This window comes from Arctopsyche grandis, chromosome 8, assembly GCF_051622035.1.
Source record: "Arctopsyche grandis isolate Sample6627 chromosome 8, ASM5162203v2, whole genome shotgun sequence".
Taxonomy (NCBI): domain Eukaryota; kingdom Metazoa; phylum Arthropoda; class Insecta; order Trichoptera; family Hydropsychidae; genus Arctopsyche; species Arctopsyche grandis.
The window spans coordinates 32,894,587-33,001,176 of NC_135362.1; the positions used below are offsets into that span (position 1 = coordinate 32,894,587).

The 106,590-nt window shown below is 33.8% G+C and overlaps 1 protein-coding gene across 2 annotated transcripts; it reads left to right on the top strand.

Moving 5' to 3' along the window:
* The first annotated feature begins 7,779 nt into the window (after positions 1–7,779).
* DAAM (disheveled-associated activator of morphogenesis-like protein) lies at positions 7,780–105,939 on the top strand. Of its 2 annotated transcripts, XM_077436897.1 has the most exons (20): positions 7,780–7,991; positions 16,105–16,177; positions 80,150–80,290; positions 97,014–97,142; positions 99,961–100,128; positions 100,209–100,442; positions 100,515–100,655; positions 100,739–100,967; positions 101,044–101,271; positions 101,354–101,688; positions 101,767–101,922; positions 102,007–102,081; positions 102,161–102,490; positions 102,562–102,701; positions 102,782–102,943; positions 103,027–103,206; positions 103,288–103,411; positions 103,489–103,731; positions 103,828–104,013; positions 104,101–105,939. In XM_077436897.1, the coding sequence occupies exons 4-20, from the start codon at positions 97,098–97,100 to the stop codon at positions 104,440–104,442; spliced, it is 3,318 nt and encodes a 1,105-aa protein (XP_077293023.1). In that variant the 5' UTR covers positions 7,780–7,991; positions 16,105–16,177; positions 80,150–80,290; positions 97,014–97,097; the 3' UTR covers positions 104,443–105,939. The 2 variants fall into 2 exon arrangements, with proteins under 2 accessions (XP_077293023.1, XP_077293022.1); XM_077436896.1 differs by lacking the exons at positions 7,780–7,991; positions 16,105–16,177 and adding an exon at positions 71,638–72,014.
* Positions 105,940–106,590: the final 651 nt, after the last annotated feature.

Sequence of the window (106,590 nt, forward strand, 5' to 3'; positions counted from 1 at the left end):
AAACCCTACTTACGTAATTATGTATGTATATATGGAACTTGGAAGCTTTCGTTCAACAATAGTGCTTGATTGAATTGACTGCTTTATAACTGCGGAAGTGGTAGTTTCATGGGATCTAATCGTAACTCACAGTGATCTAGCACAGTGGCTCCTAACATGTTTTTACTCGCATACCCCTTGGCACCCTATTTCCATAAATTGTACCCTTCATATTAGATTTTTTGCAATCAAGTAAACCCCCAAATGCCTACTCCCCCCCTCTCCAAACTGTGTCTTTGGATCTTGTCAATGTTGAAATTGAAATCTGAGTCAATTTTTGAAAAATAGCAACGCTCATAAAGAAAAGAGAAAAATCGTCATAGAAATTTTTGAAAATGCTGTTAATTTACATTTTAAATCATTTTTAAGGGAGCATCAGGGCCGTTGTTTTAGCTTTTCCCAGGTGGGGGGGGGGGGCAAAATTTTTGACCAGTAAGGAATAACTTTCTAGGGGTGGGGGTATTATTCGCTATGCAACATTTAACATTTTTTTTCTGGGAAAAATCGACGTGTTTATACTTGATAGTGTTCTAAAGAGTTTAAATATTGTATTTTTGTTGGTTTAGTATTTTAATTCAAATTCATAACAATACATTAAACAACGTGGATAGTCCCGTTCTAATCTAGGGGAGGCGGCTACCCACCCCAGCCGCCCCCCAAATGACGCTCCTGGGTAGCATGGTACTTCATTTTTATTTATTCACTGTTTCATCTACATATTTACATTTTTTTAACACCTTTTTCTATTTACTTATTATATTGGACATCAACGAATAGATATAGAAAATAGCCCCATGCAACTTTTGGAAAAAGAGAAGAAAGTCATTAATAACACTGAGCAACAAATAAAAAACCGGAGTGGAGACATCAATCTTTACTAATTTTGACTCACTACATTCGAATATGACAATAATTTTTGTTGGCTTGCTTTCGTTTCAGCGATATGAGGGTTATAAAAAAAATTTGCTTCCTACTATAATTCTGACTTTTGGCTTAAATTTGATTAAATCTGATTTTGAATTAAATACTGTAAAAGCCAAAAATTGCAAGAAAAATTATTGTCATATTCGAATTCAGTGGGTCAAGCTTAGTAAAGAGTGATTTAGTCTCCACTGAAAAACGTGATTTTTTGTTACTCGGTGTATGTAATCGGTGAAGCATTTTTCGATCCCCGAGCTGTTGAACGACGACCCACCATGTTGGGAATCGCTGATCTAGGAGAAATCACTCGAAGTTTTCGAAGTTTTGTCTCATAGACGGAAAGGTCTCGGGTGTTATTTTTGTCGCGGTATCGTTTCGTTTCCGATCGATTGTGTCGGGATGCAGGCGATCGGAAACGGTGCAGGAAATGCACTTTGATATCGAATCATGGTCACCGTGTCGTCGTCTGTCGGCGGGGAGGGCAAAAAGAAGACCTCCTAAGTTCGAAGACCTCGGAGACTTCCATGTAGGGCGAGGTGGCGACCCTCACCGCCCACGCCCAACTCCACCTTGACTCTCGATCCCATCTCCGACACTCCTACGGCCACTAAAGAAGACACCTTCTTTCGGTGAAATGTACCGCGGAAATCAATCGAAAGGTACGCTTTTTTTTTAATTGCTCCGTCTCTATTCCCGCTACTCCCACCGCTGCCCATTTGTCAATGAGCGGTTTCGTTTTGGTGCTTTTGTTGTTGCAGCGCGCCGTACGCAATAAATCAGGCTTGAGTAAATATCGGTTGGAAGATTGCTTTCACAATAGTGGTTGAATCACTCACTGATTAAAAATAAACGGACGGTGAAAAAGCAAAAACGCCGTTTGACGGGGATATATTGCACGAAGGGCAATGCAAGGGCATTTACATATGTAGGTTTATATTAAAGGAAAGTTTTCAAGCGGAATTGGCAGTGCCGGCCTTACACCCAATGGCGCCCTGGGGCATTTTTTTCTAATCACCATTAGAAAAAAGATTCGCCTTGGTCGCTCTAATCTAAAATTTATATGCATTTTGGCGCTCTAATTTTAAATTTTAAAGCGCCTTTGACGCATTGAGCGGCGCCCTAACTTATTTGGCGCCCTCGGATGCCACCCAACCCAGCCCCACCCCCTAAAACCAGCACTGGGAATTGGGGAAAGGTCCTGATTATTTTTTTAAGTTTAATATTACATCATCATCATTTACAGCCGTTCACCATAAACTGTTGGATGAAAGCCCCTCCAACTCGCTTCCACTCGTCTCTGTTTTGCGCAACTCTCATCCATCTCACCTCACACATTTTTCTAATTACGTCTATCCATCTTCCCTGTGGTCTTCCTTTTACCCTTTTGCATTCTCTCGGGTACCATTCTAGCACTTCTTCTGTCCATTCTTCTTGCCACGTGATCCGCCCATTGTCATTTCAATCTCTTCACTCCATACTTCCATACTTCTTTGAGTACATTGGACTTTGTGCAGAAACTTTGCGTTCAATGTCCAAGTTTTACATCCACACGTCATCACCGGCAAAACCGGCAAAGTGGTATTTTTGATTTAAAAACTGCATTCATTCGTCCAAATGCACTCCATCCTAATTTCATACGTCTCTTTATTTCTTATTCTTTACTACCGGACATACCTATTATTTGAACTAAATATAAATAATTATTTACTATTTTATCACCTAATGAAATGCTATCAGGCATGCAATAACTATTGCACATTAGTTTGGTCTAATTTCCTTATAATATTGCATATTTACATATATGAAAATATTTATCTGAATTAGTATATGGTTAGGGTAGTGGTTTCTAGTGTTTTTTCACACATGTATCTCCTGTCAGCCCATTTCCGAAAATTGTACCCTTCACGTTAGACTATTTTTAATTTAATAAGCCCTACATCTTTACTATGTATGTATTAATTCTCAGTAATGATTTGCAATTGATTCAAAATGTGAATATATGACTGTGAATCCTACAGTTTTCAATGTCTGTAGGATTTGTTTTTAGACATCTAAAGACGAATCCAACCTATCCAATGCAGTTTTATCTTGTTGCTTTGTTATGAGAGAACAATAGAAGAAAGAAAATAAATAATGAATTGCATTAGACTGTCAAAATATAATAATCAATTAATGAATTGCCAAAAGCAGTGGCGTGCTGTGAAAACCTCCCTGTTTTGGTCGCACAGCCTCACTTCAGTGTGCGCTAGCAGCATACAAGGGGACTCGGTGTGACGTCACGTAGTCCCCTTGTTCTTGCTCGCGCACACGTGTGTACAAGGCTGTGCGACAAAAACAGGGACTGACCAAAAGTGTCCAGCTCTAATATGTATAATATTTTTTGTTGGGATAAATATTATCTAGATGAGGACACGTATTCACTCTGAAAGAGTCAATTTGTAGTTAAGGACTCAATATAAGTGCTATACATACATACATATACATATTTCGATTCGCGGTACAATGTATGTAAGATGTTGCGATGATGTAATAGTTTACTGTGAATTATTACTATTATACGTACAGTGCTAGGTGATTCCATCGTCGGCCACGTTTCACCGAGCAATCAGATGGAAGATTCCGTCTACGTTCGTTTTACGAGCTGCGTGATGAAGGGCAAACCTTGACATTTGACAATTTTACCCCGAAAAAACACACATTCACAACCACTCCCAATTTCGCGTTACGAGGGGGAGATATTCCGTGACGTATCTGTTCTAGGAAACCAGGGGATTACGAGCACGCTCGCACTCCCCGCTTTGGACTAATTTATTTGGTCGTTTTGGGCTATTTTATTAAACGACTCCATTTTATTAAAAGGCGATAAATCTAACCTTTCGATTTAAAGTCGGTGCAAATTTTGTTTAGATTTGGAATATGTACGTAAGTTGTGTTTCTCGACATACGAAAGTATTGCACGTTGTTTCAATATTTACGTGTCTGTTCGCGCACGTTTTGTTTGATTTGTGTTTGTAACTCGCAATGGTCGATTTGATTTTTGAACGATTTTATTTTATCTATAATATACATCAACAGATTAAGTTTTGTGATCATGAGAAAATTTTACCTAAATTTTTAAAATTTTTCGCACTCAGTATCTATGATTGAAATTTGTTGTATGAGTTCGTGTACGGAGATAATTCAAACACCGCTAATTCTATCACACTGAAAGTTTGTATTGGTTAATGAAATGTCAATTGGTAGTTTGCATTTTTTATTATTAATCGTTAGTCGTTCGGAAGTGGTACTCCCCTTCTAGGCCTACTCTTTTTTTTGGATTTGATTAGTTTTTGATTAAAATCCCCCAGCCAGTAGTAAATTTCTCTTTGGTGATTTTCATTATTTTTTGACACAAAATTTCCGTATCTTTGCGCGGTGTTTTGGAATCCTCATTCTAATAGTTATAAGTAAGTTTGGATAAAATCAGAAAACCGGAGGTAGAGTTTTTATCTTAATGAAAATCAAAATATATGGGTTACCTTACAAACAACTACTATGTGTCATTTAAGCGAATTTTGTTTTTGTTACTATTAATTTATATTTTGTTATTATTTAAGTCGTAGATTGGAAATTGTTGTAAGTTTTTTCAACATTGTTGATGTGAGGAGTTTTAACGCTAATGAGCTCAATCTGCAGAAAACGTAATGCGTTTAATGCTCTCGACTTGCATCCGTTTAGTAGGTGCATGTTTTCGTGTGACGTCAATTCGCAAAACACGTGGCTCAACTTCTCAATTTTCTCATCTCGAATTATTATAATTTAATGTACATATGTACAATAATATAAAATTGTACGTCGACGTGAACGCTACGCCAGAGAGATGTTATTTTAATTATTATTGATTAGGCAAATTTTAAATTAGAATTGCAAATGCGTGCGTATTTGAATACCTACTCACATTATGAATATTATGTTAAAACTTGATATAAAATGATTTTATGTAGAATTTTGTCGGTTGTTTCGAATCGATCGTTTTGTTTGTAATTATAATATAATGATAGGAAATGTTTTGGAAAATTACAAAAACATAAATACAGATGGAATTTTATATATATTTTTATATTCCTCCAAAAGATTAAAAAAAAAATATATGGAAATATATATAGAAAATGTAAAAATAATATTATAGAAAATGAAGACCGTTTTGTAGTAAATATGTACATAAAACTATTCACACTATTCATCTTTTGCTCGCACATGTGACAGAAAGAGTGTTGTATTCATTTCAATTACAATTTTTCAATACGTTGGAGAACCAAATACAAATTATATATTGGAAATGTCTCAAAATGGTAATGTTTTTTTTTAAGTGTAATTTGCAAAATTTTGTAGTAGTTTTCTAAATGATAGATTTTTTATTGGATTATACACTTATACAGGAAAATATAAAATGTCTTATGTATGTACATACGAGTGAAATAAATGCATTGGTTTCGATGAATTCGAAATGCTTATCGTGCGAACACGTATTTTTAGAATTCTCGATAAACGTCTAAATACGATTATGACGAGTCCAGGAAAAAATTTCGAACATTTTGTCGAACACGTAGGAATTTTAACGAAGATAGACATCTCGAAAGGAGACCTGCGCGTTTCCGGGAACATTCGATTTTATTTATTTTTTCAATTTTTATTTCAATGCTCGAAGCACTGCGACTGCATACAAACGAGTCCCGGCAAGAACACATCTTAAAAAAAAAGTAATAATAATACATAATTAATGCATCGCGCAACTGAAACTGATTTCAAACGAGTTTTTTCGCATACATTATTATTGCGTACATATTTGAATGTCATTTGAGTTGGGAAATTCGTATCTTTCGTCGGTTCGTCGGCGCAACCCTCAAATTCCGTAACTTCACTTGTAACATGCTCGCGACGATAATGCTCGCGAGCATTTCTTCGACAAATTACGGCTAACTGGGCACATATGTATATAAATATCCAAACATATGATACAGTGTATGTATACAGATTTTAATTATGAACCGCAAGTGTATGTATGCTTGCAAATATCAACAAAATTGCAAGAGAGGGAGGGGATATCGATTTTATTGAAACCGTCATAATAAATTGACAAACTCTGATAGAAGACGGTCAATTTCTATTTAATAACCATCCAGAATGGATGAAAATCGGATAAATTTTTCGATTCGGGTTCGGGATTTGAAACCACTGCCTTTCTATTGCTAAACACTTGCTTAACCAGGCCCCTAAATCTAAAAGGCTCGCATGCACCGCATGCCCGTGCGGCATAGTAGTTACGCGCCTGATTTGACGTAAACGAATGGACCATAGATATAGAATAACTATAGTTAATCTATATCTATGGAATAGATACAGGAATCTGTTCCATGCAGTGTTTGGCATAGTATGTAGACGATGGCAATGTTTTTTCCGCCATTATTAATATCTTTTCGCATTCTCCTCTTGAACACCCTAGTTGGAAATCGTTGAATTTCAACTGTGGGTAATGTGCTACATTCGAACGCTTTTTTTTAATGGATTATGTATTTTTAGACGAGAAATAAACTTATGTAGGTTCTGGTATACGGAACATGCATTATACTTGATTATACTGTATGGTTTTGCCATTTTGGTGTTGAGAAGGTATGTGCTATGGGTAATGTGTAGAGACACGTATTGTGGGCATTTTGCAATTAATTAATGCTAAAATTCGGAATAGATGCTAAATTCGTAAAATATGCGAATAGATGCTAAAATAACAAAAACAAAAGTGGAATTTGCATAAAATTTATAAAATTAATAGACAATATATAAGGGTGTTCCTATCCCTTTGCCCATTTATTATGTGAAGAAATTGAGGGGATAAAACAGAGCTTGCAGTTTACCATAGACAGTATTTTTCCTGTCAAAACCAAGCAACTGCTTTTGTCTACTATTGTAAATAGTAGAATGTATTTTAGTAAATACAATATAATTGTTACCGATCGTCGCACAAATCTCAAAAAAGAATCTGTAGAAATATGCTCCATATTGAGTTTTAATAAATTTTAATTGGTATTATATTTTTATATTCATATTTTTTGTCTTTTTTTTATGTTCATATTTTTTGTCATTGAAATTTTAATCCCAAAACATTTTTGAATTTTTCTATTATTTTTTAATTGTTGTATGTATATAAATTTTATTAAAATTCATCGAAATTTTTTATTATTTAAAATTAAAATTAAACTAAAATTGAACATTTTTAATGCCCTAAAACGCTAAAATGCAAAATGAAAATGCTAAAATAGATGCCCAAAATACGTGTCTCTAGTAATGTGCTACATTCGAACGCTTTTTTACATACCTCCTTTGCGTTTCACATGGCTTTCGTGTTAGTGGTCATTTTTATCTCTTATCCGATCGTTTTTAAATGTATTATGTAGTGGTTTAGGAGCCTATACGAAACAGACGAACACACAAACACTCAATTATATATATAGAGATGTGTGCCAATTTAAATAAAATAAAAATAAATACACATTTTTGTCACATTTTTGTTTCTTATATGTATGTTCGCGAGCATGTTAGAAGTGAATCGCCGGCCTACACACGCGCTCTCTCGTAAACACGGAAGCGAAATTGCACCGACTTATGGACCGGTCGAGGGTTGACGATTTGGAGGGTAATACGCATATGTACATTCATATATATTATACATGTATGTATATGAATACGCACGCGATCGGGGGATTCCCCTCTCGGTAGAGCAGAGGGTAAATAAACAACACAAAAAGACCTGGTCGAATCCCGAGAGCAGCAGCTGGCCGAATCAGCAGTCGCGCGCCGTCTCCTCGTACGTTCGCTCGTGCCCGACCGTTTACTTTATCCCTGTTTTATTTTAATTATATTTCTATATGCGAAAAGTGCAATCCTGGATCGTGTGTGCAATTCTTTTAATTGAGTGAAGTGTGTGTCAGTTAATTGCTGTTAACGTATCGTGTTCGCGTCTCTTGAGGATTACACACTGCAATTGCTGCATGCATGTATGTATCGCTTCGTTTTATTTACTGTTTCTTTTTTTTCGCGCATATATAAATTGTTTGTTTAAATGAAATTATTTAACAAGTGTGCGTTTTAATTCGATTAACTTGGCGATTTGACGCGCTATGTGCTAGCCAGAGGTGTTCAACTTCTTCTTGTGTTCAACCCTCTCGAGAGATGCTTTCGAGTGTGAATTTGTGATTGGAATTTTAAATGAATCGTTGTGGGTGAACGGAAACGATTTACGTATCGATTATTTCCGGCTCTCGCGTAATGACTGTGAATTTGTAATACTATTATTCTTATCGTTTGAGTCACACTTATTTATCGTATCGATTACGCAGAAAACCATTTATGTATGCGTACTTTCGTATGCTTGCTCGCAGTCGATCGTGTTTTGTCCAAACTGTTACGAACTGATAAATGTTATGATAGAACGATTATCGTTTATGTCAACGATTCCCAAATCGAAGTATGTACATACATACATGAAAAAAATATCAATGTTTGAAAAATATTGCGATTATTATTTAATGACCGTCCCTGCACACCGATCATTGATCGTTTCGGTCTCTTTTGTCAAACGATGCATGGGATGGTTTATTTTCTATATATGTATACATCATCATCATCATCATCATCTACAGCCATCCACTGCTGGATGAAGGCCTCTCCAACTCGTCTTTGTTTTGCTCGACTCTCATCCATGTCACCCCACACATTTTCCAAATATTGCCTACCATGCGGTCTTCCTCTTACCCTTTTGCATTCTCTCGGATACTATTCTAGCCCTTCTTTTGTCCACCTTTCGTCCATTCTTCTAGCCATGTGGCCCGCCATTCAATCTCTTCACTCTATCCACTATATCCACCACCCTTATTACACTTCTCTACCACACATACATATGTCGAATATACTTAATGAAAAAAAAATCAATGAAGTAGAGTGAGATGAAGCACTGGATATAATTTACAATTATTCTCCGAATAATTAAGAGAATTTTTACAAATCATTGCTTCAAATAAATTGGCGGTGTGAATATATGAGAAATTTCTAAAACGATTTTGACTCTATTTGTGTCTCGTTTTTAGTATCGATAATAATGCTAATTTACTTAGCATTTAAATATGTATAGTAAATATTTTAATATATACAAGCTCGTTAAGAGGGCTGGACAGCAGCGCCTTGTTCATACAAACGTACTATACTTCTCCCTACCTTAATTATGGCAATAGAGAAATTATTTTTTAATATGCTATAGATATCCACCATTGGGGTGCATCTATCGTTTTCTTTTTTTGATTAATTATTTTTTATATGAGCTAGGAGCCGCCAAACATCTATAAAATCGCCTCTTTTTTACACCCACGAAAAGAGTCTAGCGTGCTTATTTAACGGTCGATTTAAAAAAAAAAATACGTCGATAGATGCACAGAAAATATCTTTCTCATACCGATGATGATTTTTTTTTAAAAATTGGTCCAGTTTTGGAGGAGAAAATAGTAGAATACGAAACCTCGATTTTGTCAATTTAAAACACGTTTTATCTGGTCGAAGCGAAACTGTCGCATTCACTCAATATATATATATATTGATATATATTGTCGCATTCACTCAATATATATATACACTCAATATATATATCGAAGAAAGGAACTGTAACAAAATTAAGGTTTTGGGTGTACAGCCCTCTTAAGCATTGTTGGTGTGGGATAGGAGTTTTGGGGTTTATTAAAATAAATTTGAAAAAGGTTTACAATTTTTCGAAAATAGGCTGCCGAAGGGTACGCGAGTCAAAAATAGTTGAATTATGCTGAAATAATCATGTTTGATGACGCAAGTAGGTAATTGAGGCTTCAGAGCACGTTGACGTGATGTTTCGATTTTTAATTGGGTTAAAGACTCACTAAAGCAATTATGAGAAACATTACTTCTGTTATGGATGTGTAAGTTGCACTGTAAAAGGTACGCAATGTATATGTATGTATGTATGTATGTAAGTCAGGGTATTTTAAATTTTTTTTTTTCTGTTTTGGTTTCAGAATGCATTGTATTGCATACTTTATATTCCGATTTTTTGTGCCCACACTAAGTCGGTATAATTCATGTAATATTATTTTATATACCTACATATATTCTCGTATTACAATGGACGTGCTCACCGTCCTATCGTTACTATGATAGTGCCATATTTGGTATTGCTTCTTTGCATTCGTATTTGAGCGAGTGTTTCTCAACGTTTATCAGTTGTTGTCGGTTTGTAGAAATTTAAAGTTGCATCCAGACACGTTTCTCAATTGTAATTTTTCCGTGTTTCAAAATGTTGGTAGATCTCTCCGATTGTTGGATCTCGGCGTAATATTGTATTTGTTCGATTTTGTTGTTTTTAATGCGGTAGTTTTTTTTTGTTCCTTATCAGAATAATCGGAATTATCAGAAACTAGAACTACATGTGTACTAGAAGTAAGCTAGTCAGTGACTCAGTGTACAATTTTATCCGATTGAAGTACGTCAACAAAGCAAAGTCCGTGCGATAAACAATGGATTCGATACTTACAAAGTATCTCATTTCTGAGAAGTAAAATAGTAGTTTCAAAGGGAAAAACGTCTTAGGTTCGAGTTTTTTCGCTGAAATGTGCATACAATTACCATATATTTTCTCTTTTGAATCCTGATCGATTTGAGCAGATGTAAAAATACACTGCTTTGTTAATGCATTCGAACAGGGGTTTTTAATGAGGTTGAATGTATTGATTCATATTTTGATATTATTTTAATGTAAATTAAGTACTTCTTTTGTGTATTTTTTTTTAATTCCTTTATATGAAAGTGTTTATATTGACCTTATTAATATCCCAGTACCTTTGTGATACATACATATGTACGTATGTAGGTTCATTGGGATTTAGTTCTTTTGCTTTAATGATATTTTATTTTCACATGAAACACTCCTGAATGATTTCACATTCTACATCCCTTTTATTTTGGAAGAATATAAATTTTGGCTCCCCGATCGTAGTGGGTAGAAAACTTTTCCTGCTCGTAAGAACCAGTACCAAAATTCTCACGAACTTGCCTCTATCTAATGGTATCAATCTTCTCAACACAATTGATATCTTTACATCCAGCTATGTATATTGAGATTGAAAAAAATGTAATGTCATAATGAGTCGTAATTTTCGGTTGTTTTTTTTTCTCCTCATTGTAATGGAATAGAAAAAATATATATTTGGCACACTTTTGTAAAAAAAAATCGTATTTTTGTGCTAAGTCGGACATGCCGAACATTGACATTCGACAATGAAACGCTCTTCGCTGTTCTATTTCAGGCACCTGGAGACTTTCCTGTGTTTCCAGTTCACATTTAGCACACACGACCGTTTCCTGTATAATGAGGAAGAATTTTAGAATAATCGAGCGGAGCAGCTGCGAACCGCACAAATCATTGACTAATCGTCAACCGATGAATTCGGAAGTCCGAGACTGGAATTTCGTCCCTTGTAGACTTTTATACTCGGACACACAGTTTTAGTGTGTTGAATTCATTGTGAAAGCTTTTGTGCATAGCAAATTTGTTTCGGCTTTTCAGCGGCAAGTCACGTTTTTCCCTGGAGCTCACGCTTCATCTTCTTTTTTGCCACTGTTATACTATATATACTATTGTAGTCCGTCTATGGTGGCATCTTATGTCAAAACGTGACATATCCTCACTAATGGCGACATAAAAAATACGCTATCTCACATTCGTCCGAAGATGAATTGACAGCGACACTATTATTCCGCTCCAGGGTTATTATCTCACGTATATATCTCAAATCGCAAATCGTCTTTAATACCTATATACATACATAGTTCGATTGAAATTCTGTTCTGGTGCGGCCGAAGCGATAGAATTGTTAGTAAACAAGTTGCCCGATTGACGTTTCGGTTTGTTAACCCTGTCCCGGTATACATTTAATACTGGATAATCGTCTTGTCCTTTTACAGATTGGCACCGGCGTATTATGAAATCGTAATGGCTCATTGTCGAAGCGGAGGACTCCCGGTGTCCTGCTATACCAAATATGGCGAATCCTCGCCAGAAACCTGTCTCGACTTCGCGATAGTCCTTTTCCACGACGTGGAATTCATTTATGTATGTATTTCTCTCCTGGGAGACGGTTCGAAGACGGTCGTCTGTCTGGTCGAAAGAGTTTTGAACCACTTTTGGCGATTCGATATGATTGATTGGTGGTTTGAGAGGCGTGGGAGAATTAGCGTATGTTTTTGCACTTTATCGTGACGAGCGATGAGATATGTACGTACTACATATGTATATGTGTACCCTATTACCACGATACACATGTTTGGATATGTATTTTGCAGTATGCAGTACATATTCGCAAACTGGTAGTTTTGATCAGTCCGTTTAGCAGTGTCGCGTTGAGATTTCGTTTTTGGTCGATTCGTTTTAATTGATTGCAGAGTCTGTATCTGTCTGTCTGCCTGCAGTTTCCACGTTTAATCAGTTCAATCAATCCAATTGCACTGCACTTGATTGATGTGCTGACAACATTGACGTTCACTAGGTACTCAGTACGTTCATAGGTTCATACAAGCAATGTTAGTTCCCCATAGGTAAATACCATGGGAATTGTATACTCAGTATAATTAAGGTCTTAATTTATATATGTAAATAAATATTGATTGTTCTTGAAACGTGCATTTTTGCATTATTTTGTAAGACTTAGAATACAGTGTTTGTTTTCGTAGGGTGTAGCTTTTTCAATAAATTTCCAATTTTCAAACTACTTTTTCGATTGCATTTTATAAACGAATGCATGCGTGAAAGATAAACTTGGGGCATAAATCAGTAGCACGTGTTTAAGTCGGTTTTACTAATAGCCGATTGCTAAGCTAAATTTACTCCGTCGCAATCTCGTGAAGTTAATTAAGTTTTACGACACTCTCCATTCTAGTTTCGATGAAATGTAGATGGTGCAGATTAATTCGGAAGTTTCACTATTTACCGACGTCTCGAGAAACGCCTGCTGCCGGATAATCCCCTCGTTAGGTGGATTGTCTTTCTCATTGGTGAGATATTTTTATTTTAGTCGTACGGCTTCTTTCCTTCCAACTGCATATTGGCTTAAATCTGACACCGAAATGATCTGTGCTTATTTTGAACCGCAACTAATTATCACAATCTATCAAAGTTATGACTGAAACATGTTCCATTCCGTCCGATGCATTCTGGACTAACTAATTGGTGCGTGTAGGTAAATATTTTTTGCTTTTGTTTAATTTAATATTAGTCGGATCAGATCTGCGTTGATTTGCTTCGCTTTCGGTCGTTGGAAGTTTTGACGTTTTTTCACAGTTTCGGATCAACTTGTCAACGGTGCTATACGAGCATCATCCGTTTGAGTGAATTCTGAGAATATCTGAGCCCAATGGAAGTTAATTTTTTATAAAATAGGGTCGATGACTTTTTTCCTTATACATATTTTAATATTTCAAGTGTTTCTCCTTTACATGACGAATGTAAACAAGCTGCTCGGAATATTTTTCACACGGTATTGATTTATAATGAATTTGTTTTTCTGAGTGCTTATCTCGTCCGATAAAAGTTTGCAGACGATAATGAATGAAAGAGTTCATTATTATGCCATTTTATGCGTGCTAGGAAAAGAAAGTGTATTGATTTTTATTACTATGTATTGAGTTTGTATGTACATATGTACATAAGTCCATTATAATTTCATGCAGTGAACATAAAAGTTCGTTTTAAAAGCATGATTAAATATTTACGACTACATTAAAAAAATTCAACTAAATATATTTTTCAATATACATATGTATGTATGTATATACTCTACTGTCGAATTGGTAACGTAAGCCATTAAGGATCTTTTTTTATTTACATACGTTCATATTATTTACATAACTGTTCATTTTTAATTAGCAAATACCTATAAAGAGTAAAAATGGAAAAAAAACAATAAAAAACATTTTCTTAAGCTTATGAATAACAATATTGAAATTTTTATAGTACATATGTATCTTGAAATATTGGTCAAGTTTCACTTGAATGGTTTGGATTTAAAATTTTGACAAACAAATTAATAAAGATAAAGTAAAATTTTAGTCTGTTTATGTATTATATAAATATAAACATAAATTCAATCGATCATAATAATTAATTGAAAAATGGATTATTTGTGTAAATGATTGATATGTTTTTTTAGTAGATGATAAAAATCTGTTATATGTAGTTGTTAATTTTTGCTATATTTTCGTATGTATTTATGTAATTTTTGATATTACAACTTTTAAATAATAACATTTTACATATATTATTTGTTATGTTATTTTTATATTGCACATGTGTATTTCATTAATTGTGTTACAAAGTATTGATATTTATCTCTATTTTGAAAATTATGTATGTATGTTTAAAAGAACAAAAATACTTAACATTCTGTTTGGTAAAATGAAACCATGAAAATGCTAAAAATACAAGTACATATTACATATTATAATCTACCAGCGGATTTAATTTTTAATTCAATTTCATCTAGCAACATCACGGAGTCGCGATATGAATGTTTTATACTTCGACGAGAGATGTCCTCATCGATTCTTTTATAAATTATTTTATTTTGTTCAATTTGTTTTCGTAATTTTTCGTATGCACACATTATATTATATTTTTAGCGTGCTGAAAAAATTCCAACAAATAAACACGTAATCGCTTATAAAAAATGAAAATACCAAACATTATCATAATCGTAAATTTTGTTTCGTGACTCGGAAATGTGTCCCCACAATTTTACGAACACGTAATATTTTCGTCCTTGCATTTACATTTTTGCAACAAAATTGGGTTAACTTTTGCACCATTATTAAACTTAATATCGTAAGCTTTTGTCTGTGTATATATGTAACTATGTATGTCCAATTCATGAAATTGCATTTAGTTAAAAAAATATTACAAGAGGCGCCAATATTTGAATTGCTCAATTCGTGAACTAACCAATGACTTTTTTGATATTTTCATGAAATGAACAATTTCGCTAATCGAACATAATAACTAAATAAGACGTATCTTGTTCATTACTCATTCTTTGTATGTTCTGCAAATGTTAAGTGCCTGGAATACATATCATCATTCATGTTGATACAACATTCACGTTTATGCCTCACTATCTTCAGAAAGGGGAGGCTTTTTATCTGTAAATGCTAAGGGATGAAATGGCATTTGGCGCCAGACGTCTGTACGACATATATACATACAAGAGTTTGCATCATAACACCGGAAAATTCGACCTGGTCAAACAAAACTTGCAATTTCCAAACCAGACCGGGTCACGGTCAGTCCACCCTGCGAAAACCAGCTTGTGCCAAACCACCGCACCCTTTTAAAAGTCAATCCCTGTTTTTTTTTTGTTTCGTGACAAGCTGCTGTCGCCCGTCCGTGGCACATCACTCTCAATTAACTACTGGGTCACGCGACCCTTATCTCACCCACCTACCACCTGGTTTCGAGCCATACTGTCTCCGTTCGTCACTCCCTGACCTTTTTTATAGAAAATTCGTGTGCACATTTGCGGATCGTCTATCGTTCGACGTGTTGGCTCTGTCACCTGCGCAGTTTGCACAGCTGTCGTGTCTCAAAAGTGGCGAGAATCGTTCGCATAGTATACTTGTGTATGTAGTTATTGTACACAGTCGGTGGTGTTTCGATTGCAGTTGCGTTTGCATTTTTTTCGCAGTGATTAATGTGCCAGGTCATGTTCCACAGTGTGTGACTCGATCGGTCTTCGTTATATTATATGTATATTCTTCTATCTAAAAGTTTTTGTTTTTTATTTAGACTGTATGTATCGTTCTGCCAATATAATGATCAGTAATTTATAGTATTGTTTTTAATGATTGGTTATTATTTGTTCGATACGCAATACCGATTTCGCATGAGATGTATGTACATACATGTGTATGATTTTAATTCAGATGTCAAGCAGTTTGTTCGTGTAGATATGTTTAATATAGAATCTGGTTGTCAAAATATTATTGGTTTTAATTTGACAGTGAAATAGATCTTGTTTTTAAATGAATATATATATTTTGTTTCAGGAATAGTGAAGTTGTTCGTCAGCATTCCATCGAGGGTGAACGTTGATTTTATTTATTCGAGGCTGTTCGAGGGGTGAGTACGTTTTTTTTATTAATAAATAATGTTATTAAATTTTAACGCAATGAAAATTCGGTTGTTAATTTGAAGTATTATTGATTGGGAAAAATTTAAACGTCCATTTTATAAAATAAATGTGCATTTAAATGCACATTTATTAATGCACATTTATTTTATAAAATGGACGTACATTACAAAAAAAATGTGTGCATTTCTAAATGACAGATACAGATTACATTAGAAACTTTGCTTTACTTTAAAGCGGATGAAGTTTGTATTGAAATGATAGATGAACTGTATCGGCAACGTCGCGAATATCAAAATACGAACCAACAACGACCAACGCTTCTCTCTACTGGATTCCTTCTTTTTTACTATTTGGCTTGCGACCTTCGATACCTACGATCTTGGCTTCGACTCTACGACCTGACATCATCATTCATATTCATACGTAGTATATATGTACGTAAACAAAAGTAAACACTTTTGACAGTTGACAGTTGTCAATAGTGGAAGACTGCAACGTTATCACTTTTTGTATCTATTCTAATGCTAAAATCCATTTTTTCGAATGATCGTTTCATATTTTTTAATGGTCACTTTACAATGCCAAAATATTTTATTCGATGCACAATACGAGATTGTTTAATACACCGAAAATAATGCAAATTTTTAATGCATAAACGTTTTTTTTAAGATAAAAAGTATTTTTCTCAATGTACAGTTAAATCGCACCCCTATTGATTGAAGTTTTCAATACCTGGGTTTTAAATTTGTGCAATAATTTTATGGTTTTCTAGTATGAATGTAAACGTTGTAGCAAATGCAATATAAATGCGCATTTAATTTATATAATATAAATTCATCTGAAATTATCTATTATTTTTTATTATGCATCTACATGTGTATCTAGTGTCTGTAGTTCTAGTAGTTTTTTTGTACGTTTCAGAATTTTCAGAATTCCTGGATTAAACTCCGTGTCTCTATTCGCCTTCACGTGAAATACTTGTATTTAACACAGAATAGCAATTAAATTAAAATTTTAAAATAGGTACCGGTACGAAAGTTACGCTACATAGGGTATGCGCGTATATTTGCGTCTCATTGCCGAGCAATGAGCTCGTTCCGTGAAACATTTCCATAGTCCAATGCTAGCGCATGTGCATCGCATCGAAACCTCGAGTTTAGCCTGTTACGAAATCGGTTCCGTTTGAAAAAATATCTTAAAATCAAACTAATTAGTTGCTGTGATTTATTAGACAAATTCTGAATCAAAACAACTTTTTTCGGTTAGGTATACATATATATTTGTATCTACGGCCAAAATTAAACATACATACGTATATGCATATGAAATAACTCTCGGTGAAATCAGACCAGAGGTAACCAACGCTTATGGGAATCAGACCAGAGGTAACCAACGCTTATGGGAAATTTAATTATCTTTTGGGTTAAAGGGATAAAATTAAGACTAAACTGTTGTGGAATCAACTCGTTTTATGCCGTTACTCATCAAGCTTTGGTATTCAGTATTCCGCCAAAAAACTGGCATCATTTGTGTGAGATTGAACTTTCTTAGAAATAGACATACATATTACTGTATTATAATAAAATTTGGTAAAAACCTACCTATGAATGTGCTATCTATTCATCTACTGTACTTATGACCACTATTATTGAAATTACTTCACACACCAACATTTTGTATTTCATTCTAGTTTTATTCCCTTCTTCATTTCCAGTAGATGTGAGAAATCTACTAGTGAAGTGCCCTTTCTCATTAAGGTGACTATTCGTAATGATTTTTCCAGGACATCTGTCTTTTGGTTTCAGGTTTTTTGGGTATCTGTCCTGGTAAGTGGTGAGATAAAACCAGTACACTTTTTTTGTGATAGAATTTTTTTATCTAATAAGTGGATAAATGATGTCTCTTAAAAAAATATTGACAAATTAGTCAAATGTTGTTTCCATTTATCAGGAATAAATGCACCAGCCGAAGGATTTTTTACTTTGATGAACAATATATAGTCCAGTGATAAAACGAAATTGAATGTTGAAACCTTAAAATGTCTTGGGTAGAATATTGGGTAGAATAAGAGCATACATATATTGGGTAGAATAAGAGCATTGAAAAGAAAATAAATTCATTTTTTCATAAATGCGCGTCCATGATTTTTTAGTTTTCGTTTTAAATAATTTAAGTATTTTGAAATATATTTTTGGAAAAAAATGTCCTAGTTTTGAATTTGGAAGAAATGGTCACCTTACATTTCTGAGGCCACATGTTCTTCACGATAAAGCAGCTATAGTGTTAGTTCAAGTATATGTACACACGTTTAATAAAAATGTATATAAATACTTTGTATGGCGTTTATAAGTGGTATGAAATTACGCAATAACGATCATCAAAGGCTTCGAGGGTTAACCCCTTTTAGCACGCTCTTGACCTTTGCCGCTCCAGTGAGCATTTCGCTCTCGTTCGTACTTTTTTTTTGACATCATCGCTGATTTTCGCCGAAGATCGCTTTGTATACACACGGGGGGGCTCTAATTTCGCGTCGGATCGAATTGCAAATTCTGCATTGGCAAAATTTGAATAGTGATGGGTCGTTTGTCACTGCATTGTCCCGAACGCTATGGATGGCACGAACACATACAGTTCACGTACGAGTACATACAAGTTCGTTCCATTTAATTCAACCGGTGAACCGTTAGTCCTCTGCACCATAGTGCACATATTGATCAGTTTAACTTTATCGGTTATATTTTAAACCGCAGCCTGATTTTTGGGTCAGCCTTGAACCAGAAAATAAGTATGTGGGTGAATCGTTGCACATTTTTTTTTGTATTTTAGTATGCTAATTCTTAGTGCTAATTCGTATTTATGATTGAACGTTTTAAGATTCAGGATTATTTGTCACTATCAAAGGAATCAAAAGATTGTTTTATTAAAATTTGGATACCACTGAGTGTTGAAACAGAATTGGGTGTGAAGCAATTGTGCAACAGGTTGTTGCCTGGAGTTTTTGGGCAGAGTTGAAAGCTGATAATTAAAAATTTTCCATTGCGGTTGTTTTCTGGTTCAATTCTTTTGAGAATATGTATTAATTTGTAATCGTTTTGCAATGTGTGAATTATCATATTGTATGCAAAATACATACTTTTTCGTTCTATAAAAGCTTCTACAATTTTCTTCCATTTCTGTTTCACATATCTTCCTTATCCGATAGTCGTCCACTTGCTTTCGTTTGCAACCTTTTAGAAACCATTATATAAGAATTAATTGCATGCAGATTATAAGTATGTATGTATTCGTATTATAGTTATGCACATATATCAAATCAAATATAGTTATAAGTACATAGGTAGATATTGTATATTAATTGACTGAATTTATTTATTGTCATCTTGGATTATTTATTCATTGTGTTTGATTTTGAATGTAGATTTCTTGCGTAAAGTTGATCATAATTTGAATAATGAGACTAGAAGTGGAATCAATATTGGAACAGTATTCTTAGGAGTAACAAAGAGTTACAAAAATGATCACTTAGATTATTTATTATTATTATATATTTATATGTTATATATAATTATATTTAATCATATTATAAAAAATAAGATTAAATATAATTAGCTAATTAAGATATATCTTAAATAAATAAATAAATGCTTATAAATCACAGGTATACCTATCGACATGTTATGAAATTATATGAAATATATATAATTTTACATTATATAACTTTGTGTTTGAACTAACATAACGGTTAGTTAATTGGGTATTTCAAATGAAAGACTTAATTCTTCACGCAGTCTTCCAGAAATTTTCGTATAATTCGATTGGTCGCTCGGCTTGCTTTTTGATTCGATATCCATAAAAATCTCATTAAGTTGCGCTATATCGTGGGTAATGTATTTAACGAATTTGTGTGGAAATTCAGTTTTGCACTATTAGTTCGCATAATTGAGAGATTGTCGTATTTTCTTACGTTATATGCACCAGTATACATATGTATATTCGAATTTCTTTTCTTGATATATGTATATATGTATGTACCTACATTATGCATAGTAGCAGCACATTTTAGCAATCGATTCTATTCGAGGGATTTTCCTCGATGACTCATCTTATTTTGTGCGGACGAGAAAGTCGAATTAATGCGCCCGTTCGCAAAAAAGGAAGCGGTCGAATTGATTTCTTCTGCTCGTAAATTTTGCAACAGTTCAGCGGGTTGCATACCAATGAGCAGTCGTTTGGCACATTCGAAAACTGCCCAATCGATCGAGCGTTAGAAAATATCGATATCGATATTTTTACGTGCACGTCGTAAAGATGCAAGCATTTTTTATATTGGTCACTCACTATTGCAGTATACTCAGATTAGTATTTGCAGATTATCTGGGCTAATGTTGAAGGGTAGCACGGATAATCCGAACTATTCTATTTCGTTTTAAAATACTATAATGTATGCATGTATTTCTAATGCGTACAACGGATCCCCGAGTGAAAATCTTTAAGTTGTCTAATATCAATTCGAAGTTTCAGCTCCTTGTTATACTATTACAATTCGTATTAATATCATCAAGTAAATTAATCTGATGACAGTGGTTGAGGCAATATTTCTACTGGACTAACTTTAAGGTGTTGTATTTTCACATTGATACCAGTGAACGATGTGCAATAATAGCATCCGGGAAATGGTCAGTGGGGTAATTGTGTGGCTGATTATTCGCAGAGCGTCCTCATCGGTCGACAATTGGTAGACATTAGGGCGCTCGTCCAACTGACGCGTCTTGCATTTATGATGAGGACAGATTGTGTCGACGAAATTACACTGACTATGACCCGGAGGAAGAACTTATAAGCTGATAGGTTTTAATGAACGAGGAAAACACTCCAGATAGGACAAGCAAGGGCGTTACGGCTGTGCTTTCCCTTGAATGCTAGAATCTATTTTTAGTCGTTGACGTTGTTGAAACATTGTATCTAAAGATGCATGTATTACACATACGAAAAAAAAAATGATATGACTCGTTCAGTGGAAGTGATGGATCGTAAAAGTGGCATGATTTATTAATGGGACGTGTGGGCGAGGTGCGTTTCTGATGTTAATATCCGATTTATTGGCCTTGCATCTTATGTATGACTTTCACATTTATTGTTGTTCCCTGCTGTCCGTCTGCCCGTCTGTTTGCTCCTTTCGTGTTGTTTGTCGTTTTCTGCCTGACTCATATATGCACATATATACCAACTTATGTTTGTATTTATATTAAAAGTTTTAGCCTTCGGCTAAATTTTATCTCATCCGCGTGCGCAATCTGTTGTGCATTGAGATTACAATCAAACATACATATGTACATATTGTATCTTGATCGAATAGGGTGAGAAAATAAAATGTGATCATGCATTATATTTCAATAATGCAAACTGTTTTGTTTCTACAATAATGAATATCGGTTATTAGTACTTCAGTAGGAGATTTACTACACATGTACATATGTACGTACATATAGAATTTTCCCCATGTCCATATCTTTTTGGTCATGTCTGTGAAAATGTTTTAAAGCAGCGGCTCTCTACTATTTTTTTGATGTACGTTCCCCTTGACAGCTCATTTCCAAAATGTGTAGCCCTCAAACCCAATAAGTAGGGTCCTAAATATTCGTAAAATCAATTATTCGAATATCGCATGTGTAATTAGTAAAATATTCGAATAATCGAATATTTTACTAATTTAAAAGAATTATTCGCTGTATGCTTGGCATAACGAGGAAAGACAGGAAGCGGAACACGTGGGTGAGAAGCATGACAAGGGTAGTGGACATAGTGGATAGAGTAAAGAGATTGAAATGGCAATGGGTGGGCCACGTGGCTAGAAGAATGAACGAAAGGTGGACAAAAGAATTGCTTGAATAGTGCCTGAGAGAATGCAAAAGGGTAAAAGGAAGACCGCAGGGAAGATGGGTGGACGAAATTTGGAAAATGTGCGGGGTGAGAGTTGCGCAAAACAGAGACGAGTGGAAGCGTGTTGGAGAGGCCTTCATCCAGCAGTGGATGGTGAATGGCTGTAAATGATGATGATGATGATGACATACATACTTATACAATAAATTTTATACATCTGTTTACTATGTTCAAAGAATAAACAGGGATATTTTAGTGAAATAAAATATATATTTGTATTCATTTATTGTTTATTGTGTTATAAAAAGTGATTGCAACCCAATTTATATCCACCATAAGCATGGTTCTGTTTTTATTTTTATTTTTGTGATTAATCAAAAATTAAAAAATCAATTAATCAAAAAAATAAAAATAAAATAGAACCATCCTATGGTGGATATCCATAGCATATTAAAAATAATTTATCTAGTGCCATAATTGAGGAAAGGAGAAGTCTAATACGTTTGTATGGACAAGGCGCTGGGGTCCAGGACTCTTACGACAAAATAGCGTAAATCAAAATAAAAAACTTTCTTTCAAAGCATGTGTGTAGTATATAATATGTACGTGATGAATATTCTGTTTTATTTTCCAAATTTATGAAACATTTATGAAACTCGATGAACAAAACTATTACGGATAATTAACTAAGGATTCACTTTACAATAGGAAAATGTTGATAAATTAGTATTTACAATTAGAAAATTTGTTTAATTCGTTGTGCATTCTAAACAAAAAAAATCGAGATGATTTGACAAGAAAGACGATATTATTACCAAGGAACTTTCTAAATTATGTAATAAAAAAATCGAATAATATCCGATTAATTTTATAAATACTAGAATTTATGAATATTGAAGAAGAGGCGAATGAATATATGTGTTCGAATATCAAATATTCGATGGGACCCATAATACCCCAAACGCTCTTCCCTATAACTGTGCTCATTGAGTTCGTGCATATTTATATCTTTACTATGCAACAATGTTTTTCCGTTATAATTAATACTAATAGATGTACTTTGGGTTGCAAACAATTGATTTTTTCTAGTATGTGTATACCTCCCACATGTAAAGAATGTGATATGGAATGGATATGATTTCGTATGTACCTCGAGCTGTATTATAGTCTCGATATGTAGTTCAGTCGTGTATTTCAACATTGCCTTTGGGTTAAAATCTTCCAAAACGCACGCATCACTCTACATACGTATATACTTCTGTAACGGGCTCTCGATGTCTCGAAATACTGTTATAATTAGTCGTCTAAAAGCCGACGTTTGCAAGAGTGCGCACACGAGTATGCAAATTGCAATATGCATCGTGCGCTCGCATAATTTTGAACGAATTTAGGTCCTAGATTTGTAAATACATACATACATACATACGTAGTAGATCAAACGAACCTTTGCGACTGCATATTTCATATAAAAGTATCTGAATTTACTGTGACGGTCATTCGAGTAGCAGAAATGCGGTCGTAAAGTTTCGAGAACGGACACCTATCACAACTGGTGGTTGGTCCTCGTAAGATCTCTCTGGCGACTTGCTCGTTGCTCGGTGGCTGGTTGAGGACGAGATGAGAGGTCAGGAGGTCGTGTCACTTTCGTGCCAGTCGTGTCACTTTCGAGGACATTGTCGCTGTGGACTTATCGCTAATTATGCAGTCGCCAATCTCAAACTGTGGTGGGTCTCGAATTTCAGACGTTGGACATTGACATTCTTGCTACATTTCATCATCGGTTTATTTTGCGTTGCTTATGAAATCGAGTTTGTTAGTTATGTATATGCTATAATGTACTTATACACAAGTTTATCTTCTTGTCTTGTGTGTGCTTTTCCTGAAAGGTGTTGTTGTTATATACGAGCGTTTCGTTTCAAACTTTCTGCGTGTGTTGCTGTGTTTATTTTCTTCGTCACCTCGTATCAGTTTCCTTTCATCGACAAATTGCCAGGTTGATAAATAAGCTGCCCATTCTAGACGTTGGATTGGTGTCAATTCACCGAGTGCCTCATTAGTATTGTGAATGTAATTATTGTTGATAATATTTTGATAGACGGTGAAAGTTTTCAACTCGATCGTACGTTTACATCGGATAAATATTCAATTAAAAAATTCGTCGAAGGGGATAAATTTAACTTATTGCAAAAAAATGCATTTAAAAAATGAATAAAAATTTCAGATGTCAATTTCGTCGAAATATTTGGTACAAGGTTATCTATTCAGTATTAAAAAATAAATTAATTTATTGCCGAGTTACGTATGTATGTATGTACATACAATTTTTTTTTTATTCACTCGATAAAACAAATTATTGATCGAATTGAGCAATCTAAAACGAGTATGGAATCGACGATTGATTTATGGGATAATAAGATTTTTTTTTTACCACAAAATACCGAAATGCTGTTATTAATCTGTTTATAATTTTCGATAACGTATGTATGTATAATAAATTTAAACGTTGAAAGATTTGTCTGTTTTTTGACCGCTCGATTCAAAGCTATGTAGAAGGTTCAACGTTTGCATCTGCTCTACTAACGGCTGTAAAGAACTTTTAAATTAAACTTTAATTAATTGTTAATTTTTACGCGATTTGATCATTGCATAATATTAATTCATCAGCGCATTTGTTACGCAACGTAACGAACATCTGATTACGACGATCATCAGCAGATTATATGTAGTTACGTGTATTTGTATAAATATTTAATGAGGTGATGTGAAGGTAAATAAACATATTGCACGAAATCATGTTCGACTGCATGCGAAAAATTAATAAACGTGGAACGCAGACGAATTTTGCAAGGCGTGGGAAAACGCGGATCTCGGGTCTCGCGAAGTGCATCTTCCGCGAATTGCGACATTTCGTTGATTGCATTATGCAAGCGTGTTCCTCTCGTGCAGAGTCTGATGATGTTTTGTCGCCGTTTAGAGCCTCAGTTAAGATAATGCGAAAATAATTTGTATTTATGTTTAGACGTCGAAATTCGCATTGCGCGTGCCGCAGCAATAAATAAAATGTCCGCTCTAAAAATGTCGACGAAAGAGTTAAATACGATAAAATAAAATCTGAACAATAAAAAGGCTCGTTCGTGCTATTATAATATTTATTGTCCCATTTTGTTGGCAACAGTTTGGATAGTTTCGCGCCGAAGTGAATTTCAAAATGGTCTGTTGGCAACACTCGTCTCATTGTTGTTGTCGCCAGCGTTTTGGTGTCGATCGTTCGAAATTGCGTAAATTTAAATTTTATTCCAAATACGAATTCAGAATTGGTACAAGTATTATGTTGTATGTAGTAGGTACATATGTATGTATATACGACTTTTTAATTGTAACGGATTAGTCATATCGGCAAACGCAATATTCTTTATGTTACACATCCGTTAGAACGACATAGAAAATTAAGGACGTGTGTATCATTTTTTTTTTGATACGTGAAAATATTTTTACATACATATAATAGATATGTATGTATTATACTATAGTTGCTCGACGGAACTAAGCAATCTAAGAACTAAGAGTCTTTTTTGCACAATAATTAGTAGATAATATTAAGTATTTAGGCATTTATTTAGATTGTAAATTAAGTTTTAAGGTGCACGCAGATTATATTATTAAAAAAAAGGCAAAAAGTTGGTGTACTTTGTAGTTCAAGAAAATTAGTAACTATAAAAAGTAAAATATTAATATATAATTGTATTGTACGGCCTCATGCTGTATATTGCGCTACAGTGCTTAATCTATTTAGTGGATTGTGCATTGATAAACTGCAGAAACTCCAGGTCGATAGTTTCCTATAAGAGTTTGATAATTTATCTGATTTTCATTGAAAGGGTTCCAACAAATTGGCAACCTTACCCATTTTCTCGCAAATCTTGAGTTTTCAGCAAACTGGAATTTCGCTGAATTGTATAAAATGCTGCAAATTTACAAATTTGACCATAAATGTCTCTGTGGATGTTAATTGATATGTATATACTTTATATAATAATACTTGTATCAAATGTATAATGTTTCTGGCCAGGAAGGGGCATTGGGGTTACCTGTTTGGCCTTCCTGATATAAATAAAAAAAATAAAATTAAACTTACGTGGGTTAGACGGAATATATAATATTCCAAGTAGTCCAAATATATTACAACTGAAAATACACTTCAACTATAACCAGGTATGTCTGTAGTTGGTACTAGGTTAGATGGGCTATATTCCAACTAGTCAAAATGTATTACAACTGAAAATCCACTTCAACTATAACCAGGTATATATGTAGTTGGTACTAGGTTAGATGGACTATATTCCAACTAGTCAAAATATGTTACAACAGAAAGATACACTTCAATTGTAACATCGCCACCAAGGCAAAAACTCAATATTTATGTATGTTCGTTGAAAATTAAGTTTTCTTTTATATTTTTGCCTAATTACTATGCCTATGTCAAGATTTACACCATCGAATGTGTAAATGAGCTCGTAGTAATATATCGATACAATTGGGGCAGAGCTACATAGCTTAAATACTTGATTGCTTCCCAATACCAAATAGGAACACATTTTTAAGTTTTAACACGAAAGATTTAGTATTTAGGTGTGGACGTGGGCAGGGACCGTTACCGTACCTATGGCTCGTCGGACATGGGTACTATGATAGATGACCCGACAGTCTCGAAAAAGGTGTGCTGCTTAAAATAAGGTGGTCATGACCATGTTGATATCCACTTTTGTTACCGCAACCGAGCCATCCATCTATCCATCCAGGATAGTGAGTGCACCTTTGCGAGGCGCAATCGCGAAAGTGGACCAAACCGAAGCACACTTTCTCGAATTGAGTTAAATTAGCGGCGGCGTAACTACCTCAAAAGCTAGTTATGTATTTCGCACTCGTGGGATTCGCGAAATGAAAAAAGATGACGGTGTGTGCCGGCAAACCGGTATATATTTAGCTGGGCGTCAGTGGAGAGAGGACCCTTGCTGCAGGATAGTCTCCTTCCTGCACATGCGATGCGCTCATCACTGTTTGTCAAATTACCTTTTGAGATACTCTGTAGTTCTATCAGTGGTTCTTAGGTGAAATTCTTTGAAAGGAAATCCTTTTTTTATTTGTCCAGCCTCCTGACTTATTTAATATTGCATCCAGAAGTATAGTAAATTCTCACTTATGTATATGCTTTCCATGGTTTGATGGGTCCACTTGAGAAACACCGGTTTATGTTATTATTTTCAGATCGATATGCTGGTTCGTGATGTTTCCATTTCGCTATATATGTATGTACATATGTATTTTGTCACGTAGGCAACATACATATTAATTTTTTGCATTTGGTTTTGTAATTTTTTTTTTCACTGTTCATTATTTATTTTACACGTGTATTTTGGTGTACCATTTATCGGCCAGGCAAATAAAAAGAATGCCTCTCTCTTTCTAAAATAGCTCGCACGACACAATCGGGGCTCGCCCAGCAAATCAAACGTCAAATGGGTTGCCAGTAACAAAAATAAAATTTGACAAAAATAAATACCGATCCTAACAACCTAATCTTAAATGAATGGAGCCAACCCTAACTTAACCTAACCTAACCCTTAAATAAATAAGTTTTGGCTGTTAAGATATTTCGATTGCCCAGTGAAAATGTAACTGGTTCTGATTTCACTGAAACGTAAAATTTTATTTTTGTTACTGGCAAGCCGTTTGACGTTTGATTTGCCGGGCGAGATATTTTAGAGATGTTGATTTGGCATTTGTCGTCTTTACAGCCAAAACTATTATCCCATTTTTTTGTTGTTAATATTTACAAATTGTTTCTTATTTCAATGTTATTGATGAGAACAAGCATAGAAAATTCATTCTGTTAGTTCAGTGATATTGCTGTTTGTCAAAAATATTTGATCTGACTTTGAAACATTTCCAATCTTTAGATTGCTTTGATATTTTACCGACATAGGGAGGGTAGCAAACATTGAAGTAAGCATTAGTCTCTAATATGAGGCTAGAGTACTTCAATCATTAACGAATTAATTAAAAATCACACCGCAATCTTGTGTCGGATCGAAGCGATGACAACTAGTTATCCAAACGTGGCTTTCTACCACCTTTTTACAACTCACTTAAACAGTGGTAAAAGTTACTTTTTTCACTCTAATTTACTCTCACCTCATATAGACCTAATATTACAAGATTTTATATTTTCTCATATACATACCTACGTTTTTAGTTCACTAATAGATTACATATATTTTGAATGATATTTAGAGTTGGCGGCTTGTATATATGTACATGTGTACTATACAATATGTAAGTAGAGTTTCAACAGACATCCATACATATGTAGTTTTACTTACAATGTAATTTCGTTGAGATATTTTACTGCTGTTGTAAAATATATGGATTTATAGACATTGTTTAGACTTTTCGATCATGTTGTGGGTTTGAGTGTAATAAAGCTTGCGAACTTACTCCATACTCTTAGTAATAAAAAAAAAAGATTTTAAAGCAAACCCGCCACACCCTTTTTACTCATTCTTTTATCGCTAATGCTGGAAAGACCGCTCCTTGAATAGGGATGTACATATAAATATATACACTCCTTTTAAAATTCTGGTTCACTTCTTTATACATATGTCGAAGATATGCATATGTATATGTATCTATAAGAAAATTGAAGAATTTTCTTTTAATATTGGTATCATTTAACTTGCAAGTTTATAGGAATTGAATATGATCGAATCTGCGTGTTGTTGAAAAAATACCCCGCCCTCAAACGTTGTATTGTCTTTTTGGAACACGCGCACATTTCGATAGTGCATTGCGTGCTCTACGACCATAATTGCACCACCGCCATTTATTTTATATCGTGAGTGTCGTAACGATTACGGTTTAAGAATCGAACGAACACCATGACATTTCGTCGGCAAAGTGAACTCGATTTGGACAACGCATTCGACGATTGGATCCGACACGTGGTGTGACAGCCTCAGAAGTTGCAACGCACGCGTGCAAAGTGCATCTTCGGTTGACGTTCTGGGGTTGAGAAAGATTCGCCAAACATTAAACATGTTTGGCGAATCTTCCTTGTTTCGCCTACTCGCTCGTATTAAATTGAGACACGTCAGTTTTTTTTTTATTGTTTTAACTGCTTATAATTTTTATTAGACTGTTTTGGGCAATCGCGTTGTAGGAAGCTTCATAAATATGTACCGATTTATTTTGTCTCGCCTCTGTGTCGTGCGATTCGGTTAATTAATCTCGACAGAGTGCATGTTGTGTGCAGTATCGGTACACTTTTCCGTTTTCCAATTTGGAAAATGAAATGCAGCGCGTGGGACTGGGCGTGGTCGGCTTTCAAGTAAAATGTTGGTGTTCCCTGCAAACGCCACGCCTGTTCATAAATAATTCAAATTCATATTTTGATGCAATAAATTTGTGCACAACACTATTTCGCGGTTGCGACTTGCGCACGTTGGGAAACAATATCAGAATTTGCACTATAAATTATATAGGTATAGGTAGTTGCGACTATATGTACATATGTATGTATGTATATTCAAACGATAGAGCCTCGTTTCATTTTTGGCATTAATTTATTGTGCCTTTTGATTTTGTAGATATCCGTTTAGATTTGAAAAATAAGACAAAAATTTGATGGTACTAAACATTCGGAATCATTTTTATATTTCAATGATATTATATTTTATAATCATATTTATTTTCATTTACATACATACAAAAGTGGCTTTTTACTTGTAATTTTACTTCACGTACTTTGATTTTGAGAAATTGGACTTGCAACCCCTGCATTAAATTTCATTTGTATGTATGTATCGGCTAAGTTTGTCAGATTTTAATTATAATTGAAATTGAAGATGGCGATATTGATATTGAAGAATGGTTTTGGGGAAAATAATGCATTTATTCATTTGTATTCATTTAAATTTTCACGGGGAAGTTTGTTTTTAAACTTCGGTTGTTGTTTTTTTTTTAATAATATGTACATATTTAAGTTCGTTTGAGGTGAGGGTTAAATATGATTTGTTTCGACAGGTAACATTCTGTTCTGCAATATGAGTAATGAAATAAAAATTCTTCTCGTTCAAAATCTTGGCCGTGTTATGATCGGTTGAATGTTTGGAAATCCGGACGTGTTTTGAACGGGCTTCAGAGCAGATTGATTTAAACTGGAATCGAGAATAGCCCGAATTAGCACCGCAGATAAAAAACCGTGAATAATCTCTGTGAAAACAAACAAATTAATTAATTTGATTGCATTTCATATTGTTGGGGTTCTTCTTATGGGATGTAAAATATACGATCGTTCAAATTTGCATATTGTATATGGGTAATAAAATTAGCCAGCCAAGAGAAATATTACATAGCATCGCTTTTTGAACGAAACAATCTTTTCAATTAAACTTTTATAGATTGTATGTTGAAATTGTACCCTATCTTGCGGGCAGATCTATCTTTTATTGTTTTTAAAACATGTGCGTGTCTCTTTTTTATGTTTCGCTAATACGACAGAATTTTCACCGTTCGACTTTTTACTGTCTTTTTATTGAGTCGCTATGTAAATTCCGATCTCTAACTAATTCCGCATATTATTCGACACTGTCTATAATAGAACAAATCTTTATTGCAAACGTAAATTTTTATTTCTTTTAAATTTACACCGCATCACATACTTTGCAATTTTTTTCGAAAGATCCGCGGTTGTGTTCCATTTGTGCGGTTTTGCTTTGATGTATGAAACGTTTCTCACACATTATAATAATATTTTTATTATTTTATACTACACTTACATACATATATACATATGTACATATATGCCTAGCTATAGTAACGTCCTGGAGTATATCTGTAATGTCATTATAGCTTAACTGTAATAAATAAATATGTAGTATATATATATGTACATATGTACATATGTACATATGTAGGTCGAATGTATTGTGTTTATTATTTGGTACATATGCGCTATATAATATATGTACCATTTAATATACATATGTTTATTAAATGGTACATATATTTGGTATACGTTAAGATTTTTTTGCTCACGAAGAATGAATGGTAAAACAGATCGATTCACAAAAATTATTCAATGGCTTCGATGAGGTAATTTAAAGTTTGCGAAAAAATTCGATCAGCCGAGCGGAAAACTTAAAAAAAAACTTGTACGAAACTTTTTCAATGATACGTGCAACGGAAATACTGCGGTTTTCTCGATGTTGCATTTTTTTTTCACAACTTGGCAAAGAACTAAGGTCGATAGATTGATGATTTGCTAGATACGGATGTGCTCAGTATGTATTTAATTTTATAGTGTAAATATGCTAATAAGTTACGAAATTTTAGCATTTGGCTAAACTTTATCGACGCGTCTTTTCTTTATTTTAATAGAGTATTTCGATTTGTAATTGATGGGTTTTGGGTGAATTTTCTTTAAAATATTGTATAATGTCGCCCACTCATACATTTATATTTCGTTTTGTCTTTTTTATACGCAAAATCTTATTATAATTTTATGGTAAACATACATATCAGTTCAATGACTTGCGTTTGTTCTAAATGTGTACGCGTTTTCGTCAGTACGATCAACACTTATACAACTCATTGAAACTTTAGTTAAAATCTCTTTGCATCACTCATACGATTTCAATATTGTTTTGATACGAATTTTAAATGATTTCAGAATAAGTTAACATATTCGATAGGACCTTCAAATATCGAAGATGGATTACGTACATTATTTTTATTTTACATACTTACATTATTTTACATTATTTTTTGTACATTATTTTTATTTTTATTTTTATATATGTATACCAGGAAGACCCCCAAGGATTGTAAATAGGTTTTTGAGCTCTTTTTCCTATTATGTTGTAGATTAACATTATAATTAGAATAATATAATACTATGATTACTAACCAAATTAAATTAAATTGTAAAATAGAAAATGATCAGTAGATCAGTAGCTATTAAAATACACATAAGATGTATTGTGAACAAACGTAATAATAAAAAGCATTTAAAAATCAAAAAAAAAAAATACCAGGAAGACCCTAATACACTTTCCTAGATGAGGTAATTCAAAGTTGGTGTACTTTTGTAGTTCAAGAAATTTATTAAGTACAAAAAGTAAAATATTAATATATAATTGTATTGTACGGCCTCATGCTGTATATTGCGCTATAGTGCTCAATCTATTTAGTGGATTGTGGATTGATAAACTGCAGAAAGTGCAGAATATGGCAGTGCGTGCAATTTTGAATGTGAGGAAACATGCGAATGTTAGAAGTATGTTAGATGAATTGAAATGGTTGGATATTAGAAATAGTCTTAAATTAAGCACTTTAAAATTTGTATATAAGCCAGATTATTATCTATTACCCAAATATTTTAATAATCATATACATATGTAGTTAGGAATAGAGATATACATAATTATAAAACTAGAAATAGGAATAAATTAATTATAGGTAGAGTTAAGAAAGCAAAAACTGCAGGAGGTGTTATCCACAGAGGTGTTCAATTATACAATGCCCTTCCTGAGAGCATTAGAGGTGCTTTAGAGGTAAAATTGGTGCTTTCTTGAGGGGTGTTAATGGATACCTCTGTGGAAGATGACGTAATTATATATGTAGGTTTAATAAAATGCTATGTTTGGAATTATATTATATTATTTTAGGGTTACTAATTATAGTTTTGTTAACGTTGTTAACTATGTTATATTATAGTTGTTAGTTTTAGTTTAAAATTTGTCATTGAGAAATAATTCATTAGAAATTTGCTATTTAATAATAAATAAATAAAACAACTACTGGGCCTTACCGCTGACTATTGTAATCGTAAATGTCAATTGTAATAAAATGAATATGATACATTTAAACTGTCAGATTTTATTGGTAAATCGGGTTGCCACTAAATTAGATATATCTACGAGTATTGTTCGGAGGAGCTCTCCAATGTCATTTATATTAAAATTGATTTTTAATTTTTGCTTCTCGGTTTTTGGGTATTTTGACCCGTTGTGATTTGGATCAGTAACTAAGGACGCTTTTAGTGTTGTCAAGGGCCAATTTAACCTTTGCGCCCAATTGTCGTCAGTTCGGTCTGGAATAAGGATCGCTCATCTGGCCACTTTCGAGTGTCCACCTTCCGTTATTTCCGACGGAGTACACCTGTGCCCCTCTCTTACGACAGGTGAGATTGGTGGTAAGGTGGTGGCAGTGGTTCTGCAACTGTCGGTTTCGGCGCCCCACAGTCGAGTGGTAAAGTCGGGCGCGACCGGTCGCGCGCCGATCCGGCGAGTGCATCGTTGCATTCTCTCGTGCAGATTCGTTTTACCAGTGCATTTTTCAGACGTTGACACAAAAATATCACGGATGAGAAATTTGATGTATGTAAAATGCGCGCACGCTCTGACGTCTTGTCAGATTGTGTTTGTTTACATTTTGTTGTTATTTTGTTTGGCCCGCTGCGCGCAAAGCTCTGATTCAGCTGAAAATTTCGTGCTTTATGGACGCGTTCATATAAATTTGTATTTAAATATACAATGATTAAAGTATGATTAAAAAAAACTAATTTAAATATAATATGTATTTACATATTGATAGATTGGTTTAATTCTTTCGTTTGATTCGAACAATTTTAGTATTGATGGAAAGTAATATTTTATTTTATTTAAGGAAAACCAACAGTCTTAATTTCAAAAGAGAACAAATAATAAAATAAAATACAAAACACCAATTATAGGTTTCCGCTGGTAGTAATCAACAAAAACATACACGTAATCATACGTAAAATTTCAAATAAGCAGAGAAATTAAATATGCAAATGAATAGTATAATTTTCAGGAAACTAAAATTTAATCTCCCCATCAATGTATTTTACGTTGCAAAGCGTAATGAATATTAAAGTCAGTTAATAGTAATTTAAAGTCTTCTAGGTGTATTGTTTCGGGATAGTTCGGGACATTTACATAGTGTATTTTTGTGTAAATATTTAGTGAAATATAAATATTTAGCGTGTATGAAGATTATAATTTGGATACCATTTACAGGAATTGTTCGAGATCAATTGTTCGAAAATCAATTGACATATTTGATAGGGTAATTGGATTATTTATTGGTCACATTTCGATCGCCCAAAAGACAATTTTTGCCATGAAAATCGCGAATATGGAATATTTGGCACTCGAGTTCTCGTTAGTATGATAGTTATCGTTAGTATGATAGTTATCGTTAGTATGATGGACTCTTCGGCTGCCAGATGTTTCTTTATAGAGATTTTAGTGACTTTTGGGTGAGCGCTTTGTGACCAATACTCACCGAACCATTTGATAGTTCATATAATGTGACATTCGACCAATTGAGCTTCAGCAATTGAATTTTCCGGATATTCATTTGTAGCATTTAGTGATATTGTATAATTAAAGCACCAAGCATATGTTTGAAAATTATATTTGTTTCTCTTTATAACATTCTCATGGAAATTGGTTTATAAAAAGTGAAATTGATTTTTATTGAGGGAATCGCTTAGTTTGTCCAATATAACGTTAAATTGCTTTCGTTCACGATGAGCAAGTAATTAATCGTTGCCGGTTTTGTAATTGTTTATTTACATGTTTATATGTACGTATGGTACGGTAGTCGAAGATACGATGCACGTTAATTATCCGGAGAAAGTATTGTAACAAACGGTCGTTTATAGACAATAACAGTTAAATTTTGGATAATTGTCCAAATGACTGGCGTCAACCGAAAACGGCTTCTTTTCTGTTTATTACGCAGTTTATATATGTATAAATGTAGGTATATTTTATTGTCTCTCTTTGGCTGATCTTTTGTCTTTCTCCGTGGGAAGTTCCCAATCGTTTGTCCTTGGTTTGTCTATTGTTTCGGTGAATCTGCCTTTAAAGATCACGACGATTACACTCACAGTAAAAGAGATAAATCTCTGCGATTTTCAACTCACTTCACTTTTGATATTTTTCCTGAATTAAGATTGGTATTTGAATGCATCACACATACATATATACATAGATGATTTATGAATTTTATTTTTAAACTTTTTCTTTACAGGCACATAGGTCTGTGTAATATATGCATATCTTGTTTTATAAGTATTCAAATATTTCTGTAGTTACTTCATTCCGAGAGACAACATTGTGAACATAGTGAAGATGCAATGCTACCTATCGAGTACGCACATCAATTGGAATATTTTAAACGATCGTTCGGTTTATAAATAATATGTATTCGTGTAAAGAGGTCTATTGAGATTTTATACCATCTTTTGAAAGGTTAACAGAATAGAACTCGAAATCCAACAGACCGTGACCTAATGGTTCGAGCGAAGCCTTTGTTGCATAATTAGCTTCGACGTTCAGCACCTGCACTTCATGCACTTTCCAAAACGTTTTCGTCTCTTCGTTTCCATTGTCCCATTTATCCGATGCTACAATCAAAATTGTTGTGCGAACGCAGGTCGACTCTTCAAAACAGGAAGCAGTCGGGCCCGATTGTAGGCGTTTACGACGACAAAATATTTCAGCTAGAAAAAAATCATCTTTGATCAATCATTCAAACTGTAGATCGGTGAAGGTCGACCTGACTGCATTTCTTGCTGACGATTGTGGTACCGTGTTTGAATTAGTGAGCACAAACCATTAGCCCCGGGGCGTTCTTTTCGATTGCCGGTTTGACCTGGTGGTGTATTATTTGTACCAAATAAATCGTCCAATCAAGGCCATTCCAGTTTCGAAACAGTTCGTTGGGCAAGATACCAGGACGAAACTGTTCTGCATTGTGCGTAGGATTGTCGAGATTTTGAAACGTTTGAGCATTTTGTAAGATTTAATTGTCCAACCTGGTATAATGAAAGGCCTAGCGCGAAAAAGTGCACTTTAAAGGAAGGCCATCGTTGCCAAGTACGGACCGGACCGTTGACAAGTTTTAGCCCCGGAATGCCGTTAAAAAGTGCAACGCAATATTTTATACAGTCAATTATCCATGAATCCAGAAAGTAGTTAGATAGTGATTTAAGTAAACTGAGGCTTCGATATACATATGTACGAGTGAAGAATTTCTTTGATGATTAGCTGCTAAGGAAATTCCTATTGATATCGTCATAAAAATGATATCGCATAAAATGGAGGGTACAGTATTATATTCTGTTTGAAATTCCGATCGATCTTGAAAGAAATGCACCGTTGAATAATTGCTTTGTTACACTTTTTGTCGCCGAGTAAAATAAGACAGATAGGTCGTAAGTGAGTTTGTGGGACGAGTCTCATCTATCGGAAGAGATTTCTCGGAAAAGCCAACTGGGTAAAGTAAATATGTATTTTTGCACGTGCATATAAAGAAAACGTGTTTGCGAATGGTGTGCAAATTCACTGTAGGTTTTTACGATGTCTTCAATATTGACGGTCGGATGAAAGTGTGCTAGAATGGCGCTACGTGTATTTTATAGAAAATCAATTTTGTTTGTACATACATACATATGTACGAATAAATAAACGCTTTTTCCACTCAAGTTGATTGTGCAGTTTGTTTATGTTGTAAGGAAGTCTTAAAGTTTTGTATAGTTTAGTTGTTAACTCTTATAGATTAATTTGATATCGATACGCAACGTATAATATTACAGTTTGCGTTGTCATATCGGTTCAGTATCCCTCAAACTTTGTAATCTTATGAATTGAAACCTGTTATAATTGAAATTTCCTTATTTTGAGAAATATCTCACAAAACATTAAATAATGTTTTGCATTTAACAATATTCAAAAATATTGGTGGCCTGTAATACGTTTATTCTGCTTTTCTGAGATTCTGGACATATCAAATTAAAAGAAATGATAAATATTTGTGAATGAAATCATTTTTGGAACTAAACTTCAAATATACGCCACCACTTTCAAATATAACGCCTCATATGTACATCGGGTAGGGATTGTAGCACTATCGAAAATAATTTTGTGAAATAGTTTGGCTTTTGCAGGTATAATCCTGCTGCAATTGGAATTTTATAATATAAATTAGAAATTTGTTATACGTAGTGAAAGCATAATCGAAAAATATGACTAAATTCAATTGGTTCAATATACTTTTTACTGCAAGCAATATTGCAATTAAATTAATACAAATTTTCTTTCTTACTCACTATCGGTTTTTGTCACAATTTCACTTTATTTTTCCAATAACAATCGCATTCCAAGAGCTACCGTATCAATGATAATTGAATGTATAAAAAAAAAACGAAATAACTTACTGTCCAATGCGGATTTGAACGCAACTTTTTTCAACATCAATGACATTCGTACACCGTAAAATTGATGACGTTGCAAGCATTGATCTTTCGCATGCTAAAAAACTGACAAATTTAAATTTGTTACAGCATTGTATCAATGCCTGCATATTATCAAACAATCAATCAATCAACCAATCTATTAAAACTGATTAAAACCTGTAAGTATACACGTACATATGTTTATTTTTTCATTACGAAAAAATATCCTTAATTAAATTTCTATGGTATTTAGACAATAGCTCGTCACATTCTATATATTCGGCAGCTTCCCGTTTAGAGAGCTAATCGACCGTGGAAATATTTAGAGCTCATTGGAAGGGAAAAAAAATTAAATTTTTCGGTTGTTGATTTTCAAATTCGCGTCGTTGACATTCAAAATCGCGCGCCGTGAAATTGCATCCAATTACGACGAATCTTTCGATCAGTGTTGCCAGACGTTCTAAGTTTCTGTGTGGTGAGCGTAAAAAATCATTATTTGCACGTAACTGTTATGGAATATCATTTTTCTACGACAATGTACTTTTTTTTTATTGACGGGACGGTGAATTTCAAAATATAAACAGATGTAATTCGCGGATCGGTTACTCGCAAGGTGAATTTCACGTAAGACAACGTAATATGATATTATGCCATAAATCAGCATATGCTATACATATAATGATATGTCATACTTAGACATACAGCATATGGTGTGGACTGTATAGCCTAATAATACGGCAAATATACTCGTATATGTAAATATGTATATTTATCAAAATAATGAGTTTTTTTACCTGCATATATTTAACAATATTAATATAAAGAAACAAAAACTTTTATCGTTATATGAGAAATTATACTGTTCAAATCCTTTTTTCAATTACAAAATACGAAAATTCTTTTATACAAATGCACATACATAAATTATCTATAATACGTACTCGTATTATTAGGTTACGTACAATATGTGATAAGATTTATTGAAACTTCATGTGGGTAAAACGTTTCATGAAAGTTAATTAGATTTTGCATAATAATAACCCACATGCTCTCCATCTAATCGTTACAATATGTACGTGTCAGTTTGGAGAAATTTTACAAAAATAATTTTGGGTTGTTTGTCCCAAAATCGGTTTTAAATTGTATAAATTCGACTTTCGTTTTATTATGGTTGTTTACGATGACGCGTAGGCATTATTTTTTTTTGATTTGGAATAAAGTATGAAATTAACGGTTTGAATCAGTGTTTTGTGCAATGCATCTGTATGAAGACGATGACAACGTAACGACACATTAATTATAGGTAATGCAAAATGACAAAAAATCCAGTTTAATCGAATACGATTAAAAAAATTGAAAATTTGTGGATGATACGTGTGAGCTCGTAATCGCAATCTACAAGATGATTTGCAGCAAGGAGCAGATTACCAACCTTTTGGATAAAATAAATGTGGTGAGTCTTATTGAACATGTATATTTGTATTTTTTTTTTGCACTTTCGCTTCATGGCGAATTTGCACTGATAATAATAACAATAATGATGATGTTTGATTGGCTCTGATTGATGCTCATCTCGTGCACGACGACCGTTGCCATTTAACACTTTAATTGACGGTCGAAAATTGATAATCGTTCGAAATTATTTGATTGCACCAATTTGAATGATATATGTTGGTTTAATTCTTTGATATCTTAATAGTTTTGATTGTTTCGAAAATTTTATTTTAAAAATTAACTTGTATCAAATTTACTTGGAAATTACTCGATTATATCCGGGCTGGTTTATCTTTTGATTTTCGCATATAATATTGTGTGGTAGCTTACTGTTGCACTTTAGTAACCCATTTGTAGATCTTGATTACAATATTTTGATTTTGATTTTTAAATGCTTTTTATTATTACGAAATTATGTTCACAATACATCTTATATCTATTTTAATAGCTACTGATCTACTGATCATTTTCTATTTTACAATTTTAATTTAATTTGGTTAGTAATCACAGTATTATATTATTCTAATGTTAATCTAAAGCATAATAGGAAAAAGAGCTCAAAAACCTATTTACAATCCTTATTTACAATATAAAAGTACGTAAACGTTCTGCGAAATTGGTTCTGCAAATCTGGTGTTGGGAGATTAGACCAGGAAGGATCTTTTGTGGCATTTGTGAGTCACATTTGGCATTTGTCAGTCACGACCGACATTAGTAGTCGTAAAACAACGAATCGATTGCCACAAGTGTTTTTCATAATACGAATACATATCGTTTTATTGCACGCTACACTTCATTGTTGACTATCATCGTCGAAGGTCATTCATACACACACCTTTTGCGAATTCGACAGAACTAATTTCTTCCTCGTCATCTCAATATTTTATTGGAATCGAATGAGATATTTTTACAAGCATGACAATATTTGGCAAGAAAGCAGCAACCACACGATTGTAGTACATACACGCAGTCTCGCTACTCTCGAAATTATTAGCATTTATTTCTTCTTGTCGTATGCAAATGCTATATCTATCGTCCGATCATAATTTTGTGGAATGTCGTCGTGCAACTATATATGTATGTATGTACTATAGTAATTTCACAGTAAAAAGTCTATAATTTATTCGACGGACGTCCATCGTTGAGGAACTTCACCCGGAAGTGGATACATAAGTTCCGCAAATCTCCGCCGAAATCGGAAATCGAGCGTTTCATAACGCTATTTTCGATTTGTCGATGATGTATGTATGGAATTTTTTTTATGAAGCGCTTCGGACAAATTGCATAGTTTTGTATTCATATTTTTGTGTGTGTGTGTGTGACGTTATCGAATTTTATAAGTCATCGTGAAAGTAAAATGTTTCGCGCACACGTCCGATTATTATGCAAGATTAAAGAAAAATTTGTGAGCTGAATCGTATAATTATGACTGAATTTGAATAGTCGATGTGGGATTTTCAGACTGTGTGTGTGTTTGTGTTTTTTTTTATTCAAAACTTTAGTCGAGACGAAGCCGGTTGTAATTGCAAGACAGTTCGATGACATATTCAATTATGAATGTTTTAAAAAATATGATAATGTCAAACAGTTACTCAAAAAAGGTTTGATGTTTCCTATATAATTTAATTGAAAAATATTTTATTTGTCTCTGCATTTAAACACTGTATCTCATCAATAATATTTCTATGACTTCCGTGATATTTTTATTATACATATATGCATATGTATGTTATTTATAGGTTAATGTGATTAATCATATCGGTAAGTTAGATAAGGCTAGTAAAAGTTGGGTTAGGTTGGTTAAACATTAATTAACTGGTTATCAAAAATAGCTTATGATTTATCACGTGATTGTACTTCATATATGTATGAGCTTTATAGTCTGTGTGTTTTTCGTTAGGTTATGTTTGTTTTTTTTTTATTTATTTTATCTACATATGTATGTATGTATGTAGTAACAACGAAGTTTTAGAATGTAGATGAAATTTTGTGGTCATGCGAAAATTCGAACTTGAGATTTCGACTGATTCGAACTCGATCACTGATCACGTTTTCATGATCTAAAAAAAAATGTGTGCGTGTGTGTGTCTGTGAATTTTGGGGATTTTTTGAACACATTTGTCCTATCGAACTGAAACTTCAGTTATCTGAAACCTCGGTTTGAAAGTATCGGTTACTGAAATTCTTATCGATTGACCGGAAATAGGACATCCCCTTATAGGTGCTCTTTTTTTAAGTTTTTGAATTCTCCCTATCTATCTCCCAAACCGCTAATAAAGGTATAAAACAAAGGTAAGAATTTTATACCTTTATATTTTAAGAATATTTTTACCTCCACCGAAAGTAGTACTTTTAATCTAAAGAATTTGTTTTTATTTTTTATGTTTTTCTCATAAACCTTTTGGTTTATTGAATTGTAATTTCATATTTACATAGTTTGTAATGGGGTACCTACTGTTTATCTCAAAACCTTTATCCAAACTTACATAAAAATTGAAGAGTATTTAATGAATTTTGTCTGCTTAAATTTCAAGAATATTTAATGAATTTTATTCAGGGGGAGGAGGGTTAGAATTAAATATAATGTTTTGAAAATATATATATGTATTGGAAAAATGTCAATGGATATCAAATCCTTTATTTTTGGGTACTTTCGTTTATTTGTCGAAGTGAAAGAGGAACTATCGGCCGAAATGGCACAGGTGCAACCGGCACACGTCGAATAGAGTAATTGTCACAAGAAATTGATAGCAAGCTAATCTTAGCTGCTATGCTAAGGTAAAACTAATAGCCCTTAATTTATACATGAATAAGTTTAGGTGGGGAGTGGCCATAGATAGCACTATGAAGATTGTCCAACTATCATATTTTCCAATTCGTAATATGTACGGTGAACAAGTTGATTGACTTTTAACGTCATATTATCAGTCTAAAGATAATTTAAAAAAACTTTAACTAGATTTTTTAAGTAGCACTCGTTATCAATTATATTATATTTATTAGGTACAACGGAAGGGCCTTAAAAAGACAATGGTCGACGTAATATATTGATTTTTACTTTATTTGTAATATGCATTTGTAAATTAATAAACAACTTTTTTCGTCGTTGGACGTTGTCGACCGTCGATGGCATTCAGCTGCGTTTCTCTCTATCTTAATGTTAGATATATGAAGATGACAGCGATAGATGTACACGTACTCTCATGAGTCATGAGGATCTACCCTTTATATTCAGAGTTCTCTCACATCCAGTTTTACATACATACATATATATGTATGCTTTAAGTCGTTAGTGTAGATATTTATACAAATGGTGATATTAGATTCGTGCGGACTCAGTTAGAGGTAACCATACTAACGACCTCTGAACTATAGTCATTATCTAGACACTTCACACTTACATATGTACGTACAGACGATTATATTTCGATTTCATTTCTAACTAGATGAAATCGTGGTCTAAGCTTGCGCAATCCGTCGACCATTCTCCATCAATCAATCTTGTTGCTGTTGATGCATTTTTCACGAAAGCAACAAGTGCTATTGCCGGAAGTTTGACCGTCGTGCACCTGTCTGGGCACGCGCGGGCTTATTATATATGTATATATACATAGAATCCCCTCTCCCCCCCAATAAATGAATTACCACGATGGTAAACGATACCTTTTACCACCTTTATGTGGTAGGTGTGCGTTCCTCATCCAGGGGATTCCCCGGGGCCAGTCGAGCGATCACAATCAACGCATGACCGGTCACGAAGCCCTCGAGGATGATCACAATAGCGGCGGCTTTCAACATCCGACCAGAAAGCTCAAATGAAGATTGATGACAACGAGTGGATGATGGCGAAATCGGCCGAAACGAAAGATCGATCGTTACAATGACGCTAATATGTGAAAATACTGATTTATTATTGAATTTTTTCCAATCGGATGTGCTGGTATAATAAATTCATTTTTTTCCCGCCTCATTATGAGCGACGAAATACGATTCTTCTTATTTTTTTTTCTGGAAATTGATCTTTATTAATAAATGCCGGCATTTGAAATATTACTCGGTTTTAGTGGTTAAAAATATAGGTAAAATTAGCGGCACGTTTCCTTGTGATTGATGATCTGAACTGTTCAACAATTAACAATGCAAAACTGTAAAATATTAATTTAAATGAGATTTTTTTTCCACATTCCATAAAAATCATTATCGTTTTGTTAAGTGTGATTGGTGTTTTACTAGTGTGTAATATGTGTAACATTATGTATATTTTTTGTGTAATATAATATAATATATGAGTAGATAATTGAGAAGTTTTGTTTTATATGAATTCAAATTAATATTTGCTCAACTCTTCCGTATCGTACGTAAGAAATCTAATTGCTATGGCTTTTTTACTGCTTTTTTTCACTGTATAAATAAGTTTGTTTTTTTCCACATGTCTTCAATATGTATAATAAAAATACGATATGTAAATACAAAAATATGTCCACGTATTTTAAAAATTTTTTGCACATTGTTTGATGACGATCTTAATTGCATGTTTTTCTTCGACGCTTTTTATACGATTCAAAAGCATCTTCTCTTGTCACTGTTAAATTTTTAGAGGCATTATCGGCTACTATGTACTTATATCTTTTTCCGATTTGTATAGACGTATAAAAAATGAAAAATACATACACTCCCACTATTGACAATTACCCAAATAATGCGAGCTCGTTTCGTGCACAGTTAAATTCGTATAAACACGACTTTTTACGATCCAAACAAGTCTTTGTACAATTAAACCGCTTTATTGCAAACCTAAAGAAAGGAAATGTAATTTGGCAGTTTGATTATCGTTGAGTGTAGAAAGCAATCGGTGTCCGGTGGATTTGTTTCCTAGGAGAATTTCATTGTCTCATTTGGCCCACTTGAACAAAGTCACATACTTAAATGCCTGAATTGCAATATGGTACTCTACAGTTTGTAATGATCAGTAATTTATAGAAGCGCTGTAAAACGCGCAGACTCAACTTTGTGACGTTTTTAAATACACTTCTTCATTGCTTTGACATTTACTAGCTTGAGTTATTATTCTTAACTTCAGGACTTTCGTCTGACGCTCTAACTCTGAACAGTACTAAATTAAACCAGTAAGTACCCACTGAATTCTCTTTCGTAAACTTATATTAGAAATTCCCAAGCTTTCTGATCTTTTTAATATCCATATAATATACGTATGCATGTATTTTAAAATCCTCGCTTATTTAAAAGAATTTCCTCATCTACAAATAGTCGAATGAAACAGACTACATAAAATTAACTCTACAATCCGTCTGGCATATGAGTTTCTACGCTTCTCATCTATCTTCTAAATAATATTGATATTAGTCGGTTCTTCGCTTTGAACCTCTCATGCAAGGAACAGTGAAATGTTATTTTTTTTCAGTCAACTCTTGACATACTGACACTTTTTTGTAAGCACAAGACCAAAAAGCAAATAAAATACAAAGAATTCTCAGCCGTCGACCGAAGAAATAAAAATAAATGCACTTTGAAGTGCAGCGTTTGACTGCGCTCGAGATTTTAACTCTTTCACATTCACAACATACAAAGCAATGTGAAATATGTAATTGCAAAATAACGCTTTATCCGCATATACTTCGATGTTTATTTAGTAAATCTCAAACCAGACGTACTGACAATCACTTGTAGAAATTTAGCTTCAGGCTATTTATTATACCGATAGATGCATATCGTGATTGTATATTTCCAGTGCGCCCGTTCTAAAGTTCATTTTGTACATTTCGAAAATTGATACTTTGGCGAGGAATTCAAATTAAACAAATATAAATGCGTTCAAACTCGATAGGTATAATTTTGTAAAAATAATGAGTGCATAATATAAAACATTCTTTTCAACTGCAAACACTTGACGTGTTTGTTTAAATGGATATTTGATAATCTCTGGAATTCAATGGGAGTATCTTCCAGGCGAAAGGTCAGAACTGTTTTGACTGATTTAATCCTTAATATCTGATCAACGTTTCCATTTTTGTTATCGGATATTGTGCACGTTCCGTCGTTGCATAGGGTATGTAATTATCGCATGCTTCATAATCGAAGATTACACATTTTAAACATCAGTTTATAAATTAGTGTGTATTTCATACGTTGATATAAGAAGTAGATAGTTGGACGGGAAATGTAAGACTAGTTAAGATTTTCAGGGACGCCACTGCTTTGCATATTCGTGCGTTGATGATTTGAGGAACTTTAATAATAATGTAGAGGTCAAATTAAATATTTCACTGTCAATTTTTGTGTCATGATGGTTTTATAATTTATTCAAGTGATTCAAAATGTTATGGAAATTTTATAATCGCCCGTATATATCTTTCCATATATGCTTCACCGCGTTCCTACGTCGAGTTCAATGAATTTATGACAACTATTATATTTCGCACTTATCGAAAAATCGCATTGTTAGTAGACACTTGGAATATTTCGTATAAGTGTTCAAATACGTGAGTGAATAGTCATTTTTTTCTGATTGAAACTTCAATGCAATTGTTTTTTTTTTTTTGTACGTATTTAATTTGCACTTCACTTAGCTTGTTTGCGCAAAATACCGAAACGAGCGATAGCCGCCTTTCGAACTGAGGTTAAATGCGACTTTGTTTGCGGAAAATTTTTTGATGGCATTTTTTCTTCTATTTTTGTCAATCGCAAACAGTGTCAATGCTAATTGCCTCGAGTGAAATTAAAATGCACACTCGTCGAGAGAGTTTTTGAATATATTATTCAGATGCGACAATAAAATGTTGTTTTTTTTATGTGACTCATTACATACGTGGGTTTATTTGATTGATTTTTGATTTTGTGTTGTTAAGTTGGAATTTTACCATATTAAAAACATATGTAGGTTTCTAGTTTAGATGAAAAGAAATGATACGCACTTAATGAGACTGTACCACTCTTATAAGAAATCTTTTGAATCATATTTCGACATAACAGACATAAGACGACCCATGCAATGTTTAGCAAAAAATATGAAAATAGTCAATAAGTGTATACAATAAGAAATAGAGACATACATAGTTATTATAAACTATAAATAAATAAATAAAATTATACAAGAAATAAGAACAATTTAGTTGTAGGTAGAGTAAGAAAAAAGAAGACAGCTGGGGGTGTTTTTCACAGGGGTGTGCTCATGTACAATGCCCTCCCTGAGTGCATCAGGTCTTCTAAGACCGTGGATGCATTCTTGTGAAGGACAGTGCATATAAATTTATACGTAAAATTTTAGAGTTAATTAGTTAAGAATTTATTTTTAAATGAGCTAGATAGCTAAAATTATATAAATAAATAAATAGTAATCAGTGCCCGGGTCAGATATGGTGATGGCAATATTTTTCAGCTATTATTAATATTTTTGCGCATACCCCTTAATGACCTCTCGCGTACCCCTGGTAGGGAAACATTGCATTACCATAATTGTATTTTTTTTTATATTATTTTTAAACTCACTATCGTAATTTAAGGTTCGTGTGAATTTGTATTCTCCAGCATGTTTTTCGACTAATAGAAGATTGATGCTTTTTGGTTTAGGGTTTTTGATTACCATTGAAATACATTTGATTGTACATATATATATAATAAATACAAACATGATATGGATCCGCCTTTTAAAAATCGTTTTCATCAGAGTTCCGATGAGAAAGAAAGTGGTTTTTCCTTCCAATTCCTAATTCCCTTGACTGCTGAGGATAGCTTTTACTTTGATTTATCGTTCCACCTTCGCGCAAGACCCAAAACATTCGCGGTTTCTTTTGCCTCAAAGGTCAAGGTATGATTTATGGGTTGTCTTAGCGACACATTCCTCGCCGTCGCCTATTCAGATACTTTTCGGTCATCTATCTGCTCACCGTTTTCTTTTTTTCCGTGTCGGTCGTGATCGTGGGCAGTTTTCTCCTCTCCTAATTATGCATCGGCTGACGCTCGTAATAATTTTATGACTGTGTAATAACGTTAATAAACGCAGGGTTTGTTGTTCGCCGCGCACAAAAGCCACTGTGATGGACTTTTTACATTTTATTATTTATTTTTTACTACGTACATATGTCTACATATGTTCGTCTGACTTTCACCCGGGTTAATGACAATGGAAACTTGAGTATCGAGGGGGTGGCACCGCGTAGAGGTCACAATTTGACCATGGGTCATTAAGGCTATTCGTTACCTTGAAAGGTTTCGTCATGGAACCTTATTGTCCGCCGGAAAATTCTTGTGTAATATGCGGGGCTGATTTTAGGCGTGCTTAATTTTGAAGTTCAAGATTAATGGACTTATATCTTCATATTTTGTTACAAAATACAGACATTACGACTGAATGTCATTTCGAAACTTAACTTAATCAAAATACGTAAAATACCAATGTAATATTTTGAAACTTATATGTACGTACATATGTATATGTAGAGTTGTACCTACATACATATATTACAACATACAAACAGTGCGTCTTTTGCTTCGTTCATATAGTACATATTCTTATGAAAAAAATAATATTAAGTGTTATTTTGACATTTCAGAAAAAAAAGGATGTCCAATTATGTTTTATATTAAAAATCGTACCAATTGATTAATATGTAATTTTATTTAAATTAACATTTATGTTTTTGTTTGTAGTGTAGGTCTTCATTTTATTATTTTTGATTTTCCTTTTGAACGTAATGAACAATACTAAGGTTAATACATATACAGATTTTTTAAATAGTGAAATGTCATTCGCTGTCGTTAAAAAAATAGTAGAATGCGCCAATTCATGAATTGAGCAATCAATTTCAGAATATTGAATTTTATTTTATTTTACACATATATTTATACATATACCAGGAAGGCCTACAAGGTAAACCCAATGCGCTTTCCAGGCCAGAAACATTTGAAATTAGTTTTATACAAAGTAAATACATGTTAATTAACATCCACAGAGACATATACGGTCAAATTTGTAGATTTGCAGCATTTTAAACTATTCGGCGTAATTCAATATTACTTAAAACTCGAGATTTACGAGAAAATGGGCAATGATGCCAATTTGTTGGAACCGTTTCAATGGAAGTCAGATAAATTGGCAAACTCTGATAGGAAACGATTGACCTGGAGTCACAAATCCAAGGCCTGGCCAGCAGAAATCAGTGGAATTTTAACCCGTGACTATGCTACTGAATCGGCAAATTCTTTTGATATAAATTCATAATAAAAAGCAATAGGTTTGCATCGTTCATGAATTAAGGAAGCATCTTTAAAATTTCTCGAATTGGGTATAACATGCATACATATATGTATGTACAAATATGAAAGCTTTTTTTGATATTGAGGAATCAATTTTCAATTTTTTTTCACCTTAAAATCAGGTATAACACCTTAATCACTTTAAATCAATCGAGAGTGAGCTGCTGTAGATGAATAACATTTTTTTTTTGTTATACCGCACTTTGTACGCCCCTGTTTAGAATTATCTTGGTTCCCTTTTACTTTGAGTGTAATAAAATATAATTAATATCATAAAAAGCTCAGTAAAGATGCGTTTAAATTCCTCCAGAAGGTTAGGTCATCTTGTATGATTGATTACGCCCGCCTAGAGCGTTTCCGAATCAGAGAATTGACGGCTTAGTATAAAAAAATTTAAATTGTTTTGTGCGGAGAAAGTGTTTGATCCCAAAATCATAAAATAGAATTTAAAGTACAGATCGTAAACGCATCACAGATGACGCCGGTTACTATAACGTTATCGTCAATTATTCGAAGCATCCGGCAGACGATTTTGTTTGTTTTGTTTTATTTGTATACAAAAATCACCGGAGAGAGACGTCAAAGTATGACGTTAATTGACTTTTTAGAGACAAGGTCAATTTCACGGTTAAAATTCAACGCTCGATCGATTCGATTGACCTGATTTTCGTCGCGCGAAATTCGACGGCTCTTTTTAGGAATTCGTCTAGCTCGCCGATTTGCATAATGCGGCCTAGTTTATTATGTGTGTACATAATATATCATAATACATACCTATATATGTACGTGTTAACCTTTTGCAGGTGTCTTCGAAACTTGAGTAACGGGTCAATGGCGAATTTCGCTCTAAATTAATTAAATTCGTATTTACATACATACATACATATGTTGGCCGATTCGAAGAAAAACCATACGGTAACATGAGAGTTTCATGTCTGAAAAAAACAATTAAATTAATAGAAAATTAATTAACTTGATGATTCATTACGTTTGCCATTCCTAGGCAACGGATAAGGATTTGTAGCACTATCGAAAACGATCACAAAAAATGGTCTTTCTATTAAAGCTAAACATAAATAAATTCAAAAATTAATAAAATTATGCTATACTTTTTTGTGGTAGGTCCCCCTATCGTAACGAAAATATTTACAAACATCTTTTTTTCCAATAGTATCAATGAAAGGCGATTACAAAATAAGACTCGAACGATCGTAAAAATAGCTTACGCGTCTGGTTATTATTGAATTTTTTTGTATTTTATTTTGAAAGATCGTATATGTATAGTAGTTATACATATATAACATACAGTTATAGTAGAAATTATTGTAGACATTTAATGAAATATATTTTTGATTCGTTTTCGTCGAAGAAACATGAGAATTTGAGCTTTTTGGAGAATAAACATGAAACATGTAGATTTTACATGTACAGAATTTAATAATTGTAAATAGGTTTTTGAGCTCTTTTTCGTATTATGCTTCACATTAACATTTGAATTAATAAAAAACTATGATTACTAACAAAAATAAAACAAAACTGTAAAATAGAAAATGATCAGTAGATCAGTAGCTATTATAATAGATATACGGTGCAAATATACAGAATTTCATTATACATTTGTGAAAAATATAAAGTAATTATTCAGTTCGGCTCGTTCTACAATTACATATAATCCATTATATAATCGTAGTGTTCTGTAAAATTGTCTATTTTTGTTACCATGACACAATTTTTTTTTGCTGTCAAAAATTGAAGATGTCATTAAATAAAAAAATCATCAAATATAGAAAAAGGTGACAATGACTCAGAAATTATTAAGTCAGTTTTGATGAGGCTATTTTTATGGTCAGTATTTAAAACTTATTGTCAGTATATTTTTTTTGCCCGGTTACGATATGTGCATATGTACATATTTTGTTTTCATAGTTTTTTTTTAGTATTTGTTGATTTCTTTACTTCTCGTTTTTAACTCGATACTTGAGCGATGCTAATTGACTATGTTCTTCTGCGGTTTGTCACGTAATTAGAAGACCAATATGATGGGAGAAATTCACGTTCGTAGGACAGGTGAAATTTTTATTTTGATGGAAAGTGACGAGTTTGACAGATTTTTTCGAGATGCAAAATTTGTACGGCCACACCCGGCTACCGTATTTTATTTTCACGCTAAAAATATTATCGCCTCATTTTCTCCATAATTTATTTCAGAAATGCCAATTAATTAATAAAAAAATATTTTTTATATACACGACATTATTATTATTTACGAGCGATAATTTCTGCATATAAATCGATAGTTTTAAATCGCCCGACACAATTATTAGAAATGCATAAAAAAATTAGATATTAATGAAATATCAATAAACAAATAATACATACATATAATGCCGAATGCATATAACGTGTTTTGCATGTCGCCATAAATCTTGTACGTTTCAATTTATTTTGAATTTATTAAAATCGATTCACATTGTTCGATCGTAATGGTTTTAATTAATTTTATGAGTTTTTATTTAATTGTTAACCATCTAATGACCGATTGTTGGGCATTGAACTTAAATAAACTACGTATGGCATTAAAAATAGCATATTTTATCATTTATAATATTTAAGCGATATTATCTTTCCATTGATATCCAGAGTTTTGAAACAAAGAAAGCTATTCTATGTTTCTTGTTGAATTTTCCAAAGATTTTCCGATCGAATGTTACATTCGTGACCCAAAAGCCTAGGTGCCAGCAGCATGAGTATTCGTCAGTGCATTTTAATCGAAATGCACTTTTCCAATCGGAAAACGATTGAATTCGTTTGACACGGATCGAATCCATGTTGAATTTGTGTTTTTCGTACGACCGGTTCAGCTGGTTTTCGCTTTTCACACACAAAATAGCGGCCGGCGCGTCCCAGTTGACACTTTCGATTCGATTTTCGCCAGATTTGTTAGATTCCACGATGTCGTCTTATTCATAGGATTATCTTTGCTACATGTCTGTGATTTTTTCCGTCGATGGGTTGACACGTCGCCGTCGACCGGTTGAAGGATTGCAATCGTTTAGTTCGCATCGATGCCTAATTAACATATTGATGATATCTTACGCCTATTTTATAAACGAACGATTCGATCAAAACGGTATTAAAAGTTTCACTTATAATTAATACTCATTTTTGATTTCCTATGTGCCAAAACAGCAATAGTAATATAAACCAGTTAATTCGGAACGGATACATTACCAATCACTCTAATTCAGGGCTTCCCAAACTTTTTATGCAATTGAACACTTTACAAACCCGGAAATTTTAACGGAACACATTTGGTTTATTTTCGGGTATAAGTAAAGATAAGTCGGGTAAATATAAAATAAAATATATTATTAAAACACTTATTATCTATTTCATAAATATTTTTAAATATAGTAAATAAAGCTCATAACGACTTTGAAGATTTTAGGCCTTGAATCGCAAATCTTCTTGATATTAGGCACAATAAAGGTGACAATTCTTATTGTGGGGTAGCGTCGAGTTTGTTCCTGCACTTTGACCGTTGCAGCATTATAAGAAAATTCTGCTTCGCGTAAATTTAGAAAACGGAAGTAAGACAAAAATAACTTGTTTTGCCATATTGGGGTATTCTTCTGACAAACTAGCTCAGAAGTCATTAAATGGCTTTAAAATTCGTCTACTTTAAAACTACTGGCTTTTCATCTATGTACTTTAAATTTTAAGTCATTCTAAGACAGGAAAACAATCAAAATTATTTGATTCAACTGAGGAAATCCAAAATTGATTTTTATCTCTTTTATTAAAGATTGTTTCACCATATATGTAAGATTAATTCAAGATTACTTTCACCATATATGTACATATATTGTAATACTTTTTCCACAATTTTTATTTCCGTATCCAATTTCTATTCAAACTCTCCGCCTGTATGTGCTTAGATTCTTGACTTCATAAACATCAGTGGAGATTGACAATCACTCACCTTTCAATTTGAGGTAGAAGTTGTTTAAATGTCTTGCAGCCTATAAAACCATAGCAAATAAAAAAACACAAGTGTTCCGCGGAACATGGTTTGGGAAACCCTGCTCTAATTGAAATGTGACTTTAAGTTGACTTTTATTGAGTTGATGTTGCTCAATTTTTACTAGCCTCTTCTTACTTCACTTTTTAACGACACGCACCAAAAAGCCACGATTTCAACCCTGACTCCACAGTCCTGCTTTTGTCTATCGAAAATAAATCACTGAAAAGCCACTTAAGATATTAGTAACTGTTATTGTAAAAAAATTCGCGACGGGTGGTCTTTATTATGTCGTTACAAAGTAGCGTTTGTATTAATCCGAATTATTTTGTAGCCATTAGCTCTTGTAATGGACTACAATTTTAAGGTCGTTGTTTTCGTTTCGCTACAGGTGTTCCATTGTGATTCAACGTGTTCTATTGCGTGGCCGTCCCTATTCACAATTATTATCATTGACTTCTCATTCATATGATCATTTTTTATCTCGCTCATAATAAATGCGGTAGTTCAAATTTCTCAATTCAAATCGTATGTTATAAATAATTCTGTTTAGAATCTCTAGGGAGTTGCGGTCTACATATGTGTGGTGGCTTTTGATTTCTGATTCAGAATATTAAGTTTTGTATCGCAGAATTTATTTATGTATGTAAGCTTAGGGAATTTCAACCCTTCCAAACATATCCTTTATATTAGTGTTACATAGCTTCACCCAACCTTCAACTTTAAGACACTATTAATCACATTGAACGTATATTTAAAGTTACATATATGCTTTCATAGACCGATGGATATATACGTACATTCACCTTGGAATTTTGTTTTATAAAGCTCATTTACAACAATTCTTATTCTGTTTGAGGCAAATAACAAGATTGCTAATTGCGAAACATTATATGTATTATTCCAGGCTGAGTAAATTGGACTTATTCCATCGGGTGATTGAATATGTATGATATACCACGATATGTTGTCTACGTACATATGTACGTATAAGTTGGTGGAATCGGTCCGATTTGGCATATGATTTCCTATCTGAGAGTTCTTCGAATTAGTCTATTTAGCTACGTATCATTGAGACGACCTTGGTTTAAATTTACTATGAATAATAATATTTCAGCCAATGTAATTTATTCAAAGCATTTTTATATAATTTGTTATTTTTTTTTGTTCATTATGGAGTTTGAGATTGTACAAATTTTTGTATAATCCAAAATTGAAGGACAGTTTTTATTTGATTTTCTGACCATTTTATTGGTATGCACTTTTTCAACAATATTATTACCATAAAATTAAATTTTATAAATATCACATTTGCTTTTTTTATTGTTTTGTTTAACGTTCTATTAAATTATAGTGTCTCTTATTTATAAAAACGATTTTTGATTTTAAAAAATTAAAAAAAAACACCGCCCTGGTACTTTTTTATCTAGCACTACACCACTGCGTTATCGATCACTGTAAAGCAAGGATAAAATTTTACCGAAAATGGTCCGAAGGTTCGTTTTGATATAGATCACAAGCAAGGATAAATATGTACTACCATACAATTTCAACAACGAACGGTCGAATGTATCGTTTTCAAAGAACTATACCACGTACGCATCCCAAGAATGCGACATTTTTTCTATATGTTTAAAACTATTTAAAAAAACCCACGTCCCACATTCACCGCTGTGTGATTTCGCCCTTTGCCAGATAATCGAAAGTACCCTGTACATATGTAATGTTTTGAATTCAATGGACGCTTTAACGATTGAACCGTTGCAAAATTAAAAGTGCATTACGAGCTTTTACGTGTGTAACTTTCGAGTTATGCACAGGTAATCGGGCGAAGACACGTGGGCGAGTGCGTACGCATGCATACGGAACTATGGCATAGTGGCGCATGCGCAATCGCTCGCGACTGGTAATAAATTGCGACGACATTCCGTTCGGGACAACTTTCATCCGAGAGCTTTTTGTCATGTGATGGGGCGCCACACATTGTTTGCGACTCTGTTAAAAAGGTACCTGCATGCGAGTCGAAATGTGCAGGTGAGTGAAACAACCAAACCAGACAGGCGCCACTTTCGATCTGACCCTTTATTTCTTATTATTTTTTTCTTAGCTTGCGAGTACCGAAACAATCACTTTCGCTCGCTCGAAATCGCTCGATGTGTACATGTGGCTATTTTCAGAAGCCACATCATGATTATGATTCAACTCGCTCTCTGAAAACGCGCAGACTGGTTATAAACTTCCAATGCTTGTTATAGGTCATGCATTTGCTGTCATAGATTCTTTGTGTGCGTTTTTCTTGTATTTCTGGTTGTCTTACATGTGGTTTCAAGTCTCTTGAGTAGTCCCATGAGAGTTGTTTCCATTACTACATAAGTAATGCCCACTGTTGTTGGGCCTCTTATCTTTCACAATGTTCCAAAGAGAATTGTTTTATTGAAGTGCTTTTCAATTTAAATATGCCTTGAAGGCAAAGTCGGCAAATTTATTACAGAATAACAAAAAAAAATATATATATATATTTTTTAATTATTTTGAATTTAAATTCCAAATAATACCATTATTTCTTTTATGGAAATTTTACTTTGTTAAACAAGGGGATGTGAAACGAAACGCTTTAGCCTAATGAGTCGCAGTCGTATCTGACAGCTTCCGCTTGGTATCTGATGTTTCGATACACATTCGATAGTCATGTGTCGCTCGCTCGTGTCCCTTTCACGTATATTTATTTATGTATGCACACCCATAGACCATAGTATGTGTATATATGGTAAATGTTTGGAGTTCCGTGATCTAATGTGATGTTGTATAGTTAACTATCTCGAGTAGGTTTTTAAGTTAGTAAGCTATTAGTTAGCGTGCTATTATTTTTTTATTTTTTACATAGATATACCATATACATATACCAGAATCGCCTAACAGGTAAACCTCAATGCGCCTTCCTAGCCAATTACAAACATTGCAGCATTTTTATTATTACATAAATCGCTGAATATGGAGATGCTGAAGAACATCAAATGAACTATTAATTAATTAATAAATTAATCCATAGTGACATCTATGGATTTAGACTTGTACATAATTTAATCCGTATTGTAGATAAATTAAATTCAGATATTGGTGACATAGTGGTTATACGATGGCTTTTTCCAATTTGATGGAGGAACTGTTTCAATAATGAAATCAGATAAATTGGCAAATAAATAGGAAACGATCGACTTGGCTTACAAATATCCAAGTCTGACCAGAAGAATTAAAGATTAGCACGGTATCGTACCCAGGAACCTCTGTAATTTATGCGAATGCAAAATGAATTATCAATCAAACATTGAAATCGTTCGCTAATGTCGTATAACCACTTAATTTTTGCTACTTATAAGTTATACGCATCGGTATGCAGAAAATCAGGAAGCTCGCGACTTTTAGCAACTTTCCAAGATTGCGCAATCGCGTTCGATAATAAGTAACCACCCGAAGACGGTCATGCAACTCTCATGAAACTTGAACTGTGTGTATGTATGTGCTATTTATAAATATCCGGAGAAGAAAGTCACGTTTTGGAAGCTCGCGTGGACCATCAATCATGTGTCAAGTTTTTTGGGAATATTGATTGGCGCACTTTGCTATTGAAAAGTTCGAGAAACTTTGTCGTCGGTTAGACTGCTCGAAAGCAGATTTTATACACAATATATAATATATATAATATCACAATGTAAAATAAGGGTGTTGACCCAGTTGCCTTATCGCCATTTTGTATCGATGATTCATTTTATAACCCTTATTCCATTCGATCATGCGATTTACGTAATATCAACTTCCTATATATAGGTTTTTGTTTAGAATTAAATTTGATAGTATGTAATGTGTAATTATAGTAATTAGGCTATAAATTATGTTCTCGGTCATTATGTATGGAGGTATGTATGGCTTACTTTTAATCGTTGGGTGTAATTTGGACAATGTTTATGTTCGCATACTTTTATATAATAATAACACTAGGCTAATCGCAAATTCAAGGTGATTTAGTTGGACTTATGTACGTGTGTTAGCATTATCTTTAATTATTGACATAATTTCGAAAAAATATAAACGGAATCGATTTTATAATTGGTTTCGCTACCGTATCAACACCTGCACTATTTATGAACTTTCTTAAAGGTCGGAAAATGCATTGTAATTTTTTAATGTAATAGGTATCTATATATGTAAGTTAAACGTTTTGTTTTACTATAGTGAGGACAGCATTAATACCATGTTCTCGATGTGATTTGAATAATGCATGAGTGTGTTTTATTATGCAATTTTTTTGTTTGCTTGTAACCTTTACTATTCTCGTTCGAATTGTTAATTTCGCTCCCATTTATAATATATTTAATTATGCTGTTCCGTCTTCGCCGAATGCAAATGGCCAAGGATACGAGTCAATCTATCTATGTGGTTAGAATGCAATTGTATAAAGTGCATTCGGACAGGTTGCAGGTCACACTGGTAGACGACGAGACACGGTCGTAATTTTCAACTTGACATGGATCAATTAAGACGAGCGAACGGTCGAATGATTTATGCTCGAGGATAATTTCTCGGAATTGTATTTTCGTATCGGAACGTTTTATAAAATCGTAAATTGGGTTGTTAGAATGCACATTTTTATTGCGCTTATGATTCGCGCTTCAATAATTGTGAATGATGACGATGAATGTCGTTTTTCGCAATAAATACAAATTAGTGTAATTGACCTTTTCGTCGCCGGTTTGTGCTGTTGCATTTTTTATTTCGTATGTGTTTGAATTTAAATTTGTTTTTTTAGTCGTTCTATTTATTGATGTTTTGTGTTTTTCTTTTCAGGTAAGTCTGCTTTGGCAAATTGGTCATACTCCACTTCATGCAATTTTAAAGGCATCTGGTATGTGTTTATAACATTAATATGTAACGGCGATCTAGTTATTTTATGTTTTGAATTTTTGCCCTAGTAATCGCTGATCGTTTATGGCTTTCATTTTGCAGTTCAATTCTGTTGTAAAATTAGAGAAATTAACTCAATTAATTTTATGTCTTAAATGTAAGCCATTTAGATTAGATTGTATATATATATTCGTTGCAAATTTGTACATTTTATAAGAATAATTCAAAGCTTGATTGAACTTACATATGTGCATATATCTGAACTGTATAGGCAATGTATTACTAAATCCAATTCATTGTTCAATATTATTTTATATCATAAAGAGACAATAATTTTTCATTTGTATTTGATTACAAATTTTTAATAATATTGAAAATCATTGTTTGTTATGTAATGATTTTTATCTGAATACTGTAAGTAATATTTCATAAAATTGCTCAATTTTACTATAACGAATTTATATTGGTCAATTAATATTACACATATTGCAATACGTCAACTATATACTGTTGGTCAATGATCTATTGATTTGAAATGTTTGCTATGTCACTGATGCTAATTGATCGGTAAGATAAAAAAGATTTCAGTCTAATTTTAATTAGTTTATTTATATATTTTTTAATGTTAAATGTATTCTTATCAACGACATCGATGAAAAAATCATTTTCTTTGAGCAATTACAATTTTGAAATGGGTTGGCATTTTTATGTCAATTTTTTAATGCAAAATTATATATGGTTGCGGCGAGTTCGCCGCACAAAAAATTAATATCAAATTCAGAAATGCCAATATCATTTTTTTGTCTAGTTTACAGTTATAACGGATTGTATAATATTATACAATATATTTTTACACTTTATATTTAGAAAATTTTATTTTTGGAAAATAAAATTCCGAGCGTTCTTTTTTATTCGACTTCACTTTCATGTCAAATGTATGTAATGCAATTTCGAGAGACATTTCAAAGAAGGCGAAATTCTATTAAAACAATGTTTGAAGTTGTTAAATTAAAAAAAAAATCATTAGAAAGTGTGTGAAATTTCTTATTGCAGTTAGTGATGTACTTAGCGGGGTTTTTTTTTCGATGGTCATTGCCATCATTTGCGACTTTTGGAACGTTGAGAACATATTTAAAGATTTTCATTAGTCATCAAAAGTCTATTAGTATGAATGAGTAGTAGAATAATTTTCCATTTTCAGGCCTAGATGTCTCCTATTCATATCCTGCTTATATACATACGTATAAATAATAAGTAGTTAGAGTGGTACGCATTTTGCTTTAAATTCTGTATCGTGCTCGCATTCTAAAACCACGTCTGGTATTCGTGATTTTTTATTTTATTTAACGTACACGTACGCGTATACATTTTAGAACTGAATTAGTTGGCACTTTGCTAAGAATGCGGTAGTCACAGTTGCGGAATCGTATTGTATGTGTACTCGAACGGTTTGCTTTTATCATAAATTAGAACCAGCAGGGATTGAGGTTCCATGTGTCGTAAAAGTTTCACAACACCGTGAAACCTTTCAGCGCGTGAAAGAGCGATTTTCCGCATTTCTGTCGGGAAATGATACCACAAAAGAAAACATATCTAGTATTGTACTACGCAACGCTGCGTTTATTAACCTTTAATCTGCGATCTTAATTGACTTCCTATTTATCGATAATCTACCAGACTCTGCTAGACAATCGATGAAAATGTTGCTCGGACAAGTTACATACATATAATACACAGTATGGCATTGCGTTTTCCAATGATTCACTTCCTATACCAGCTTCGACTTTAGATTAGATTCTCTAGGACCGGTTTCGTGTCATTGTGGAATGCCAAATTGTATTGTGTAGCACAGATTAGATTTTTAAGAACAATCGAAAGTGGATTTCGAAGCAAAATTACATTAGATATATTTATCGATTTTCGAAATACATTTCGATTGTTCGATATAATATACATATAATGCGGTTTTCAAATGTCACACGTATGCATGTGTACACATTCTTGTACGTGCATCAATTTGTCTTTGTACACGTGTGTCATCATTCATCTCCCATTGTCGTCATATTTTGTCATAGGATGTTTCGTCTATTTGATGTTTGCACCGCTGTGTAATTTTACGCCATTTCGCACGAAGTCGTATGCAATTTTAGTATTATTGCACGAAAACGATCATGCGCTCTTGTAGAGGTGGTGAAATACATCATATAAAATTTCAAATCAAATATTTTATAGTTATTAATAGTTAATGCGTGAAATAAACATTCTAGTTCAACGTCGTCGTAAAATATATATTATATATTTTCATTGTTTGTTTTTAAATGTGTATTTTTTTTGTTTTAAAATGCATTTTTGTTTCGATTCGGTTCTTTTGTCTTTCAATCGGTGCTCCATATTCGTGAATCGGGTCGTGACTCGACCTATCTCACCAAAGGTATTGTTAAAGGGCCAAAATCAGAGATAATGTCAGTGGGTAAATGGGTCAGTGCACTTGACTACGGTTGCATCGTTCTAAAGTTCAAATCCCTGTTCTTGCGAAACGAGAAGACACGAAGCCGAGAACTCGTGCAGAGACGCGCCATATATATGTGTAGGTACATATTTCTGTAATTTGAACGATGTTAAATGGCTGAAGTGACCCTTAATGTCTTCTAGAAAAATGTTATAAAAATCGCATACTTTCAAAAGTAGTGCAATGCGACATCTGAAAGGTCTCCTCTGCAGTGTGACGGTTTGGAGCACATTTTTTTAATAGTTTAACCCAGTTGAAAATATCATTCGAATGTCATTGTAAACATGACATTTTGTCCGTATTATATTGTCGTATGTTTTCAATATGGTACATACCTGCAGCGAATGTAATTGCATGCATGCAAAATGTGCAGTGGGTGTCTTTGATCTGCGTGGGAAAATAACAGTTTATTTTATGCAGCATGTATTAAACGTGATGATCCCAGGTATCGAATGCAATCGCTCTAAATATATGTAAACTTTATTGTTGATTTCTGGACATATTCTCGTGGGTGTTATTACGATGTGAAATTCACAAAGGACACTGTTTAAATAAAGTAATAAAATCTGCATGGACGTGAAATATCGCTTATTGATTATTATCAAGTCGGTATCTGGTTTCAAATTGAATGCAAAGTTTATGCACAAAGGAAAGCTTAATTAATAATTAATGAACGGCTAATCAAATACTACATTCAATACATTAATTACTGCAACAAAGCGATTTATTAATCAAATAGCACAATCAAAAATGTTGATTTAACACGTTGCGATTGAAACAATAGCACTGATATTTTATTTAATCGTATTTTTTGTTACTACATACATTCGATCGCATAAAAATGTATGTTTATACTGTGTTAACGAATCACGATTTTTTACGCATGCGAGTATTAAAAATATGCGAATATATTTATATAAGCGTGATTTGATTGCAGCGCGAATTAAATCATCGAAACATAAATGCCAAAGTCTGCGCAAAATCGTATATTTTTATTTCTGGCATTCGTCGTTTACGATAATAATTAATTATATTTTTTCTTACGTATTATTTCGATGACCTAACGCGTCTAGAATTTAATTTCCTATAAAATCTCGTAAAGCTCGTTTACACATGCTTTATTATCGTTTGTGACTCGGTTCAAAATTAAATCGTCAAAATTTTGACAAGGCCGGCCATATACGGTATAATTATTCTATTCTCTCTGAAAAGATCTCCAATTATGTTTTAACACTTTTCAATGATTTTTCAAAGCTATGATATTGAGCAACATCTATCTAGTTAGCCTCTATCTATAAGGTGTGTTTATATTATATTACTTTTTGAATTTGGCGTCATTGACCATTACGAGGTTAACTCGAATATTCGAAATGTTATAGCATTCTTTGAGCTGCTGTTTATAATCATAAATAAATTACTATGTTGTACTTTTAGCGTGTTTAATGGAAACAATGTGGCAATGCGTTTCGTGCATCCGCCATTATAGATCGATATCTTTATTTTACCAGATGTGTCGGTCATGATGATGCAAAAGTTGTGTTTATTCGTTCATTGTTAACGCAATTCGTCGCTGAAAAATCAGGACCAAGGCCGCTAAAAAAGACTATTCCCACATACTTATTTCAATTAAATTAATTAATTCCGACTGATGTAATCGTTTAGAAAATGGCGCTAAAAGAATTTCGCTGCATTGCCTAAAATACGGGCTGCGTGACCTCTGAAATGGAAAATGCCTACATTTCCATATATGGGGGTGATTGATTTAGAGTTCTCAAAGTAAAAGCTTTAATCTATGTATGATTGAGCGGTTCATAAACTGTGTTACAGCTTTTATTTTATTTAAATTTATCATGTATTTCAACTCTTGTGATTATTATTAATAAAAAGGATAATATTTTTGGCACGGCTGTAAAATAAATTACACGACATATGTACATATGTCAAAACGACTTTAATTTCAAATTAACAACTCTAAAATAGCTCGCATGACCCAATTGGGGTTCGCCCGACAAATCAAACGTAAAATGGGTTGCCAGTAACAAAAATAAAATTTGACGTTTCAGTGAAATCATAACCAGTTACATTTTCAGTGGGTATAGTTCAGTGAAATCATATCCAATTACATTTTCACTGGCCCCTATCATTGAAATTATAATTTTTGACAGTTGGATGATAGCGCGTCCCCCGCTCCTGTCCATTCCCACTCTCCTCATTGTCCTCACATCGTACATAATATCCATCCAAACACATTATAATATCTTAGCAGCCAACACTTATTTATTTAAGGTTAGGTTAATTTAGGGTTGGTTTTATTCATTTAAGATTGGGTCGTTAGGGTCGGTATTTATTTTTTTCAAATTTTATTTTTGTTTTGAGAGGGGCAATCTTTTTATTTGCAGGGTGAAATGTTTTAGAGATGGTCAATTGCATATTATGAAGTGATAAATACCTAATGTTTCTGGAAATAGGGCTATTTTGTCGGGCCAATAAATGGCCGGGTTGAAACGATGCTAGAGCTTGAACTATATAATTAGCTTAGACATTACTCTCGGCATGGCAACTGGTGATCCAACCGTTTTTGAACGTTTTGGAGTCCAAGTCGCTCGTATAGTGTCAACCCGGTATTACCCTTCTTCATATACAAAGTAACGAGAAACGACCGGAAGCGGAATACGTGGGTGAGAAGTATTACATGAGTAGTGGACATAATAAAGAGATTGAAATGACGATGGGAGGGCCACGTGGCTAGAAGAATGGACGAAAGGTGGACAAAATAAGTGCTAGAATGGTACCTGAGAAAATGCAAAAGGGTAAAAGGAAGACCGTAGGAAAGATGGGTAGACAAAATTAAGAAAATGTGCGGGTTGAGATGGATGAGAGTTGCGCAAAACAGAGACGAGTGGAAGCGTGTTGGAGATGCCTTCTTCCAGCAGTGGCTGGTGACTGGCTGTAGATGATGATGATGATGATGATATATAAAGTACCGAAATTTCGTATCGAAACGACAGGGGCAAAGCGGAAGTCAACATTTCCGAAACAAGCGATACGACTCACTAAGCCAGCGGTTCCCATTAAGGAGTACGCGAGCCAAAAAGTTGGCAATCGTTCTACTAGACTAAGGGCGAAATCACACAGCGGTGAATGTGTGATGTGGGTTTTGTTTTTTAGATAGTTTTAAACTTATAGAAAAAAATGTCGCGTTCGTGGGATGCGTACAAGGTATAGTCCTTTCAAAACGTCCAAAAATAAGACCCCCTCAGGTAAAATTGTATCCTTGTATTTATCCTTGCTTGACAGTGATCGATAACGGTTTTAAGAAATGTAGGAGAACTTCCACATACCACATCCCGCGCTGTGTGATTTCGCCCTAGAGCGCTTCGTTTCAAATCCGGTCTAAACTTAATCCTCTCGCTGAAAATGTTAGTTATGCTGTGAGTGAATGATTAGCAAGGGTGAAGAGTCGCTGACATTGAATCGATATGAAAGTATCTTACGTACATATGTACATATGTAGGTATGTGAAGTGAGTTTAAATGGCATATCACTATTTATGTACATATAAGGTTTTTCAAGGTATTCAATTCGGATCGTTCGAGTGAAATCAAGCGTGTAAAAGCTCATTCTAATTGAATCAACCTGACGGGGGCTTTTGATTGTCGTGCTTTGAAAGGCATACATACGTACATTGTAGATTTGAACGTTCGAGGTATGGCGAAAGTTGCGAGTGTGTTACCAATTTTCTAAACTACATATTATTTGTGAGATCATTCAATCGATCACACACACATATGTACACGCTCTTTGTGGTGATTCTACGATTTCGAAGTGAAAGCTCGCAAGTTATCCTTTGTGTAACTATTTATTCAAACCACCCACATGAGAGACACTTTTAGGAATATCTCGAAAAATGCAAAACACGCTACGATACCGTAGAAAGCGAGATATTTTAATGAAACGTTACAAAACTGGTGTTCTTTTGTTGTTTGTGATTTTGCGTGCATTGTTGCAGTATTATGAATTCAATTATTCTATAGATACATGCAAGAATTTCCAATATACATGTGTTGGGTTGCATACAATGAAAAAATTTGCATTAGTGTTTGTTGCGCAAAAATTTGTTGTAAAAATACATATATATTGAATTCCGCGTATAATATGTATATTTTTTGCATATTGTCCTCGGTTTTACAATAGCCTCTTTTGAATTTATAAGGTCGTTTTGTTCCGAACGGTGAAAGGATAATTTTAAAATTAGTGCGGTCCTTAAACTATAAACGTTTTTATAAATCAATTTTTTGGGAGTGTTTGTGAATAATGTGAATAAGCAAACGTTGTGCAATAAATAGCAAAGCGTGTCGCAACGGTGAAAAGGTTAAAAACTCAAGATCACAATGCCAGGCGTGCTCTTCTATTTTATAGGCATATTTTGGTTTTGTAATTTTTATTATGGATGTGTGAAATCTAAGATAAAAAAAATCGCTGTCGGGATATCGGGAATTTAATTGAAAAGTTTTAATACAAATTAAGTTTTTAGAGTTTGGAAAAATCTATTGATGTTGTTCTCGAAAGTAATCTCACGTGTAAGACGTATTAGGAAGTGGATGGTGAATTTGTTAGCTTTGAATAAGGCTTTGCAGGAAATTTCCCGGTAGTGTGATTCGCTTTAGATAAGTCGTTAATGGGCTAGCCGTTGTCCATTGAATCGCAACGCAGAAAATTGAACACTCGTCTGACATTCTGCACTAACGCATTGTCACGTTGTTTATAATCGACTTCCTTGTAGCGGGTAATAATTTAATAGTGGCAAATTGTGCATGGGAAAATTTGCAAATAATGATCGATTGATTATTATGCTTGGGCGTTTCGCGTCGCAAATGGTTCATTAATTTTACGGTTGTTAGTTTTGGATACTTGACCGATGCGGTGTGTTTACATAATGCGAGGATCGAGTGTTTCGTTTGACGTTTTCACTTTTGCTTCCACGTGTAATCCGTGTAATAAATAAGTATATAAATATGGACAATGCCCGGTTTCATTAATATGTATGGGATTCATAATAAACACATTTCTTACGCTCGTAGATATTACCGAGATGTTGCGTAAGTGTTAATAAATAACGACGGGGTGCAATAAATCAATTAGATCTAGTTTGTAAATCAAATACGATTTAATCGTTTAACATTTACCGTACACGGTTAGTTTTGATATGTTGATTGTATTTTTAATATGAATTTGAATTCGTATGCTAATTTATTCAATCGCTTCCTGTTGTAATATTGTTCGAACTTTATGTGAGAATTTGTCACGTTGATTTAATTTCAATAGTAATTGCCAAAAAGCAATATTTCTTAACTATTTGAATGTTGATATTTCTAAAGTGCGTAGTCTTTCACATGAATTATATCATCATATATATGTATATAATATCACTATTCTGTCTGTCTGAGATAACGCTCGCCATACTATAATAATCGTTTCGATTCGACATATATATGTACGTCACAGCTAAACCACTGTCAAAACGTATGTAAGAATATAACGACAACAGAAAAAAACTTATATATATACTGATCGCTCCTAATGTTTACGCTTGGCAGAGAATTTATTCCCATCTATTGAAAATTTATTTAATTAATTAATTTTTGTATTGGTATTTTATATTGTTTACATGTACATATATAGGTAGTTAGGTAGTTTTACCTTTTTTCGCGTTAAACAATTAAATATAAATATTAAATTAAACATATTTAAAAGGTACATATTTGAAAAAAATTCGACACATTCGTGGGTATCTTTTAATTTTTTTAATATTTAATAACTTAATATGCCAACACCATGCGACTATAAGTCATCGGGTATAACACTAGTGTAAAAATAACAAGCACACATGAACATGTATGTATGTATGTATTCGCAAGTGAGCAAAATACAATGAAAACGTATCTACAAGATGAAATTGGAGCTATAAAGATATCCGTATCCGGAAAATTGGTCTGCATTACAAGAAAACATCTTCGTGAAGGCTCTTAACGGCATCTCGTAACGTTATAAAACGACGATCAAACACTTCATGTGTCGTTAAAAGACATTCATTTTTACGGTAAAGAGAAAACCACACCCAAAAAATAACCATATGTTATTTAGAATTTTTCAAGTAAAAATATAAAAAAGGCACTCACTCAGTACGTGTTTACAGTTATGTAAAATTCCCATCGTTTACGAAATCGTCACCGCAATTGCTCGTACTTACATAGTTTAAATATGTATAATGATAGAAGACGATTCATTAAACTCGTGTTTTTTTTTCGTTGTTGCGTGAAAGTAAAACCGGACGAATAACCCCTTCCACTCCGGCGACCGCCTATTACGGTAAATAATAATAAAGATTATCGTGGTTCGATTTTGACCCGCTGCTCTGCGTAATCGCACTTTCGATCGGCTTCGATTGCATCAGACGTTGTTGCACTCAAAAACGCTTCGGTAGCCGATCTCATCGAGATAAAATGAGTTCGGAAACTCTCCTGGCACTATGATTGATGATTATTTGGCGGAAAACAAAATGACAAAACGTATTTTTGATCGTGCTTCTGATACGCGGGCATCAATCATTCCGGTCTCCGTGTGCGGTAAATATTGCCAAATGTTGATTCTAATCTTGTTTTTAGAAATATTGGTTTAAAAATATCAATGGGAAACCTTTTTAAAAATAAAAAATGCGAACTATTTAAACGTCCATTTTATAAAATAAATTTACATTTAAAAAAATGTTTGTACATTAAAAAAAGTTTCTGTACTTTGCTTTGATTATTGAAAAAAATATTTGCTTCTTAAAAAGCGGATGAAATGTGTATTAAAATGACAGATGAACTGTATCGGTAACGTCGCAAATACCAAAATACGAACCGACAACGACCAATGCTTCTCTCTACTGGATTCCTTCTTTTTTACTCTTAGGCTTGCGACCTTCGACACCTACGACCTTGGCTTCGACTCTACGACCTGACATCATCATTCATATTCATACGTAATAAGTAAGCAAAATTAAACACTTTTGACAGTTGACAGTTTTCAATAGTGGAAGACTGCAACGATGCCACTTTTATTCTATATCTATTCTAATGCTAAAATCTATTTTTTCGAATGATCGTTTCATATTTTTTAATGGTCACTTTATAATGCCAAAATATTTTATTCGATGCATAATACGAAATTGTTTATTTCACCGAAAATAATGCAAATTTTTATTGTAAAAACGTTTTTTTTAAGATACAAAGTATTTTTCTCAATGTACAGTTAAATCGCACCCATAAAAAATTGATATTGTTTATAGTCTATGTAATATAAATAAGAAAGTGGTTTATTACTAGGTATTTAAATTGAAGGGAAGCTAAGCTTGCAATTTTGGCAAGATCTAGCACATTGAATCGGTATAATTTTATTGTAATCAGGAAATTGCATATTTTTTGGAACGGGATTCGACATATTAGAGAGCCGTATGCGGCTCGTGGGCCGCAGATAGGATGTGGGTTTTATATGTGTTTTACATACTTGTAATGTATTAATGTATGATACTTTACATACTCTGTTTATTTCACCTCGATTTCTATTCGAACGCTTAAAATATACAATTTCTTTCTACATACAAGCATCCTTAAGTAATGTAAAATTATTTAAATAGTTTAATTGATGTGTTTGAATACGTATTCGATGTTTACCGATCATAAATAATATACGATCTTTTTGTTTGCAAATTTTTAATCTTCGGACTCGTTTGAATAATACATACATTCAAATGCGATATGCTAATGTATTAAATTGTTATTTTTCTATATTTTTTTCTCGATGATGACTATGTATGTGTTAAATTTTTCATCGGCCGCTTTTTGATTAGAGCTTTTTTTTTCATTTGTCATTAGAAGTTTTTCACGTAATGAATGCTCACTAAGGAGGTCAAAATTGTTTTTAACGCGTAAGTATATGTAGAAAATCGAGTTCGAATCCTGTCTAATTCGCGTCACGTATCCTTCAAAAATAAAACGCGACACACCTCTACCGGAAGTAATCCACGCGCCGTTCGAGTACCGTAACCGAGAACTTGACCCACTTCCCGTTTGGTCATGTTCTAAACTGGTGACTAAAAACCTAGAAAAACGCTGTCCAAATAAAAATGCAGCTTCAATCTCGACGAGTGCAAGTTGCCGAACCAATCCGGGTTTTACCGTTCGATCGATCGAAATTAGTGAAAGTCGCGTCGTTTCCGAATTTTATTACAATAAAGACGTAAATTCGGGGCGACGTAGAAACCGCGCAAGTGCTAATGATGGTCAGTAAATTTGGCTGCGATTGTTTGTCGGCGTGATTAGGTGACATTATGCGGGAACAATGCGAGTTGACCCGTTGGCCTTAAAATACAATTCGATTTGATTCAATCCGATTGTCCACCTTTTTAATATTCTAGGTGCGACGAGCGACGTGCACAACACGATTTCAGTGTAAGCCGATTCCGGTTTATTTGTTTTTATTGTTGATTTTATATTATAAATAAATATCACGGGAGAACGACGTGCGTAAGCCTTGTAGACAGTAAGTAGGTAGTACGTTGTAGTACACAATGTAAAACGTTGCACTGCCACCACTAGGACGGAATATTAAGCAGATAATATTCCCGTAAATATATGTATATAGTTATTTATGGGTGATAGCCCTATATAACTACACATGTACATTAATAAACTTGGTGCAGGGCAGAATGAGATGGGTTTCAATAATATATCCACAGCGACTTCCGATACATTATATTCTTAATTTGGTGGCAGAACTGGGATGGTTCAACATCCCAGTTCTGCCACCTATACATTTTTAATATACACATGTAGTGCTATGACATGTCTCTAATCGAAACTATGACCAAACGTATATATATATATATATATATATATATATTTTATATAAATTGAATCATACTTATCATCATCATTATTTTCATAATTGAATGTATGAGTGGAATTTTGATCTTCTCTCTTCCATTTGGGCCTCGCAGGGATGATTTACGGCTGGATCTTATTGTCTATTGGTGCTGGCTATAGGTGCAAGATATTCCCTATTTTATTATTTGATATTTTTACTTTATCTGCTATTGTTTTTTTATGATTATGTATAAATGTATTTTATTTCTGTGTATACATTTTTATTTTTCTCATCTCTTTGTATTTTTCTACCATTGTGTCGCATTGGAACTCCTGTAATGCCACAATGGTCCAAACTTAAACTTAAAATAAAAATATTGAGTTAGTGGTTGCAATAATAATCAACAGGTAAGAGTAAATTTCTGAGGAACCGTGTTGAAAATTAAAGCAGATAAATTAGCTAACTGTGGTAGGAAAAGATTGACTTTGATGTCAAAGTTATTATCTGACTAGTAGCACTAATACACAAATTATTCAACGAATCATTGAGCCAATCTACATACATATATGAGTATTTTTTGGTAATGAAGGGTTATTCAGTTGTATGAGAACTACATACATAGAATTGTTAAAATAGGAATTTTTAACTTACTATAAATGACTGTCCGGGTTCAAAGCTTGCGATAAAACTGTGTTGAAGCTATACATATACATAACTATTGATCAATAAATCTCAGCTTTTCCGATTTACGATCGATATACGCAATGATAATAATTCAAAAGCGGTTAGACATAAAGTTCAAATTAATACCCAATAAATTTACCTATAATTTTACGTTTACGTGATATCAAAATAAACAGTTCACAGAATCCTATTCGTTCTATCGTACAAAATAATCAAACCCACACGTTCATATACATACATATAAATATTGTGTGTATACGCAAACTTTCTGAATTAAATATATTATCATATTATACAAGAAAAGGTTGTCGTTTAATAATAATGGTGATTTTTGATCACATTCTAAGCTGCTGTTTGGTTACGCGATTTATGGTAATTCCGTTTACTTTTCGATGGAATTTTTGCTGAAAGTTTAACTAGTCAATATATCAACCGGCTCGATTATGCTATTTCATTTGATTATGGCAATTAAAACCACTGGCAGTGACAAATGTTTGTTTAATTCGGGTGTAGCGTGATGTCGTTCCACATAAGTCACCGCACCGAATCGGACCAATTAATCTGGCCAGAATTTAGCGTTATGTTTGATCGTGCTAATTTCTCGAGGCATTTATCAGAACAAGTTTTAATTTAATATTATATTTTAATTACTGTAGAAAGTACATATATGTACTTGGGTTCATCGGAAAAGTTTCGAATTGTTTGATTTAAACAATGGCTACATACGATCGATATCGTCTTCGACAGCAAAATTTTCTAGTTTCTAGCGATCGCTCTAACAATAGTCGAAACGGATAAAGAGGAAGAGCTTTTGTTTCGCTTCGTCTTCGTCTTCAGCATCAAAAGAATCTGCATATCATTGTGGACGAGTGGCGTCCGTGACGAAAGCGATCTTTGTTCTCGACGATCCAACCAGAATGAAGGTACTATAAAATTACAATTGTGTTGCCCCTTTCGAAAACAAAATATGTTTCCAGTGATGCGATGAAATCGTCAGATCATCTCTGCAGGTGGTTTGTTTCTAATTAGAACATCTTAGAGCAGCGCTTGTTTACCTTTGTTGACTCCATGGTATGTAGCTCATTTCCAAAATCATACCCCACCTTTAAAAATTAGCTCGTTCATTTTGGGATCTTTGCTATGTATGAATGTATGCTCTATAGTATAATAAAATCCGTAGTATTTTATTTTAAATATTAGCAATGGTCATTGATCTGCAGGTAAATAAAAATTGTCATAGAAAATTCTTAGATATGAATTCATACCATAATGCTGTTAAACTTTTGGTATTGACGACTTTTTTGTTGAAAGCCCGCCACGATGAAAATTTCGCCAGCATTTCCAATTAGAATTATTTTGAAATCCAATAGAAAACAGGTATAAAAATTGTATCTAATCCAAACAAACCCTAGATAACTACCGCCGAGGATTTCGAGTTTTGTGAAGGTGTGTTTAGACTCTATTATATCTTGCAACAATATAAAATAAGCAAAAGAAGTCTATTAATGAATGTATTTTTCCATAACTAGTTCCATTTTCTTCATTGTTGTTAAAATATGATGCTCACAATCTAAATGTCAAGCCACAATCTAAAATATTCAGCAGTTAGCGATATCCATCGGGAAATTCTACTATGGTTATAAATTCAGAAATTAACCAGTCTTTATAAACGTTGACAAATCAATGACATGGATTGCACGACCCATGTTCAATGCATTTTTTTCAATGCTACCTGGAAAGGCTTAGCGGGTAGTATTCTTGTTTACTTTGTATATGCTCAAAAAATACAACGCCTATCGGCGTTTTTCAGACCTATGCACTTGTTGGCAAAACGCCGATTTTCGTTGATCAGAATTCAAAGGGTTAATTAGCATTTTAAATGAGTTTTCAGGTACTTAACTAATCTCTTTCCATTTTTTAATTATTTTTTGCTTTTAGTATTATACTCGATGTAAAAAATAAATAAGCTAATAAATAAAAATTAAAATAATAAAAAAGTAAGCTAATCTATAATCGTTGTGGGAGATGGTTAGAGATAATGTTTTTTGCCATTATTTAGCGTACTTTGGTTAGGAACTGCTGTCTTAGAGGTTAAGGTTGTCGCTGGATGTACATTAACCATTACATTATTTTGCACCATTGAGCAGTTTCCTTTTAATGAATAAACAATGCTCACCTCGATTTCAAATAAACACTAGCCGTTGTCCTACTTCTCGTACTCGGAAAACAGCTCCTTTGAGTAGGTACTTAGTTTGCTTTTGTACGATGTACATACTTTTTGATGGTACAAAGTACATAAAACGAAAAAAAATACCGTTTTAAAATCGCTTTTAATTTAAACAAATTATAATAAGCCGTCGTCCAAAGTGTACATATGCAGTATGATCTCTTATCAGTGCGTTTCTGTATACTTTTAGATTAGGCGATATCTTTTTGTTATATGTACGTAGAAGTTGTTACAAAGTGAGCGGTCAGTGTTGAGCCTGCTTTCGGTGGTAATTCGTTTCGAAATACACATGTGTCTCCATCATCTTCGCAATTCGTGATGACCCACGTGATCCTCGACCCCTCGGTGATTCGATAAAGCGGCGGTTGTGGCATTGAGATTGATATCCTCGGCATCAAATGGAGATTGATCGAAAGCAATAAACAGTCGACGTATCTGCGCGCAACTTACCTAACGGCTACTTTGATTTTTTTTCGTTTTGAACACATGCTCGTGATTTCATGTAAATTGGCTTGAATGTTCTGCTTGGAATGTTGCACGAAATTATCACTTGGATAACGACTGCTTGGAGGAGAACTGTATGGAGAGTACGGGATGCGTTCGAGGTTGTACAGTTTATTCTATTTCGTTATAACAGTTTCACATATGTATTCGCCAAGTAGTTTTATTTATTATTTTAAAACTACAATAGAGACCATATTTTTAGCATTTAGTTTTCAATATTTAGCGAATATAATTTTTAGTTTTATATAAAATTAAGGGTTGATATGTAATGTAAATTTGTTTCTTTCTAACAGGAGTTTCATGGAAATCTCCAAAAAAAATTATCATCAATTTGATCAACCAATCTTTTGATTTTTTTACCTATTTTGATTAATTTTTTCACCAATTTGGTCACCTATTGTTACATATATACTATATCAGGGCCGCCGAGAGGAAGAGGGGGGGGGGGAAGTTGTGGTTAAAGTTCCAGGGCCCGGACTACTTGAGGGACCCCGTGTTAGAACGTTTGACTGATCGATATTGTTATTTTATATTATTCTACATAAAAATACATATGCTAAATGCTAAATGTTTATTATTTTTCGATCCGCGCATTCTTTGTGTCTATGTGATATCATACTTTCTTATTCGATTATTTCAAAAAATAGCATTTAATATATGTACATATAGGTATTTTTCTAATAGCTCTAATAGATTTTTCGCATATTGAAAATATATCTATAAGATTTTTTTTTTGGTTTGTCATAGGGTATGGAATTATTTTTCAAGGGCCCAGGGTTCCTCTCGGCGACCCTGCATATACATAGTATACATATTGTTACCTTCACTATCATATAAATAATTCCATCAAAATCTGCAAAAATATTAATCAATCCACATACATATGTACATATATGTATATGTATGTCCTTGTCTAAAGAACAGTTTATTATTATATTATTGTTATTAGAACATTTTTATTACTGAAAAATCGCTGTTTTAACAGTCGTTCACCTTACTAACCTGCTAATTACGTTCCTAATTTGTTTCTTGTACAATCTGTATCTAAATTTTTGGAAAAATGTAGCTCTAATCTGCGTAGATCTTAATAGTCTCAATAAACCCAAATATTCACTAATTAAACCGTAGAATATGTAGGCCTTGGAGCTATCAGCTATGGAAATGTGCACGTATCATCTGTAGATTTTCACTTCGGAATTTTCGGTGGAAAAGGGCAATCGGGCAATTCAAAGCGTGGTGTAATTTACATATAAAATTCGAAACTAGTCTGATCGGTTTCAATGCATAAATGTGCCCATCGTCACGCGGTAAATATCTATGGTCGAACCGTGACGTGCAATTGCGAAAATGTGCATTGTTTCGGATGATTTTCACAGTGATTCGTGCTTGATGTGTTCCACAGGACAACCGACCGTGGCTCTGTGTCATCACAGAGCAGTCTTGATGGTCAATAACTGGAAAATTGGCGTGATGTCTCAAGTTTATGAGTCAAATTAACTTTTTTTTATATAAAATCTTATTGTTGAATGTTGCGATACACAGCAAGCAAATGCCATTCTGAAGATCTAGTACGGATTCGTGACATGAACTTGCAAAGTTATTTGTTTCATGGTCAGCATTACATTATACATTTTATATGGCATTCGAATCCCTATCTTTATCAGTATGACCATATAGGAATGCGATCGACTTTATATGCTTACCTTGGTAAAGTTCACGCCTTGCTTGAACTGTAATCGATTCACACGTTTAATTCAGTGACTTCATATAAACTTTACGTCTTTTTCAAATACCTTATGTATACATGTGTAGTAGTATCGACCTTGATTCTGCGATAAATTTACTCACCTGACATGTGAATGCTGAATGTGTGTATGTATATTCCAGTTCGTTTTCACTTCACATGTCAGGCGTTGATTTGAGTATTGTAATAAAATGTCATCAATTTGGAACACACCCATATATATATAATACTAACTTGAAAAAACTGCATGCCACATATAATATTCCGTTTGTTACAGACATTACTAACAAACTAACCAATATATTCTATGACAGAATCACTAATAACCATACTAACACACTTGTGAAGAGTCTCGGTGATTACAACAAAATGTATATACCCTTCAGGTATAAACACAGATTACTTAAACACAATCTGCTTTAGATCGTCGACTTTAGAGAGTCTTTAATTAATATTATGTATGTATTAGATGTATTATGAGCATTTATAAGAATTGCAAATAGGTTTTTGAGCTCTTTTTCCTATTATGCTGTACATTAACATTAGAATAATATAATACCATGATTACTAACAACATTAAATTAAAATTTTATAATAGAAAATGACCAGTAGATCAGTAGCTTTTAAAATAGATATAAGATGTTTTGTGAACATAATTTAGTAGTAATTATAAAGAGGATTTAAAAATCAAATCAATTTATTAACATGGACCCAGAGTAGTTAAAAATAGATTTTTGAGAATTCCATGTCAGCAACTGCTTATGAGTTTATGATATAAACAAAACGAAGTATTATACAATTAGATTAGTTGGATTATCGAAAGGGTATGTGTTTTTTTTTTGCCAAGCTATGATATTTAATGATTAGAGATAAAATCAGATCATAGTGAAGCTAGGGGGTAATCGATAATTGCACCGCTGGATCAAAGTTGGAATGCGTCAATTATATTTGTTGGGATGCTCTTTTTACAAGTTGAATTTGGTATCGGTACCCGTTTATGATATAATTTCATCGAGAAGGAAGAGCGTGTCGAATGTGAAATGATCGTGACCCACCAATGATTTCAAGAATTCTATTGATCAATGCAGCAAGCGTTTAATATATAAGAAATAAAAAGGGTTAACACTCTCGATGCAATTTTTTCAAAAGGCTCTTTCTTACTGGCGCGAGATTTCTCCGTTTTGTAACCGCGACGATATTTCATTGTCGGAATGCTTGTTCATTTTTTGTTACACCGTACTCGCATTGAACTTCTAATCAATCTCTTCTATGAAGTCATGATCGATATATTTCGACTTTTTTTTCATGCTTCTTTCACTTTCTACGACGTGTCTCGCACATTTTCGATGGATTGAAGGCCACCACCGCGACACGACTCCTCTCCCCTTGGCGAACGAGGAGTGATGATACCGCTTTCTAATCAGCGGATCATGATTTCCTTTTAATGCATCTCCCTCCCCATCCGTGTGTGTACCTACGGAACGGATGTTGTTGCGTGTGTACATTTTCCTCTTTGTGTTTTCATTTCGATTCACTCTACGCATGCATGTACGATTCCTTTTATCTCCGAACTCTTAAATCATAATACGCAGTACTTCTCTTAAGTGTATTATGTATTTAGTTTGGACAGATTTGTGAACGCTTTCAATTTGTAGCTCAATGACGGTGCGCTGCCCTACAAATTGCCGTGCATTTATTTGTGTGACCGATTGAGTAGGAGTGACGTGCACTTAACACATGCGACCGGTGACCGAAGTGGAAGTCGTTAAACAAATATTTAATCTGCCATTAGAGTTATATAACTGTAAGATAAAAATCTTCCCAAGCTGCGATTAAGTTGCGTTTCTGTGGGCCGTATAATCAGTCGTGACGTTTCCTTTGCACCAGTTGTGGGTAGCATTGTGAGTCGATACTTAGCGGTACTGTTTGTTGTTTACTTGTGCGTAAACGTATCTGTCGTAGAAGCTTGAGCTCGATTGATTGGTTGTTGTGTAGCTGACGTGGCCTTAAATGGATTCTTCGCATTTCGTATAGTCTACATAAGAAAAGCAAATAGAGATCCATACGTCTTTCTTTTGGGTTGAAGGGTTGAACTCAGTAGCGGCTCGTGAGAATTCATAGTGGGGGGGGGGCTACAGAGATTAATCAGGCTGTAGTAGCTCATTAACCAAACTGGTGATCGAATGAAAACAAAAATAGCATGCATATGTACTATACTGGGAGGTCTGCAGCCCACGTGGACGACAAAATAGCATGCGTTTGTACTGTACTGGGAGGCTGCAGCCCCGCAGCCCATATGGACGAGCCGCCACTGGTTGAATTATGTACTATGGGAATAGTCTTTTTACAAACCTCCTTTACGTTTCACTTACGATTACAATTCAGGAAAAAAATTGCCTCTTATCCGATCGTTTTCGTACTTATTGAGCCATATTGTTCATTTTGGTCATCAATATATGTATGTAAGTAAATGGATCCTCCGCCATTACGATAGGGATGAAATATCGTTTAAGACGCGTTTTAAGTTTGCAAATCTGAAATCTGTGTGACGTCTATGTAGTCTTTAGTTTTATACATAGATGGCGGTAGTGAAATAAAATAATTGGTATTTTTATTCAAAATAATAATTTATATATCTTAATATTGTTACGAATACTAAAAAGAGCCGCCGAGTAATTGCGATCGGATTAGGCCGGGTAGCGTCCTGAGAGACCGTGTGACCGGTGTAAGTGGTTTTAAGGATTAGCGACAAGCTAAGTGCATGTAGGCTAAACAATGGCGATCGAGTTGGCTGGTATTGGTCCTTTCGCAGAATTGACCTGTACCGTGGGAGCGAATGTCGGGGGAAGACATATCCGTACGTGACCATAACAATAGGTAAACAAATTAGACGTCGAAGATGTCCTGAGAGATCTATCCCTTATAAGGCGATAGTTAGGCGATATCATGTCATTCTGGACTGAGCACTGTCAGTGCGTGTATCTCCTTAATCATCAATAAATGCTGTGAAACGACTGTTGGCCTTTTACTTGGATCCTCCACCCACCCCTACGCAACAATATTATATACAAAACTAAAAAAGAGGTTTGTTTTTTAAAAAACTTTTTTTTTCATAGGAATCTAGATTTTACTAAATTTCAGCTATTTAAAAAAAAAAGAGTCCAACCCTCTTAAACTTGTTCATATAGCGAGCAGTCTGGCTCGGTGGTTGCGTTTATGTTTAGCACCGAGAGGTTACCGGGTTCAATCCTGTGCTAATCTTTAATGCTGCTGGTCAGACTTGGATATTTGTGACTCCATGTCGATCGTTTCCTATCAGAGTTTGTCAATTTATCTGATTTCATTGTTGAAACGGTTCCTCCATCAAATTGGCAAAAATCATCACAAATATCTGAATTTGATTTATTTTTTTATTTTACATAGATATACATATACCAGGAAGGCTTGACAGGAAGACCCCAATGCGTCTTCCTGGACAATTAATTACAAACAATGCAGCATTTTTTATTACATAAATCACTGTATTTCGAGAAGCTGAAGAACGCAAAATAACAATTAATTAAATAATTACTTAATTGAGAGATCTTTGGATTTTAGATTTGTACATAATTTTTACAAATTGTACATACAACAAATACTGAAGATTTGTGACAACAGGAAAGATGATTTTTTGCTATATGTAAAATTTTTTTTACAAGTCTAAATCCATAGATGTCTCAATGGATTAATTAATTAATTGCTAATTTCGTGTTCTTCAGCCAGTCGAAATACAGCGATTTATGTAATAAAAATGCTGCAATGTTTGTAATTATTTGTCTAGGAGAGGGCATTGGGGTCTACCGGTAAGGCCTTCCTGGTATATATCTATATAAAATAAAATAAAAAATAAAATATGTTAAATTAGAAATTTGTAAAATATATTAATTATTTTCCGCTAGTTTCTAGAGGCGTAAATACTGCATATGTACATATTAATGTGCATATATTTGCGAGGCCTCTAATGAAATATGTAGATTGGACTTTGTCTTTGTCTGTTCTTTATTAATCCAATTAATAAGCAATTGGGCAACAAATTGATTTGAACCTGAACGGTCAAAATATTCATTATTCGATGACCGGCGTGCCCTCTCTCAAAATGTTAAATTATACGATTTTTTTGAACTGAAATAGTTTGATATTCATTGAAATGGTCGAGTTGAGTAAGCTCTGTCACTGATTGTCCATCATTTAGAGACGTCTTCCTGTGCATCACCCCTGCACCGTTAGTCTTCCTGTGTCCTGGTTGTTGTGCGCTCATGTCATGAGACGCTCGTGATTTCTTATTCATTTCACGTTTAAATTGAGGTGAGTAACATTTTAAATAAAACTGAGTGGAAAAAAACAGTGCAACGAATGCAGATTTCGTAGCCGGTACTGCAACTTCCACGGCTAAAATCATCTTTCTATAGTTTATGTGTTTCTATTTCTGTATTATGACTTCAATTTAGAAGATGTTCACGGTGATAATATTGAGTGAAGTGCATTCGATTCGTTCAAGAAACTTACTTTTGCTTTTTATGTACTTATTCAAATTTAAATTTAATATGTACATATGTATATGAATTTTCTCGATTACAGTTTCTTAGAAGATTTTAATTTTATCATTAGAAATCGGCTTTCGCCTTTTTCATTTAAATTAATTTTGACCAAATCACTACACATTTTTTCTTTTGGGTCTTACATACATGCATATATGTATATGTATGTACATAAATATATCCGCTTACAGTAAAAGTATTCTATCGAAGAGATGTATAATCCAATGGATTAAATAAATAATCGTAAGTGAAACGTAAAGGAGGTATGTAAAAAGGATCCGATTCAATGCGACGTATAATCCTATTTTATTGTAAATCAGCCCTATTTGTTTTGTGATGTTCTTGATATATACATATATGTTCGTGTGTAGCTCTCAGATATATGTAGATATATTTGTAAAAAGTCATATGTGGAACATATTATTGTTGTAAAGCGTTTTGGAATAGGGAAAATATTTTATATCCGATATTATTATCTTAGAAATATGTTTACTAATATTCTATATAATATTTTTGCAAAGTGTAATACATATGTATGCTTATACTCTTTGTAAGTATAATATACGATTTTGTAACTTCTAAGAAAACATATTTGCGGTCCTCGAGATGCCCAAAAGTTGTTTTGCGGCCCAGTGACCCAAAAAGGTAAAACAGACCAGTTGTATGTATGTACAAATGGACTTCCTTAGTGATTCAGCTTAATTTCGTTGAAGTATTTTTTCTTTCAAATTCATTTGTACTAATGAATATGAAATTTAGCTACCGACTTTTGTCTTTTAAAAATATTTATTATTATAATTGAATTTAATTACATCATTAGAGATGTTTATCAACTGCTGCAATGAAAATTCAACACATACATAATTTAGTCTAATTTTCTTCAAACTGTAAATTGTCTCTCAAGAGCTTTTGGCCGGTCATTTGAAGTATGACGAACTTCGTGCAGCATCAGGTACAGCAGAGGTCAAATAACGTGTCAAGCCACGTCCATTATCACCGTGAAAAATGGCGTAACTGTATCGTCTTCTGGTAATGATGCGCCGAGCCCTGACAGGGTTACGGGTTCAAACCTGTAATTTACTTTTTAAATTGAATTATGAGTTTTTATTCGGTGGATACATCAATCATCATCAAATTCTCATACAGAAAAGTACACGTAACAAACGCACAATCTTAAAAATGCAAGTGACCCACATAATAAAAGCAGCAATTTTCACATAGGGCCTTACATGGAAAAAGATAGTAGTTTTTTCCAACCTAGTTCTACTCTCGTTTTCGCATTTGTTCGACTGGTTTTTAATTGAAACATGTGCGTTACTCAAATCCAGAACTATGTATGAAAAGTGGCACACATTCGAGACTACTTTCATCCCTGGCGAAACGCGTGTGAGATTTTTTAAGCTTCGAGATCAAAAGTGCAATGCCCCGCCCTGTCTAGCTGCGCAAATTGCTCTTACCTGTGTACACTCGGTTTTCTAATAAAGTGCATCAGTCCTGTCCAGTTTGAGACACTTTCGTGCACACAAACGAGTGTTGCAAGGTCTCAAACGCAAGGAAGTGAAAACGTTTATTGAATCCAATCGACATGATGCTTAAACTGGAAAGTTCTGGAGATGGCAATTAACGGCTATTTAGACCCTCGTCGACCTTCCATCACATGCCTCCTACTGAGAAACTTTCGATTTCGAACTATGGCTTGTGTGCTTTATGCATTTCGACATTGGAATTTTAAGAATGGCGTAAAAATTTTTACTATGTATTGATAAGGGACTCCCACGTGTGGTCTTTCGTGGCGTTTCGGTGCGTGTTTGCCTCGAATAACTTTGTTTGTTTGTGGATGCTCTTGGGGGCTTTTCTGTGGGATTATAATGAGTATAGTTTGTGAATATTAATTTATTTTTTGTTTTATCTACAGGGTGTCCCCTCGTGGTCCGGCGGGCTGGAGGCGGCGCGCGCGGGCCTGGCGCGGCTGCGCTGCCCAGCACTGCCGCTTGGATGTTCAAGGCCCAAACCAGGACTCAGGACTAGATCATCAGGGTTCTGTGGGTGCTTACAGGTTTGTTCATTTTATTTTCTATAAAATCAAAATGTTATTCCATTAAATAATGATTGTGTATATCAGTTTATTGAGTTCTCCAGCTTCTACGTGGTATTACTTCATGCCCGTCGTTGCTGGAATAGTTGAGACTTTATGTCCCTAATAATTATGTGCGTGGTAGGCACCATCATTTGATGATTGTATTTAGCTCCTGCTCGCACAGTTCTTTATCGAATGGCTCCTATTCCAAGAGCTATCCGACTTCTCAATGAAATGATTGCTGCTGAGCCTGAATGTGATATTTTCACCCCAGTGAGCGTAGGTTATTGGATATTATTTTAACCTATTTGTCTGGTAGCCTGCGTTCATTATTATAATTGTATGTAATGTATGAGTGGAATTTTGATCCTCGCTCTTCCATTTGGGCCTCGCAGGGATGTTTTATATACATATTGTTGCTGGCTATATGTAGATGCAAGATATTCCCTACTTTGTATTTTATTATTTGATATTTTTACTTTATCTGCTATTATTATAATGCTATGGGTTTTTTTATGATACGTATAAATGTATTTTTTATCTGTGTATACATTTTTATTTTTATCATCTCTCCGTATTTTTTCGACCATTGTGGTGCATTAGGGACTGCTGTAATGCCACAATTGTTCAAAGGTAAACTTAAATAAATAAATTAACGGTCGTGTAGGGTTCATGTTTGCTACTAGAGTGGTTTATCAATCAATACCCAATATGTAGATCTCAGATGCAGTGTTTCTATTTTTGTTTTTTCTACGTGTTTAGATCAAATTGAGGAGACGCCGATATTTGAGAAATCGGTTACCCCAAATGCGCATATCTTCGTAGTTTTATATACGTATATAGTCATAAATATATGTATATTATGTACATAGATATTCCGTAGAAATATTCGAAAATTAACCCACAAGTCGTGTTGTTCGGTGAAATTATGACTGCACTTATACCTACATATGTATACCTAGAAATGGTCCGAAATTTAATTGGACATTTTTTTTATAGTCGTCATTCGCGTATTTTTGAACGACTTCGCAGACAGTCCCACATAAAAGTGATTCAATCAATAATTGATAATATGAGTATCCAATGATTCGCATTGAAAGGGGAGAGTTCAAACAAGGACAGAATGAGCCTGTTGCAAAATGGAAGTTTCTCAATAGATCTGGGTCGTTTTCGTTGCTAAATTTTTTTTTATCTTTGAAATATATGAAACAATATATTATGATAACATTTTACCCCTTGCTCCAAGCATCCTACAGAAAATTCTTAAACATCTTTGACTACAATGAATTTTTTGTGGAAAGATACTTATACATATGTACATATCATATGTATCATGTATGCTACGTGACTTATTTTGTATGCCTTCCTAAATTTTTGAATAGTTTCCATGTTGAATTTTCGCTATGTATGTACATATGTAAGTACATGTGGGTAGTAAGTACCTTGTGTGTATACATGTGTACATATGTACATATAGCGTATATGTAGATATAGCGAAAAAGTTGACATGAAAACTATTATTCATAGTGGATAGAAATAACACTCGGTAGGTACATTGTAGGTATTTGCCGTATCATTCAAAACTGGATTTTGGTATTGAAAGTGGCGGGTTAGCCGCGATCATGATGATTGATCGCTATCTTCAGTCACGATCGTGATGATTGATTAGTTCTGCCGACGACTGGAGCTGACGTTTTGATTTCGGCATTTCATTAATTGGCGAATAACAAAGTCTCTCGTGTCAAAATATGCTACGGTTGCTAAGTACAAGCGCCACTGATATTTTTTATATATATTTATTAATGTGTTCCATTCTTGGTACTACGTATATCGTTGAACTACTGAAAACCCACTCTAATTTTTAATTCGGTTCGGCTACTGTAGTCCACTCCACAAGAAGGATATCATTTGAGAAAATTGCCGTCGTTAAACTCATTTTACGATGGCACTTGTGGTGGTAATCTAAATAAGAAAATCCTGAATGTCCTCAATTCTCATACTATTACAATGTATAAAATGCCGCAATTGTTGTGTCAGACCAATCTTGAGGTATACGTAGGTGAATAAAAATGCCACGAAGAATATTTCTTAATACTTTCAAAATAAAATGATGAAATCGATTTAATTTGACGATCTGTCGAGGAAGAGGAAACGCATGTTGTGTACAGGAAACCCCAGAAAGTAACTTGACCCATATATTTTTATATTGAGGAAACATCTGCTTAGTTTTAGAATCAACAAGTTTTTCAGAGCAATGTAGCTTTCAGCGAGTTCTTTTTCTTTCGTAACGTGTTAGCGTATAGGTAATAGGATCTGTTCCCAAATAAAAAAAAAATTACGTAATAAATACGCTGGTGAGTTCCAAGAATGTTTCAACCACTTACTTAATCGGTCAATCTGGTTTTAAATACTTTACTATGAACTAACAGTCGTGAAAAATGCGCGCGCAATAATGCAACGATTATGCATTTACATTGTCGATGCTTTTCACGGTATGCGCTTCTCTAAAATTGAAGACAATACGATTTGTAACACGAGATACAATTTCTAAACGTCTTCTATGTGTGTGAAATGAGATAAATGTACATATTACCAAGAAACTGGTTACGGTAATAGACACCATTAGCTCGAAACGGCGTGTTGTATTATTTTTATCGATTTGACTGCATTTTTTCTCACTAACAATGCATTGCATTCGAAGTGGAATCACCTGAGGACATGAATATTTTATGGGAAATACTCAGACAGTAATAAATACCTCACCTGCATTTTTTTATATCAATCTAATTTTTATAAATAATATCATAGGCAGAATAAACGCAAGTAAAATTAATTAGAAGAGTGAAATCAAACCTGGGGCCATTTAATATCAGAAGAAAATACTTTCTTTTATATGTACGCTTAGATATGTCTTTTTTATGTGGTGATTTTATTAATGATGGTCACTAATGTTTCGTAAAAGTAGGAAAAGAATATTAGTCAACTCACGCAAAAATATTAACTGTAAAATCTGGCTACGTACAATAATGTACGTCGTACATATTTAAACTTGAGGTAACGGTTAGATAAATTAGAAATATTTTTTTGTATACATATATCCGCGCCGAAAATACAGCCACTTTATTCAAATAGCGTAATTGAAATTGAAAGTTTACCAAATTAAGGCATAGCAATTACTTAACACGTCTTGTACATGTGTGTTTTTGTACAAAATTTGTTTTTGTTTTATTCGAAGAATTTAATTGGACAATTTAACACGTAGAAGGCGGTGAATGTAATAAATAACATGTAAAGTGATAACACTTTCCATTTCGATATGTACAATGTACGTAGTCGCTCGTATAAGCGAGTGATTTAATCGGTTGCAGAAATCGAATGCATATTTTGCAGTGCATGACTTAATGCAACGCGCCGACAATACTCGATGTACGATTCAATGCTACCCGTTGCACTTAATCTGAAATGAAATTTGTCGCATATGTTTAAAATCGGCATGTGAACCAATAATGAATGCGATTTGTTGAATAATTTTCAATTTATTGCACGTCGACTTACATACATGTGATAATGGATGCGGAAATCTATTTTTTTTGTCGTGCCAGAATACGCGCCATAGATTGAGAAGCATGCCTATGCGTGTCTAGCATAAAACGCATATTAAATAATTAATTATAACGACTTGTTGAACGTCGTGTACTTGACCGAGCGACTCACTTTCTATGATGTCGGATGCAAGTACATGGATAGTGCGTGTGATAAAAAGTTAAATTCAATTAGTGCAATTATTATATTTGTAGCGGTAACCGTGTATTTCGAATCATCGAGTAAAATCATCTTTTTTCATGTGATTGTAAATGCACAATCATCTTTTGGAATTGCTTCCGAAGTATACCTTCACGGTTGTTGTATGAAAGCTTGACTTATGCTTTGCGAATTTCATTTGAACGCACTACTTTATCTTCGATTTATTTCAATAAATTACTTTATGTTGTGATTTTGATCAAACGTACTTTTTGTTTTGCGGCAGAAATACTTTTCAATTTCAGTTCCTGGATCTGCTTAAGGTCACGGCCGGATCCGTCAATCTCTCTTTTGTTCAGAACAATCGTTTCATATCAATAATGTTTTATCTCGAGTGTCGATTCGATCAATCGCACCGTGATTAATGGACGCGAATGGGGAAAAGCGAGTTACGACAATTTTGAAAGATTTATATCCTTGTTACGGTTACGATTCGTGTCGAATGCATTCGTAAGTTAAACCTTGTTTCAGGCGAATACATACATCATTCCTATACGATTAATACTGAAAGCAACCAAAGACATATAGAAACTTCGCCCCTATTCCTTTATACTGAATTAGAGGCTTTTAACCATAGTTCAATGAATCTTTCGAAGGTCCAATAATAATGGAATGTGAACTTTGGTTGAAAATAATATAAACATATTTGTTTTCACTACGTACTATTTTGATGTTGAATTCTTCATATGCTTCAATTAGTATTAGTTTACTCAAATAAGACAAACAGCAGTGCTAAGAAAAAATTTCAAGTCGGCGCATTTTATTAATTTTCCTCGAAGTGAGCTTATAAAAAAAATAGATGGAAAGGTTTTCTTAACGGATTATATTTGATATTTTTAAATAGTTACAAATACTGAACATGGTAAGGAAGAGTGGCGGCTCGTGGAAAATGCCTTTATGTTTATATGCTGTAATACTTCCGTCGACTTGCTCGATCGCGTCAGGTTACTAATCATTTTTATTTTTATTTTACACACATATACATATATGTATACCCGGAAGGCCTAACAGGTAAACCCCAATGCGCCTTCCTGGCCAATTACAAACATTTACAATTTTAGGAATAATTTTAAGAAAGCATCATAGACATCTATGGATACATTTTTTGATAAACTTACATTTTCGGAGCAATTTTTTTATATAAATCGTCAAATTTCGAGATGTTGAAAAACTGAAAATTTGTGAAACATTTATGGACAAATTTGCAGCATTTCTTATACGAATCAGCGAAATTCGAAATTGTGAAAACTGGAAAATTGCGAGAAATGGGTAAAGGTTGCCAATGTGTTGGAACCGTTTCAATGAAAATCAGATAAATTAGCAAACTCTGATAGGAAGCGATCGACTTGGAGTCACAAACTAAGGTCTGGCCAGCAGCTACTAGTGAGAATCGAACCGTGACTACTCTGCTCGAAAGCATATATGTTAATCACTAGTCCACGCTGCTAATTAATTTTAATTCTAAATAGGTATTTTAATACAGCCAATATTCCCAAGTTTATATTTTCCCATGATGTAATTTCAGATTGCCCCTAGCGACACATGGTATCAAACTCGTACATATGTACATACATATATACATTTATAGATTAAGTCATATCTATTCAGATTGTGGTGATAAAGTAGGTAGGATGAGGAACCGTTTCAAAAATGAAATCAGATAAATTGGGAAACGATCGACTTTAAGTCACAAAAGTCTGAGCAGCAACACCACAAAAATACTCTGAATAAAATCTTTTCAATCGAGATCAACCCAGGGATTAAACCCGATAACCTTTCGACGGTTAGCATTAACACAATTACAGAACTATGCGGCTAATTTAGTTTTTCATTATTTTTACAAGGCTGTTATATATTTCACTTCGCTAATGATCTATTCCTACAGTCTTCCGATCGTTTTGAAACTTTGCCATTTTACGCGGTTTGGTCAACGATTGAAATTTAAATCGATTCTGATAGTTCGATGGTGAAAAATAACCGTAATAAACACGTCTAAATTTGCTAAATCTTGTTTCATCTTGGATTAAATGTGACTCAAATACGAATACTTGGTATATATACATACATACATACATATGTATAATACGTACAAGTAAAATTTATTTCGAGATATTAATTATCCTTTCACAAGATTTTACGCTCTCTATTTTTATCAACATGTATGTATAGGTATTTACAAAGGCTACTTTCGGGATTTCATTCATACGCTCGACCCCCATTCCGAACGTGGTGTTCGTTCGCTTTCTTCTTAAATAAAATGTCGTTTAATTTAGAACTTTGTTTTGTTTATTGAGACGTTCTCTCAATCGTAAAATCGTTTATCCGGCTGCTGCTTTCGGTCTCTTTTAATCGGTGTGATAATTTTCACGCTCTTTTATACACTCGCACTTATATAGGCCGTAAATCGTTCCAAAACTCTCTACCATACGGTTCGTGCGTTTCGTTCGGTTCGTTTTTCCGATGCCTTATTTATTCGGCTTCCGTTTCCGTCTCATCTGATCATTAGCATAAAGTGCGTGAGACTAAAGTTAATCAATTCAATTTTCGAAATAATCTTTCTCTTGACAAAATCAACAACCGTATGTACATATATACAAATATATAATATATGTATATATACATATACATCACCCGCTTCTCATTTTAGACTTGTTTCTTATGTACATATGTACATATATTTATATTATTCCGGATGTTTAAAAACTAGTCTATCTAAAGGTGAACCGTGATATTATAAACGATATTTCAAAGACTTGAACTTAATGAAAGCCATGCCGTATCTATCGGAAAAAAAAACTGATTATGGGTATCCGGCAAATTACTGGAAATACAATTTGTTCGACTTATTCGAGCAATTTACCGGTTGTTTTTTATATTTTACAATTTACATTGATGATGGACTAAAAAAATCATAATGTTGCAGATTTATTTATTTATATAATTTTAGCTATTTAGCTAATTTAATACACTTTCTATTTTTACTTAAATACAATCTTAATTACTTAACTCTAAAATTTTATCTATGTACATATATAAAAATGAATGTCTGTGTGTGTCTCGAATAGGCTCCTAAACCACTGAACCGATTACGATGGAACTTTCAGGATTTATTGTATGCATGTCCGGGAAGATTAATGTAAAAAAAAACCTCTTAATAATAACATTCGTAATTACGATTTTACTGACGCGAGAATAAAGCTATCCCATCCCGCCTTCAACGCATCACGCTGCGAGTGTGACAATAATCGCGCCACGCCTACCTCGCACTCGAATGTACTGACCATCCAGGGCTGTACCACAAACACACAGCGGATGGCCCACGTAAACAAATATATCTATACCTATATATAAAATTGAATGTCTGTGGAACGGGAACGGGAACGGGAACGAGAACGGGAACGGGAACGAAAAGGGAACGAAAAGGGAACGGGAACGAAAACGAGAGCGGGAATTGCACGCGTTATTGTCGCATTGCAACGCATGCCGGGTTCAGCTGATATATACTAAATTTATATGCACTGTCTCTTACAGAGGTGTCTCCTTGCACCTCGCAAAATAATGCATCCACTGTCTTAGAAGACCTGACACACTCAGGGAGGGCATTGTACATGAGCACACCCCTGTGAAAGACACCACCAACTGTCTTCTTTTTCCTTACTCTACCCAAAACTAAATTGTTCTTATTTCTACCATATTAACTATGGATATTACGATTTCTTATTGTATAATCCTTAAAATACTTCGGTAGTAACTTATCATCTAACTTATAAACAAAGGACACTGTACTAAGATTTAAACTATTTTTAATACTCATCCATCCCAATTCATCTAACATACTTCTAATACTTTGTAATCTACCAACATTCAAAATACCTCTCATAGCTTTATTTTGTAATTTTTGTATTCTTCCTAAATCTTGGCCATTAAACATGTTAAGTACAGTGGCAGATGTCAAAAAACCACTCACATTGGTTGATTTCATTAGGTGAACTAATTAGATGGGCACTCACCTTTGAGGGAGCGAAATGCAAGGCGATGCGGTGTATATCCTCAATATACCCAATATTTAATCGCCATAGTTTTTAATAAATTCAAAATAAAATAAAATTATATCGCGCGCTCATATTACTATGCTTCACCTGTATGGAATAACGTCTCGAATACTAACCTTTCCAAGCTCCAAATAACACAAAATAAATCCCTAAAATTAATTTATAATACACCCATTTATACTAACTTGAAAAACTGCATGCTATAAATAATATTCCGTTTGTTACAGACATTACTAACAAACTAACCAGTAGATTCTATGACAGAATCACTAATAACCATACTAACACACTTGTGAAGAGTCTCGGTGATTACAACAAAATGTCTATACCACACAGTTTACCTAAACACAATCGGCTTTAAAATTGTAAAATAGAAAATGATCAGTAGCTATTAAAAGCATTAAAAAATCAAAATTAAACCCATACTTATCAGAAAAATATCAGCACATTAAAGAAAGGAAAGTTTATACTATGTAATATGTACGAGTACACTATATCTATATTATGTACAACTGCTCAACACGATTCTCTGTAATGTAATTTATTTTAGCGGGCTAATTCTCATGTTTGCTTTGTTATTACTGCACAAATTTGCCATATTATCCGGCAAATGTTGTTATATTACTCACACAAGTAGACACAATAACAACGGTGTAATTTAAGCGGCCTCCAGGTTTCAAGTGCGCAATCGTCAATTAACTTTCTTTTGTACGATAACGAACTAATAAGTAATAACGATCGACGGCAAATTGCAGTGGTTCTACGGTATGGCACGCGTTCCTCGATCCGTTTTCCGCAAAAACTTCTTCCTGAGGCCTCGGGCTCTGACCGTACCTCCTCCTGTCTTGTCTCGTGACCACGTTTACTTTCACCGGTCCGGTGATCTTCGACGACCTCGACCTTAGCATGTGGTGGTAGTAGTTGGTAGTCTCAAAAGGCAATTCTCGATCGTGGCACCGATTAAAATTAAATTAATCGAATTTTGGCATCGTAAGGTAAAAGTTATATTAGAAAAGGATCAATTAACCGATTAGACACGCCTCGTGCGATTGTGGGTCGCATACTAATATTGTATGCAGTATTTGTGATTTTTTATCGGAACCAGCTTGCTCAGATAGTCTAAATCTGAAGTAAAAGTTCAAACAAATACCCAAATAAATCTGATTGATCTTTAATTTTCAAGCATTTATCATAATACTGTTCGACACGAAAAATGGTTTAGAGACGAGATATGACTTTTCTTATAGATCCATGCCCAGTAAACACGAATCTGGTAATACAAAATGTTGATTGGCTCAAGATTCGGAGATATATGTGTTTTTTAAATCGTGCGATTTTTCTATATCTTGGTGTTGTTCGGCCGATGTCTCAAAATCTGACGATTTCCTGTTCACAATGAAAATTGGAATCTATAGTCGGGTATTTTATCTCTCCTTTGTAGTACTTTTCAGCTTTCAAATCTATCTAAGTAGTCGTCCAGTTCAAATCAAAAGTCAAAAGTACGTATTTTCACTTGGGATTTTTTCCCACTGTTAATACTATTTTATATTGAAACATGTTTATTGAAATATTGTTCTGGCTCGTCTCTGAACTAAAAAAAGTCGTCATTTATCGAACAGTGTAATTCGCGGTTCTAGGTAAGTAACTCGAAAACTAATTGAAATAAGAGTTCATTGAATCGCAATTGCCCAAAATACAATTTGCTCAAAAAATTTGGCTATTTACAATATATATCTAATGTAAATATAGTTTTTATAATTCATGCTATACAGATAAATGTTTACAATCAAGTAATATGCAGATAAAAAAATATCCTATTTAACTATCGTAATGTGTTTTACTATACTTTTATACATAAACATTTCATTGTATATAGTCGATCCGATGTATCCAAGAACCATGCTGCTGTCGCATTCGTGCAATGTGTTTTGACATTGTAAGGACGTTTCTTTATTTTTATTAAATTATTTCTTACTTTACGACATAATATTGTTGCGTAGGGTGGGTGGAGGATCCAAATAAAAGGCCAAAGTCGCTTCACAGCATTTATTGGGTGATTAAGGAAATCCACGCACTGCCAGTGCCCTGGAATGGCCTAAGTACCTGCTTATAAAAGGCAGGTCGCTCAGTGCATCTTCCTCGACACGCTTGTTTACCTCTTGTTATAGTCACGTACCAGATATACAGTTCCACGATATGCGATAGCATGTACATTTTACGTATGTCTCATGCTAGATCGGTTCGACTATAGCATAAATTATAAAAAAAAAATGTTATATACATATATAAATAGCTCATTAACTATGTTCGAGCAAATTTGCATTGTAATTAATGTGACATTCGAGGAATTAATTTTCGAGCAATTGAATTTTGGCAATTTACCGGATACCGACTTTTTTATACTTATGTCTAAAATAATTTCTGCTTCTTATTATTACTAAATTATGTTCACAATACATCTTATATAATATCTATTTTATTAATAGCTACTGATCTACTGATCATTTTCTATTTTACAATTTTAATTAAATTTTGTTAGTAATCATGGTATTATATTATTCTAATGTTAATGTACAGCATAATAGGAAAAAGAGCTCAAAAACCTATTTAAAAAAAATAATTGTAAAATCCGCAGAATCAATAGGAGAAATTTTGTAGACTTTGTATCTTAACAATATTTGCGTGAGAATCTAATGAAACAAAATACTTAAAGCTTTTTTTATCAGTTTCAGTACCTTCGTTTGTATACTCTTATCATTCATTCTTGCCAACAATTTTTTTTCAGTTAAAACACCTCATGTTTGCTTCGAACGATTGTATCAGAATTATTGTGCACTCTATGCAATTGATGAGGGCCGTTATTGAGTGACCTCAGTAAAGATACCATCTCGACGTAAAACATGCACTGTTCCCCGACCTTTGTTGTAAATTGTCTTAATTTGTGTGATTCGAACGATCGAAGGGAATTTTATTGCGTACTGAATAAACAATTTCTTTAATTCAATCAGCCGATTGTAGAATTTAATTTTGAATAATTTACTGATCTTGAGATTGGATAATGAAATGACCATATTATGCTAGATACAGTTGCTAATACAATCAGCTCAATCCGCCGAGTTTCAGATGCTGTCTTCATTAGCGAGTGCAACTTTCTTAGGGCACGTTCTTCACACTCAATCAGCATCTTCATTTCCCTACTGACCTTCAATCCCACACCATAATGATCTTTTCACCGTGGCAAGGTCGCCATCGAGAGAGATCACACTCGTAGGTTTCTTATTTTAATGATTAGTCGCGTCTAATAAATCGTGCCTTTGAAATACGACCCTACCGGCAAAATCATGGCCAAAAGTACTATAAAAATCGAAAGTTGATCAAAACGCATCTCCAATTCAAAGTGTTAGTTCGTTCATGTTTAATTTTATAACCCGGTCCAGTGCAATAAAATGCATCGCTCCCATGGTTGCGTGTTGTTGCATCACTCCCAAAAGGCTTTCACGAGTGCATCTAATTTTCACGAATAGAAAGCGTTTCGAATATATGTTTTAATTGCTGCTGTTTATCTACGCACGACCTTGTCTTAAGATTGAAAATAATTATGCTCGAATATGATTACGAAAACTTTATGCTTGTGCATAAGGAGGTACGTGTGTATATTTTTCAGTTGAATGTTAAACGAATTGTCACACTAACCCAATTTTAAGATTGATTCTCGATTGAAAGGCGAATGATATATTGCAACACATCTGTAACCTTTTGTTGTGTTAATTTTGAATTGACAACAGTGGCGTAACGAGCGTAACTGGTGTAACCCTGGGTTCAAGGGATCCTCCCGGAGGGTTTACCAATCAAGTTTTAATTGGATTCAATGTGTTTTACAACCTTTTCAATTGAGAAAACAAAACGTAACTCATTAAGAAAAATCTCTATATAAAAGTGTCTCTATAGGTACAAGACCATCGAGAGCGAACCTGGGCTCTAGTAAAATAACAATTCCAGACCTCATGACCAAAAATTATTCGTAAAATTCAATATTGTCTCTGTCAATATTACATGCATATGCAAATCTGTTGCAACGAAGGGAAAAAGTCATAAATTTAGATTTCGAATTACGATACAGTATCTCACCGCGTTATTGTAACCCTTTCACTGCGCACGTGTATAAATTTAGAGACACGTATTTTGGGCATGTATTTTTCTCAATTTTAGCGTTTTAGGGCATTAAAAATGTTCAATTTTAGCGTCTATTTAGCATCTATTTTTATGAAGAGTTTAATTTTAAATAATAAACAATTTCGATGAATTTAAATATGCGTGGTAGACATCATCATTTGCTGGCTGTACCTCCTGCCCGCACAGTTCTTTTTCGAATGGCTCCTATTCCAAGAGCTATTCGACTTCTTAATGAAATCGTTGCTGCCGAGACTGAATGTGATATTTTCCACCTTAGTGAGCGTAAATTGTCGAAAATTACTCTAACCCATTTATCTGGTAGTCTGCGCTCATCATTGTTTTCATGATTGATTGTGATTTATGAGTGAAATTTTGAATAACTCTCTTCCATTTGGGCCTTACAGGGATGTTTTGTATTTGTAGTTGTTTCTTACATATTTATTGAAACTGGCTGTAGGTGCAAGGCATTCCTTATGCTATATTTTTTATTTGATATTTTTACTTTATCTGTTATTATTAAATGCTATTTTTTATGTTTATGTATGGATGTATTTATGTTTATGTTCAAATGTATTTTTTTTATGTATAATTGATGAGTTTATTATTTTCGTTATGTATTAATTTATGTTTAATTGTTATTTTGTTTTTTTTTGTGTTATATTTTTTGACCATTGTGGCGCTTTAGGAACTCCTGTTATTCCACAATGGTCTGTTTAGAATAAATAAATAAATATACATACAATTTAAAGACAACACAACAATTAAAAAATTATAGAAAAATTCAAAAATGTTTTGTAATTACAATTACAAAGAAAAAAACATGAATATAAAAATTCAAAGACAAAAAATATGAATATAAAAATATAATACCAATTGAAATTTATTAAAACTCAACATGGAGAATATTTATACAGATTATTTTTTGAGATTCGTGCGACGATCGGTAACAATTATATTGTATTTACCAAAATACCTTTCAGCATCCACACTATTGACCAAACTCTTCATATTTAATATTTGTTGCCATCAATAATAGCAACATATCCGGCGTGGATTCACTTTTTATATTCTCTATAATAATTGTCTAAAAAAGTGCTCATATCCTCCCAAACATTGAGCCTCTGTTAATACATTAAACAATAGCAGGTTTCTAAAGAACGAAATTGTTTCTTTAATATTAATATTAGATTTTGTACCTGCCACAGATGGATTGAATAGTTTACTCAATGTTTGAAGGAATAGATTTGTCTCATTTTGTCTTGAATGCGATTCTAGTTTTAAGACGCTTTTTTGAGCAGCCTTTTGGATACACAGCTCCAACTGTCTTCTTTTGTTTACAGCAGTAGACAAAAGCAGTTGCTTGGTTTCGACAGGGAAAACACCGTCTATGGTAAACTGCAAGCTCTGTTTTATCCCCTCAATTGCTTCAAAAATTGACCGCTCACCTATGCTCACCATACATAAATTAAATTTTATTACACAGAACAACAAAACTTCGACAACGATCAAAACTTTCCGGAACTTCGAAAGCAAACAAACACAGTGATGTTGCTAACGCAATAATACGGACATAACCCTAAAGAGATTGACCATAGACAAAAATTTAATCTTAAAAATAATTAATTTTACAAAATGCCCAAAATACGTGTCTCTATGTATAATGTAGAACTTATCGAATTGCTTGAATTGTTTATTATTATCTGGCGAAAGTCAATGTCGACAGTCGACAGTTGCGTAAAAATTTATTTACATTTTAAAATATTCTATCGGTGTGTGGATAATAGATTCGTCAATCTTTGATTGAAGGTTGTAAACGATGTGCATATTTCGCCAAGTCATCGATGATAGTCTTCTCGTTGAGGTTTCGCGCGTTCATACTCGTATATAACGAGCTCGTTATCTCCTTTTCGCCAGACTTTCGAGGAATGCGACTACGCCGCATTTCTCCGCATTGAAAATTTCATGATGTCATACCAATCCGATCTAATAAATCATTCCGAATGTGTTCGATTTTACTTTCGATTTGTTGTTATTGTATTTTTTTTAGTTTCGTTTCGCCTCCAGTGCGAAATAGTAGTAATCTAGATTTTTGGAGAGATATATGTACATAATGACCGTCAGGCAAACCGATGACCATATATTTATGTCTAGCCTTCTGGCAAACATCTCTACAACACTTTCCATGGTGATTTTTTTCACATTGACAAATGTATCGATGAGTCATCCAACGGTTTGATTAAATTATGCAAACAGGTGTTAAAAGGATTAAGCATTTAGATTTTAATCGATTGTAATGATAATGATGATTGAAATTATCAAAAACTGAGATTAAAAAATGTCTCTTTTGATATTTAAATCTATGCCAATGTTCTAGAATAGTGTTTCACAAAGTTGTGCGTTCCGTGGTCTACTTAGGGACTACTCTAAATTAAAAAAACCTTGTGAATCCACTTGTTATCGCTTTTCACTAGGCCGATCATATTTGAATTAATTTTATACACGTATATGCTTTTCCTCAAGCATTAGTGAATGAATTCCGGAAATTCAGGTATTAAACCGTTGTCGTGACATCATAATTTGGACCGGTAATGAAAACATCAAAATATAAAAAGTTGTCTTACCATTGTCGCCTTTGGTTTTGCTGATGGACTGTCTGGAGAGAGGCGAAATTTTTTTATTATATATTTATATATATTACAGTATGTACTAATTAATGTAAAGAACGTTCTAAGCCTTTGGGTGTATACGCTTTGAATAATTAACCAATGAGGCTTAGGGTAAACGACCTTTGGTAATGCGATAAAAATTTCCATTATAAACTATCTGAAATATCTGAAAATTTAAAACCAGCAGCGTTGTTTGCATTTAAAGCTTTCGAACGGAGTGGTCACGGTTTGATTTCCACTATTATAGCTGTTGGCTAGACCTTGGTTTGTGACTCCAGGTCGATCGTTTCCTTTCAGAGTTTGCCAATTGTTTGGATTATCCTTAAAACGGTTCCTGTAAATTGGCATTTCCTTTCCAATCTCAAGCTTTTCAGCGTCTTGAAATTAGCCAATTTCTATGATAAAATGCTGCAAAATTTTCTCCATAGATGTCACTGTGGATGATGTTTGTATGAATTCGCATTGTATAGAAATGCTTATATTCAGGGCCGCGCCTAGGAGTTCGGCCGCCTGTGTGCAAACTAGAATCGGCCGCTCTTTAATTTTATCAACATTTGTATAAATCATATTGTTACGTATACTAAAAAGAGCCGCCGAGTAATTGCGATCGGATTAGGCCGGGTAGCGTCCTGAGAGACCGTGTGACCGGTGTAAGTGGTTTTAAGGATTAGCGATAAGCTAAGTGCATGAAAGATAAACAATGATTGCACTTCCCAGAATTGACCTGTTCCGCGGGAGCGAATGTCGTGGGAAGACATATCCGTACGTGACTATAACAATAGGTAAACAAATTAGACGTCGAAGATGTCCTGAGAGATCTATCCCTTATAAGGCGATACTTAGGCGATATCATGTGATTCTGGACTGAGCACTGCCAGTGCGTGTACCTCCTTAATCATCAACAAATGCTGTGAAACGACTGTTGGCCTTTTACTTGGATCCTCCACCCACCCCTACGGAACAATATTAATAAATTAAGTGAATGCGAGCAGTGCAAAAATCTTACCTTGTGAGAAATATAAATAAAAATTAACCAGAAAAACAGACCGAAAACCAAAATGTTTAGTTTTGAACAGGACCAGACGAAAAGAGAGACTTTACGTTTTCAAGTTCATTCATGAAAATATATTGTTTTTACCCCCAATCCCACATCTACGACGTTGTTCTTTCGATGACCAACCTATACTCAACATCCTTGAAGAAATACATCTGGCAATTGCAAAGATAATAGAAGATAAAAGACTATGCAGACCGAAGCTATACCTGCTATATCGATATTTCCCCGAATTATAGTTCGGATGTGTTACAAGTTGTAACTTTGCAACAGCAATCCACAAGTATACAATAATACAACTTAGGTAATAACGCCTTTATAATTCGGCCGCCTGTGTGCGTTGCACACATTTGTACATATGATAGGCGCATATTATATTATTGTATTGTATCTGTATTAATAGAATCGTCGCTTTGGAGCGATCTATAAAGGCGAGTTTACATACATGTTCGATTGAAATAAATTAAATATAACGGCATGACAACTATTCTAATTATGTAAAATGTGAAAAATCACTAAGCAGTAGTGAGTAGAGTACCGTATTTTAAACATTTTTCGATGGATTGTCTAACAGTTGCATTCACTCCACATATTCACATGTACATGTGTGAAGAGTGTAATGTAGTTGATTTCATCAACTGTCCAAATACTGCACGCTCCGGTTAAATGCATTAGTTCAAACTTCGTGTATGTAGTTCGTTAGTTTGTCGGAAGATTTTAATTGGAGCAAAGTTCATTAAAATTTCTTAATAAGATTATATACGGTGAAAATTTATAAAAGAGCAGCATGAGGAATGTGAGGATGTCTCTATCGATTTGGGTCATCTTTCGAAACACGACACATTTGACGGCGACTTCGTGCGAATAGTCACACTCGTTTGACGATTATTATTAAGTTCGTAACCGACGCTATTCAACCAGCTTAAATTGACCGAAATTTTTTGCTTTTTTTGCAGAATGACGAACCTCCGGAGATCACATACTGCGTGGTCGACCATGCGGGCACTCTATCTCTACAACCCATCACACCTACGCTACCGATGCCACCTCAAGATGAATTGGACTCCAAATTCGCAGAGCTGGTGGTAAGTTTAAGATTTCATCACCGGGTTTTTTTATTATTACTTTTATATATATCTATATATGTTGTCTTCTAGACATTCCTCTTATGCGTAGTTCAAACGCCTTAGCCCTTTGAATGCTGACCAACGCCGATCGGCGTTTTGCCAATTTTTGCCATGAAAAATACGCGAATACACAATATTTGGCACTCAAGTTCTCGTTAGTATGATAGTTATCATTAGTATGATGGACTTTTCGGCTGCCAGATGTTCCGTTATAGAGATTTTAGTGACTTTGTGAGGAGTACTTTGTGACCAGTAATCACCGAACCGTACAAATTAAACAAGAACACTACCCGCTAAGCCTTTCCAGGTAGCATTGAAAAAAATGCATTGAACATGGGTCGTGTAATCCGTGTCATTCATTTGTCAACGTTTATAAAGATTGCTTTACACCGAAATTTCTTAATTTATAACCATAGCAGAATTTATCGATGGAAATCCCTAACTGCTGAGTATTTTAGATTGTGGCTTGGCATTTAGATTTTGAGTATTAAATTTAAACAACAATGAAGAAGATGGAACTAGTTTTGGAAAAATACATTCATTAATAGACTTCTTTTGTTTATTTTATATGGTTGCAAGATACATATATACATATATACAAATATACCAGGAAGGCTTAACAGGTAAACCCCAAATGCGCCTTCCTGTTCCACATAATTATTACATAGATACATGTAAATCTAAATATCTGACATCTATGGTCAGTATATGTACATATATTACAAACATCGTATTAATACGATAAATAACTTTCATGTAACAATACGAATTTTATATTCGATAAAAAACCACAGAGAAATCTATGGTGAGCAATATGGCGAAACCTAAGATATAACAATAATTTAAAGTTCGCAACAGAAAATTGGGAAGGAAACGCCAATTTTACAGGAATCGTTTCAATGAAAATCAGAAAAATTGGCAAATTCTGATAAGAAACGATCGACCTAGACAAATCAAGGTCTGGCCAACGAGACTTAGCGGGGAATCGAACTCGTAACATCAATTACGAAATAATTCAACATTCACCACTAGACCACGTTGCTGGCAAGATATATTAGAGAGTCTAAACACACCTTTACAAAACTCGAAATCCTCAACGGTAGTTATCTAGGGTTTGTTTGGATTAGCTACAATTTTTCTATTGAATTTTCAAATAATTCTAGTTGGAAATGTTGGCGAAATTTTCAGCGTGGTGGGCTTTCAACAAAAAAGACGTCAGCACTCAAAAGGGTTAAGCTTAAGCCTTCTACAATTCCTGGAAGTTTTCTGTAACAATATATTCAAAATGGAGCATGGTTGTTAAATATACTACGTATGTGTTCAGGTCTGACGAGATTTAGGGAGATGTAGTAATTATATTTTACTGGCGAAATTATATTTGCATAGATTGAACGAATGCAATTGAACCGTTCGTTGACCAGCGTTCGCTTTGACGGGTATTTAAATTGCGACCACGCCTATGTCTAGTCGAAATAGTACCGCTGCGTATCTCAACATGACAAATGCACTTATCGCGAAGTAGAAATCAAATTCGATCTGACATTTCCATGTCTACACTGCAAAAGTCGCTGGAGCTGTGGATATGCATCGGCGCTGAGAAATTGTTGCATCTCGACAGTTGATTCGATTGCAGTTCTGGCCTTGTTGTCCTTTTTAGATAAAAGGAGGGTCAACAGTTTTGGTGAGATCATCGCTTATTTTGGTCAAGAGCGAGTGCAATGTGACACTGTGTCCCTCTCGTAGGTGGATCCTTTGTTGTAGCTTTTGGATCCTTTCTTTGGATTCTTTGATTGATTGACGTTAACCTTTAATCTCACCGCACCTCTTGCAAGAGTGTGCTGATGATAAAATAATATGAATTTAACGATTCGAACGCCGAGACTCATATCGTACATCAGTTTGTAATGATTTGGTACAGGTCATAACGTGCACTGGAGAATTCAAATTATTTGACGATAAATTGAAGATCCATTTAGATAAGGATGCTCTTAAATTTTTATACGACCACCTTTGAATAGTTTTTACGAGCGATTATGTTCACGTTCTCGGGTAAACCACGCCTTAAAATCTTCTCCGTTATATGTAGTATGGCTATTGTACAATGCTTATCTGCTCTAGATAAACTTGTTGACCCATTTGTTATATACAAATGACCTAATTAAAATTTTCGAGAATGGAATACATATGCAATTGTTGAATGTTGAAGTCGAAGATCAAAATCCCCCAGGCATATCTAGGAACAGTAAGATGATGGCACAATCTCGAAATAGATTAGGACTAGTAGAAATATCACGGGCTTTGATCGATGATTGATGTTAATTGGGCGTCTTTCTCGCAACTACATAGAAGGTCTCCGTGTGAAAGAAAGACCGGTATTTCGAAATGGTAGATGATCGATCAAACCCTTTCATCTCTGTCAGACGATTACTTTCTAGAATAGAATCCAATTCTTCCAACTGCACGTGTTTGTACATATCTGTCGCATATCTAATGGCAGATTTGTCATTTTGCTACCTATGTATGTAGATATGTAAAAGATATTAACCAAGCTGTAAAGTAGGTACCTTGATTAGAGTATTGACCTCCTTTATAAATTGGAAAATTGCTCTAATACATATATGTAGTAATATTTTACTGATTACCGTAATTGTAATGCAATTGCAATGACACGCAACTGTAATGAAGCTCAGTGATGCGCATACGGTATGATGATGCAAGTTTTTCCACGATGTTTTTGTAAATTAGATGATTTCATGTGTTATTTTTAATATTTCAGGAGGAGCTGGATCTCACCGAACCCAACAAAACGGCCATGTTGGGCTTACCGGCAACCAAAAAGTGGCAGATTTATTGCAGTCGGAGACCAGCAGGTCCTGTAGCACCAGGACAAGAAGCACCACGTGCCCCAGACGACTATGTTCTCGTCCTCCGACAGATTTTCAATGTACAAAACTATTCCAATTTTCTATCATTTATTTTAAAATAAATCTAATCCACTTAACTAATACATAATATGTTTTGCAGGTTTTGGAAGCGTTCAAAACGGTGTCGGAAGAAGAGTTGCACCAAAGAGTCACACAAACGGACGGCCTAAAAACAGCACTCAGAACATCAGCTCACAGTTTCGTGATACAATTCATCGATTTAGATGGATTACCAGCAATTTTAGACGTCTTGGAGAAGTTGGACTACAATACTGCACAAACTTCTTTGCATACTAGTCTCATCGGGTGCTTGAAAGCGTTGATGAATAACTCTGTAAGTTACCTATTATTGGTTTTTAGTTTTAGATATTGTTTCTAAGATTAAGATTTTTTATTTCAATTTTAGAATGGGCGCGCACACGTATTGTCGCATTCTTCCTGCATCAACACAATAGCACAATCACTAAACACAGAGAACATCAAAACGAAGATAGCCGCATTGGAAATCCTTGGAGCTGTCTGTTTGGTTCCCGGAGGTCACAAAAAGGTATTTTAATTTGCATATATGTATATATCTGCATTATCAAAATTGTAATTCATAATTAAACCCTCGCAACATCTTTGTATCAGGTTTTAGAGGCGATGATGCACTACCAAAAGTATGCATTTGAAAGGACTCGATTTCAAGGAATTATTAATGATTTGGATAAATCTACCGGTATATACAGAGACGAAGTCAATCTAAAAACTGCCATCATGTCTTTTATAAATGCTGTTTTAAATTATGGTCCCGGTGTCGAAAGCTTAGAGTTTCGTCTGCATTTAAGATATGAGTTCCTTATGTTGGGAATCCAACCTGGTTAGTATTCATGTACATTTTTATGAATCATATCATTTGAAAGAGTTTTATATAATCTATCATTTTATCATTTTAGTGATCGACAAGTTACGCTTGCACGAGAATGAAACGCTCGATAGACACATCGACTTCTTCGAAATGGTTCGCACTGAGGATGAGAAAGAATTGGCACGGCGTTATGACAAACAGCATGTTGACACGAAGAGTGCAACTGCAATGTTTGATATAATTCGTCGTAAAATAAGTCACACTACTGCTTATCCTCATTTACTTTCTTTGCTGGAACATTGTTTATTACTTCCATGTACGGATACATTCATTTCGATTAAAAATTAAAATAAAATTGTTGATTATGAATGTGATGTAATAAATATTATTTTTTATAGTGGAATATAATCCTCATGCTCAGCACTGGTTATTAATGGATAGAATCATACAACAAATTGTTCTTCAGACTTCAGTGAATGGTGCAAATTCAACTAGTTCCCAAGAGAATATTAATGAAAAATCTTCTACACTATCTATCAATCAATCTGAAAAAGGAACCGACTCAATACATAGCTGTGGCAAAATAAGCAATCCTGATGTAACACCGATTAATATTAATGTTGCTGAAATCGTTCAACTTCTGGCCAAAGAAGAAGAGTTAGTGGCAGCTAGAACCAAAGCAGAAACATTGGAGAAAGAAAATACTGATATGTCGGATAAATTGTCTCGCAAGGTTAACATAGTGAAGAATACACAACTGTGTGTGTTAATGATATATGTGATGTTTTATTCTGTTTTATTTATGGTTTAGGAACATGAGTTGGATCTTAGAAGCCAAGAGAAGGAAGATTTAGAAACATCTACAGCAAGATTAAAGGAACGTCTTGAAAGAGAAACTTCGGCTCATGCCGATGCAGCAGCTAAAGCAAGACAAGCTGAACATCGTGTAGCACAATTAGAACACCAAGTTAGTTTTTTGATGATTTTTACTAGATCATTCTTCAATATTTTTAATATTTTATTTAATGTTTGCACTTGTATCAATTTTTAGGTTGCTCAGGAGAGAAGTGAAAGACTTAGATTTGAAAAACTCGTCAGCGAAGGAAGTATTCCAGATGATGCAAAAGTAATTTTAAAACTAATTGTTAATTTTACTAATATATATCTTACATTTCTACGTGAAATTAATATATGGATAATTTCAGGTTATTAATTTGAAGAGTTCTTCTGGACCAGAAACTTGCTTCCAACCTCCTCCACCACCTCCTCCTACACCTCCATGTGCACCACCTCCTCCTCCCGCTGCTCCATTCTGTCCTCCACCTGTAATGCCACCTCCACCACCCAAAGAGCAGATCAAAAAGAACATTCCTCAACCCAGTAACCCATTGAAGAGTTTCAATTGGAGTAAACTACCCGATACAAAGCTTCACGGCACTGTGTGGTGTGAAATCGATGACACCAAACTATACGACACGATGGAGTTGGATGCTATTGATAAAATGTTTTGCGCATACCAAAAGAACGGAGTGGCTGTAAGATATCATTATTTAAAATCAAATTATATTTTATTAAAGAATTTTTTATAATTATACTCATATTACAGAATGATGGTTCGATTGAAGATCTCACAAAGGTTGGAACGAAGGGTCGTTCGAAAATATTGTCAGTTATCGACGGTCGCAGGGCTCAAAATTGTACAATTCTGCTTTCAAAATTGAAAATGACTGATGAGGAAATATGCAGGTTTGTACTTGATTCTGTTTGAATAGACTATTGAATTTAAGTGGTAAATAAATGTATTGATACCAATATTCTTATTTTAGAGCTATTTTATCAATGGACAGCGGCGAACAACTTCCGATTGATATGGTTGAACAACTTTTAAAATTCACACCAAGTCCCGAAGAAGCGGCTCTATTAGAAGAGCATCAAGATGAGTTGGAAAACCTGGCAAGAGCAGACCGTTTCCTATACGAAATATCCAAGTAATTTTTGTGTTGATTAATTTGGGAAGTTTATTATGTAAAATTAAATATCATTATGATTTGTTTTTAATTTAAAAATTCAGAATCCCTCATTATCGTGAAAGAGTGCGATCCATACTATTTAAGAAACGATGGGGTGGCAGTTCTGCTGAAGCAGCGGCACGTACAGCGGCCGTGCTACGTGCTTCTCGACAAGTACAACGCTCCAGACGATTACGACGACTCTTGGAAATTGTTTTGGCCCTTGGAAACTACATGAATAGGTAAAATCGTCGTAAAAATTTATTCTTATTGAGTGGTTAGTTAAATTAAATATTGTTTTGATTCTATGTTATCGGTTTTAGAGGGGCACGCGGAAATGCTTCCGGGTTCCGATTGGCTTCTTTGAACAGATTGGCTGACACGAAATCCAGTCAAGCTCGCAACATGACACTTCTTCATTATTTAGTACAAATCTTAGAAACGAAGGTATGTTTTATATGATATTTTAAAATTTACTTTAGAGAGTATCTATGTATATGATTGAGATTGATTTTTTTTTTCAGTTCAAAGATGTTTTGTTGATTGAAGAAGATTTGCCACATGTTCGTGAAGCGTCTAAAGTTTCACTTGGTCAACTGGAGAAAGACATGGCTACATTGAGAACAGGTCTCGGGGACATTCGCCGAGAGATGGATTATCACCGACAGCAGAATACGCCTAATAGTCCTGATTGTTTCTTGCCAGTTATGGAAGAATTTTACAATCAGGCTAATTGCAAATTTACTGAACTTGAAGATCAATTCCAAGTATGTTGCGAGAAACATTTGTTAACAGTGTTAAGTTTATTTTATGACACTTTTTTGTTATTTTATGACACGCATTTTGGCTTTTTTTCATTTTAGGATATGAAGTCACGATTTGAAGGTGCCGTGCGTTTGTTTGGTGAAGATGCTGCGACTGCACAACCAGAAGAATTCTTCGGTGCATTGGAAGCTTTCTTGACATCGTTGACTGAAGCTAGAGCTGAAAATGTAGCCACACGGAGACGCCAGGAGGAAGATGAAAAACGATTAAAACAAGAACAAGAGGTATTTTATATTAAAAAAAATTTAGATCTACCCACAATGTGATATAAAATATTGATGATTTTAATGGATTTTGATTTTTAATTTTAGTTGAAAAAACGAACGATGGAAAGGAAGCAAGCGTCCAGTTTACTATCGTCAGTTTCAAAATCGTTGGGCTTATCAAAGTCGAGTCATACAAATGGTCAATCGAACCATGTCAATGGTGATGCACCTCGTGATAACGTTCAGGCAAACGGACAGGCCAAGGGTGAATTTGATGATTTGATATCTGCTTTGCGAACTGGAGACGTCTTTGGTGAAGACATGGCCAAGTTTAAAAGGGCTCGTAAAGGGTCGAAAGCAAGTCAAAAGGCTGGACGCGACTCCCCGCCACGAGCTATTTGTCGTGAAGATTCCAGAGAACGAGCACAAGTCGGAGGCAGAAATTAAATGAACACCAAATAAATCAGAACACATGTAAAACTATCACAATATTACTATTGAATTCGTGAATATATTGGAAAACATGCTATTCTTCAACAATGACAAACTAAACCATGATTTGATGTTATTGGATGTATGTACATAGATGTTAACCAAATTATATACGTACGAATATGGGCTAGTTATACATATGGCTACTGGTTATAAAACTTATATTGGTTTAAATTTTTTAGACAAAATTAATTGTTTATTCAAAAAATTATAAGCAGAATCGCTTTCAATATAATTTTTATACCAAATGTATTCAGGTGAATTAATTCCTAATATACTAGCCTAAAGCTATACTTATGCATATGAATGGTTTTCAAGAACTATAAGATATGTTTTTAAAATTTATTGCAAAGACACATTGTGTCGGGTACATCAAGTGTTTTTAACTTCACTTTTTACCATATTGCCGAATTGATTCAATGTGGTTTTATCCGATACGCTCATACATATGTGCTAGCCACAAATAAAGCTCATACAAATCTATCGCAAGTATTCCTAAAATTAAATATAATATGTATATCTTTATTAAAAATATATAAGAATCAGACAATCTAGAATGTAATTCGTTTTTTGAAGTGATTACTAACTAAATGCATGTTTTAATGTATCGCAAATGAGAAATATCTACATATGTACTTGTAAACGATTTGATGTATTTTGTGATTTTTAAATGTAAACCTGATGAATTGGACAGTTGGAATTGAAGTTGTGTATTTTACAAAATTGGGGTTCCTAAATACATATACTGGGCAAAGGAAACTGATATCTTTCAGGCGTGATTGTTCAGCCATTTCTACATAAAAATATGAAAAATTGACTTGAAAAATCGAGTGGGTTTGGTGTAATTCTGTGTATTATTAAAATGCGGTTAAATGTAATTACAATTTACAATTTGCATAGAATCCCACTTGGTTTAGTTACAGTCATTTATGTACGTATGTATGTATTATTATCGATGTATGTTGTAAATTTATTGCCATATTCTATTAGACGTGTAGAGTTTAGATGAATACATGCTTATTTAGCTTATATGTGAATTTAGTACTATTGTGTTAATTTGATAACTGTGGTAACTATGTAAATCCACTCTTTTATCGAAATATATTATAGATGAAAATTGTGTAATGATTAATGTTGTTAATCAGTGAATTATTATTATAACACAATGGTACTATGAATTAAGTCTCAAAATATTTATGTATAAATATTTCACAAATTACAATACGTATGAAACCCACGTTGTGTCAAAATACTGAGATGCAAAATTACAAGTTTGTACGAGTGGTTTTTATATTTTGATTTTATATTATTGTAACTCGTTGAAAAATATTTACATATTAGCTGAACATTCATTAACATGTATATTTATCATTTTATCATTAAAATTAACCGTATGTGAAGTTGTGTATATTTAATTGAATAGTTAGTAGATCTTGAATAAAAACTTATTGTTATTTATTGTATATTATTTAACATATATTGAATGCAAGGGTGTGTCATGCACATGTAACCACTCATTTTAATATTTGACGACTGAGGTTTGTTACATTTAATCGTGAATGTTGTAGCGGAAAAGTATAATACATATAATAATAAATATATATTCAAAATGTTGGAAAATTGTTAAGGTTAAAATTATTATGGCACTTCGCTTAATTTTCAATTATTTTATTATAATTTCAATCAAATGTTTCATTATACAATTTCATTAACAAATTTACGTACTAAAATTTTTTATACTTAAGATATAAGACGTTTAGCTGCAGTGAATTGAATGTTGTACATACGATTAGTGTTTTTGATCCATATTTGTATACTGATATTTCAACAGTACTTTTGAAACATTTATAACACATTTTATACAATAGCGTGTAAATTTTTTGTATGTTAAAATAATTCTTCTCACTTTTTGGTAGCACTTTTTATTTAAATTGCAAAACATATTTAATTTTGGAATAGTCTTAGATTGATATTATTTAAAATCTTTTACACTTTTTGTTACGTCATAGAGTGATATTGAATTGACGGTTAATTGTAATGGAGTATTTGCATTAGTGAATATGATAGGTGAATTGCCTACCTTTATAATAGGATTTTAATATC

Coding starts and splice junctions, on each gene's coding strand:
- DAAM (XM_077436896.1), top strand. CDS start 71,940: ATGTTGCACGAAATTATCACTTGGATAACGACTGCTTGGAGGAGAACT. Junction 97,143..99,960: donor CCAAATTCGCAGAGCTGGTG/GTAAGTTTAAGA, acceptor TTAATATTTCAG/GAGGAGCTGGATCTCACCGA. Junction 103,412..103,488: donor TACAAATCTTAGAAACGAAG/GTATGTTTTATA, acceptor TTTTTTTTTCAG/TTCAAAGATGTTTTGTTGAT.